General features: G+C 52.1%; 3 protein-coding genes across 5 annotated transcripts; 2 read left to right on the forward strand and 1 right to left on the reverse strand.

The window, feature by feature from the left end:
* The first annotated feature begins 8,934 nt into the window (after window positions 1–8,934).
* Window positions 8,935–23,225, forward strand: CKM (creatine kinase, M-type). Its single transcript, XM_003915707.3, has 8 exons — window positions 8,935–9,085; window positions 12,194–12,404; window positions 13,949–14,103; window positions 16,592–16,724; window positions 18,147–18,318; window positions 21,097–21,220; window positions 21,958–22,147; window positions 22,689–23,225. Exons 2-8 carry the CDS (start codon window positions 12,212–12,214, stop codon window positions 22,865–22,867), a joined length of 1,146 nt encoding a protein of 381 aa, XP_003915756.1. The 5' UTR covers window positions 8,935–9,085; window positions 12,194–12,211; the 3' UTR covers window positions 22,868–23,225.
* Window positions 23,226–25,917: 2,692 nt separating this feature from the next.
* Window positions 25,918–81,357, reverse strand: MARK4 (microtubule affinity regulating kinase 4). Of its 2 annotated transcripts, XM_003915706.3 has the most exons (18): window positions 80,974–81,357; window positions 73,059–73,259; window positions 69,242–69,295; window positions 69,041–69,089; window positions 67,387–67,452; window positions 67,226–67,296; window positions 65,586–65,642; window positions 59,158–59,394; window positions 52,626–52,745; window positions 52,028–52,127; window positions 49,542–49,651; window positions 49,291–49,450; window positions 41,906–42,123; window positions 35,107–35,210; window positions 31,607–31,885; window positions 31,359–31,438; window positions 29,469–29,513; window positions 25,918–27,233 (listed from the first exon to the last, which is right to left on the reverse strand). In XM_003915706.3, exons 1-18 carry the CDS (start codon window positions 81,022–81,024, stop codon window positions 27,169–27,171), a joined length of 2,067 nt encoding a protein of 688 aa, XP_003915755.1. In that variant the 5' UTR covers window positions 81,025–81,357; the 3' UTR covers window positions 25,918–27,168. The 2 variants fall into 2 exon arrangements, with proteins under 2 accessions (XP_003915755.1, XP_003915754.1); XM_003915705.3 differs by lacking the exon at window positions 31,359–31,438.
* A 4,808-nt stretch (window positions 81,358–86,165) lies between these two features.
* Window positions 86,166–119,829, forward strand: EXOC3L2 (exocyst complex component 3 like 2). Of its 2 annotated transcripts, none has more exons than XM_031659155.1 (12): window positions 86,166–86,387; window positions 92,909–93,447; window positions 97,487–98,120; window positions 100,758–100,869; window positions 102,316–102,417; window positions 102,521–102,621; window positions 102,823–102,933; window positions 105,663–105,798; window positions 113,308–113,430; window positions 113,926–114,081; window positions 115,723–115,844; window positions 118,843–119,829. In XM_031659155.1, exons 2-12 carry the CDS (start codon window positions 92,925–92,927, stop codon window positions 119,129–119,131), a joined length of 2,409 nt encoding a protein of 802 aa, XP_031515015.1. In that variant the 5' UTR covers window positions 86,166–86,387; window positions 92,909–92,924; the 3' UTR covers window positions 119,132–119,829. The 2 variants fall into 2 exon arrangements, with proteins under 2 accessions (XP_031515015.1, XP_031515016.1); XM_031659156.1 differs by lacking the exon at window positions 86,166–86,387 and adding an exon at window positions 89,392–90,115.
* Window positions 119,830–140,804: the final 20,975 nt, after the last annotated feature.

Here is a 140,804-nt window from a genome sequence, read left to right on the forward strand (position 1 = left end):
GGGGAGGGGAGGGGGGGGGAGGGGGGGAGGGGAGGGGAGGTGGAAATTTTGCCTCAATAAAAAGAGTAAATTTGGCCAGGCGTGGTAGCTCACGCCTGTAATCCCAACACTTTGGGAGGCTGAGGCGGCCGGATCACGAGGTCAGGAGTTCGAGACCAACCTGGTCAACATGGTGAAACCCTGTCTCTACTAATAATAAAAAAATTAGCCAGGCATGGTGGCGCATGCCTGTAATCCCAGCTACTCAGGAGGCTGAGGCAGGAGAATTGCTTGAACCTGTGAGGTGGAGGTTGCGGTGAGCCGAGATCACCCCATTGCACTCCAGCCTGGGCAACAAGAGTGAAACTCCATCTCAAAAAAAAAAAAAAAGTAAATTTGAGAAAATAAAATATGAATAAGTGTGAAAATCTATACACTCCAAATATAACAGTTCCAATAAAAAGAATACATTTGAAACGATAATAGAACATAAAAACAGGCCAGGTATGGGCCAGGTGCGGTGGCTCATGCCTGTAATCCCAGCACTTTGGGAGGCCGAGGCGGGCGGATCACGAGGTCAGGAGATCGAGACCATCCAGGCTAACACAGTGAAACCCTGTCTACTAAAAACACACAAAACATTTAGCCATGTGTGGTGGCAGGCACCTGTAGTTCCAGCTACTTGGGAGGCTGAGGCAGGAGAATGGCGTGAACCCGGGAGGTGGAGCTTGCAGTGAGCTGAGATCGCGTTATTGCACTCCAGCCTGGGTGACAGAGTGAGACTTCAGCTCAAAAAAAAAACCCCAAAAAAACAAAAAAAAAAAACCCAAAAACCAGGCCAGGTGGTATGGTGGCTCACACCTGCAATCCCTGCACTTTGGGAGGCTGAGGCAGGAGGATTGCTTGAGGTCAGGAGTTCAAGACCAGCCTGGGCAACATAGCAAGACTGTGTCTTTACAAAAGATACAAAAATTAGCCGGGCATGGTGGCACGCATCTGTGGTCCCAGCTACCTAGGAGGCAGAGGTGGGAGGATCACTGAGCTCAGGAGATGGAGGCTGCAATGAGCCAGGATCACACCACTGCATTCCAGCCTGGGAGACAGAGTGAGATCCTGTCTCTAAACAAACAAACAAACAACATAAAGAAAAAAACAAAAATGGTTAAAACAAAACAAAAAACAACCTGGGATAAAGCTAAAGCAGCACCTACAGGGAAATGTATAGCTAATTTGATAAAATTGATTGATCTGGGGCCGGGTGCAGTGGCTCATGCCTGTAATCCCAGCACTTTGGGAGGCCGAGATGGATGGATCACTTGAGGCCAGGAGTTCAAGACTAGCTTGGCCAACATGGTGAAACCCCATCTCTATTAAAAATATGAAAATTGGCCGGGCGCAGTGGCTCACGCCTGTAATCCCAGCACTCTGGGAGGCCGAGATGGGCGGATCACGAGGTCAGGAGATGGAGACCATCCTGGCTAACACGGTGAAACCCCGTCTCTACTAAAAATACAAAAAATTAGCCGGGCATGGTGGCGGGCGCCTGTAGTCCCAGCTACTCGGGCGGCTGAGGCAGGAGAATGGTGTGAACCCGGGAGGCGGAGGTTGCAGTGAGCCGAGATCGCACCACTACACTCCAGCCTGGGTAACAGAGTGTGAGATTCCATCTCAAAAAAAAAAAAAAAAAGTACAAAAATTAGGCCAGGTGCAGTGGCTTCCACCTGTAATCCTAGCACTTTGGGAGGCCGAGGAGGGCAGATCATTTGATGTCAGGAGTTGGAAACCAGCCTGGCCAACATGGTGAAACCCTGTCTCTACTAAAAATACAAAAATTAGCCAAGCCTGGTGGATGGCAGCTGTAATCCCAGCCACTCAGGAGGCTGAGGCAGGAGAATGGCTTGAACCCCAAAAGCAGAGGTTGCTGTGAGCTGAGATTGAATCAGTGCACTCCAGCCTGGGTGACAGAGCGAGACTCCATCTCAAAGGAAAAAAAAAAAAAAAAAGATTGATTGATTGATTTGGAGAGACGGGCAGTACAGGTTGGGAGCCATGAAAGACGTTATCTTATCCACCACCCGTCACCCTATGGACCAGGCTCCAGTCAGCTGATTATGGAGCTGCAGGCCTTGCCTGGCTCTCCGGGAACAGAAAGGAGGAATGGGTAGGGCGTCAACTCCCCGGCCCTGGGGCTGGCCTTGATTTACAACTTATCTTCTATGAATCAAATGGCAGCCGGGCGCGGTGGCTGACGCCTGTAATCCCGGCACTTTGGGAGGCCGAGGCGGGCGGATCACAAGGTCAGGAGATCGAGACCACGGTGAAACCCCATCTCTACTAAAAATACAAAACAAAATTAGCCGGGCGCGGTGGCGGGGCGCCTGTAGTCCCGGCTACTCGGGAGGCTGAGGCAGGAGAATGGCGTGAACCCGGGAGGCAGAGCTTGCAGTGAGCCGAGATGGCGCCACTGCACTCCAGCCTGGGTGACAGAGCGAGACTGCATCTCAAAAAAAAAAAAAAAAAAAATGGCATCGTAAATGGCCCGGTTTGGGAATGGGATTTGAGGAGTGGATGGGGGAGGGCCTTACAGGGTGGTGGGCCATGGGGGTGGAGTGCTGCCCTCCCAGAGTCTCTCCTGGAGGTGGCAGCCTCTTCCTAAGGGTAGGGACAGAGACAGATGAGATGTTTAAGAGTAAGACAGGGTTTGAGGGCAGGGCTGCCTGGGAATGGAGTGAGGAGAGTGTAGACTGTAATTCCAGTGATACTGGCTGTGACCTTGCCGTTTCTCGGCCCCAGCGTTCGTACTCTGTGAAATGGGGCTTCCACATGAAGAAGTAGGGATCAGGAAGAGATTAGGAAGACGAGCTCCAGGACTGACAGCCTAGTCCAATCCGGTTCTGCCACTTCCCTGCTGTGTGACTTTGGATAGGTGTTGCAACCTCTCTGGGCCAGCCTTACTTTCCTGATTTGTAAAAACAGCAGTACCTTCTAGACTCCCAGAAGAAAAGTAAATTTATTTATTTATTTATTTATTTTTTACTTTTTTTTTTTTTTTGAGACGGAGTCTCGCTGTGTCTCCCAGACTGAAGTGCAGTGGCGTGATCTCGGCTCACTGCAAGCTCCACCTCCCAGGTTCACGCCATTCTCCTGCCTCAGCCTCCCGAGTAGCTGTGACTACAGGTGCCCGCCACCACACCCGGCTAATTTTTTGTATTTTTAGTAGAGATGAGGTTTCACTGTGTTAGCCTGGATGGTCTCGATCTCCTGATCTCGTGATCCACCCACCTCCGCCTCCCAAAGTGCTGGGATTACAGGCATGAGCCACCAGGCCCGGCCAGAAAAGTAAATTAAAAAAAAAAAAAAAATGGCAGTACTCACTTCATAGGACTGTTGGAAAATTAAACTAGTGAATACCCATTAAAGTGCTTGGACCCTGAAGTCAGATGGCTGGGGTGATGGGAGATGGGTCGGGGAAGTGGGTACACTAAGCCTGATGACCTAGAAAGAGACCTTGGGCTGACAATACAATACAGTCTAACGTAGCCTGGAGGGCAGTGGCGCCATCTCGGCTCACTGCAAGCTCCGCCTCCCGGGTTCACGCCATTCTCCTGCCTCAGCCTCCTGAGTAGCTGGGACCACAGGCGCCCGCCACCGCGCCCGGCTAATTTTTTGCATTTTTAGTAGAGATAGGGTTTCACCGTGGTCTCGATCTCCTGACCTTGTGATCCGCCCGCCTCGGCCTCCCAAAGTGCTGGGATTACAGGCGTGAGCCACCGCGCCCGGCCCCTGGAAGTTATTTTCACCAAAGCCTGAATCCATTCTTGGCAGCCTTGTACCTATTTGATTCCCCGTTCTGCCCCTTTCCAGCTGTGTGACTCTGGGCAAGTCACTTAACCTCTTTGAGCCTTATTGTTGGGAATGTTAAATAAGTCAACATATGTAAAGCACTTAGCACAGTACTTGACATATAGGTGTATTCAATAAAAGTTAACTATCAGGGCCTGGCATGGCGGGGCGCGCCTGTAGTCCCAGCTACTCGGGAGGCTGAAGCGGGAGGATTGCTTGAGGCTTGGAATTGGAGGTTGCAGTGCACTATGATTGTGCCTGTGAATAGCTACTCTGCTCCAGCCTGAGCAACATAGCAAGACCCCATTAAGAACCCATGTCTAAAAAGCAAACAAAAGCTTGTTTGTGGAATGGCTGTTTAACGTCCATGATAACCTCCTTCTAGCACATTCTCCTGTCAATGAAGAGGCTGAAAAGCTAAAGACTAGATTTTCCAGAGGGAAAGTAGGAAAGTAGTTCTGGGGCCCGAGCAGTGTTTCTTCAGCCCTTCCAACGATTTTGTTAGTGCCTAATTTATGATAACAGAGTCCTAATATATAATAACAGAGTCTCGCTCTGTCGCCCAGGCTGGAGTGCAGTGGCGCGATCTTGGCTCACTGCAAGCTCCGTCTCCCAGGTTCACGCCATTCTCCTGCCTCAGTCAACCCCCGCCCACCCTCCGGGTAGCTGGGACGACAGGCGCCTGCCACCATGGCCGGCTAATTTTTTTTTTTTTTTTTAGTAGAGACAGGGTTTCATCGTGTTAGCCAGGATGGTCTCGATCTCCTGACCTCGTGATCCGCCCGCCTCGGCCTCCCAAAGTGCTGGGATTAGAGGCGTGAGCCACCGCGCCTGGCCGATAGCAGAGTCCTTTCTATTTAAGCTGGGTAGTGGTTACTGTCGCCTACATTTGCCAGATAAGGTTACTATTATTTACTTAGTCAGCAAATACTCATTTACCTTGAGGGCACTGGGGAGCCATGGCAAGTTCTGAGGAGACGAGGTCAGCAGGCAGGGTTTAGGTGGGAGTGGGAAAGACTGGGGCAGGAGTCTAGGGAGGAAGTTGGGGCAGGAGGGACAGTGGAGGGGGTCTTGAGTTAGTGTGGGCAGTGGAGGGGCAGAGGTCGGATGGACAGTCGGGCTCTGGGGGGTGGGATGAAGATAGGTGATGAGGGTTGTAAAGCTCCCCACGGCCAATTGTTTCTTTAAGACTCAAAGCAGAGGGCGCTCACGGCACAAGGTCCTGCTGGAGCGTTGATTGGCTCAGCCCAGGTCACCGGCCTCGACCATTGCTGCAAGGGATTCTGGGAAATTGAGTTTCTGGCATCTTTGGCGTCTCCAAAGGAGGCGGGCTTACAGTGGGGAATCCCCAAACATAGAAAGGGCTTCTGGCACTGTGTGGCTAAAAAGAATGTGAAATGGGCCGGGCAGGGTGCCTCACGCCTGTAATCGCAGTACTTTGAGAGGCCGAGGCGGGTGGATCACCTGAGGTAGGAGTTCGAGACCAGCCTGGCCAACATGGCGAAACCCCTTCTCTACTAAAAATACAAAAATTAGCCGGGCGTGGTGGCGCATGCCTGTAGTCCCAGCTACTCCGGAGGCTGAGGCAGGAGAATTGCTTGAACCCGGGAGGCAGAAGTTGCAGTGAGCCGAGATCGCGCCACTGCACTACAGCCTGGATGACAGAGCAAGACTTCGTCTCAAAATAAATAAATAAATAAATAAATTGGCCGTGCGCGGTGGCTCACGCCTGTAATCGCAGCACTTTGGGAGACTGAGGCAGCTGAATCACGAGGTCAGGAGATCGAGCCCATCCTGGCTAATACGGTGAAACCCCGTCTCTACAAAAAATACAAAAAAAAAAAAAAAAAAATAGCCGGGCGTGGTGGCAGGCACCTGTATTCCCAGCTACTCGGGAGGCTGAGGCAGAAGAATGGCATGAACCCAGGAGGCGGAGCTTGCAGTGAGCCGAGATGGCGCCACTGCCCTCCAGCCTGGGCAACAGAACTAGACTCTGTCTCCAAAAAAAAAAAAAAAAAAAAAAATCAAACCTTCCCACAGGGTGTGGCTGGGCTGTGCCACCCAAAATGTGTGTGGCATGGATCCAGTCTCTTCCCTGCTTATGACCCTCAGTGTCTCCAGTCAATCTCACAGTGGGATGATGATGATGATTTTTTCCATTTAATATTTTAAAAAATTATTCTAAAAATTTTTTTGTGGGTATTTAGTAGGTGTGTATATTTATGGGGTACATGAAGTGTTTTGATCCAGGCATGCACCTTGTAATAATCACATCATGGAGAATGGGGTATCCATCTTCGCAAACATTTGTCCTTTGTATTACAAACAATCCGATTATACTCCTTTGGTTATTTTATTTTAATTAATTAAGTTTTGCGTGCGTGAGACAGGGTCTCACTCTCTTGCCCAGGTTGGAGTGTAGCAGTGGCTCGATCACAGCTCACTGCAGCCTCAACTACCTGGGTTCGAGCAATCCTCCTACCTCAGCCTCCTGAGTAGCTGGGACCACAGGTGCACTCCACTACGCCCAGCTAATTTTTGTAGTTTTTTGTATTTTTTGCAGAGACAGGGTTTAGCTATGTTGCCAAGGCTGGTCTCAAACTCCTAGGCCCAAGGAATCCTTCCTCCTTGGCTTCCCAAAGTGCTGGGATTGCAGGTGTGAACCACCGCACCTGGCCTATTACCCTTCCCAGCTTCTGGTGTCCATCTTTCTGCTCTGTCTCCCTGAGTTCAATTGTTTGAATTTTATTTTATTTATTTTATCTTTTTTTTTGACACAGTCTCACTCTGTCACCAAGGCTGGAGTACAGTGGCACGATCACAGCTCACTGCAGCCTCACTTCCCCAGGCTCAAGTGATCCTCCCATCTCAGCCTCCTGAGTAGCTGCAACTACAGATGTGTACCACCATGTCCAACTAATTTTTATATTTTTAGTAGAGACAGGGTTTCACCATGTTGGCCAGGCTGGTCTTGAACTCCTGAGCTCAAGCAATCCTCCTGCCTCAGCCTCCTTGTTTTGATTTTTAGATCCCACAAATAACATGTGATGTTTGTCTTTTTATGCCAGGTTCATTGAACATTTTCTTTTTCTTTCTTTCTTTCTTTTTTTTTTTTTTAGTGCAATGGCGCCATCTCAGCTCACTGCAACCTCTGCCTCCTAGGTTCAAGCAATTCTTATGCCTCAGCCTCCCAACTAGCTGGGATTACAGGCATGTGCCACCACACCCGGCTAACTTTTGTATTTTTAGTAGAGATGGGGTTTCACCATGTTGGCCAGGCTGGTCTTGAACTCCTGGTTTCAAGTGATCCGCCCTCCTCTGCCTCTGCCTCCCAAAGTACTGGGATTACTAAGGGCCTGAGCCCGGCCCATCTAACATTATCACTGTCAATCACAATGGGATTAAAACTCCTCCCACAGCCCCTAGGGCATGATGGGTCTCCTCCTGGCCCCCCTCCAACCTCATCTTCTTCCTCCCACTCTCTCCTTGGCCCCATCTGCTCCAGCCCCCTGGCCTCCTTCCTGTCTGTCCTCAGATGAGTCCAGCCATTCTCACCTCCTTCAGGTCTCTGCTCAGATGTCACCTTCCCAAAGAGGCCTGCCTCGACCTCCCCTGCTGCTGTGCTGTTCCCTCATCTGTGACCCTCTTGAAATATCACCTCCAGGACGGTAGGGGTTTTGTGTTTTGTTGTAGCCTCAGGAAGTGCCTGATCGATTATTGTTTTGAGACCAGTTCCACTTAGTTTTCTGGGCCTCAGTTTCCATAACCATGAAGGAGACCCTCGCCGATCTGAGCTTGCTGGGAAAGGGCTGGGCCCCGTGTAACATTTCCAAAGCACCCCTCTCCCCTCCTCCCTCAGATCAGGAGTCTGGGGGAGAGGCAGAGAGGCTCCCTTTCTCTAAGCCAGTCCTCACCTGCCTAAGAAGATACAAAGGAGACCCAGGAGACCCTGGGAGAGGGAGGAACCCGGAAGGAAGGGACATTCTTTTCTTCACAATCCTGGGAGCTCCCTGGAGGAGGAGACCCGATCAGCCTGCAATCTTGGCGCGTCCCAGGAGGAGAAAGCGGCTTCCTCTATACTGTACCCGCCTCCATAGAACCTCCTCCTCAGCCCTGGAAGTCCTTGGTCATAGCCGAGGCGCCCAGAGTGCTTGCTATGCCCAGATCTGCGCGAGTCTGGCACTGGCGCTCTGAACCGCATCGCTGCCCAGCCCCCTTCCCCGGGAGGTGGGAGCAGCCACCCAGGGCCCCGTGGCTGCCCTTGTAAGGAGGTGAGGCCCAGGGACACCCGAGACGCCTGGTTATAATTAACCAGGACACGTGGCAAAGCCCCCTCCAACACCTGCCCCTGAACCCCCCCATACCCAGCGCCTCGGGTCTCGGCCTTTGCCGGGAGGAGACAGCAAAGCGCCCTCTAAAAATAACTCCTTTCCTAGCGGCCGAGACCCTCCCTGTCCCCCGCACAGCAGAAATCTCCCAGTGGCACTGAGAGTGCAAGGGTTAAGCGGGGGGAGGGTGACCACCGCCTCCCACCCTTGCCCTGAGTTTGAATCTCTCCAACTCAGCCAGCCTCAGTTTCCCCTCCACTCAGTCCCTAGGAGGAAGGGGCACCCAAGCGCAGGTTTCTGGGGTTAGACTGCCCTCTATTGCAATTAGGCTTGGTCAGACCCTCCCTATAGGTGGTGGCAGCAGGCGGCCACGCAGCCTCTCCCGGCCTCTGCTTCCTCCTGCTCACAGGGTCCTGGGTCCTCCTGGAGCAACAGCATGGCTCCCCGAGGTGCCGCTGGGACTCGGGTAGGGGTGAGGGCCCAGGGGGCACAGGAGGAGCCGAGGGCCACAGGAGGGGCTGGTGGCTGGAGGAGACTCAGGGGCCAGGGGAGGGTGGCTTCTACGTGCTTGGGACGTTCCCAGCCACTGTCCCATGTTCCCGGCGGGGGGCCAGCTGTCCCCACCGCCAGCCCGACTCAGCACTTGGTCAGGGTATCAGCTTGGTGGGGGGGCTTGGGCCCAGCCCCTGGGGCAGCTCAGCCCATACAAGGCCATGGGGCTGGGCGCAAGGCATGCCTGGGTTCAGGGTGGGCATGGTGCCCGAGCAGGGAGGTGAGAGGCTTAGCTGCCCTCCAGAACTCCTCCCTGGGGACAGCCCCTCCCAGCCAATTGCACAGCCTAGGTCCCCCTATATAACCCCACGGCTGCAGGCCCTTCCTTTGGGTCAGTGTCACCTCTAGGATACAGACAGCCCCCTTCAGCCCAGCCCAGCCAGGTACTGCACGGGGTGGGAATCTGGGTGGGAGCCAGAGTAGGGGGTTTCTGTGGGTGCTAGAGGCTGTCTTGGCTTGGGAAAGGGCCTGTGTGTCACCCCTTGCTCCACCAACATCCTCCTATACAAAGGCAGGTCGGTGCGTGGGAAGGTTGACCTTGTGTGTCTGGGAGTCCCCTCCATCTGTGAGGACGCCTGAACCCCGGCTGGGACCTGTGATTTCTGCGGCACAAGTCTTGGGTTATGGGGAGGGATCCCAGAAATGAAAGGGGTCCTGACAGCTGCCAACTGTCACCCCCTGCAAGGGGCTGTTGAGCCAGGCCCGCGTTCATTACGGTTTGTCGCCAACACTGGCGCCACAAGCCGTGGGAGGTGTGTCTGTCGCCTAGCAGAGTCTGCAAGAGCAGGTGTCACGGGCTTCTTTGCGTTTGCTACCGTGTAGGTCTCTGTGACCTTGTACTGACTTGGTAGCGGACACATGAGTGCCTCTATCTTGGGCGTGTCCTTGAGCTTGGAAGTGTGACTGTGTGACTCAGTTTACAGTGTGATCTGGGGAGTCTGTGGTGGTGGGGGTGTGTGGCTCCGGGGCTTTCTGCTTATGTCTCTTGGGGGGGGTCCCCCACCTTGCCTCCGTGCCCTCTCCTGGCATGTCCCTGGCAGGGATTGGGGGGGCATCCTCTGAAGGGAGGGGGTCTGGGCTGCCAGCTCGGGATGTCCTTGAGTCCCGGAGCCGAACCCCGGGGCCTGGACCCGTGTCCTCCCAGCCACCCTGGCCCACCTGTCTTGGGCCTGCTGACTTGGTGCAAGCCGAGCCCCGGAATGTGGGGGTGGGGAGGGGCAGCAGCTGGGGGTGGGGCGGCAGGCAATTGCCAGAGTCTAAAAATAACCACCCTGGACGGCAGCGCCCAAGGTCTTTGGCGGGTCCCTGTTCCTCTTCCCTGGCCTCAGCTCACCATGGTCCCAATTTCCCTCCCACAATCCCACCTGCTTCCTATCCCCCTCTCCCACTGCTATTGGAGGTCCCTTCTCCTTTCTGGGTCCAGTGAATAAAATAATAATAACAATAGGACCTGGCGCAGTGGATCACATGCATAATCCCAGCATTTTGGGAGGTCGATGCTGGAGATCACTTGAGGCCAGGAATCCCAGACCAGCCTGGGCAACATAGTGAGACCTCATCTCTACAAAAAAAAAGTAGTAATAACAATAATAGCAGCCACCAGGGTTTCAGGCTCCAACTCTATGCCAGGGCCTGTGCTCAGCCAACCTCATGGCCAAGCTCAGAGGATCCTGGCAATCCTATGGGGTAGGCTCAGTTCACAGGAGACAAGGTCCAGAGAGGCCTAGTGACTGGCCTGGGGTCATACAGCAGGAAAATGGCATAGGTGGGATTTGAACCTGGCTCTGACGACCCAGAGGCTGAGTTTTTCTTCCCTGCTGAACCTTGTGGGAGAATTGTCAGCAGGCAGAGGTGGGGGCGGCCACCCAGCCCTCCCCCGACCCAGCCCCTTTGTCTTTGGATTGATCATCCAAGAACTGCTCACATACTCACTCCCAGCAACACCCTCACCTCCACCTTCTCACCAGCTCCTCACACGAACGTTTAAAATAACAACAGGCCAGGCGCGGTCTCATGCCTATAATCCCAGCACTTTGGGAGGCAGAGGTGAGCGGATCACTTGAGGTCAGGAGTTCAAGACCAGCCTGGGCAACATGGCAAAACCCCGTCTTTACTAAAAATACCAAAAAAAAAAAATTACCTGGGTGTGGCGCACACCTGTAGTTGCAGCTACTTGGGAGGCTGAAGCAGGATAATTGCTTGAACCTGGGAGGTGGAAGTTGTAGTGAACTGAGATTGCACCACTGCACTCCAGCCTGGGTGACAGAGAGAGACTCCGTCTCAAACATAATAATAATAATAATAATAATAATAATAATAATAATAATAATAATAGCTAAGTGAAATAATGTTTATTGTGAACCAGGCACTCTTCCGAGAGCTATACCTGCATTCACACATTTAATCCTTTCAACACTGCCATGCGGCGGGTGCTGTTAGGATCCTGATTGTCCAGCTGAATAAACTGAGGCACAGAGAGGTTAAGCAACTTGCCCCCGGGCACAGAACAGTCGTAGGTAGCAGAGCTGGGAATCAAACCCTGGGCCGATTCCAGAACCTACGCTCTTACCCACGCATGATATTTTTCCAGCCTCCGCGTGGGGCCTATTTTCCACCTGGGGAAATTGAGTCTCCAAAAAGAATGACTAGTCCAGGCTCACCCAGCTGGGATGTGGCAGAGCCGGGCCCTTGATCTAAGACTCCGGATGCCTCCTGCTGAGACGCAGGGGCTGGGAGAGAGGATTTCGCTTGTTCCAAGTCACACAGCCTGCCTGACCCCAATGCCTCGCTCGCTGGGTTCTCTTGCTGCTGTTTGCAAGATGTGAGGTAGGCGGGGCACAGTGGCTCACGCCTGTAATCCCAGCACTTTGGGAGGCCGAGGTGGGTGAATCACTTGAGGCCAGGAGTTTGAGACCAGCCTGGCCAACCAGTAGAGATGGTGAAACTCCATCTTACTAAAAATACAAAAAAATTAGCCAGGCATGGTGATGTGCGCCTATAATCCCAGCTACTCAGGAGGCTGAAACAGGATAATCGCTTGAACCTGGGAGGTGGAGGTTGCAGTGAGCTGAGATCTCGCCACTGTACTCCAACCTGGGTGACAGAGTGAGACTCCTTCCCAAAAAAAAGAGCTGTGGCTCACGACTGTAATCCCAGCACTTCGGGAGGCGGAGGCAGGCAGATCATGAGGTCAGGAGATTGAGACCATCCTGGCTAACACGGTGAAACCCCGTCTCTACTAAAAATACAAAAAATTAGCCGGGCGTGGTGGTGGGCGCCTGTAGTCCCAGCTACTCGGGAGGCCAAGGCAGGAGAATCACTTGAACCCGGGAGACAGAGGTTGCAATGAGCTGAGATTGCGCCACTGCACTCCAGCCTGGGTGACAGAGGGAGACTTTGTCTCAAAAAAATAAAAATAAATAAAGAAAGAAGAAGAAGAAGAAGAAGAAAACAGATGCGAGCTAATCTTCCCCTCCTGTCCTGCCCATCAGGTCTCCTACACCGCCACCATGCCGTTCGGTAACACCCACAACAAGTTCAAGCTGAATTACAAGCCTGAGGAGGAGTACCCCGACCTCAGCAAACATAACAACCACATGGCCAAGGTACTGACCCTTGATCTCTACAAGAAGCTGAGGGACAAGGAGACCCCATCGGGCTTCACCCTAGACGATGTCATCCAGACAGGAGTGGACAACCCAGGTGAGCCTCCCCGGTAGAGCACTGAAGGGGCTACCTGGGGGCTCCAGAGGCTGCAGGCTACGCCCCATCCCACCTCCCCTGAAGTGGGAGGGGTCTCAGTTTTCTCATCTGTAAACCGGGGCTGTTGTGAGAATCAATGCACTAATATACATAAAGGGCTTGGGACAGTGCAAGGTATGTAGCAAACCATGCAATAAACATGCACGAGAATAATGTGAGATCCCCGAGGAGGTCGGTTCATCTCCCGAACCTCAGTCTCCTCATCTGAAAAATGGGCACCCATGTTGTGAAAACACAGGTCAATGACTGTGCAGTGCTTACAGTGGCGCCTAGCACCAAGTGAGTGCTCAAGCTCTGACGGGAGGCCAGGTGCAGTGGCTCATGCCTGTAATCCCAACATTTGGGGAGGCCCAGGTGGAAGGATCGCTTGAGGCCAGGAGTTTGAGACCAGCCTGGGCAACATAGCAAGACCCTGTCTCGACAAAAAATACAAAAAAATTAGCCAAGTGTGGTAATGAGGGCCTGTGGTCCAAGCTACTCAGGAGGCTGCGGTGGGAGGATAGCTTGAGCCTGGGAGGTGCAGGTTGCAGTAAACCGAGATCACGCCACTGTACTTCAGCCACAGAGTGAGACCCTGTCTCAAAAAAAAGAGAATCAGATAGGGGATGTTATTAATGTTATGGTTGTTTCTCAAAGCCCTTTCGCTCACAAGGCAAAGAGAGCTGGGAGTGGACAGGAGGCTCTAGTGCCCCTCACGTCCAGCTCTCTGTGTGATGCAGTGGAGAGGCCTCTCTCTTCGGGTCCCTGTTTTTCCACTGGGTCTTTCAAGTCTCTGGCCTTCCTGACCCTCTGTGGCAGGTGGTACCCCAAGATCCTAACAACATTTCAGGCTGAGACGTCATGACTTTGGGTGCTAATGTTTCCGAGGTGCTGATGTTTTTAGCACCAGGTACCCTCTGAAGCTCCCCTTTCTCCTTTGACCCCACGCCCCGCATTCTTTCTTCTCTCCTACTTTGACTCCTCCCAGCCACCTTGACCTCTCCCAGTCTTCCCTCCCGGTTCCCACCAGTCCTCAGTCTTATTTCTTTTTTTTTTTTTTTTCCTTTCTTTTTTTTTGAGAAAGAGTTTGTTCTATCACCCAGGCTGGAGTGCAGTGGTGACATCTCGGCTCACTGCAACCTCCACCCCCTTGGTTCAAGCAGTTCTCATGCCTCAGCCTCCCAAGTAGCTGGGATTACAGGCGTGTGCCCCACACCCAGCTAATTTTTGTATTTTTAGTAGAGACAGGGTTCACCCTGTTGGCCAGGCTGGTCTCAAACTCCTGACCTCAAGAGATCCACCCCCCTCGGCCTCCCAAAGTGCTGGGATTGCAGGTATGAGCCACTGCGCCCAACCCTTAGTATTCTCAATTCCCACCCAGAGGTATTGAATGTACCCCCCCCCAACCCTGACACACACATGTCCACACAGTCTCCACTGAGCCCATGAGCCCAGGTCCTGTTTGCTGGGGACTAGCAGCTCTGACCTCACCCCCACCCCTCCAGGTCACCCCTTCATCATGACTGTGGGCTGCGTGGCTGGTGATGAGGAGTCCTATGAAGTTTTCAAGGAACTCTTTGATCCCATCATCTCGGATCGCCACGGGGGCTACAAACCCACCGACAAGCACAAGACTGACCTCAACCATGAGAACCTCAAGGTCAGTGTCTGCACGGAGGGGAGGGCCGAGGGGTGAGGAGGAGAGAGATCACAGGAGAGATGGGGGGAGAGAGAAATACAGAGACATAGAGGTGTGGAGAAGCAGAGAGATGAAAGAGAGAGGGACATTGGGAGGCCGAGGCGAACATATCACTTGAGGTCAGGAGTTTAAGACCAGCCTGGCCGGCCGGGCACAGTGGCTCACGCCTGTAATCCCAGCACTTTGGGAGGCCGAGGCAGGTGCCGATCACGAGGTCAGGAGATCAAGACCATCCCGGCTAACACGCTGAAACCCCGTCTCTACTAAAAATACAAAAAAAAAATTAGCCAGGCATGGTGGTGGGCGCCTGTAGTCCCTGCTACTCGGGAGGCTGAGGCAGGAGAATGGCATGAACCCAGAAGGCAGAGCATGCAGTGAGCGAAGGCCAAGCCACTGCACTCCAGCCTGGGTGACAGAGCGAGACTCCGTCTCAAAAAAAAAAAAAAGAATGGGCCAGCCAGGCACGGTGGCTCACGCCTGTAATCCCAGCACTTTGGGAGGCCAAGGTGGGCAGATCATCTTAGGTTGAGAATTCGAGACCAGCCTGAACAACATGGAGAAATCCTGTCTCTACTAAAAATACAAAATTAGCTGGGTGTGCTGGTGCATGTGGTAGCACATGCCTGTGATCCCAGCTACGCGAGAGACTGAGGCAGAAGAATCGCTTGAACCTGGGAGGCGGAGGTTGCAGTGAGCAGAGATCGTGCCATTGCACTCCAGCCTGGGCAACAAGGGCGAAACTTGGTCTCAAAAAACAAAACAAAAAAACAAAAAAATAAATTAGCTGGGCATGGTGGTGCACGCCTGTAATCCCAGCTACTCAGGAGGTGGAGGCAGGAAAATCTCTTGCACCCAGGAGACGGAGGCTGCAGTGAGCTAAGATCGTGCCACTGCACTCCAGCCTGGGTGACAGAGCAAGATTCTATCTCAGAAAAAAAAAAAAAAAAGGAAAGAGAGAGGGACAGAGAGACACAGAGACAGCCAAGGAGACAGAAAGAGGAGAGGGAGAGGGAGAAGAAAGGCACAAAAGCATGTAGAAAAGGAAGAGGCATAGCTGGGCACAGGGGCTCATACCTGTAATCCCAACACTTTAGAAGGCTGAAGTGGGTAGATCATGAGGTCAGAAGTTTGAGATCAGCCTGACCAACATGGTGAAACCCAGTCTCTACTGAAAATACAAAAATTAGCTGGGCATGGTGGCACACACCTGTAATCCCAGCTACTCAGCCTGGGCAACAGAGCGAGACTGTCTCAAAAAAAAAAAAAAAAAAAGGGAGCGGCAGAGACACAGAGGAAGACAAAAGGGAGCATCAGAGAAGGCAGGAGAGACAGGCAGAGAGAAAGACATGCAGTTGCAGTCAGAGACAGACAGGGAGAGTGGGAGAAAGGGAGACAGGAAGAGAAACAGAAACGGGCAGAAAGGCTGGGTGCAGTGGCTATACCTGTACTCCCAGCACTTAGGGAGGCTGAGGTGGGAGGATCACTTGAGGCCAGGAGAGTTCACAACCAGCTTGGGCAACGTAGCAAGAACCTGTCTCTACCAAAAAAAAAAAAAAAAAAAAAAAAGCCTAAATATTTAGTTAGGCATGGTGGCTCACGCCTGTAATCCCACTGCGTTGGGAGGCTGAGGCAGGAGGACTGCTTGAGCCCAGAAGTTTGAGATCAGCCTGGGCAACATAGTGAGACCCTGTCTCTATTTTTTTTTTTTTGAGACAGAATCTCACTCTATCACCCAGGCTGGAGTGCAGTGGCTGGATCTCAGCTCATGGAAACCCCCGATCCCCAGGTTTAAGTGATTCTTATGTCTCAGCCTGCTGAGTAGCTGGGATTACAGGCACGTGCCACCATGCCCAGCTAAATTTTGTATTTTTAGTAGAGATGGGGTTTCACCATGTTGGCCAGGATGGTCTCGATCTCCTGACCTCAGGTGATTGGCTCACCTCGGCTTCCCAAAGTGTTGGGATTACAGGTGTGAGCCACCGCGCCCAGCCCCTGTCTCTATTTATAAAAAAAAAATTTATTTTAAGTTAGCCAAACATGGTGGCACATACCTGTTAGTCCCAGCTACTTGGGAGGCTGAGGCAGGGGAATTGCTTGAGCCCAGGAGTTTGAGGTTGCAGTAAGCTATGATGGCACCACGGCACTCCAGCCTGGGTGACAGTGAGAGACCCTGTCTCGAAAAAAAAAAAAAAAAAAAGGAAAAGAAATATACAAAGGTGGGGGGAGAGAGGTATAAAGAAAAACAGAGATAGGAGATGAGAGAGAGACAGAGAAGGGAGAGACAGAGCGCAGGTATGGGTGGCGGGGAGAGGCTCTGCACAACCAATCAGTGAGGAAGCAGAGGGCAAAGGAAGCAACAGGGAGACTGAGGGGAGCATCTGGGCGAGACTTGGGCTTGCTGGAGGGGGCGGAAGATCTACCTGGTCCTGATCTCCCACCCGCTCTCCAGGGTGGAGACGACCTGGACCCCCACTATGTGCTCAGCAGCCGTGTCCGCACCGGCCGCAGCATCAAGGGCTACACGCTGCCCCCACACTGCTCCCGTGGTGAGCGCCGGGCGGTGGAGAAGCTCTCCGTGGAAGGTGAGTGCCCCCACCCCGTCCACTGCTGGGGTCACCCAGCCCTGTCTCTGTTCCTCCATGGGCAGGTCCTCGGGTCTCTTTGGGCCCCCGTTTTCCAAAGTAGGGGAAGAGCTTGGTAAATCGTGGGGGCTTGGGGAGTGGTGCTGGCCGTGGGCATTACCTGCTGTGCCGGAGATCCGGGGGTGCTGTCCAGACTCAAGGGCCCCTGAGAAGACCCACACAGACACCCGGCTGCCCCCAGCGTCCTGCCATCCGTTCATCCAGCACACATTTCCAGGGGTTCTTGCCCTGTGTGGGGAGATGGGGGTCCCTCGCTGTTCTCATAGAGTGTTCAGCTGGTGGGGAGATGAGAGGAAATACAGAGATCCACAGATGAACAAGATAATTCAAAAGTGCCATGAAGCCAAGACATGGGTGTGGTGAAGAATGACCGAGGGGAGCTGCCTCAGAAAGGAGGAGTTGAGGCCGGGCACAGTGGCTCACAACAGTAATCACAGCAGTGTGGGAGGCCTAGGAGGGGGGATCGCTTGAGCCTAGGAGTTTAAGACCAGACTGGGCCACATAGCAAGACCGTGTCTCTACAAAAAACACAAAAATGAGCCACGAGTGGTGACACACACCTGTCATCCCAGCTACTCAGGAGACTGAGGTGGGAGGATCGCTTGAGCCCGGAAGGTTGAGGCTGCAGTGAACCGTGACTGTGCCACTGCACTCCAGCCTGGGTGACAGAGTGAGAACCTGCCTCAAAAACAAATGAAAAGAGGCCGGGCACAGTGGCTCACACCTGTAATCCCAGCACCTTGGGAGGCTGAGGCAGGAGACTCGCTTGAACCTGGGAGGCAGAGGTTGCAGTGAGCCGAGATCGCGCCATTGCACTCCAGCCTGGGCAACAAAAGCAAAACTCTATCTCAAAAAAAAAAAAAAAAGATGGGGGGTCTTGCTATGTTACCCAGGCTGACCTCCTGGCTTAAGTGATCCTCCTGCCTCAGCCTCCCCAGTATCTGGGACTACAGGCTCGTGCCAGTGCACCTGGCTACCATTCTGCCTTATAATAATTTTTACTAATGGCCTCTCAAAGTCCTGAGACTTCAGCCATCTGTCTGGCCAGCCATTAGGAGCAGACACCAGCACAATGTGGCCTGCAGGTGGGCTGGATGTGAGGGTCCCTCAGGGGAAGGGGTGGGTCTGTTTTCTAGATTGAGCACATCGTGTGGCCATTCCTGGGGGCCTGGACAGATGGCAGGAACAGATTTTGGGGAACCGTCATAAGTGTGGGTTTAGACACAGGGTTCAGATGCCTTTAGGACATCCAGGGGGCCAAGGCCCAGGCCCATTAGGAGCAGCAGCAGGGGGAACCCTGGGCCTCCACGCCCTGGTTGAAGTGGGACAGGCTAGCGACCACTCCCTCGTGTGTCCCCATAGCTCTTAACAGCCTGACGGGCGAGTTCAAAGGGAAGTACTACCCTCTGAAGAGCATGACGGAGAAGGAACAGCAGCAGCTCATCGATGACCACTTCCTGTTCGACAAGCCCGTGTCCCCACTGCTGCTAGCCTCAGGCATGGCCCGCGACTGGCCCGACGCCCGTGGCATCTGGTGAGGCCCCTCCCCGCCCCCTGGCTTCCTCTTCCCCCAGCCTCCTCCAGTCCCACAATGGCCCTCCTCACTCCTCCACCAAAGCCAAGGCCATATACGTAATTATGATCTTCTACATGCCACGGAAAATGATCTTGCCCTCCGCCCCTGCCTATCCTGTGGTCTGTGTGTCAGATTTTGGGAAATCTGGACCAGAGAAGTGGTAGTTAAAAACAGACTTGGCCGGGCGTGGTGGCTCACACCTGTAATCCCTGCACTTTGGGAAGCCAAGGCGGGCGGATCACTTGAGGTCAGGAGTTTGAGACCAGCCTGGCCAACACGGTGGAACCCCATCTCTACTAAAAAATACAAAAATTTAGCTGGGTGTAGTGGCAGGCGCCTGTAGTCCCAGCTACTTGGGAAGATGATGCAGGAGAATCACTTGAACCCAGGAGGCGGAGGTTGCAGTGAGCCGAGATCGCACCACTGAACTCCAGCCTGGGCGACAGAGCGAGATTCCGTTTCCAAAAAAAAAAGCCGGGTGTGATGGTGTATACCTGTGGTCCCAGCTACTCCAGAGGCTGAGGATCGCTTGGGCCCAGGGGATTAAGGTTACCGTGAATCGTGACCGAAGTACTGCACTCCAGCTACCCTGTCTCAAAAATAAGAACTTAGACTTGAACCACACTCCCTAAGTTCAAATTCCAGCTCTACCATTTACTAGCTTTACTAGCTTTGTGACCTTGGGTAACTTATTTTATTTTTCTCTACCCCAGTTTCCTATCTATAGGATAGGGATCACAGTTATTTGTAGCTTCTGGTGTTCTTGTGAGGATTAAATGAGTTAATTTATGTAAAGTATTAAAAGCAGTGCCTGGGCCAGGCGCGGTGGCTCACGCCTGTAATCCCAGCACTTTGGGAGGCCAAGGCGGGGGGATCTCGAGGTCAGGAGATCCAGACCATCCTGGCTAACATGGTGAAACCCTGTCTCTACTAAAAATACAAAAAATTAGCCGGGTGTGGTGGCAGGCGCCTGTAGTCCCAGCTACTGTGAGGCTGAGGCAGGAGAATGGTGTGAACCCAGGAGGCGGAGCTTGCAGTGAGCCGAGATTGCATCACTGCACTCCAGCCTGGGCAACAGAGTGAGACTCTGTCTTGAAAAAAAAAAAAGCAGTGCCTGGTATACACTAAGTGTCCAGTTCATCTTGGTTATTCATCTTATCTTTATTATAAACTATTATTGCTAGACTTGCTTTGACTCTTTGAATCCCTGATTCAGGTAGTCAAAGATTTAAAAAGATTTAGAGAACCTAGGTTTCAATTGATGAGGGGATCCTGGGTGCTAAGATATACAGATGGGATGATTCTAAGATTTCAAGATTTTAAATATTTTCAGGTTTTAAGATTCCACTCATTTCAAATTCTGTCATTCCATAATTTGAAGCATTTCTGGATTTATTTATTTATTTATTTTGAGATGGACTCTCACTCTGAGGCCCAGGCTGGAGTGCAGTGGGACGATCTTGGCTCACTGAAACCTCCGTCTCCCGGGTTCAAATGATTCTCTCACCCTCTGCCTCCTGAGTAGCTAAGACTACAGGCATGTGCCACTGTGCCCAGCTAGTTTTCGTATTTTTGGTAGAGACAGGGTTCTGCTATGTTGCTCAGGCTGGTCTCAAACTCTTCACCTTAAGTGATCCGCCCACCTCAGCCTCCCAAAGTGCTGGGATTACAGGCGTGAGCCACCATGCCTTCCCTCAGATTTTTTTTTTTTTGAGACAGGGTCTTGCTCTGTTGCCCAGGCTGAAGCGCAGTGGTGGGATCATGGCTTACTGCAGCCTGGACCTTCCAAGGTCAAGCGATCCTCCCGCCTCAGCCTCCCCAGTGGCTTGGACTACAGGCATGTGTCCCACCATGCCTGCTAACTTTTTAAATTTTGTAGATATGTGGGTCTTGCCATGTTGCCCAGGGTGGTCTTGAGCTCCTGGGTTCAAGCAATCCTCGGGCCTCGGCCTCCCAAAGTGCTGGGATTACAGGCGTGAGTCACCACACCTGGCCATTTCCAGATCTTAATATTTTATGGCTTTTTTTTTTTTTTTTTTTGAGACGGAGTCTTGCTCTGTCACCCAGGCTGGAGTGCAATGGCCTGATCTCGACTCACTGCAAGCTCTGCCTCCCAAGTTCACGCCATTCTCCTGCCTCAGCCTCCTGAGTAGCTGGGACCACAGGTGCCCGCCACCATGCCCAGCTAATTTTTTGTGTTTTTTAGTAGAGACGGGGTTTCACCGTGTTAGCCAGGATGGTCTCGATCTCCTGACCTCATGATCCGCCCGCCTTGGCCTCCCAAAGTGCTGGGATTACAGGCGTGAGCCACCGCACCCGACCTTAATATTTTATGTTCTAAGATACTGCTTTTGAGATGCTAGGATTGGGAGCTAACACACTGCCATGGGAAGATTTTCTGGTCCTGAGACCAGATATAAGATTTCCAAGATGTTATCAATTCTGATCCCAAGCTTCTGTTCGTCAAACATCCTGAGATCCCAAGGATCTATAATAATGCTGTTCAAAGACTTAAGTCCCTAAAAGTCCTTGATCCCAGGATTCAAGGTTTTGCAGATCCTGTGACGTTAGAGTCTACAGGTTTAAGCTTCTGCGTTTTGAGAAGGCAGATGCCACCCACCTCCCACCTCTCAGGCTCTCTTCCCCCTGACGGTGGACAGATGTTTGGGGAAGGGCTGGGAATGGGGTTCCCGCGGGGCTGACACCTTGGCCTCTTGCTGTGGCACCTTACCCTAGGCACAATGACAACAAGAGCTTCCTGGTGTGGGTGAACGAGGAGGATCACCTCCGGGTCATCTCCATGGAGAAGGGGGGCAACATGAAGGAGGTTTTCCGCCGCTTCTGCGTGGGGCTGCAGAAGGTGGGTGTCTGCCCTTAGCTGCTGACTTCCGACTCCACCTTGAACGCCCCACCTGCTTTCCGAGGCCCCGCCCCTGCCCCATGCTAAGCCCTGCCCCGCCCATTTTCCAGGGCCCTGCCCCCCGGACCTGGCTCCACCCCATGCCAAACCCCGCCCCTCAAAATCAGCCCCACCCGCTTTTCAGGACCCCGCCCCTGGACCCAGCTCCACCCTACGCCCAACCCCGCCCTGAAGGATCCGCCTTCAGGCTGGGAGCGGTGGCTCATGCCTGTAATCCCAGCACCTTGGGAGGCCGAGGAGGGTCAGGAGTTCAAGACCAGCCTAGCAACATGGTGAAACCCCTGTCTCTATATCAAAAATACAAAAGAAAAAAAAAAAAAATTAGCCAGTCGTGGTGTCACGGGCCTGTAGTCCCAGCGACTCGGAAGGCTAAGTAAGGCAGGAGAATCGCTTGAACCTGGGAGAAAGAGGTTTCAGTGAGATGAGATCACGCCATTGCACTCCAGCCTGGGTGACACAGCGAGACTCTGAAGAAAAAAAAAACCCGCCTTCAAAGCGTTCTTAGTCCCCTCCCCTCAAAATCCTGCCTTGGTCACCATTGTCTAGCCTCAGAATCTCCTACCTCCCGGCTCCCCTCAGAATCCCGCCTCCACCACGTTCCCACGCCCTGTCCATGTTGCGGGTGCATTTGGGGGTGGCTGCCGGCGCTGACCCCTGGTCCTCTCCCCCAACCTCAGATCGAGGAGATCTTTAAGAAAGCGGGCCACCCCTTCATGTGGAACCAGCACCTGGGCTACGTGCTCACCTGCCCATCCAACCTGGGCACTGGGCTGCGTGGAGGCGTGCATGTGAAGCTGGCGCACCTGAGCAAGCACCCCAAGTTCGAGGAGATCCTCACCCGCCTGCGCCTGCAGAAGAGGGGTACAGGTACGGCTCCCACATCCTTTGCACCACGACGGGTGGGGAGGGCCCTTTGCGGGGATGGAAGGAGAGGTGCGACATCCCTGCGAGTTCTGGGGATCCGGCAAGAGCTGACCCTCTGTGAGCTTGCATTTCTTCCTCTGTAAAATGGGTGTCAATACCCCTAAGTCACAGGAGTCAGTGTGGGATTTTCATGATTATATAATATGCATTGCACATGCCTTTGGACCTCCCTCGGGGCCTCAGTTTTCCCATTTATAAAGCGAGGAGTGGTCAGGATTCGACCGCAGGCCGCCTGGCTCCAGAACCCACTCTCTTACCCACTATACTATATTTTCATGTTTGATAATTGAGTGGCGTGGTACCCCATCTAAAGCCAGAGACTCGTGAGTCCATGAATAAACAGGCATTATCTGTGTGCAGGTAACCTGTTACACAGTAGGCACTCACTACATGCCAATGTTGCATTTGGCACGGGGTGGGGGGCACGTCCCAGCCCCTCTGCACCTTTGCTGCCTCTTCACTTCCCTGTGCCTTGCTCCCACAGGTGGCGTGGACACAGCTGCCGTGGGCTCAGTATTTGACGTGTCCAACGCTGATCGCCTGGGCTCGTCCGAAGTAGAACAGGTGCAGCTGGTGGTGGATGGTGTGAAGCTCATGGTGGAGATGGAGAAGAAGCTGGAGAAAGGCCAGTCCATCGACGACATGATCCCCGCACAGAAGTAGGCGCCCTGCCCACCTGCCACCGACTGCTGGAACCCAGCCAATGGGAGGGCCTTGTCCACCAGAGATGCGCCCCCTCACTTCTTGCCCCGCCCCCTGTCCCGGAGTCCCACCCTGTGATGGTTCTGTCTCCTGGGAGCTCTCTCCACCCTTCTCAGAGTTCCAGTTTCAACCAGAGTTCCAACCAATGGGCTCCATCCTCTGGATTCTGGCCAAATGAAATATCTCCCTGGCAGGGTCCTCTTCTTTTCCTAGAGCTCCGCCCCCACCAGGAGCTCTAGTTAATGGAGAGCTCCCAGCACACCCGGATCTTGTGGTTTGTCTCCACGCAAAGCAATAAATAAAAGCAATGGTGGCTTTAGCTTTGTGCGATAGTTATTGAGGGAGGAGGTGCAATTGGCCACTGTCTGGCCTCGGAGTGGTTTGTCCTGTCTCGGCATGTACTAAACATGTCTTATCCCGGGTCTAAAATGAGGCAAAGTTAGGTCACAGAATCTAGTCCAAAAATTAGAAGGTTCTGTGGGGAATCTGAGAGCCGGAGAGACACTGAGCCCAGTGTCACTCACCCAAAGCATGGGCCCTTTCCAACTTTGGCTTTGAATTAGTCATGCTCAGATCTCAAACTGGGGAGGAATGCAGCCAAACGAAATGTCTGAAACTTGAATTTAGCCCAGGGGTCTCCAGTTTGAGGCTTCCCATGCAGCTCATCACATCTACCTCTATTCTGCTTCCCACTGGCTTCCTTCTGTCCCGTCTGACTTCATCCCTCTGTAGCTGCTGCCAGTCCCTTACTTTGCTCAAGAACCTGCCATGGCTCCCCATTTCCCCCAGAAAGCCTTTCTGTTATTTGCAATTCAAGGTCACACTGAAATGCATACCATTTGCTGGAGACTCACCTTTCCAGTTCTTTCCCCATTACTCCTCTGATTCTTTCACACCTTACACCCTCCAATTCCCACCTCAATGTCTTTGACCAAGCTGTTTCCCTCTCCAATCTGGAACTTTGAATCTGAGCATCCCCATGAAGTCTTTAGGGACAGGCATTTTGGAGAACTCAGTCCCAGGAAGGAACAGGAAACAAGCGTGGTAGAGCAATTGGTGCAGGGAGAAGAAGAGTTAATAGGAGTCAAGCAGTATCTGAACAAGCACTGGGTGTTGGACATGTCAATCACCTCCACCCACCCAAGGACACAGTAGGTGGGCCCCAAAAGACAAAGGTTTTAGGGGGAAAAAAAAAGTTAGGCGGGAGTAAATGGAAGACCTGACAGAGCCCTCAGGAACCTAAGGTGCTTTTTCAAACCTGAAGAGTCACAGAGATTAAGGGCCCTTGTAGTTCAATCTGCCCTCTGTTTTACAGAGGGGAAACTGAGGCCTAGGGATGTCCCCAAAAGTTCCCAGGAGATTACTAAAGGTTAGAAGAGATCCCAAACATCAAGGTACACAGAACCTGTGAGATGCTGGGATGTTCTTTACTGTACTGTCCCCAGTTGAAGATCCCAGCTCCACACCCAGAGGCTACACAGACCACACATGCCAGTGGGGACCATCTGAGCCAGCCAAATCCACAGTCCAGACACCTGTCAGTAACCATGTCCCGCCCACTTTGCCTCATAGGACTCTCTTAAATCTATCCGTGCTTTCCCCATCTGTCAGGCCCAGACCTCTTTCCTGCTCTTCTGACCTGTTAACTTCCCTCCCTTCCACCCTGCACATAGCACAAACCCGCCCATCTCTACACTGCCCACAACCTTGCCATGGTTCCCTCAATGCCCTTGGAAGAAAGCCCATCCCCTGTCCATAACCTTCAAAGCCCTACTGACGCCCCTAGCCCCATACCTCACAGCAAATATGCACTTACCAAGTCACATGCCATTTGTTGAAGAATGTGTCCCCTCTCCTGCTCCCTGGCCCTTGTATGTGCCATTCGCTCTGCCTAAAATGCACTCCTATCCATGTCTAGCTGGCTCCTTCTCCTCCAGGAAGCCCTCCCTGGCTGAGGCAGGCATCACCCTCTGGACTCCCCGATACCAGCCCTGCCCAGTCGCTGCCTGAGGACACATCTGCCTCCTCCATTGGAATGTGAGCTCTATGAGGGCAGAGTTGGGGCTGTCTTGATTACCACTGTGTCCCCAGCACAGAGGATGCTCTCAGTAATTGACCAAGCCTCTTCCCTGAAGTTCCCTGAACTTCCATGGCTCCCCAGTGCCATGGGGAGAAAGTCCAGCTTATTCATTTTGGCCCCAAAGGCACTGTGTGAATAAGCTCCGCCCTTCTGTACTGCACAGCCTTCAACCACTATAATCTGTCCAGCTCCCATGCCTTTTCTCCTGCTCGTGACACTTGACCTTCCTTTGAGGAACCCCTACTAACTGCAGCTCTAAGTATGAGTCTGGCCACTCCAGAGTCACAGTGATTGGTTTAAAGAAAATCACATGGCCCATTTGGGCCAATGAGAGTCTGCCCTGGGACTTTTGCTGGGAAACTGACAATGAGGATCTTTCTGCTGCAGAAAGCTGGAGGGATAGAAACTTCTAACTGCTGAAGTCATCTGTGCCATCAGGAAAGGTGCACTTACTTGATACAAACTACTAGAATTCAACTTACACTGAAAAATAGATGCAATGGTCTGATGCCTGGATCAAACCTACCTGAAGTCAGGTGCCCCTGTACTATTGAGTAACCTAAGCCAACAAATACCTTTTTGCTTAAGCAGTATAGATGGATTATTAGTCCTAATACAGCATTTCTCTTGTTAATTCTCCATCCATGCCCAACACAGTAGCCACACTGAAATTACCCAGTTCTCTGAAGATATACCACATACTCCCACTTCTGGGCTTTTGCCCAGGGCAAACTCAATGCCTAGCCAACTCCTACTCATCCTTCAACACTCCACTCAAGCATTAATTCCTCTAGAGCATCTTCCCCAGTGACCCCACCCTGCCAGCTTTCTCTTCTGGACTCCCCTGTCCAGTGTCTGTGTCAGAATCCATGTCTCCCACAGACAGGGCTTTGTGTCTCTGTGTCCAGCACTGGACCTGGCATGGAGTAGGCACGGGTCAATGATTGTTTATTGAATAAATTTACTACTGGAGTAAGAAGTGGCTTAGAGTCCAGTGTAACATGGTGGCTGGGAGTGTGAGTGGATGAATGGGGGGCCCGATGTAGGAACTGGGGCCTCGGGGATGAGGCCGAGTTCCATCCTGCCTTCTTCCACCACCATCCTTACCTTCCCACCCCCACTGCTCCCATTCTGCAGATGAGAAAACCGAGGCTCTGAAAGGAAAAACCACTGCCTGGATTTCCAGGCCTCTTCCTCAACTCATTTGCAGGTGAGGGCAGGGAAGGAAAATTCTAGGGTCAGCACTGGGGTGCGGGGGGGGGACTCTCCTAAATTTATTGGGCAACAGGCTGCAGGTGAGGGGGCTGACAGGAGGAGGGTCGGGGTGTAATAACTTAAAAACCGTAGGTGACAGCGGCAGCTCCTCAAGAGACCTTTGCAGAGGGGAGGGTGTGGGGTATTTACAAGGATTTGTACAAAGTGCCCCGCGCCAGCCTGGGGCAGGAAGTGGGGGTTTGAGCGGGAGGGGAGGGGAGGGGAAGGAATCTGCCTCTCTGACCCCCACTCCCAGTCCCCCAGATTCTCCAGTCTTTAGGCTCAGCAGCTCTCCCTGCCCTTGCCCAAGGCCTAATTTTGAGCTGTTGGGAGGAATGGAAGATTTCCTCAGTTTCCCTCCCTGCCCCTGCCCTGTCCCCAAAGTCTCCTCAGGTGCCCTCTTGGTAGGACGAGGAAGGACAGGAATGGCTGGAGGCTCCAGGAAGGTGCCAGCTCCCCCCGCTGAGCCCCCTCATCCTTCTTCTGTGCTGAGCGGCCCCAGAGAACAGCAGAGGGGACAATCTTTGCCCCCAAATCTAATTCAGGGAAACTGAGGTGATGATAAAGGGAGAATTCCCCTCCCTGGCCCCTTCCCCTCCTTTAGAAGTGAAGGGGACAAGGGAGAGGAAGAGGAAGGGCCCTGGGGCCGTGGTGGCTCAGAGCTCGAGGTCGTTGGAGATGCGGGTGACGAGGGTGCGGAAGGCCAGGGCGGTGCCCGCCACACGGCGGAAGAGAACTCCCCGCAAGCCTGGCCGGGGCAGCTGGCAGACCTCCACTTCGAAGTGGGACAGGGGCTCGGGCCCGCCCGCACCCCCGTGCAGGCAGGCCAGCAGGAACGGCTGTGGCTGGCGGCAGCGGCAGCGGGCGGCTGCTGTGGCCTGGCGCAGAGCTGCCATCAGGGCCTCGGGAGGGCGCGAGCTGGTCAGCTTCACACTCCAGGGGAATCGGAGCAGCCGGGGGGCGGTTTCCGTTTGATCCCAAGGTAGATGGCAACTGAGGCGAGAAGATATCAGGGGTCAGAGATGGGAGTGAAGAGGAATGTGGTGGAGGGCTGAAGGGATACCTCTTCCCAATTTGGGACAGATTCCTAGCCATCCCCTCAAAAAACTTCTTCCCCTGCTATGCCAGTGACAGTTTCAACTGGAACAGAGCTGCCCCCCAGCTAGAGACCACACTTTCCAGCCTCCCTTGCAGCCAGGTGTGACCCTGTCTCTAAATTCTGGGACATAAGCAGAAGTGGTGTGTGCCATCCACATCAGTTCCTTCAGAGAACCTGCATGCTCCAGGCTCTCCTGTCCCGCATCTCCCAGGAGCTGGACTTAGCAGTGGCATAGGCCAGCCTCGACTGTGAAGTTGACATGAGGGCTCCAGGGAATGGGGATGGAAAAACCTGGGGACGTGAATGATTGCACAGATCAGGGTGGCCCTACCAGCCTGGCTTGGCCACATGGTTTGAACAAGAAATTTCTGTATTTTTGTTTTTGTTTTTTTTTTTTGAGAGGGAGTTTTGCTCTTGTTACCCAGACTGGAGTGCAATGGCATGATCTCGGCTCACCACAACCTCTGCCTCCTGGGTTCAAGCGATTCTCCTGCCTCAGCCTCCCCAGTAGTTGGGATTACAGGCATGTGCCACCACGCCTGGCCCTGGCTAATTTTTGTATTTTTAGTAGAGATGCGGTTTCTCCATGTTGGTCAGGCTGGTCTCGAACTCTCGACCTCAGGTGATCCACCAGTCTTGGCCTCCCAAAGTGCTGGGATTACAGGCGTGAGCCACCGTGCCCGAGCCACAGTGCCCAGCCACTTTTTAGGTTTTTTTTTGAGACAGGGTCTTGCAGTGCAGTGGTGCAATCACAGCTCACTGCAGCCTTGACCTCCTCGGCTCAAGTGATCCTGCTGCCTTGGCCTCCTGAGTTGTTGGAATTACAGGCATGAGCCACTTGTGTTCGGCCTCTGGGGGCTTTTTGTCACATGTCTTAGGATGGGAGCACTGTTGGCATTGACTAGGTTGGGGATGGGTTAAGTCAGGGATGATAAACATTCTCCAACGTGCAAAAGGGCCCTGCACAACAAAGAAATGTCCCGCCTGAAGTACAAGAGTGCTGCACTGGATGAGCAGCCCAGGGCTAGCCCCCCTTGTTTCCATGTGGCCACCCCTCAGCTTGGGTGAGCACGAGCCTCAGCTCTGCCAATGAGAGCATTCTACTTCCGACCTCTGTGCTTGGATCTAGGGTGACCGCATGACCACGTCTGACCAACCAGAGTACTTCTCCTCTCTGGCTGCAGACATTGGCTTAGGAATGAGCATGTGACCTAGTCCCAGCCAGTAAGAGTCAGACCTAGCAGTTTGTTGCAGCTGCTGGCAAGGCTCGGGTTTCCACCTGGGTCTCTAAACCGGGAACTCAGACTAAACCAGGGCTTGGCAATCTTCGGTGCTGTCTGCTTTTGTAAATCAAGTTTCATTGGAACACAGCCATATCCATTTGTTTTGTGTTGAATATGACTGCTTTTGCACTACAGTGGCACAACTGAACAGGCGTGACAGGGGGTGCCTGGCCCTCAAAGCCTAAAATCTTCATGATCTGGGTCTGTACAGATAATGTTTGCCTCCTGCTGGCCCTGAGGTGCCGGCAAACATTGTGCCATGACTGGATGAGAAGCAAAAGGAGGTGGGGGCATTTACCAGAAGTTGAGTTGTAGATGGGATCAGGCTTTTTTTTTTTTTCTCTTTTTTTAGACGGAGTTTTGCTCTTGCTGCCCAGGCTGAAGCGTGATGGCACGATCCCGGCTCACCGCAACCTCTGCCTCCCGGGTTCAAGTGATTCTCCTACCTCAGCCTCCCGAGTAGTTGGGATTACAGGCATGGGCCACCACGCCCGGTTAATTTTTATACTTTTAGTAAAGACGGGGTTTTTCCATGTTAGGTTGGTCTTGAACTCCCGACCTCAGGTGATCTGCCTGCCTCGGCCTCCCAAAGTGCTGGGATTACAGCCGTGAGCCACGGCGCCCGGTCGGAGGCTGAAGTTTAAGATGGTCAAGAGAAGGTGCTTGTGATGGGGTGGGAATGAGAGGAGCTGGCAGAGAAGGCGGGGACCATAGGGCATTTCAGGAAGTTGGCCTTGCAGGATGAGACTGGGGCCCCATCTAATTCCCTGGGGTAAGTGTCAGGAGGTGGGAGGCAGGAGAGGGGAAGGGCTGGTGTGGCAGTCGGGGGTAGGCCTAAGCACTCACCTTGTGACCTCAGGTCCCCCGATTCTCTCAGGTTCGTCTGCGACCCTAGGGGAGGGGAGGGGGACAGAGTGTCTAATCTGGACATAGGGAACCCACCTCCCCCAACCCACTGCCTCTGGGATTCTGAGCAGCCCCTGCCTCAACCCCAGTCCCTCCAGGCTGGCTGGCGAGGGCCCGGAGTCAGGATTTGATCTCCCTGTCCATCCCCATAATGGGGCTCATTCTGAAATGGGTTAGTGCAGGTCACAGGAAAGATACTGAAGAATGTGGAAGATGAAAGGGAGGGGAGTGGGCAGAGACACACCCTTATATAGAAAAGTGGCCAGAAAGAGACGCGCACACACACACTCACATATACAATCATGCTTTGCTCAAACAACACCTTTGTGAGACCTGCCCTTTTTTCTTTTTTTGAGACAGAGTCTTACTCTGACATGCAGGAGTGGCGTGATCTCGGCTGGCTGCAGCCTCAATCTCCCGGGTTCAAGCAATCTTCCTGCCTTGGCCCCTGAAGTAGCTGGGACTATAGGTGCGTGCCACAAATTTTTTTTTTTTTTTTTTTGGTAGAGATGGGGCTTTGCCACATTGCCCAGGCTGGTCTCAAACTCCTGGACTCAAGCGATCCGTCCAAAGTGCTGGGATTACTGGCCTGAGCCACCTCATCCAAAGGCCTGCCCATTTAATGCTGCACCCCTCCCTTCCCCACACCTCTCATTCTCCTAACTGTTCTATTTTTTTTTTTTTTTTTCCAGAGACAGGGTCTTCCTCTGTTGCCAAGACTGATGATCATAGCTCACAGTAGCCTCGACCTCCTGGGTTCAAGTGATCCTCCTGCCTCCCAAGTCCATGGGACTACAGATGTAGTCGCCATGCCCGGCCAATTATTTATTTTTTGTAGAGATAGGACCTTGCTATGTTGTCCAGGCTGGTCTTGAACTCCTGGGCTCAAGTGATCCACTCGCCTCAGCCTCCCAAAGTGCTGTGATTCCAGGCATGAGCCACCAAATGTGGCTTCTATTCTATTTTTCTTCTTCGTTACTTCACACTACCTAGATGTCTATATAATAAGTATATTTTACTGATTTCTTTTTTTGTCTAGATCCCTTGATAGAATGTTGGCTCTGCCAGGGCAGAAGTTTTATACCTTTTGCTCACCCTCTACTACAGGGCCTAGGACAGTGCCAGGCACACAGTAGGGACTCAATGAATAATAGCAATTAATAACTAATACACATGTAAAGCACTTTCCAAGGCAAGGTTCTAAGCTCAGTCCATATATCACTTCATTTAGTTCTTTTTTTTTTTTTTTTTTTTTTTTCTTTTTTTTTTTTTTTGAGGCCGGTCTGGCTCTGTGTGGGCTGCAGTGCGGTGGCAGATCTCAGCTCACTGCAAGCTCCGCCTCCGGGTTTATGCCATTCTCACCTCCAGCCTCGGTAGCTGGGACTACAGGCACCCGCCACCTGCCTGGCCCTGGTTTTTGTATTTTTTAGTAGAGACAGGGTTTCACCGTGTTAGCCAGGATGGTCTCGATCTCCTGACCTCGTGATCCGCCCGTCTCGGCCTCCCAAAGTGCTGGGATTACAGGCTTGAGCCACCGCGCCCGGCCCATTTAGTTCTTACAATAACCCTAGGAGACAGGTACTGTTATTACTATACCCATTTTACAGAAGAGGAAAGTGAGGCCCAGAGACCTTGACTAACTGCCATTTGAACCCCCGAGTCTAGCTCCAGAGGCTATGCTTCTGTGAGTAAATGAACAACCAGACCCCACGTACTGACCCTGTACTCCACTCACATCCACAGAGCCCCCTCCCCAATGCCCACACACACAGGTGAGACATGCAGACAGGGAGGCAGGGCCAGCGAGAACAGGGCATGGACGGGACTTACTGATCTTGGATCCCTGGGGCAGAGAGGCGCCCGAAACACAGCGGTTAGAGTTCTGCCGTTTAGAGGGATCGAGGGTAACCCTGCAGTGTGAGGAGGGCGGTGAGGGACGACAGGGGAGGAGGAAAGGAGGAGGAGGAGGAGGAGGAAATGTTCGGGTACAGGAGACAGAGCAGAGTAGAAGACAGGTTAGGTCCCACCAGCCCCCCCACCCTGCTCCACCCCGCTTCTGCCATCCCTGCGGAGCTCACCTTCGGGTCAGTTTGGAGGTCAGCTTGGTGAAGAGGTTGGTGGTGGGGCGGGGCCGCCCGGCGGGCAGGGGTGCAGCCTCATGGGCCAGCGTGGGAGAGGCAGGGGGCCCATTCTGCACACCCCCACCACCCCCACCCCCTGCCCGCCGGTCCCGGACCTGGCCACCGTGGAAGGTGCTGCGGATGGTGGAGCCGCGTGCCAGGCGGCTCCGCTCCCCTGATGGGGGTGCCAGGCTGTGACTGGAGGGGGAGGCAGGGGGCACCCGTGGGGTGCCTGAGCTGTGGGCAGAGAGAGACAAGTCAGGGTCGGGGACTGAGGCAAGCCAGGACCCCAGTCCCTCTGATTCTTCATAATCCTGTCCTGAGACCAGGGACTGCAACCAGCCTGGAACTCAGAGACAGGGCTGCAATGTACAGTTGTGCAGGCTGTGTACTATACAATCCTAGCATTATTTTACTAACTCTCCTCTCCTATTACCCCTCCTTCAAACTGTCCCTTCTTCAAACTCTACCCACTCCAAACCATCTCCTATCACAACTCTCCTCTCTCCAAACGCAGCAACTGAATAGATGCACAGAAATTTTTGGGTGACTTCCTTGCTATTTGCCGAAACCTCAGGAACCAAATCAACTTGGCAAACACTTTGCTATCTGAACTCCCATCATCTAAAATCAGGAAAGGGAAAGATGTAAAGGTCAAGGATACCTGTATTCACTATGATAATTTGAGCAGTGGGGGTCCCACTGTCCCAGGACCCTCCTCCAGCCCCTTGGACCCTCCTAGTCGACAACAGGGGCCAGACCTCCATCTTCTGAGTTCAATTCTCCTGCCTCACCCTCCCGAGTAGCTGGGATTACAAGTGTGTGCCACCATGCCTGGCTAATTTTTTTTTTTTTTTTTTTTTTTTTTTTTGAGACAGAGTCTTAACTCTGTCACCTAGGCTGAAGGGCCATTGGGCGATCTTGGCTACTGCAACCTCCGCCTCCAGGGTTCAAATGATTGTCCTGCCTCAGCCTCCTGAGTAGCTGGGACTATAGACATGCAGCACCACACCTGGGTAATTTTTGTATTTTCAGTATAGATGGGGTTTCACCATGTTAGCCAGGCTGGTCTCAAACTCCTGACCTCAGGTGATCCACCTGCCTTGGCCTCCCAAAGTGTTGGGATTCTAGGCGTGAGCCACTACGCCCAGCCCAGACCTCCAATTTCTATCCTCCCAGGGACTTCAGGCCCAGCCTGGATCTCAGAGAAGAATCCTGATTGTGGCAGAGGCTGTTACTTCTCCCTTAGAATCCATCCTCCCTGTTTTGCTCTTGGTAACCAAACCCCTAAGAGTATGAGCACTGCACACGGCCACCCAGCCAGAGTCTACATTTCCCAGACTCCCTTGCAGTTAGGGATGGTCATGTGACCATGCTCCAGCCAATGGGATATAAGCAGAAGTGCTCTGTGCGATCTCCGGGTCACGCCTTTAAAGAGAGTTGCTGTTTGTCCCCTACTCTTTCCCCACTTCTTGCTGATTAGGAAATGATGGCAGCTGGTGCAGCGGCCTCAGACCCAGAGCTGGAAACTCATGTTGGGGCTGGAAGAACTTACCTGGGTCCTTGGAAGACCCTCTGGACTAAACCTCCTTTTTATTTAAATTACTCTACCCTGGTTTCTCTTTGTTTTTGTTACAGCAGCTGAGTCTATAATTTTTATTTTTTGTTTTTAAATTTTAAATTTTTAATTTTTTTTTGTCTGAGTCTGTAATTTAACTGTTCTACTATCTCTTGAGCAGAACTGGAAGGCCATATATTATGGTGATTACAAATAGATTCTGGAGTCAGTCTGGAATCTGCTTCTTGACTTACCAGCTGTGTGGCCTTTGACAAGTTACTTAACCTCCCTATGCCTTATGTCCTCAGCTGTAAAATGGAGATATTAGGATCTACCTCACAGAGTTGTTAGGGGCATTGAGCCAGGCGATAGACATGGCATGTGGCTGCTGCTTCAGAATGTTCACTACTATTATTTTTATTTGATAACCACCAAGAAAAAGCACTCTCAGTCACTGAATGAAGGCCTCCTAAGCATCAGACCCAGTGCCAGGTACAGGACACACCTGATCTCTACTGGATCTCTATAATGGGGCCTGGAAGTAGACAGCATCAGCCCGTTTTTTTTTTTTTTTTTTTTTTTTTTTGAGATGGAGTCTTGCTCTGTCACCCAGATTGGAGTGCAGTGGACTAGGCTCACTGCAAGCTCCACTTCCCGGGTTCATGCCATTCTCCTGCCTCAGCCTCCTGAGTAGCTGGGACTACAGGCACCCACCACCACGTCTGGCTAATTTTTTGTATTTTTAGTAGAGACGGGGTTTCACCATGTTAGCCAGGATGGTCTCGATCTCCTGACCTCGTGATCTGCCTATCTCGGCCTCCCAAAGTGTTGGGATTACAGGCGTAAAAAGACCATACCTGGCCTTTTTTTCTTTTTTGAGACAGAGTCTCGCTGTGTGGCCCAGGCTGGAGTGCAGTGGCATAATCCCAGCTCACTGCAACCTCTGCCTCCTGGGTTCAAGCGATTCTCCTGCCTTACTCAGCCTTCTGAGTAGCTGGGATTACATGCGCATGATACCATTCCTGGCTAATTTTTGTATTTTTAGTAGAGACAGGGTTTCACCATGTTGGCCAGGTTGGTCTCGAACTCCTGACTTCAGGTGATCTGCCCACCTCGGCCTCCCAAAGTGCTGGGATTACAGGCGTAAGCCACCGTGCCCAGACAGCATCAAGCCCATTTTATGGAGGAGGAAACAGAGGCTCAGAGATTTACCCAGTCATTCAGCTAGCAGTGCGAGCACAGAGGTAAGATTTGAACTCAGAACTGAGTATTCACAGAATCGTGACTGTTAACTACCTCATTCCCCTGCCCACACCCAATGGGAAGATCTGCATCCACTAATCAGGTGCATCCCAGAGTGTGCCCTGGTGTTGGCCATCAACCTGCCCTACTGTCCCGGTGGGTGGCAGTGTCCTCGTTGTGAAGCCGGCCCCACTCTCACTGGCCTTGACCTGTGATGTGAACCAATCCCTTCCCTCTCTCTGCTCCAGCCAGTCTGAACTGGTTTCTCTCCCTTGCCAGCTGGAAGAGACCTCACAGACTCAGGCCAACAAGCTGGAAAACCAGCCAACCAGATGATGCTGAAGCTGTGACATTCTGGGGCTTCTCTCGCCTTCTAAAAATGGATCATTCAAAAAATCAATTCAGGTTCCCAAGGCTTGTAGGCGGAGAACAGGGCCAACTGCTTTCCTGGTGCTGAAGACTAATTAATTAAGTGGGGAGGATTTTCAGGGGGGTACATGGCAAGGGCACATGGCCAAGGGCAGGGCAGATACACTCCCTCTCTGGGCCCCGGTCCCCATGGCACCAGCCTCCAACGCCTACCATCTCAGATCAAGGGAGGTCCTATTCACCTACCCCCTACTTCCCACCCCTCATCCTGTTGCTGCCCCCTCCGTACCTGTTTTCTTTCCCATTTGGCAACAGTGACGGGCGCTCAGCCCCTGGGCGTTCTGTGCAAACGTAGGTGTTTCTGCGGGTCATCATGCTGGGAGGGAGGTTGTTCTGCAGGAGACACAGCCAGGAAGGGAGTGAGGGGGTGAAGACATGCCCCTGAGCTCCACCCTCTTCCCTTCTCTGCCCTCCCCATCGACGAATGAGTCAGGGGCTCGTGTGGGAAGCCAGGGTGAGTAGGAGATGGTCAAAGGTCTCAAAGACGTGAAAGGCTCATGAGAATCCCAACCACGTAGGCTGAGTCAAGGGAAACCCCTGGAGCCCGGAGAAGAGGGCGACACTGAGGGAAAACGAGGCAGGGAAGGTTTCCAGGGGGCATCCTTGTCCATCACTCTTCTCCCAGCAATACCCACCTTCTCAAGGTCCGGCCCAGCCACACCAAACGTTTGCTAACGTACTTATTCATGCCACATTCTGTCACTCTGCCTAGCCTTTGCACTGGCTGTCTCACCTGTTAGAACATTCCTCCTACCTTTTCCCCTGACTCACTCCTACATATCTTTCAGGTGTCAGTTCATAATCTACCACCACCCCCGGCCCCAGGCTGAGTCACGTGCCTCCTTTGGGTTCCCACAGGTCCCTGGGCTCCCCACTGCAGCTTCAATCACTGTGCTATCAATGTCTGTTCTCATATATGTCCCCATCCCATACTGGGCTGTGAGCTCTGGGAACATAGGGAATATCAGGATTATGCTGCCTCATAAACATGTTGGGCAGAGAGCTCTCTTTTTCTATTCTCTGGAAGTTTGTGTAAGGTTAGTGTTATTTCTTCTTTAAGTGTTTGGAAGAATTCTACTGGTGGGAGTCATCAGAGCTGGAAATTTTCTTTATGGGGAAGGTTTTCAGTTACGAATTCAATTTCTTTAACAAGAATATAAGACTGTTCAGGTTTTCTATTTCTTCTTGTGTCAGTTTTGATATAGTGTGTTTTTAAAGTAATGTGTCCATTTCATCTAAGCTGTTACATTTTTTGGCATAAAGTAGTTCCTAGTATCATCTTACTATCTGTCAATGTTAGAACAAAGTTCCCCTTTTCATTTTGGATACTGGTAATTCATGTTTGCTGTCTTTTTTCCTTAATTGATTTTTACCAGGGATCCATTGGATTTTATTTATTTATTTATTTAGGACAGAGTTTCACTCTTTTTGCCCAGGCTGGAGTGCAATGGCATGATCTCGGCTCACTGCAACATCCACCTCCCAGGTTCAAGTGATTCTCCTGCCTTAGCCTCCCAAGTAGCTGGGATTACAGGCGTGCACCACCACGACCAGCTAATTTTTTGTATTTTTGGAAGACACAGGGTTTCACCATGCTGGCCAGGCTGGTCTCAAACTCCTGACCTCAAGTAATCCACCCGCCTCAGCCTCTCAAAGTGCTGGGATTACAGGTATGAGCCACTGTGCCCAGACTGATTTTATTAATCTTTTCAAAAAACCAACTTTAGGTTTTGTTGCTTTATTGTACCTCTTCCTTCTCCTTCACTGATTTATTCTCTTTAATGCCTCCTCCCTTCTTTTTTTGAGATGGGGTCTTGTTCTGATGCCTAGGCTGGAGTGCAGTGGTGTGATCATGGCTCACTGCAGCCTCCCAAGTAGCTAGAACCTCAGGCATGTGTCTCAACACTTAGCTAATTTTTATTTTTGGCAGAGACAGGGTCTGTGTTGCCCAGGCTGGTCTTCAACTCCTGGGTTCAAGCAATCCTCCTGCCTCAGCCTCCCGAAGTGCTGGGATTATAGGCGTGAGCCACCACTTCTGGTCCCTTCTACTTTCTTTGAGGTTTATTTGTTTTTCTTTTTTTTTTTTTTACCTTCTTAAGGTGTGGTTTTCATTTAGCAATAACAATAGCTCTCATTCACTGAGTGCTTACTGTGCCAGTATGTGAAGTACCTTACGTTTGAGATCTTACAAGATCCTCACAATGACCCAGGTTCTCTAATGAGCCCATTTCACAGAGTGAGATACTAAAGCTCAGAGAGATGAAGTTACTTGCCAAAGGTCACACGGCTCATTAATGTAATTCAAACTCTACGTGGCTTCAGAATCTTGGCCACTTTCTCAAACTGCCTCCACACTTTTTCTCTTTTTTAAGAGATAGGATCTCACCATGTTGCCCAGGCTGGTCTCAAATTCCTGGCCTCAAGCAATCCTCCCACTTCAGCCTCCCAATAGCTGGGACTACATGTGTGTGCCACCATGTCCAGCTGCCTCCACTCTCCTGTTCCTATATTGAGGATATTTTCATACTATGCTGTTCTTGGGAACTCAGATGCAGGAAAGCCAAGTACTACATTTCCCAGAGTCCTTTGCAGCTCAGGTTCTGCATACAAGTTGGGTTCTGCCAATCTTTGCATTCATGAAGATTTGGAAGGTGTAAATGGGGCAGCAGCTGCTGTCCTGCCTACTTTGACTTCAGCTCACACAGGCAAGGCTATGAGATGAAGGTCTTTGCTTCAGCAGGGCCCCATTGCCCATTGTCCAGCCCTCTGGGCATCAATAAGCTCTTTTGACTGATGGAGGATGAGGTTTTTGAGTCTTGGGTTACATGTCAATGTGCTTTTTTTTTTTTTTTGAGACGGAGTCTCACTCTGTCCCCCGGCTGCAGTGCAGTGGCACGATCTCAGCTCACTGCAAGCTCGGCCTCCTGGGATCACGCCATTCTCCTGCCTCAGCCTCCTGAGTAGCTGGGACTACAGGCGCCCGCCACTGTGCCAGGCTAATTTTTTGTATTTTTAGTAGAGACGGGGTTTCACTGTGGTCTTGATTGATCTCCTGACCTTGTGATCTGCCTGCCTCGGCCTCCCAAAGTGCTGGGATTACAGGCTTGAGCCACCGCGCCCGGCCTTTTTTTTTTTTTTTTTTTAAGACGGAGTCTCGCCCTATCACCCAGGTTGAAGTGTAGTGGCGCAATCTCAGCTCACTGTAACCTCCGCCTCCTAGGTTCAGGCAATTCTCCTGCCTCAGCCTCCCAAGTAGCTGAGATTACAGGTGTGCACCACGCCAGGCTAATTTTTGTATTTTTAGTACAGACGGGATTTTGCCACGTTGGCCAGGCTGGTCTTGAACTCCTGACCTCAAGTGATCCACTGCCTCGGCCCCTCAAAGTGTTGGGCTTACAGGCATAAGCCACCGTGCCCGGCCTAACAGTGCACTCTTGAATTTACCAGTGCTGGGGCAGCCTCAGAAGCAGCAGCTTCCTTGGTGGGTCAGTTCTGCGGTGTGGTTGGGACTGTTGTTCCTGCAAATCCCGCCCACTGTCCGCCCCGCCCACTGTCCGCTCCTCCAGTCCTTCCTACAATTTTTTCTTTTTTCTTTAACCACACTCCCATCTCATCCTCTCCTTCTCTGGCCCTGCGGCTCCCACCCATTCTCTGGGCTGTGGATCACTCTCTGACACATGGGCCTCAGAGGCTGCCATGTGGAGCTCCAGGTCTCGGGGCTGGGGAGGAGCCAAGGGGCGTGAATTTGTACTGATCTGGAATACTCAGGACACACAGGCATCCCCGCCTCCCTCCTGTACCACCTGCCTGAAGTTGAGTTGATGCCCTCAAGATCTGTTTCCCTAAGGCCCTTCTGGTATAAGGTGGCCAGTGAGCTGTCCTCAGGGGCACCCTCTCCTGCCCCATCCCCACAGGGTCCCCTCACAACATTCCACTCCCCTCCCTGTACTGACCCCGGGCTCTGCACAGCCCTGGAGTTCAGGGCCCTCAACACGGACTAGCAGTCCTCACAGGTGGCGGCAGGGTCACAGCTGGTCAAACCAAACACAGCCGGTCACTGCCAGTCGCTGCTGGCTACCACTGGTCATGGCCCGACACTGCTGGTCAAAGCCTGTCACAGCAAGTTAAGGCTGGTCATGGTCAGACACCAACAGTCAGGGACAGTTAAAGCTGGTCATGAGTGTTAATGGCCAGACACCACTGGTCACAGCCAGATACCATTGGCCAAGGGTGGTCACGGCCAGTCAAGGCTGGTCAAAGCCGGTCACAGCCAGTTCCTGCTGGTTAATATTGGTCATGGCTGGCCACTGCCAGTAAAGGCTGGTTAAAGCTGGCCACAGCTGGCTGCCACTGGTAACAGGCGGACACTTGCAGTAAAAGCTTCAGTAGGGCCCTGGCAGGCATTGCCAGTGAAGGCCAGTCACAATCGGTCAAAGCCAGTCAAGGCTGGTAAACGCTGGTAACAGCCAGACACCACCAGCCACCACGGCTGGGTTCCTCCTGATGGTCGGGACCTCCGCAGAAACGCCCCTACCCTGCAAACAGCCGTGCAGTGAGACCTTGGTTTGCCTTGGGTGTTTAGAACCAAAATAAAATGGAAGTACCCAGGGGCACCAAGAGCACTAAGAAGAAATTTAAAAGATGAATGTTCTCAAGTATGTACAAGAAAAATTAGTATTTAAAAACTTATTTTTTTGTTTGTTTGTTTGAGACAAGGTCTCCTCTGTCGCCCAGGCTGGAGTGCAGTGACGCGATTTTGGCTCACTGCAACCTTCGCCTCCTGGACACAAGTGATCCTCCTGCCTCAGCCTCCCAAGTAGCTGGGACTACCGGCACGTGCCACCACCACACCGGACTAATTTTTGTATTTTTTGTAGAGAAGAAGTGTCACCATTTTGCACAGGTTGGTCTCGAACTCCTGAGCTCAAGCAATCCACCCACCTCAGCCTCTCAAAGTGCTGGGATTACAGGCATGAGCCACCACACCCGGTCAACTTATTTGTTAAAGAGCAAAATCTTACGGTAAAAATAAGATAACTATAAGTATTTTGTGTCTGTGTGGGTGGTAACCCATGCTTTTTTTTTTTTTTTTGAAAGAGTCTCACTCTGTCGCCAGGCTGGAGTATAATGGCATGATCTCGGCTCACTGTAAGCTCTGCCTCTGGGTTCATACCATTCTCCTGCCTCAGCCTCCCAAGTAGCTGGGACTACAGGCGCCCGACACCACGCCCGGCTAATTTTTTTTGTATTTTTAGTAGAGACGGGGTTTCACCGTGTTAACCAGGATGGTCTCGATCTCCTGACCTCGTGATCTGCCCACCTTGGCCTCCCAAAGTGCTGGGATTACAGGTGTAAGCCACCACGCTCAGCCAACCATGCCTTTTTTCTTTTTTTTTTTTTTTTGAGACGGAGTCTCGCTCTGTCGCCCAGGCTGGAGTGCATGCAGTAGCCGGATCTCAGCTCACTGCAAGCTCCGCCTCCCAGGTGCACACCATTCTCCTGCCTCAGCCTCCCGAGTAGCTGGGACTACAGGCGCCCGCCACCTCGCCCGACCATGATTTTAAAAGTTTAGGCCCACAACTGGCTCAGACTCATACCTGTGTGCACCCTGGTCAAGGCTGGGACTTGGCTGGTAGTAACCTGCCATGACCAGCCTCGAAATGCCAAGGGCACAGCCACGTGGGGCGGCTCCTGAACATGTGCAGAGCAGAGGAGCAGGGAGTGGGACAGAATGTAATGTAGATGCCGGAAGAGCTGAGGAGCTGGGGAAGCTGCTGCTGCTTCCTACGACATTTTTTTTTTTCTTGAGACAGAGTCTCACTCTGTCACCCAGACTGGAGTGCAGTGGTGTGATCTTGGCTCACTGCAACTTCCGCCTCTCGGGTTCAAGTGATTCTCCTGCCTCAACCTCCAGAGTAGCTGAGACTATAGGTGGATGCACCACATCCAGCTAATTTTCTGTATTTTTAGTAGTGATGGGGTTTCACTGTGTTAGCCAGGACGGTCTCGATCTCCTGACCTCATGATCCGCCCGCCTTGGCCTTCCAAAGTGCTGCGAGTACAGGCGTGAGCCACTGCATCCAGCCTTTTTTTTTTTTTTTTTAATGGAGTCTCACCTGTCACCCATTCTGGAGTGCAGTAGTACAGTCTTGGCTCACTGTAGCCTCCGCCCCCTGGGTTCAAGCGATTCTCCTGCCTCAGCCTCCCGAGTAGTTGCGATTACAGGTGCCCGCCACCACGCCCGGCTAATTTTCATATTTTTAGTAGAGACAGGGTTTCGCCATATTGGCCAAGTGGATCTCAAATTCCTGACCTCAAGTGATCCGCCCACCTCTGCCTCCCAAAGTGCTGGTATTATAGGCGTGAGCCACTGCGCCTGGCCTGATTTTTTAAATTACTATTAATATTTTATTTATTGATTCATTAAGACAGGGTTTTGCTCTGTCACCCAGGATGGAGTGCAGTGGCAGGATCACAGCTCCCTGTAGCCTCAACCTCCCTGTAGCCTCAACCTCCCGGGCTCAAGTGATTCTCCCACCCCGGTCTTTCGAGTAGCTGGGACCACAGGCACATAACACAATGCCTGGCTAATTTTTTTGATTTTTAGTAGAGATGGAGTGTTGCTATGTTTCTTAAACTCCTGGCCTCAAGTGATCCTCCTGCCTCGGCTTCCCAAAATGCCAGGATTACAAGCATGAGCCACCATGCCTGGCCCTTCCTACATTTTAAAAAGCACTTAATTTCCTGTATTAAATCCTTTCTGCCAAGAGTATGTTCTTCGCTTCTTTGACACAGAACGTTATACACGAACATCAAGTGTTTGTGTATAAATTGAGCTCAGGCAAACAGAGGCGCTCGATAAATGTTTGTTGAATGAATGAATGGGTATAAGAAGGAATTGGTAAGAAGGAGTTCCGCCTGGGGAATGAGATGAAGGCAGGGCCTGAGGAATGTGGCTTGGGTGGTGTCCGCAGGCTGGCCACAGGTGGCGGCGCACCCAGCCCTGCCCCCCAGCCCTGGTCACTCACGGGGGTGCTCGTGCTGTCCTTCCGCCGCTCTGGGATCTCTGCCTTGTTGGGGTTGTGGGCGCTGCTGACCATGGGGCTGGAGGGGGGCAGCCCTCGACTCCCGCTCCCCGCGGCACTGCAGCTCGCCTTCCGGCCTGGCAGCCGCTCCTCCTTCAGCTCTGCTTCCCCCGTGCTCGTCGGGCTGCGTTTGGGGTGCAGGGGTGCAGGGGATGGGCCACCTGGGGGAGGGGGCACCGTTTAGAGCTGGCATCACCACGGAAACCCAGAACTGACTCTGGGGGATCGTTGGAACCTGAGAATTCCTCACGTGGGCTGCAATCTCTGTGTGGGCCATTCTGACAGTATCTGTCAAAATTACCTCAAGATTACCAACGCACATATACTGACCTAGAAACTCCAAATCAATGACATCATGCACATACAGGCCATTCATTGCACCTTCTCTTTTTTTCTTTTTTGAGACAAAGTCCAGCTCTGTCGCCTAGGCTGGAGTGCAGTGGCGCAACGTCTGCTCATCGCAACCTCCACCTCCCAGGCTCAAGCGATTCTCCTGCCTCAGTCTCCCAAGTAGCTGGAATCACAGGTGTGTGCCACCCCACCCGGCCTGCCATTAGACCCTTAGTAGGGGAATCACTACGTAAGTCAAGGTATTTCCACAGTGGAAAATTATGCAGCTATAAAAAAGAATAAGGAAGCATTTTATGCACCAATACAGAATGACCTTCATGATAGACTGGAAAGTAGAAAAGGCAAGACAAGAGATGGGTCAACAATGTGTTATCATTTGTCTACAAAAGCAAAAAAGTGTGTATCTATAATCTCTATCTACTTGCTTATATATGAATATCTCCAAAGGACTATAACTTGTTTCAAAAGGGGAGAATTTCCTTATTGTTTTTATATATCTTCAGTTTCCTTCTTTCTTTCTTTTTCTTTTTTTGAGACAGGATCTCGTTCTGTTGCCCAAGTTGAAGTACAGTGGCGTGACCTCAGCTTGCTGCAACCTCGGCCTCCTAGGCTCAAGCCATCCTCCCACTTCAGCCTCCCAAGTAGCTGGGACTATAGGCACACACTACCATGCCCAACTACTTTTTGTACTTTCTTTGTAGAGACAGGATTTCGCCATGTTGTCCAGGCTGGTCTTGAACTCCTGGACTCCAGTGATCCTCCCAACTTGGCCTCCCAAAGTACTGGGATTATAGGTGTGAGCCACCACGCCAGGCCTCATATCTATCTCTTTACATGTTTGTTTATGAATAAAATCTCTCCAAAAGAATTCATATAAAACCCATAACAGGGCCAGGCACAGTGGCTCATACCTGTAATCCCAGCACTTTGGGAGGCCGAGGCGGGCAGATCACGAGGTCAGGAGATTGACCATCCTGGCCAACATGGTGAAACCCCGTCTCTACTAAAAACACAAAAATTGGCCGGGCGCGGTGGCTCACACCTGTAATCCCAGCACTTTGAGAGGCTGAGACGGGCAGATCACGAGGTCAGGAGATTGAGACCATCCTGGCCAACACCGTAAAACCCTGTCTCTACTAAAAATACAAAAAAAAATTAGCCGGGCGTGGTGGCGGGCACCTGAGCAAGATTCTGTCTCAAAAAAACCCCCAAAAATTAGCTGAGTGTGGTGGCACGCGCCTGTAATCCCAGCTACTCGGGAGGCTGAGGTTGCAGTGAGCTGAGATCACACCACTGCACTCCAGCCTGGGTGACAGAGCGAGACCCTGTCAAAAAACAAAACAAAAACAAAAACAACAACAAAAAAACCCTAACAGTCGCTGTATTTGAGAAACTGGGAGCCGGGGATATGTGCTGGATGAAGACTTTTTCACTGTCTATCCTTTCCAAACTAACACATTTTCAAGGATGTGATTGTATGTACAATTTCTTTTTTTTGAGGCCGGGTCTCGGCTATCACCAAGCTGGAGTGCAGTGCTTGCTGGATCTCGGCTCACTGCAACTCCGCCTCCCAGGTTCAGGCCATTCTCCTGCCTCAGCCTCCGGTAGCTAGGACTTCTGGGCCGCCACCCGCCCGGCTAGTTTTTTGTATTTTTAGTAGAGGCAGGGGTTTCACCATGTTAGCCAGGATGGTCTCGATCCTCTGACCTAAGTGATCCATCGCCCTCGGCCTCCCAAAGTGCTGGGATTACAGGCTTGAGCCACCGCGCCCGGCCTGTATGTACAATTTCAAAAGCAACACAAAATAATTCTGGTCCCTTGAAACATCTTAGGAATCTACTGTTTTAGAACCCAAGGGTGCAAAGTGATCTCAAACTTGAGAGAGTCAGAACATCTGCATGTTAGATCCTCAGGAGCGATACATGCTCAAAAATCCCAGAGCCACAAGCTGAGAGCTCTACAATGACAATGACAGATACCTGGCAGCTGCCAGCAATCCCTCTCCTGAGAATCCCTAGAACTCAGGTCTCAGTGTGGGGAGTTCTGAAGGTTACCATGTTCTAACCATATGATACCGAACTCACAAGCTCCTTAGGAACTTTCTGGGCACACCCTGTCATTTCACCGGTGGGGAAGACAAGACACAGGGGCAGGGAATGGTTTGACCATCCAGCAGTGGTGGAGGTAGGGCAGAAGCACCACTTCCCGTGTGGGGCTCATGCTGGGTCTCAGCTGACACCTCTCTCCTCCCTTACTTCAGTGTGGAGGGGAGGCCAGAGCACAGGCTCTCAGCAGCCACTTTGTGCCATGTGTCTTCCTGTGCCCCTGTTACAGTGGATTAATCCCAACTGGACTCAGTATCAGAGCTCCATCCTGATCCTGATGAGTGGACCAAGGAGATTCTAGCTAACACTTGGGGTAGATTCTTTTTTTTTTTTTTTTTCCTGAGATACAGTCTAGCTCTATCACCCAGGCTGGAGTGCAGCGGCATGATCTGGACTCACTGCAACCTCAGTCTCCCAGGCTCAAACCATCCTTCCACCTCAGCCTCTCAAGTAGCTGGGATTACAGGTGCAGACCACCATGCCCAGCTAATTGTTTTGCTTTGTTTTTGAGATGGAGTCTCGCTGTTGTCGCCTGGGCTGAAGTGCAATGGCACGATCTCGGCTCACTGCAACCTCCACCTCCCAGGTTCTAGCAATTCTCCTGCCTCAGCCTCCCAAGTAGCTGAGATTATAGGCACCCACCACCACGCCTGGCTAATTTTGATACTTTTAGAAGAGACAGGGTTTCACCATGTTGGCCAGGCTGGTCTCAAACTGCTGACCTCAGGTGATCCACCCAGGTCAGCCTCCCAAAGTGCTGGGATTACAGGCATGAGCCACTACGCCCGGCCTAATTTTTTTTTTTTTTTTGAGGCGGAGTCTCGCTCTGTCACCCAGGCTAGAGTGCAGTGGCCAGATCTCGGCTCACTGCAAGCTCCGCCTCCCGGGTTCACGCCATTCTCCTGCCTCAGCCTCCCGAGTAGCTGGGACTACAGGCACCCGCCACCTCACCCGGCTAGTTTTTTGTAATTTTTAGTAGAGACGGGGTTTCACCGTGTTAGCCAGGATGGTCTCGATCTCCTGACCTCGTGATCCGCCCGTCTCGGCCTCCCAAAGTGCTGGGATTACAGGCTTGAGCCACCGCGCCCGGCCCGGCCTAATTTTTGTATTTTTTTGTAGAGATGAGGTTTCGTCATGTTGCCCATGCTGGTCTCGAACTTGTGAGCTCAAGTGATCCACCAACTTCAGCCTCCCAAAGTGCTGGGATTACAGGTGTGAGCCACTGCACTCAGCCCTGGGCTGGATTCTAAAACTGAGATGTAAGAAATCTAGGAGCAGCCGGGCACAGTGGCTCATGCCTGTATTCCCAGCACTTTGGGAAGCTGAGGCGGGCAGACCACCTCAGGTCAGGAGTTCAAGACCAGCCAGGCCAACATGGTGACACCCCGTCTCTACTAAAAATACAAAATTAGCTGGGCGAGGTGGCCTGCGCTTGTAATCCCAGCTACTCGGGAGCCTGAAGCAGGAGAATCGTTTGAACCTGGGAGACTGAAGTTTCAGTGAGCCAACATTGTGCCACTGCACTCCAGCCTGGGCAACAGAGCGAGACTCTGTCTCAAAAAAACAAACAAACAAAAGAAATCTAGGAGCTGAGAGATCTAGAAAAAGATAAGGTGAAATATGTAAGAGACAGAAAAAAAAGATCAGACAAGCAGACACCCCAGTGCCTGACCCAGAGTAAAAACTTCACCCCTGCAGACAAGCAGGGCTGTAAAAAGAACAGAGAGTTGGAAAACACTCTGGAAGTTCCTCAAACTATTAAACACAGGATTACCAGATGACTCAGCAATTCCGCTCTCAGATATGTACCCAAGAGAAATGACGGCAAAACACAGCCACATGAAAACACGACACAAATGTTCACAGCGCGTCATTCACAACAGCCAAAAAGTGGAGGCAATCCACATGCTCATGAATGAATAAACAAAATGTGGTCTATCTATGCAATGGAATATTACTTGGCAATGAAAAGGAATGAAGTGCTGATACCCATATCATGGATAAACCTTGAAAAATTTCTGCTAAATGAAAGAAGCCAGTTACTGAAGGCCACACATCGTATAATTCCATTTACCTGAAACATCTAGAATAGCCAGATTCATAGACACAGAAAGTAGATTAGTAGCTGAGGGTGGAAGGGGGATTGGAAGTTGATTTTTTTTTTTTTTTTGAGAAGAAGTCTCACTCTTATCGCCCAGGCTAGAGTGTAGTGGCAGGATCTCAGCTCACTGTAACCACTGCCTCCCGCATTCAAGCAATTCTCCTGCCTCAGCCTCCTGAGTAGCTGGGATTACAGGTGCCTGCCACTATGCCTGGTTAATTTTTGTATTTCATTGTGGAGACAGGGTTTCGCCATGTTGCCCAGTGGTCTCGAACTCCTGCGCTCAGGTGATCTGACTGCCTCAGCCTCCCAAAGTGCTAGGATTACAGGCATGAGCCACCGTGCCCAGCCTGAAAGGTGATTGCTAAAGGTTGTGAATTTTCTTTTTTGGGGTAATGAAAATGTTCTGAAATCACTCATCATGATAGATGTACAATTCTGTAAATATATTAAAGCCATTGAATTGTGCACTTTTTAATTTACTTTTTGAGGTGAGGTCTCACTCTGTCACCCAGGTTGGAGTGCAGTGGCGCGATCACGGCTCACCATGACCTCGATCTCCTAGGTTCAAGTGGTCTTCCTACCTCAGCCTTCCAAGTAGCTGGGACCACAGGTGTGCACTACCACACCTAATTTTTAATTTCTCGGGGGGCAGGGGGACAGAGTCTCGCTTTGTGGCCCAGGCTGGAGTGCAGTGGCATGATCTTGGCTCACTGCAACCTCCACCTGCCAGGTTCAAGCAATTCTCTGCCTCAGTCTCCCAACTAGCTGGGACTACAGGTGCCCGCCACCATACCTGGCTTTTTTTGTATTTTTAGTAGAGATGGGGTTTCACCATCTTGGCCAGGCTGGTCTTGAACTCCTGACCTCGTGATCCGCCCACCTTGGCCTCCTAAAGTGCTGGGATTACAGGCATGAGCCACCACGTCTGGCCAATGTTTAATTTTTTGTAGAGACAGGGTCTTGCTTTGTTGCCTAGGCTGGTCTAGAACTCCTGGGCTCAAGCAATCCTCCTGCCTCAGCCTCCCAAAGTGCTGGGATTACAGGTGTGAGCCACTGTGCCCAGCCTGAATTGCGCACTTTAAATGGGTATGTTGTTTGGGATATGAATTTTAACCTTAATAAAGCCATTAAAAAAAATAGCAGAGAGGGTTAAAATTTGAGGAGTGTGTGGGTTAAAGGACCTCTTGGAAGTTTCTATGCATAATGGGTGCTGATGGTGGGTGTATCCATTTTTTTTTCTTTTTTTAATTTTTTTGAGACGAGGTCTCTCTGTTGCTCAGGCTGGAGTGCGGTGGTGTGATCTCGGCTCACTGCAACCTTGGCCTCCCAGTTTCAAGCAATTCTCCCGCTTCAGCCTCCCGCGTAGCTGGGATTATAGGCACGCACCAACACGCCCAGCTAATTTTGTATTTTTAGTAGAGACAGGGTTTCACCATGTTGGCCAGGCCATTCTCAAACTCCCAACCTCAGGTGATCCGCCCACCTTGGCCTCCCCAAGGAATTACAGACGTGAGCCACCGTGCCCGGCCCAGATTTAAACTCAGACTCTCTCTTAATTTTCTGCAGCAGATGAAATGTCTGTCAGCTGCAGAATGTGGGGTATAATCAGCTGTCTACCCAGCCCTCTTCCACTAGGAAGAGCCTCCTTCACTTCAGTGTGGAGGCAAAGCCAGAGGGCAGGCTCTCAGCAGCCACTTTGTACAATGTGTCCTCCTGTGCCCCAGTTACAGTGGATTAATTCAAACTGGACTCTGATATCAGAGCTTCATCCTGGACCAAAGAGATTCCAGCTGCCATTTGGTCTGGTCTCTAAGGCAAGACATTGGGGGCAAGGTGCAGTGGCTCACGCCTATAATCCCAGCACTTTGGGAGGCTGAGGTGGGCAGATCATGAGGTCAGGAGTACAAGAGCAGCCTGGCCAATGTGGTGAAACCCTTCTCTACTAAAAATACAAAAATTAGCCAGGTGTGGTGGCAGGTGCCTGTAATCCCGTCTACTCACGAGCCTGAGGCACAAGAATCGCTTGAACCCGGGAGGCAGAGGTTGCAGTGAGCCAAGATCACGACACTGCACTCCAGCCTGGGATACAGAGTGAGACTCTGTCTCAAAAAAAAAAAAAAAAGAAAAGAAAAGAAAAAAAAAAGGCTGGGCATGGTGACTCACACCTGTAATCCCAGCACTTTGGGAGGCTGAGGGGGCATCATGAAGTCAGGAGTTCAAGATCAGCCTGGCCAACATGGTGAAACCCCGTCTCTATACTGAAAACACAAAAATTGGCTGGGTACTATGGCAGGCACCTGTAATCCCAGCTACTCCAAGAGGCTGAGGCAGGAGAATCGCTGGAACCCGGGCAGCAAAGGTTGCAGTGAGCCGAGATCACACCACTGCACTCCAGCCTGGGCGACAGAGTGAGACTCCATCTCAAAAAAAAAAAAAAAAATCGGGGAGCTAGGAGATCAGGAAAAAAGCTAGGATGAGATAAGTAAGAGACAAAGGAAAAACCACACAAGCAGAGAGGAAGCAGGACAGAGAGTGTCTGCTCTGGGTCTGGCTGCTTTTCCGGTTTTAATCCCTTCCTGAGCCTGGCTGTGCACTCCTGCCTCCAAGTTCCGTGCAATGCCCTGTGTCTTTATAAGACATTCTTCCCTCTCTGCAGTTAGCTCCAGTGGGCTTCTGTGGCTTGCCAATCAGAGAACCCTGATATAACTGTAAGTCTGGGCCTTGGGGAGGAGGAGGAGGGCGCGTGAGGGCGTGGGGTTGATACTCACAGAAATCGCTATGCCTGCGCTGACGGTGGTAGGTGGAAGAGGAACTCCGTTGCCCTTTGCTGTGGCTGGTGCCTTTGCTGGAACTTGTTCCATTGGTGGTGTCGCTGGGCGCCCGCACCCGTGCCAGGGCCAGCCCTGGGGCGCCCCGGTCCCCACCCTCCTGTGAGAGGATGACAGATGAGGCTCTTCTGCACCCCAAGTCCCTCCACCCAGGCATCATGCATTCCCAAGGGCCCCTGGCGCCCTCTGACCTCAGTCTTCCTGCCCAGCAGGAGGTAGGTGGCGGTCACTTCGTTGTACTTCTGGCTGGTCAAGGCCTCTTTGATTTCTTCCCGTGTGTAGCCCATACCCACCATCACCTCTGGGAAGCGGGGATGGAGAGAAGGTTCAGACTTCCGGAAACTTTAACTTCTACTCATTTCTTTTTTTTTTTTTTTGAGACGGGGTGTCACTCTGTCACCCAGGCTGGAGTGCAGTGGCACAATCACAGCTCACTGCAGCCTCGGCCTCCCCAGGCTCAGCTGATCCTCCCACCTCGGTTTTTGTATTTTTAGTAGAGACAGGGTTTTGCTATGTTATCCAGGGTGGTCTGAAATTCCCGGGCGCAAGCAATCCACCCACCTGGACCTCCCAAAGTGCTGGGATTACAGGCATAAGCCACTGCACCTGACCCACTTCCACCCATTTCCGTATCATTCAGCGGTGTCTGCTCTTTGACCTGTCCAGTATCCATCCTCAAGGCCTTCCCAACAGCACGCTGATTTCCTCTGAAAGAACATTCTTGGCCGGGCGCGGTGGCTCACGCCTGTAATCCCAGCACTTTGGGAGGCCGAGGCAGGCAGATCACGAGGTCAGGGGATCTGGACCATCCTGGCTAACACAGTGAAACCCCATCGGCCGGGCGCGGTGGCTCAAGCCTGTAATCCCAGCACTTTGGGAGGCGAGGCGGATCATGAGGTCCAGGAGGTCGAGACCATCCTGGTTAATCTTGGTGAAACCCGTCTCTACTAAAAAATACAAAAAAAATTAGCGGTGGCCCGAGGCCTGTAGTCCCAGCTACCGGGAGGAAGGGCAGGAGTGTAGCCAGGAGGCCCGAGGAGCTTGCAGTGAGCTGAGATCCGGTCACTGCACTCCAGTCCTGAAGCGACAAGCGAGACTCCCGTCTCAAAACCCATCTCTACTAAAAATATGAAAAAATTAGCCAGGTGTGGTGGTGGGCGCCTGTAGTCCCGGCTACTCGGGAGGCTGAGGCAGGAGAATGGGGTGAAACCAGGAGGCAGAGCTTGCAGTGAGCCAAGATCCCGCCACTGCACTGTAGCCTGGGCGACAAAGTGAGACTCCGTCTCAAAAAAAAAAAGAAAGAAAGAAAGAAAGAAAGAACATTCTTTCCGCTCAGATGATGTGGATGGCCCCCCTGCTCCAACCCTAAGGCGGGCAGATAACCCAGGTCTGGCTAATTAGTGTGTTCTACACCCAAAGCCACACTGACTGGTTCATTGCAGGCATGTGACCCAGATCTGCTTGCCTCCTGGGGTGACAGCAGCCTGGGGAAAAGCTACCATAGAAAACATTCCCCAAAACTGTCTCTGAGCACCTGGATTCAACTGTGCCTGAAGGCTGCATACTCTATTCATTTTAGTTATGTGACAGAATAAATTATCACTATTAGGTTAAACCATACAAAATTGGTGGTACTGACAACTTTAAACCAATAAAATGGCAATTTCAAATGGTTCAACTTTTTGTTGTGTTCAACCTATTAATATAATTAGGTTGATGCAAAAGTAATTCTGGATTTTGCCATTTAATGGTAAATAGCGTAATTATTATTATTATTACTTTAGATGGAATTTTGCTCGTTGCCCAGGGTGGAGTGCAGCAGCGTGATCTCAGCTCACTGCAACCTCTGCCTCCCGGATTCAAGCAATTCTCATGCCTCAGCCTCCAGAGGAGCTGGGATTATGGGTGCCCGCTACCACACTCATCTAATTTTTGTATTCTTAGTAGAGACGAGGTTTCATCATGTTGGCCAGGCCAGTCTCGAACTCCTGACCTCAGGTGATCTGGCAACCTCAGCCTTCCAAAGTGCTGAGATTATAGGCGTGAGTCACTGCGCCTGGCCCTTTTTCCTTTTTTTGAGACAGGGTCTCACCCTGTCGCCTGGAGTACAGTGGCATGATCATAGCTCACTACAGCCTCAAATTGTTGGGCTCAAGGGATCCTCCTACCTCAGCTTCCTGAGTAGCTGAGACTACAAGTGCACACCACCACAACTGGCTTTTTATTTTTATTTTTTTGTACAGACAGGGTCTCCCTGTGTTGGACAGGCTGGTCTCCAACTCCTGAGCTCAAGTGATTCTCCTACCTCGACCTCCCAAAGAGCTGGGATTACAGGCATAAGCCACCTCGCCTGGTCTCTTTTTATGTCTTAATATCAAAGTGAACATGGGCCAGGTGCAGTGGCTCACACCTGTGATCCCGGCAATTTGGGAGGCTGAGGTAGGCCGATCACCTGAGGTCAGGAGTTAGAGACTAGCATGGCCAACATGGCAAAACCCTGTCTCTACTAAAAATAACAAAAATTAGCTGGGCATGGTGGCAGGTGCCTGTGGACACAGCTACTTGGGAGGCTGAGGAACAAGAATCTCCTGATTCTGGGAGGTGGAGGTTGCAGTGAGCTGAGATTGAGCCACTGCACTCCATCCTGGGTGACAGGACGGCTCTCCCTGACCCTCACCGATTCTCTTGGTGTCCCCGAAGTCCTCCTCGGGCTCTGTGTATGGCTTCAATTCCTCACCCTCATAGCCGATGTTGATCCATTTGTCTTTCATGATTTGCTGCAGGCATCAGGAGCAGGGAAGGCGGAAGACAGGTGTCAGAAGGAATCATACAGCTTCCCACCTCCCAGAGGCCCCCAGGTGGGGCTACCTGCCCTGCCCCAAACCTCCAAGGCCTAACACCCAGTATTGTGGGCTTCCTAAGAGATAGCGCCTCCTGGGCCTCCCTCTCCCCCGCGTCCCCTGCCGGAGCCTCCTGATGCCACCCTCCCTCCTCCGCATCATCTGGGTCCCTGGCACCCTGTAATCATCCTAGGAGCTCATTAGCTAATTACTGGCAAGGCGGGGAGTGGGTGAGCCTGTCGGGGGGGTGGCGTCAGGACAGGCCCGGGAGCTTTTCCCTGGACGGCCTGTCTACCCCCACTCACCAGCGGCAGATCTTAGGTGGGCATGGGAGAGGAAAAGTGTGTCAAGAAGGCTTTTGTGGGTGGGGGCAGGCAGAGTTTAGGGGAGTCAGGAGACAAGAAGGGCCCCTGCTGGCTGTGAGGCTGGGCTCACCTCGAGAGTACAGCGTTTAGCTGGGTTCAGCACCAAAAATCTCCGCAGGATGCTCTCACAGTCTGTTGACATGTAGAAAGGGACCCGGTACTTCCCTCTGAGGACTCGCTCCCGCAGCTCCTGCAGGGAGGGGGTTACTGGAGGAGGGGGGTCTGCCTCGCCCCCCACCTATTACACACACACACGCGTGCGCATGCACACACATACACGCACTGTGACACACATACACATACACACACACATACACACACACACTACACACGCACACACACATACACGTGTGCACACGTACATACACGGCACATACGCACGCGCACACACATACACACATATACACACACTCACACATACACTCACACACACACACACAGACACACACACACATGCGTATGCGCGCGCACACACACACCTTTGTCCCAGCCCCTTTGATAGAAGTGACAGAAGCTCTGAGTCCCAGCTCTTGACAAGGCAGGCAAAACCCCATTCCTCTCTCCTGACCTCAGTTCCCTATCCATAAAATGGGAACATCATACGGACCCTGCAATTAAAAAAAAAAAAATTCTTGGCCAAGCGTGGAGGCCAAGACGGGAGGATCGCTTGAGCCCAGGAGTTCAAGAACAGCCTGGGCAACACAGGGAGACCTCATCTCTACAAAAAATAAAAAATGATCTGAGCATGGTGGTGCACACCTGTAATCCAAACATTTTGGGAGGCCGAGGGAGGGGGATCACTTGAACCCAGGAGTTCAAGACCAGCCTGAACAACCAGTCTGTCTCTACAAGAAAACAAAAAACAAACAAACAAACAAAAAACTTAAGCTACATAACTTTTCATTCAGAGGAAAACTTGCAGAGAAAGTTTATTCTCTGGCCAGGCACGGTGGCTCACACCTGTAATCCCAGCACTTTGGGAGGCAGAGATGGGTAGATCGCCTGAGGTCAGGAGTTTGAGACCAGCCTGGCTAACATGGTGAAACCCTAGCTCCACTAAAAATACAAAAATTAGCTGGGTGTGGTGGTGGCTGCCTGTAGTCCCAGCTAGTTGGGAGGCTGAGGCACGAGAATCGCTTAAACTCTCAGGAGGTGGAGGTTGCAGTGAGTTGAGATCACGCTACTGCACTCCAGCCTGGGTGACAGGGCAAGATTCCGTCTCAAAAAAAAAAAAAAAGTTTATTCTCTAAGTTAGGTAAGAGGGAGGTAGGTAAGTGAGTCAGCCACTGGGGCCTCAGTCTCCTTATCTGTGAAAGGGATTACAGGACCCACTTCACATGCTTGCTGCCAGGGTACAAGTGAGTTAATATCTGTAAAAATGTGGCCAGGTGCCGTGGCTCACGCCTGTAATTCCAACACTTTGGGAGGCTAAGGCAGGTGGATCACCTGAGGTCAGGAGATTGAGACCAGCCTGGCCAACATGGCGAAACCCCATCTCTACTTAAAAAAAAAAAAAAAAATGAGCCAGGTGTGGTAGCGGAAGCCTGTAATCCCAGCTACGTGGGAGGCTGAGGCAGGAGAATCACTTGAACCCAGGAGGCGGAGGTTGCAGTGAGCCGAGATCGCGCCACTGCACTCCAGCCTGGGAGACAGAGCAAGACTCCGTCTCAAAAAAAAAAAAAAAAAAAATCTGTAAAATGCTTACCACATGCCTGTCCCAGAGCCAGCGGTATGTAAATACGAGATTCACTCAAGGGCAAGGAGAAGACCCTACTGCCCCTCCTGCCTTCCCATCTCTCCCCTCCCCAAGCCATGCCTGTTGTCCAAAGACATACTCCTCAAGGCCATTCATGGATTTATCTGATGGCTTTCTCTTTAAGGGCCATTTATGAGAGGCCCTACCAAAGCTGTGAAAAATCAGATAAATCCATGGCTTGGCAGACCAGAGGGAGCTCTTTCCATCTGAATAAAAAACGGCAACAGCCAGGCGTGGTGGCTCAGCCTATAATCCCAGCACTTTGGGAGGCCGAGGGGGGAAGATCGCTTGAGCCCGCAAGTTCGAGACCAGCCTGGGCAACACAGTGAGACTCCGTCTCTACAAAGATTACAAAAATTAGCCAGGTGTGGTGGTATATGCCTGTGGTCCTAGCTACTCGGGAAGCTGAAGCAGGAGGATTGCTTGAGCCTGGGAGGTTGAGGTTGCACCGAGCAGTGACTGCACCACTGCACTCCAGCCTGGGTGACTGAGACCTTGTCTCAAAAAACAAAAACAAACAAAAAAACGGAGGGAGGCAGAAAACCGGTAGGAATGAAGTGAGCGTGGGGGGTGAACAGGACTCCTTTGGGACAGGGTCTCTGCTGGGGCATTCTCCTAAAATGGCTGAAAGATGCCCATGCCTGGGGAGCCTCTGCAGATCATAAAGGGCTATTAATATTTAATGTGAATCACTTTCAGGACACTTACCCCTTAGCAGGCAGTGTTCTAAGTGCTTTATGCATATTACATCAATTTTCACAACACCGCGAAGCCCAGTTATAATGCCCACTTTCCAGACGAGGAGGTTGAGGCCCGGAGGGGTTTGGTCACTTGTCCCAGAATTGCACAGCCAGAAAGTGGCAGGGCCTTGGCTCTGGAGCCTGTGCTGTGTGACCACCATGCCACACTGCCTGTCATGTGATGGGGAGCAGCAGCCATCAGGCCACCACTGCCACCTCCAGCGCAGCTCCCAAGCATGATGCTGTGGCCATATGCCAAGCTCCAGCGAAGGGCTTAACATATGCAGACGGGCTGTAAGCAGATGCTTTTTTTTTTTTTTTTTTTTAAAAAGAGACAGGCTCTTGCTCTGTCACCCAAGCTGGATGCAGTGGTGTGATCATAGTTTGCTGTAGCCTGGAACTCCTGGGCTCAAGCAATTCTCCCACCTCAGCATCCCAAGTAGCTGGGACTGCAGGCATGCACCACAATGCCCGGCTAATTAAAAAAAATTTTTTCTTTTTGTAGAGATGGGGTCTTGAAATGTTGCCCAGGCTGGTGTCAAACTCTTTTTATTTTTTTGAGATGGAGTCTTGCTCTGTCGTCCAGGCTGGAGTGCAGAGGTGCAATCTCGGCTCACTGGAGCCTCTGTCTCCTAGATTCAAGTGATTCTCCTGCCTCAGTCTCCCGAGTAGCTGGGACTACAGGCGTGCACCACCACACCTGGCTACTTTTTGTATTTTTAGTACAGACGGGGTTTCACCACGTTGGCCAGGCTGGTCTCGAACTATTGACCTCCAGTGATCTGCCCGCCTCGGCCACCCAAGGTGCTGGGATTATAGGCGTGAGCCACCACACCTGTCCCGAATACTCTTAATGTCTTCATCTTACAGGTGGGGAAATTGAGGTTCAGAAAAGGACATGTCCAAGGTCACTCAGAAAGGAAATGACAGAGCTAGAACCTGCCTCTTCTCAGCTGTGTGCCTCCTTTGCCCAGCAAGGCCAGGAGTGCCTGGTGGGAACACCAGGAAGGCAGAAAGTGACAAGGGCCTGGGGCAGGTGAGACACTGGCCTGGCCCTTCAAAAAGGTCTCTTAGCTTCATGCTTGAGGCTCAGAAAAATTATTCTGTGACAGCCCCTCCCTACCCCAGGCTTCAGCTATGGCCGGAGTGTCAGAGGCTTTTTTGTTTGTTTGTTTTGTTTTTTTGTGACAGAGTCTTGCTCTGTCGTCCAGGCTGGAGTGCAGTGGTGTGATCTCAGCTCACTACAACCTCTGCCTCCCTGGTTCAAGTGATTCTCCTGCCTCAGCCTCCCGAGTAGCTAGGATTACAGGTGTGCGCCACCACGCACGGCTAATTTTTGTGTTTTTAGTAGAGACGGGATTTTACCACGTTGGCCAGGCTGGTCTTGAACTCCTGACCTCAGGTGATCCGCCCGCCCCAGCCTCTCAAAGTGCTGAGATTATAGGCGTGAGCCACTGCGCCCGGCCAGGAGGCTGTCTTGAATGAGCACTTTGCATCCCAGATCTCAGCCAGTCCTTAAAAATCACTGCCACAAGGTTGGTATCATCTTTTTTTTTTTTTTGAGACAGAGTCTCACTCTGTCGCCTAGGCTGGAGTGCGGTGGCACCATCTCGGCTCACTGCAAGCTCCGCCTCCTGGGTTCACGCCATTCTCCGGCCTCAGCCTCCTGAGTAGCTGGGACTACAGGTGCCCGCCACCATGCCCAGCTTATTTTTTGTATTTTTAGTAGAGACGGGGTTTCACCGTGTTAGCCAGGATGGTCTCGATCTCCTGACCTCATGATCTGCCCGCCTTGGCCTCCCAACGTGCTGGGATTACAGGCGTGAGCCACCGCGCCCAGCCTACAGGGTTGGTATCTTTATGATCCTCACTGAACAGCAGGTGAGACTGAGGCTTAGAGGGGTTGGCTACTTGGCCAAGGCCACTGTGAAGAAGGGACTCCCTCCTCTTCATCACTGAGGGCTCTGCTTTGGTGGTCTGTCCCCTGCAAGTATTTCCCTGACTTTCCAATTTCAGATCACAGTACGTGCTCCTCATGGACCACGCAGAGCAGGGCAGAGCGTCCCAGCTGCAGAATTCCTGCCCCAATGCACCCCGGATTCCAATCGAGAGGAAACACCAGGCAACCCAAATTGAGGGACGTTCTGCAAAATTAACTGGCCTGAACTAATCGATAATGTCAATGTCACGAAAGACAAAAGAGAGGCTGAGAACTGTTCCGGATGAAAGGAGACACAAGAGATGGCGCAGCTAAATGCAACTCGGGGACCCGAGTGGATCCCTGACTGGGAAAAAAAAAAAGTAGCTGCCAAAGATATTCGTGGGATGGTGGATGAAATCTGAGTACGGGCCATGGGGTAGAGGCCAGGATTATACCACTGTTGTATTTCCTGTATGTCACCATCAACAGGAAAACGCCCCTGGTCTCAGGAGATAACCCGCTGTCGCCTTTAGGGATAAAAGGACACAGTGTCTGCAACTGTCAAATGTCTCATCAATACCAATGACAGCAGCAAAGATCATGTGCAAATACAGACAGATACAGCAAATGTGGACACAGGCCAACGATTGTGAAGCTCCTGAAACATACCATGTGTTATTCGCTCTATTGTTGCAACTTTTCCATAGATTGGCAATGGTTCAAAACAAAAAGTTCAAAGGAAAAAAAAAAAAATAAAGCAAGCAACAACTCAGCCCACACCTCCCACTCCCTTACAATATTCCCCCCACCCCGCATAGCACTGGCCAGCATCTGATATCGTATCTAGTTCGCGTATTTGTTTTGTTAGCTGCCTGGCTCCAGTAGGAATGTTAGTCTGAGAAGACAGGAATTGTTTTGTTTGAAGTGAAGTGCACAATTCGATGGTTTTTAGTATACGCACAGAGTTGTACAATCATTACTACATTCGATTTTATTTATTTATTTTTTTGAGACAGAGTGTCGCTCTGTCACCCAGGCTGGAGTGCAATGGCACGATCTCGACTCACTGCAACCTCCGCCTCCCGGGTTCAAGCAATTCTCCTGCCTCAGCCTCCCGAGTAGCTGGGATTACAGGCCCCCGCCACCATACCCAGTTAATTTTTGTATTTTTAGAAGAGATGGGGTTTCACCATGTTGGCCAGGCTGGTCTCGAACTCCTGACCTCAAGTGATCCACCCGCCTCAGCCTCCCAAAGTGCTGGGACTACAAGTGTGAGCCACCAGGCTGGCCGCTACATTCAATTTTAGAACATTTTTCATTCCCTCAAAAGAAACCCTGTACCCTTTAGCAATCAGCCTCCAACTCGCTTCTCCCCGCCAGCCTCAGGCAACCAGTAATCCCCTTTCTGTCTCTATGGATTTGCCTATTGTGGACATTTCACATTAATGGAATCATACACTCTGTGACCTTACGTGACTGGCTTCTGTTACTTAGCACAATGTTTTCAAGGTTCACCCACAGCATAGCATATACGAGGGCAGGGTTTTTTCGTTTGTTTTTAAATTTCTTTTTGGAGACAGGGTCTCCCTGTGTCACCCAGGTTGGAGGGCAGTGGCACGATCTCAACTCACTGCAGTCTTGATCTCCCAGGCTCAAGTGATCCTCCCACGTCAGCCTCCCAAGTAGCTGGGACTACAGGCGTGCGCCATTATGCCTGGTTAATTTTTGTATTTTTTGTAGAGACAGCATCTCCCTATGTTGCCCAGGCTGGTCTCGAACTCCCAGGCTCAAGCGATCCTCCTGCCTCTGCCTCCCAAAGTGCTGGGATTACAGGCATGAGCCACCGCACCCAGCCAAGCGGGAGTTTTTGTTCTCGCCTTACATGCAAAGCCCAAGACAGAGCCTGACACAGAGAAGTGGGCCATAAATATTAGCTCAGTGAACGGATGAGTCAGGATTTGAACTCAAGCCTGCTGGCTGCAAAGATCATGCCCTTAACCCCAGCATGGCACAGTCCATCCAGCCGGCCTCACTGCAGAGGGGACTTGAATCCTGCCTGTCCCGTCTTCCCATGGGAACTCAGGCCAGTCCCACCACTGAGGCCCTCTGCAGGGGAGGTGTGTAGGGGATGGGGGCCTGACTGTTGGGAGGGGCTGACACCGCCACACCCAGCCCTGCCTGGTACCTTGAGGTTGTGCCCGTCGAAGGGCAGGGAGCCGCTGACGAGGGTGTACAGGATGACTCCCAGGCTCCAGATGTCCACCTCCGGCCCGTCGTACTTCTTGCCCTGAAACAGCTCCGGGGCAGCGTATGGGGGGCTCCCACAGAACGTGTCCAGCTTTGAGCCCAGCGTGAACTCGTTGCTGAAGCCAAAGTCAGCGATCTTGATGTTGGCCTCGGCATCCAGCAAGAGGTTCTCAGCCTGCGGGGAGAGGAGGAGAGGGACTCGAGGCCAAAGCCCTTCGTGGACGTGGGAGGCGGATAGGAGCACAGGCTCTAGGGTTGGCCCACAGGGATCAATTCTTGGGCCTGTCCCTTACTCTCTGCCTGACCTTAGGTAGTGACTTTACCTCACTGAGCCTCAGTTTCCTCATCCATAGAATGGGGATAATCTTAGTCCCTACTTCATAGAGGAGTTTGAGAATTATGAGTTAATCCGCATAGAAAACCTAGCACGGGGCCGGGCGCGGTGGCTCAAGCCTGTAATCCCAGCACTTTGGGAGGCCGAGGCGGGTGGATCACAAGGTCAGGAGGAGATGAGACATCTGGCTAGCATGGTGACGTCTCTACTAAAAATGTCTAAAAAGCAGCGAGGTAGCGTGGCGCCTGATCCCAGCTACTTGGGGAGGCTGGTGAGGGAGGGGAATAAAGCGTGAACCCGAGGCGGGCTTGCAGTGAGCCGAGGTCAGCGCCCTGCAATCCCAGCCTGGGAGACACAGTGAGACTCCGTCTCAAAAAAAAGCGGCCGGGTGGCTCAAACCTGTAATCCCAGCACTTTGGGAGGCGAGGCAGGCGGATCACGAGGTCAGAATGGAGACCATCCTGGCTAACCCGAAACCCGATCTCTACTAAAAACACAAACTAGCGAGTGAGTGTGAGCCTGTAGTCCCAGCTGCTCGGGAGGCTGAAGCAGGAGATAGGGCGGGAACCGGGCCCGGAGGAGCTTGCAGTATGTGAGCGAGATCCCGGCGCCACCGCCTCCAACCTAGGCGACAGAGGGGAACCCGGGGAGGCGGAGCTTGCAGTGAGCGAGATCGGCGCCACGCCTCCCAGCCTGGGGCGTGACAGAGCGAACTCCGCCTCAAACACCCTAGCACGGGCTGGGCATGGTGGCTCACCCCTGTAATCCCAGCACTTTGGGAAGCTGAGGTGGGTGGATCACCTGAGGTCGGGAGTTCAAGACCAGCCTGACCAACATGGAGAAATCTCGTCTCTACTAAAAATACAAAATTAGCTGGGCATGGTGGCGCATGCCTGTAATCCCAACTACTCAGGAGGCTGAGGCAGGAGGGTGCTTGAGCCGAGGCCCGGAGGGTTAGCGGTGAGCCCGAGATCACGCCATTGCACTCCAGCCTGGGCAGCAGGCAATCTGTCTCAAAAACATAAAAATAAAAATGAGCTGCCACGGTGGTATGTGCCGGTAGTCCCAGGTACTCAGGAGGCTGAGGCACAAAAATTGCTTGAACCTGGGAGGCAGAGGTTGCATTGAGCTAAGACTATGCCACTGCACTCCAGCCTGGGCAACAGAGGAGCTTGTCTCAAAAAAAAGAAAGCAGGCCAGTGATGAGGCTCCAAGCCTGTAATCCCAGCACTTTGGGAGGCGAGACATGTGTGGTGGATCCTGGGAATCAGGAGATGAGACCATCCTGGCAGCTAACTTTCTGGTGAAACCCGTCTCTACTAAAAATACAAAAAAGACTAGCCGAGGCAGTGGTGAGCGCCTGTAATCCAGCTACTCGGAGGCTGAGGCAGGAGAATGGTGTAAACCAGGGTGAACTTGCAGTGAGCTGAGATCCCAGCCACTGCACTCCAGCCTGGGTGACAGAGTGGGGCGCTCCGTCTCAAAAAAAGAAAGCAGCTGGAGTGCTGATTGGCTCCACCTAATCCCAGCACTTTGGGAGCGGATAGGCGGATCCGCGAGGTCAGAGATCAAGACCATTCTGGTGCTTACAGTGAAACCCCGTCTCTACTAAAAAATACAAAAAAAGATTAGCCGGGCATGGTGGCAGGCGCCTGTAATCCCAGCTACTTGGGAGGCTGAGGCAGGAGAATGGCGTGAACCCGGGAGGCAGAGCTTGCAGTAAGCCAAGATTGCGCCACTGCACTCCAGCCTGGGCGACAAGAGCTCCATCTCAGGGAAAAAAAAAAAAAAAAAAAGAAAAGCTAAAACAGTATTTCATACCCAGTGAACACTAGGGAATATCACTATTACCCCGTGTGGTCTGCAGAGCTGGGGGTCTTCAGGTAATCTCCTGCCCCTCTTGGAGCCTCAGGTTACCCAGCAGAAACAAAATAAGGCCTGATTGCTCAAGACCCAGGAAAATGAAAGCAATAATTTAATCCTGGTTGCATACCTATCATGCACTGGGCTCTGTTGACTATCAATTATAACGGTGTCCGTCTGCATAATGTGAAGGTGAAACAACAGACTCTTGAAGAATTCCCGCTGCAAATCCCAGCTCCACCACTTACTCGCTGTGGGACTTTTGGTAGGTTACCAAACCTCTCTGTGCCTCAGTTTCCTTGTATGTAAACCAAGGGTGATCCCAACACCTGCCTCAAGCACTGTTGTGGGTTTAAGTGTAAAGTGCTCACAGCAGCCCCTAGAACGCAGTCAGTGATCAGTAAACATTTCCTGGCCAGACACTGTGGCTCATGCCTGTAATCTCAGCACTTTGGGAGGCCAAGGCAGGCGGATCTCCTGAGGTCAGGAGTTCGAGACTAGCTTGAGTAACATGGTGAAACCCCCTCTCTACTAAAAATACAAAAATTAGCCAGGTGTAGTGGCGGGTGCCTGTAATCCCAGCAACTCGTGAGGCTGAGGCAGGAGAATCGTGTGAGCTGAGACTACATCACTGTACTCCAGCCTGGGCAACACAGCGAGACTCCATCTCAAAAATAAATAAATAAATAAACGTTCTGTATTGTTATAAAGTTTTGTCTATTTTTTTGTGGCATGCAGTCTTACAATTGCCATTTCACAGGGGAGGAAACAGAGGCTCAGGGAGGCCACACCTCATGCCCACTGCAAGAAAGCAGCAGAACTAGAATCTAAACAAGGCCACCCATTTCCACAGTGCGTGGAGGAAGAAGCCTCGAGCCTTCTGACTACAAACAGACGCACAGTTCCACCTTTCAAAATGTTACCCGCGTCTGGTCCATCCCAACTGCAGTCCTTCCCTCGCCCAGGTCACCAGCATCCCTGGCTTCCTCCCAGGTCTCCCTATGTCTCCTGGTTTATTTCTGGACCACACTTCCCCAGCTCCTGCCCCAGTAAAGGCCCAAACCCTACAAAGACACACCAGAGAGCTCCTCCCCAAACCTGAATCTAATAGCATCTGCCTTGCTCAGGGCATATATATATATATATATATATATACTCTTTTTTTTCTTTTTGAGATGGAGTCTCATTCTGTCACCCAGGCTGGAGTGCAGTGGCACAATCTCGGCTCACTGTAACCTCTGCCTCCTGGGTTCACGTGATTCTCCTGCCTCAGCCTCCCAAGTAGCTGGGACTACAGGTGCATACCACCACCCCCGGCTATTTTTTTTCATTTTGCCTGAGGTGAGGTGATCCGCCCTCATTTCTTTTCCTGCCATTTGAGGCTCCACAATCCAGCCCAAGGTCACATTTGGGTTGGTCCCCTTGGTTGGTACCCCTGGTGTACTAATAGGACCCCAAACTTCGCGTTAGCTGCTTTGGGGACCCTCCACCAGGGGGCGTATGACCTCCAGGTTAATCATGGAAGCCTCTAAGGTGCTGCCTCCAGGGCTGTGTGGAGGGACACCCTGGCCCAGCGGAAGGAAGTCAAGAGAGGGTTAGCACTTCAACCTCTACAGCAATTTGTTTTTTGTTTACATTTTTTATTATTTTTCTTTTTTTCAGATGCGCTTTCTGCTTTTGAATTTTTTGTTGTTTTTAGAGACAGGGTTTTGCTCTGTCACCCAGGTTGGAGTGCAGTGGTGCAATCATGGCTCCCTGCAGCCTCAACCTCCTGGGCTCCAGGGATCCTTCTGCCTTAGCCTCCTGAGTAGTTGAGACTACAGGCATACGACCTAATTTTTTTGTTTTTTTTTTTTGAGATGGAGTCTTGCTCTGTCGTCCAGGCTGGAGTACACTGGCATGATCTCAGCTCACTGCAACCTCTACCTCCCAGGTTCAAGCAATTCTCATGCCTCAGCCTCTCAAGCAGCTGGAATTACAGGCAGACGCCACGACGCCCAGCTAATTTTTGTATTTTTAGTAGAGATGGAGTTTCACCATGTTGCCCAGGTTGGTCTTGCACTCCTGGCCTCAAGTGATCTACCTGCCTAGGCCTCCCAAAGTGCTGAGACAGGTGTGAGCCACTGCGCCCAGCCAAGCTAATTTTTTTTTTTTTTTTTTTTTTTTTTTTTTTTTGAGGCCAGTCTCGCTCTGTCGCCAGGCAGGAGTGCAGTGGCGGATCTCAGCACAGCTCCGCCTCCGGGTTCCATGGCTACTCCTGCCTCAAGCCTCCCGGTAGCTGGGACTACAGGCATCCGCCACCTCGCCAGCTAATTTTTTTTATTTTTAGTAGAGGCAGCGGGGTTTCACCGTGTTAGCCAGGATGGTCTCGATCTCTCCTGACACCGTGATCCGCCCGTCTCGGCCTCCCAAAGTGCTGGGATTACAGGCTTGAGCCACCGCGCCCGGCCCAAGCTAATTTTTTACAATTATTTTTTGTAAAGATGGGGTTTTGCTGTGTTGCCCAGGCTGTTCTCGAACTTCTGGGCTCAAGCAATCTTCCCACTTCAGCCTCCCAAAGTGTTGGGATTACAGGTATGAGACTGCACCTGGTCCTGCCTAGGAATTCAACTGTGGAATTTTACATCTTTAGAATCTGATAATAGCTTTTAAAATGGGGTTTGTGGCTGGGCGCAGTGGCTCACGCCTGTAATCCCAGCACTCTGGGAGGCCAAGGCGGGCGGATCACCTGAGGTCAGCAGTTCAAGACCAGCCTGGCCAACATGGTGAAATCCTGTCTTCACTAAAAATACAAAAATTAGCTGGGCATGGTGGTGCCCATCTGTAGTCCCAGTAACTCAGAAGGCTGAGGCAGGAGGATCACTTGAGCCCAGGAGTTCAAGACCAGCCTAGGCAATGGAGTGAGACCCCTATCTCTACAAAAAAATTAAAAATTAGCCAGGATTGGTGGCTCACACCTGTGGTCCCAGCTATTCAGGAGGCTGAGATAGGAGGACTGCTTGAGCCCAAGAGGTCGAGGCTACAGTGAACTGTGATGGAACTATCACACGTCAGCATGGGCAAGAAAAAACATAACAAAACAGCAAAAGCAACCCAGTCCTTCCTCACAAATAGTTCCAGAAGCACTTCCTTAAAGCACTTAGGATGCCGTCTAGCACACAGGCGCTCACAAAACCACAGTCAAGACAATGGGATTTGAGCCAACCAAACGTTCAGCCACCTGGTCTTGGAGCGGGAGGCCAGAGACATGCAGTGGAAGGTATGGAATGGGGACCCTGGGGCCACAGGTACTCAAGGAGGCTGCCCGGCTCAGCTCCTACAGGCAGCTGGGCTGGAGCCCCGCTGAGTCCCTTCTGGCCTGGTACTGGCCAAAGTGGCTTTTCTCTCAAAGTCCCTTCTGGGACTGGGCGCGGTGGCTCACATCTGTAATTCCAGCACTTTGGGAGGCTGAGGCAGATGGATCACGAGGTCAGGAGTTCAAGACCAGCCTGGCCAACAAGGTGAAACCCTGTCTCTACTAAAAATATGAAAATTAGCCGGGTGAGGTGACAGGCACCTGTGATCCCAGCTACTCGGGAGGCTGAGGCAGGAGAATCGCCTGAACCCGGGAGGCAGAGGTTGCAGCCAGCTGAGATGGGGCCACTACACTCCAACCTAGGCAACAGTGTGAGACTCTGTGTCAAAACTAAAAACAAAGCCCCTTCTCAAGTTCAAAGAAACAAAGCCCCTTCTCAAGTTCTCAGACACCCTGCGGGCAGAGTGACTCTGGGGCTCTGCAACCTAAATCCTCCAGGAGTCCTGAACGTCCTAAGGTCGGAGAATGCCAAGGTCCCAAAGGCTCTGAGAGTGACAAACCCCTTATCACGTCACAGCATCCTTATCCAACAGCCCTGTAGCATCCAGGGCCGTTCTGGGACACTTTGTTTCTCCCCGCTTTGTTCACTCCTCCTGTCCCCTCCTCCCCATCCGCTCCCCCATCTGCTGGCCTTGTTTCTGCCACAAAAGCTTGGGAAAGGGTCAAGGGGGTGCTGGGTGCGGAGGGAGGAGCAGGAGGAGAAAAGGGCTGGGGGAATTCGCTGGAGACCATGGGAGCCATGGTGGGGTGGGGGCAGGGAGAAGTCTGAAGGCTGAGCTGGGGTCCCCGAGGTCACAGCAGGGCGGGGGCTTACCTTCAGGTCCCTGTGTACAATGTTTTTCTGGTGACAATAGTGCACAGCCGAAACGATCTGGGAGGGAGGGGGAAGGTTGGTTATTTGTGGCTCCCGAAACCCTCAGCCTCCCTCAGTGGACTGTGAAACCACTCACAACCGAGCCCCAGGCCTCCCCAAGGCACAGCCTGAGACCTGAGGCCTCACACCCCGATTCAGTCCCAGCAAGAGGTGCCCGTGGAATCTGGGCAGACACACGCCTCCCACAGGACACCCCCATGCCCAGGGATGTCAGAACCAAGGCATGGGGACCAGCCTCTCTTGACCTTCACATCTGGAAGTTCCCATGAGGATATCCCGTACCTGTAGATAGACACGCTACCCCAACTCACCAGGGCCTACGCCCTTGAGTTCAGGACAGCTGCGTCAAGGCAGCTAGACAGTCCCGAAGAGACACCCTCACACCGGCACATCTGCTTACCCCTCACGCCCCGGCACCCCACACCTGCATCTCCTCTTACCCCACACACCTGCACCCCACACCCAGCACATCTGCTTATCCCTCATGCCTGGACACCCTCACACGCGCATCTCCTCTTACCCCACACCTGGGTGCCTTCATACCTGCACATCCTCTTACCCCACATACCTAAGCACCCCTCACCTGCATCGCCCCATCTTGCACCTGCACCCTACACCTGTGACCTCCTTCTAATCTCTTGGCCACCACACCTGCTAAGCAACCCTAACCCATCTCCCCACTCTGCCACCCAGCACCCTCTACCCACATCTCCTCTACTCCCACACCTGCACCCTAACCCATCTCCTCTTCTACTCCCATTACTAATTCCAAGCACCTCACACCTATCTCCCTTCATCCACACCAAAACCCCCATCTCCTGTCTCAAAATTCCCTCACACCTGTATCTCCTTCTTACTCCCACCACCTTGCACCCCACACCCAGATTCTCCTTCTACTCCCACACACCTGCACCCTCACACCTGTGATCTCCTTTAATTCTACCACACCTGGGCACCCTCTAACCCACATCTCCTCTTACCCCCACACCTGGCCCCCTCCCACACTCTTATACACCTGGGTGTCTTCACTACCACACACCTGGAAACCCATACATCTGGGCACTCACACACCCGGGCACCCACATACCGGCATGCCCTAGTACCTACAAACTTACACAACCACCCCTCGGCCCTTTCTTGCCCATCTACCTGGGGTGCCCTACACCCTCTTCCCCACACACCTACATACCTGGACACCCACATACCTACTGCCCACACATCTTCTGAATCACACTCTGGCACACTCACACCTGGCACCCTGGCACCTTTGTGCCCCCTCACCCACACACCTACGCACTGGGCACACCCACATGCCCCACACAAGAAACACCTGCCCACCGGGGCGCCTTCATGCCCAAACATCCTCTCACCCACCCAAAGGGGCACCTGCAAACCTACATCCGGATGCCCTCACATCTGGACGACTGCATGCCCAGCACACCCAGCTCTGCACCTTCACCCCTGCCCAGACTTAAGCCCCACCCCCAGGCCGCTGGACAGCCTAGACCATGCCCAGCTCTCGGACACCCTTCCCAGGGACCCAGGCACCCCGTCAGCCCCACCCTCAGCCCTGCCCCAACCTGTCGGAACTTGGCTCGAGCTTCCTTCTCCTTCATGCGGCCATGCGACACGAGGTAGTCAAACACTTCTCCTGCAGGGCAGAGGCCGAGCGGGGTCAGGATCAGGTGCAGGGGCAGGGGGAGGCAGCACAGGGGCAGGGTGGAGAGGGTGGGCAGCTCACCGGCACTTGCATACTCCATCACCAGGTACAGCGTCTTCTCAGTCTCAATCACCTCGAAGAGCTTCACTACAATGGTTGGGAACAGTGTAGGGGGTTAGGCAGAAAGAGCCCCTCCTAACCCGTACTTGGTAACTATGCAAAAGGCCAACCATAATACCCACCCACCCCCAACTCAACAACACTCAATGGCTCCCTACTGACAGCAAGATCTTCTAAACCCCTCACCCACCTCTACCACCCTTTTTGTTTTGTTTTGTTTTGTTTTTTGTAGACGGAGTTTTGCTCTTGTTGCCCAGGCTGGAGTGCAATGGTGCATCTCTGCTCACTACAACCTCTGCCTCCCGAGTAGCTGGGATTACAGGCATGCACCACCATGCCCGGCTAATTTTGTATTTTTAGTAGAGACGGGGTTTCTCCATGTTGGTCAGGCGGGTCTCAAACTCCCGACCTCAAGTGATCTGCCCACCTCGGCTTCCCAAAGTGCTGGGATTACAGACGTAAGCCACCGCGCCCCGCCACCCTTTCCACTTTCTCTCTCACAAGAATGTCGGCTCCATGAGGCCAGAGATTTGTCTTGTTTTCTTCCCTGCTGTGTCCCCAGGGTCCGGCACATAGCAGCCACTCAATCGACAGTTACTGAGTAAATGAATGAATGCTGCAGCCACATCCACGCAGAGCTCAACTCCGCTTCTCTCACTAAAGACTCCTCTCTCCGGCCGGGCGCGGTGGCTCACGCCTGTAATCCCAGCACTTTGGGAGGCCGAGACGGGCGGATCACGAGGTCAGGAGATCGAGACCATCCTGGCTAACACGGTGAAACCCCGTCTCTACTAAAAATACAAAAAACTAGCCGGGCGAGGTGGCGGGCGCCTGTAGTCCCAGCTACTCGGAAGGCTAAGGCTGGAGAATGGCGTGAACCCGGGAGGCGGAGCTTGCAGTGAGCTGAGATCCGGCCACTGCACTCCAGCCTGGGCGACAGAGCGAGACTCCGTCTCAAAAAAAAAAAAAAAAAAAAAAAAGACTCCTCTCTCCCCGCTCTGCCCAGTGATAATGACAGTGAGGATGCTGATGCTGGTGGAAATAATCGGACCAAGTCCCATAGCTCAGCCCAAACTAAGCATTTTGGACGCATGATCTTTGTCAATCCTCACAATGACCTGGTAATAGGCCCTCTTATCATCCCTACTCCAGAAAAGAAAATAGCTCAAGGAGGTTAAGTGACTTGCCCAAGGTCACACAGCAGTGATGCAACTATGAGAAACCAGGTCTCTAACTCTTTTTTTTGAGACAAAGTCTCGCTTTATTGCCCAGGCGGGGGTGCAGTGGTGTGATCTTGGCTCACTGCAACCTCTGCCTCCTGGGCTCAAGCAATTCTGCCTCGGTCTCCCAAGTAGCTGAGATTACAGGCACCCACCACCACACCCTGCTCGTTTTTGTATTTTTAGTAGAGAGAGGGTTTCACCATGTTGGCCAGACTGGTGTCGAACTCCTGACCTCAAGTGATCCACCAGCCTTGGCCTCCCAAAGTGCTGGGATTCCAGGAGCGAGCCACTGCGCCTGGTGGGTCTCCAACTATTCTAACCACTGCCACCACCCCCAACTCCTTTGCAAGTGTCCGGCTGGTGGCCTGCCCCTGCGCCCGTTCCCTCCTCACCGATGTTGGGGTGGTTTAGGCCCTTCATGATGCGGACTTCTCGGAACAGCTGGGTGTGGCCAGAAAGGAAGACAGAGGAGAGTGAGGGTGGGTGGCTTGGGGGATCCTTTCCCCAGCCGGGCCCCCGCAGGAGGGGTCAGGTGGGTCACCCGGCTGTCCCGGAAGCCTGGCTCCTGCTCTCCCCCATCTTCCCAGCCTCACCTTCTGCAGGCTGCTGGGATTCAGCTGGGTTTTGTCGATGATCTTGATGGCAACCTAGAGAGGGAGGAAAGGAGGAGGGAAGGTCAAGGTACCACAGGCCCCACTGGGCGTGGTGGCTCAGGCCTGTAATCCTAGCATTTTTGGGAGGACCAAGGTGGGAGTATCACTTGAGGCCAGGAGTTCGAGACCAGTCTGGTCAACGTGATGAAACCCTGTCTCTCCTAAAAATACAAAAATTAGTCGGGTGTGGTAGCGGACGCCTGTAATCCCAGCTACTCGGGAGGCTGTGGTGGGAGAATCGCTTGAGCCTGGGAGGTGGAGGTTGCAGTGAGGCAAGATGGCGCCACTGCACTCCAGCCTGGCCCAGCTCAGACCACCCTAGGATATCCTTCCCTTGCCCCCTCTCCCGGAAGAGCCCTCACTCTGGGCCATACCCAGTGGATGGGGAACTTGGGGACTCAGGGCCTTTGCACAAGCTGTCCTCACTGTCTCCACTGCCACCCTCACTTCTGCAGAGAAATATCTTTATTCCACAACAGGGCCTGGCTGACGCTGCTCCAGAGCTGCCTGAGGGGATGTGGGCATGGCCAAGACCTTGAGGGGATCCCTCTTGTAAGGGCACCGCAGATCACTCGCCCATCACATCTTTGTTTTGAACAAAAGGACAGTAGAATAAATAACAACTGGCTAACATGTACTAAGTCCTCACTCTACCAGGCCTATGTGCTTTACTAATGAGAACTCTTAATCCTCACAACAACCTGTGAGGTAAGTGCTAGGATTATCCCTCCCATTCTCCACACCCACCCCCTCTTTTGTTTTTTCGGAGGCAGAGTCTCGCTCCGTCGCCCAGGCTAGAGTACAGTGGTGTTACAGTGGTGTCATCATAGCTCACTGCAACCTTGATCTCCTGGGCTCAAGCGATCCTCCCACCTCAGCCTCCCAAGTAGCTGGGACCACAGGCACATGCCACCAACACTTGACTAACAGGATTATCCTCATTTTACCAACAGAGAAACTGAGGCACAGAGCTGTTGAGTCACTTGGCCAAAGTTACATGGCTACTAAACTGTAGTAAGTTGTGGGCCAGATTTGAATTTACGCAGCACGATGGAATCTACCTTTTAAACACAACTTTTAAAACAGCTTTGAGATACATCATGGGAAGGAAATCAGAATGTCACTGAACTCTCCTTATACTTCTTTTGCAGTGAAACTTTTTTTTTTTTTTTGAGATAGAGTTTCCCTCTTGTTGCTCAGGCTGGAGTACAATGGTGCCATCTTGGCTCACAGCAACCTCCACCTCCCGGGCTCAAGGGATTTTCCTGCCTCAGCCTCCCGAGTAGCTGGGATTCCAGGCATGCGTCACCACACACAGCTAATTTTGTATTTTTAGTACAGACAGGGTTTCTCCATGTTGGCCAAGCTGGTCTTGAACTCCCGACCTCAGGTGATCCGCCCACCTCAGCCTCCGAAAGTGCTGGGAATACAGGCGTGAACCACCGCACCCGGTCTGCAGTGAAACTTTCATTTTATTTTTAAAACAGAGATGGGGCCAGGTCCCTCTCAGAAACCCCTGGAACCAGATCCACATAAAGGGAACCATGTGTTCTTCATGGAAGGGGGGGCCCCTTAGCTTTCCTCATATTCTCACGAATGGGTTTTTAAAAATTTTATCAAACACTTTTTATGCCAGTATTGAGACGATCATATGGTTTCTCTCCTTTAATCTGAGAATGTGGTGAAGTACATGAATAAATTGTCAAAGGGAAAAGAACTTTGCATTCCTAAGATAAAGCCAGCTTCATCATCACACAGTTTTCTTTAATTGATTTGCCAGGTTCTGTTTGTTAATATTTTGTATAAGATTTTTGTACCTATGTTCACCAGACTGGCCAGTAATTTTGTTTCTTGTCTGGTTTTGCTCTTAAGGACAAACTGGCACCTAAAAACCTATCAGGCAGTGAAGTTCTTTCTTTAGTCTCTGGAAGAACTGGCATAAAATGTGAACATCCGGTAGAATTTGCCCGTAAGACCATCGGGGCTTGGTGTCTTTTGCGTGTATGGTGTAGACAGTGTGAGGGAAGGAGAGAGTCCATCCAAGGCAGGATAATTCATTCCAATCATTTCTCTAAAACTGAAGGAGGGGTGGGGAAATCATGAAATCATCCACCATTCTTTTTCCTCTAAGTGAGTTAGAGACCTCGTATCTAGGCTGCAAAGCCTGTGTGGGCCCTTTTCGCAATGATGTCGCCATACTCAGCACAGATGCCTGCTCTGAAAGAGCAGGTGGGGAGAGTGAGGCTGTGTGTAACTGAGAATACAACATAAATAAACCTGCTGTGTTCTCCAGATCACAGGAAGATTTCAAGGAACCAAAGTTTACCCTTAAAACAGACAGGCAGCTCAGGTTTATTTAACTTTACTTTTCATTTTTAATTTATTTACTATTTATTTTTGAGATGGAATCTTGCTCTGTCACTCAGGCTGGAGTGCAGAGGCACAATCTCAGCTCACTGCGGCCTCCGCCTCCTGGGTTCCAGTGATTCTCCTGCCTCGGCCTCCCAGGTAGTTGGGATTACAGGCACGCACCACCGCGCCTGGCTGATTTTTGTTTTGTTTTTTTTTTTTTTTTTTTTTTTTTTAGTAAAGATGGGGTTTTGCCATGTTGGCCAGGCTGGTCTTGAACTCCTGACCTCAGGTGATCCACCTGCCTCAGCCTCCCAAAGTGCTGGGTTTATAGGCATGAGCCACTGCACCTGGCCAATTTTTTTTTTTTTTTTTTTTTGAGACAGAGTCTCACTCTTGTTGCCCAGGCTGGAATACAGTGGCGCGATCTTGGCTCATTGAAACTTCTGCCTCTGCCTCCTGGGCTCAAGCAATTCTCCTGCCTCAGTCTCCCAAGTAGCTGAGATTAGAGGGGCCTGCCATCACGCCCAGCTAATCTTTATATTTTTAGTAGAGACAGGGTTTTACCATGTTAGCCAGGCTGGTCTTGAACTCCTGATCTCAGGTGATCCACCCATCTCGGTCTCCCAAAGTGCTGGGATTATAGGCATGCGCCACCACGCCCAGCTAATTTTTGTATTTTTAGTAGAGACAGGGTTTCACCATGTTGGTCAGGCTGGTCTTAAACTCCTGATCTCAAGCAATCCACCTGCCTCAGCTTCCCAAAGTACTGGGATTACAGGCGTGAGCCACCGTGCCCAGCCCTCTTTTATTTTTATTTTTTGAGGTAAGGTCTCACTCTGTTACCCAGGCTGGAGTGCAGTGGTGAGGTCACACCTCACCACAGCTTCAAACTCCTGAGCTCAAGTGATCCTCCGACCTCAGCCTCCCAAGTAGCTGGGACCACAGGCACGCATCACTGCACCCAGCTAATTTTTTAAAAATTTTATTTATTTTTCAGTAGAGACAAAGTCTTGCTATGTTTCCCAGTCTGGTCTCAAACTCCTGAGCTCAAGCAATCCTCCTACCTTGGTCTCTCAAAGTGCTGGGATTACAGGTGTGAGCCAACGCATCCAGCCATAGCTCAGGTTTATCTACAAAAGCCGCATGCATCCTTAGCAATGCACACATTGGACTGCCTGTGATCTGAGATCCCCCGGCAATTTCAGGGATACCTGAAATGGGTTCTCTTTTCCCACGGGGGTGGTTCTGGGAACATCGGGGATATTGTGACCTGTCCCATAGAGAGTCGGGAACTTACCTGAGGCCGTAAAGCAAACCCAGGGCCGATCCCGACCTCTATCAACGTACCCCGAAGACCTGGTCCCACAGGAAACTGCCCCGAGCCCCACCCTGTGCCCATACTCACCTCCCGACCAGTGAGGATGTGCCGAGCCAGCTTGACTTTGGCAAAGTTGCCCTTCCCGATGGTCCTCAGCAGGCGGTAGTTGCCCACGTGGGGCTGCTCCTCGGGACAGGAGGCGATGGAGTTCCGGCAACGGGCACCCAGTGAGCGGCTGGACCAGGACGGGCCTTTGTCCGAGGAGCGGCCACTGCCCAAGGTGCCATGCTGGGCGGGGGAGACGCAGCATGAGCTATCCAATCCCACCTTCCGTGGCACCCGTAGGCTGGTGCAGTTAACTTGAGGTCTGGCTACTGACCCCTTTGTGGCCCTTTTCAACCTCAGGTCACAGAGAGCCAAGCATCCTTCATCTTTCTCTACAAAAAGATGCCTCCAGGAACAAAAGCTCCCGTGTCCCCCAAATCTGCAACATCCAGGACCCCAGGCATCAGACCCCTTCTTCAACCCTCACTGCAGTCTGACTACTACCAACTTCATCTTTTTTTTTTTTTCTTGGGATGGAGTCTTGCTCTGTCACCCAGGCTGGAGTGCAGTGGCACAATCTCAGCTCACTGCAACCTCCGCCTCCGGGTTCAAGCCATTCTCCTGCCTCAGCCTCCCGAGTAGCTGGGATTACAGGCGTGCACTATCATGCCTGGCTAATTTCTGTATTTTTAGTAGAGACGAGGTTTCACCATGTTGACTAGGCTGGTCTCAAACTCCTGACTTAGGTGATCCACCTGCCTCAGCCGTACAGATTACAGATGTGAGCCACCGCATCCAGCCCCAACCTCCTTTTCTAATTACACATATACCTCACAGATATTGCAAGTTTGGTTCCAGACCACCATAATAAAGCATATATTGCAAAAAAGCAATGCACATAAATCTTTTGGATCCCCAGTGCATATAAAAATTATGGGCCAGACAGCCTGGAGCAGTGGCTCATGCCTGTAATCCCAGCACTTTGGGAGGCCGAGGTGGGTGGATCACGAGGTCAGGAGTTTGAGACCAACTTGGCCAATATGGTGAAACCCCATCTCTACTAAAAAAAATACAAAAATTAGCCAGGCATGGTGGCAGACACCTGTAATCCCAGCTACTCAGGAGGCTGAGGCAGGAGAATTGCTTGAACCTAGGAGGTGGAGGTTGTAGTGAGCCAAGATCTCTCTACTGCGCTCCAGTCTGGGTGACAGACTGAGACTTGGTCTAAAAAAAAAAAAAAAAGGTCCAGGCACGGTGGCTCACGCCTGTAACCCTAGCAGTTTGAGCGGCCGAGGCAGACAGATCATGAGGTCAGGAGATTGAGACCATCCTGGCTAACACGGTGAAACCCCGTCTCTACTAAAAATACAAAAAACTAGCCAGGCGTGGCAGCTTGCACCTGTAGTCCCAGCTACTCAGGAGGCTGAGGCAGGAGAATGGCGTGAACCCGGGAGGCGGAGCTTGCAGTGAGCCGAGATGGCACCACTGCACTCCAGCCTGGGCAACAGAGCGAGACTCTGTCTCAAAAAAAAAAAAAAAAAAAAAAATTATGGGCCAGGAGGGGTGGCTCACGTCTGTAATCCCAGCACTTTGGGAGGCCAAGGCAGGTGGATCACCTGAGGTCAGGAGTTTGAGACTAGCCTGGCCAACATGCGGAAACCCCGTCTCTACTAAAAACACAAAACTTAGCCGGATGTGGTGATGCACACCTGGAATCCCAGCTACTCAGGAGGCTGAGGCAGGAGAATCACTTGAACCAGGGAGGTGGAGGTTGCAGTGAGCTGAGATCGTGCCACTGCACTCGTCTGGGCGACAGAGTGGGACTCCATCTCAAAAAAAAAAAAGAAAGAAAGAAAGAAAAAATGTGTTTACACCATACTGTAGTCTACTGAGTGTGCAATAATAGCATTACAGCTATAAAAACAATGTACATACTTTAATTTTATAATACCTTATTGTTAAAAGATGCTAACAATCATCTGAACCTTCAGTGAATCACAATAAAAAAAATCATTGACGAGGTGGGAGGATTGCTTGAAGCCAGGGAGTTTGAGACCAGCCTCAGCAATGAAGTGATATGTCCATCTCTAGAAAAACTAAAAAAAAAAGAAAACTAGCTAGACATGGTGGCATGTGCCTATAGTCCTGGCTACTCAGGGGGCTGAGATGGGAAGATCGCTAGAGCCCCAGGAGGTCGAGGCTGCAGTGAGCTATGACTACGGCACTGCACTCCAGCCTGGGCAACACAGCAAGACCCTGTCTCTTTAAAAAAAAAAAAAAAAAAAAGGCCGGGCACGGTGGCTCAAGCCTGTAATCCCAGCACTTTGGGAGGTCAAGACGGGCGGATCAGGTGGTCAGGAGATCAAGACCATCCTGGCTAACACGGTGAAACCCCGTCTCTACTAAAAAAATACAAAAAACTAGCCGGGTGAGGTGGTGGGTGCCTGTAGTCCCAGCTACTCAGGAGGCTGAGGCAGGAGAATGGCGTGAACCCGGGAGGCGGAGCTTGCAGTGAGCTGAGATCTGGCCACTGCACTCCAGCCTGGGCGACACAGCAAGACTCCGTCTCAAAAAAAAAAAAAAAGAAAAAAGAAAAAACATCGCTGATCACAGATCACCATAACAGCTATTATAATAATAATGAAAAAGTTTGAAATATTGTGTGAATTATCAAAATGTGACGGAGACATGAATGGTGCACAGGCTATTGGAAAAACGGAGGCTACAGGCTTGCTCAACACAGGGTAGTCAGAAACCTTCAATTCGTAGAAAACACAGTATCTGTGAAGTTTGATAAGGCAGTGTGAAAAAGCAGGATATGCCTGTCCTGGAGCCTGGATCACCTCTACGATATTTTGCTCTAAATGAGACTGCCCTCAACCCCAATCAACACTGACCTCAATCTGGACTCGAGGCTCCTCCTCCACCACCACTGGTTCTGACATGCTATTTGACCCATCGACCGTCCCCTCTCCAGCCACCAAATTCTACTTCAAACCCAAATGGCAACATTTGATTCCCAGTGGAATGCCCCTAACATTTTATCCCAATCACTGTTGCCCCAGATTGGACTCCAAACATTGTAACCAAGTCTTTTTGTTTGTTTGGTTTTTTTGGACGGAGTTTCGGAGTTTCGCTCTTGTTGCCCAGGCTGGAGTGCAGTGGCGGGATTTGGCTCACTGCAACCTCCACCTCCTGGGTTCAAGCGATTCTCCTGCCTCAGCCTTCCCGAGTAGCTGGGATTACAGGCATGTGCCACCATGCCTGGCTAAGTTTGTATTTTTAGTAGGAACAGAGTTTCATCATGTTGGCCGGGTTGGTCTCGAACTCCTGACCTCAGGTGATCCACCCACCTCGGTCTCCCAAAGTGCTAGGATTACAGGCGTGAGACAACACCCCCCCGCGGTGTAACCAAGTCTTTCACTGGCCCTGAGACCTGGCTGAATCCCTGTTATCCTCCTTCCATGGGAAACATTGTTGCTTCTGCCACCCCCTGAAACACCCAGGTTCTGAGCAGCCCCTGACTTGCTGTCTCCCACACCATGGCTTCTCTCCTCCCGCTGTTCTGTTCCTACTGTCCTGCCCCTCCCCGCCTCTCTCCCCCACAGGTCACCTGCCGGCTCCAAGCTGCCCTGGCCTGATTGGAAGCCCCAGGGACTGTGTCTCCCTTTCAGGGCTGGGACTCAGGGTGCCTGAGGCCCCCTGCCAAGGCAGTTCTGCCTGTGCCCTTCTAGCTGGGAGTGGGAAGCAGGAGAACAACAGGAGGGGAGGAAGAAAGTCCAGGAGGCTGATGGGCTGGTGTCCCAAGTCTCTGAGAAAGGCACTGCTGGGCCACTTGATAGCAACAACTAACATTTAATTAATGCTGGTCATTGATGCAATATGAGGCCAGTACCACACTATCATCTCCACTTCACAGGTGGGGAAACTGAGGCCCGGACCCAAGATCTGAACCCAAACAGTTTCCGCTAGTCTTTTTTTTTTTTTTTTTTTTGATGGGGCTTCACTCTTGTTGCCCAGGCTGGAATGCAGTGGCATGATCTCAACTCACTGCAACCTCCACCTCCCAGGTTCAAGCAATTCTCCTGCCTCAGCCTCCCGAGTAGCTGGGATTACAGGTGCCCGCCACCACGCCCGGCTAATTTTTGTATTTTTAGTAAAGACGGGGTTTCACCATGTTGGCCAGGCTGGTCTTGAACTCCTGACCTCAAGTGATCCGTCTGCCTCAGCCTCCCAAAGTGCTGGGATTACAGGGGTGAGCCACCATGCCCAGTAGTTTCCAGTAGTCTTGATGCTCTTCTCTGTTACAACACCACACTGCCTCTCACACCTGAACCTTTTTTTTTTTTTTTTTTTGAGACAGGGTCTTGCTCTGTTGCCCAGGCTGAAGTGCAGCGGTGCAATCAAGGCTCAATGCAGCCTCAACTGCCTGGGTTCAAGCAGATCCTCCCACCTCAGGCTCCCAAGTAACTGAGACCACAGGAGTGCCCCACGACACACAGCCAATTTTCAAATTTTTTTGTAGAGATGGAGTCTTGCTATGTTGCCCGGGCTGGTCTTCAGCTCCCAGGCTCAAGCCATCCTCCCGCCTGCGTCTCCCAAAGTGCTGGGATTATAGGTGTGAGCTACCACGCTGGGTCATGAACCATTTCGACAAAGCAGCTCACGCTATGGACCAAGTCCTGTGTAAACAGGCAACTCGCCTACACTTGATTCCTGCAGTAGCCCAGTGAGCGACTCCACGTTCCAGCAGAGAAACTGAGCTTTGGAGAGGGAAGATGCTATGTGAAGGTCACACAGTCCATTCACAGGGGCAGAAGGACAATCTCCCCACGGCTGGGCAGTTCCAACCACCATGGCCGGGGCTCTAACCATGCGTCTGCCACTGCCTGCCGTGCCCTCACCCTGGCCTCCAATGTGGGTCTAATTATGATCTGCAGTCTCCAGATGGGGACCCCCAGGCTCAGGCAGGGGGAGTCCCTCCCCCAAGGTCACAGGGCAGATGGAGCAGAGTGCTGGGATGCGAACCCCAGCCTGCTGATTCCTCCTGAGTGCTAAGCCAGGCTTCCCCACTGCCCCAGGCTTCCTCCCAGCAGAGACCAGGGAGGCAGGTAGAGATCCTGGAGATAAGGCCTCCGATCCCCACCGAGAGAAGGACCTGGAGAAGAACCCCCGTCAGGTGGCACCACGGCAGCCAGCTGGAGGTGGGATGTCACCACGCTGAAGGCAGCATGGCTGAGGGACCCCTGCGAGGGGCAGCTGGGGCAGTGGGTGACAAAGCCCCTGGGGGCCGGGGGTGGGAGCTAAAATTGGCCTGCACCACCAGCTGGCCTGGCTCCCTCTCGCCCGGCTGGCGCCCCAACACCCGGGCCTGTTGCTAGGGAACCTGGGGAGGCTGGCCCCCTGGTGGGGGGCCCTGAAACTTGGGGTGGGGGTAGCATGACCCTATGTGGCTGTAGCCATGGTAACCAGGTAACAGGAGAGGGGGCTGCAACCTCCTATTCCAGAGGCAGGCAGGTGACTCCCCATCAGGACTGACAGGCAGGTCTTAGTGACAAGAGTTGGAGGAGAGAAAAGGGGATTAGCCATCCTCAAATCCGCACCATGCACGCATCTTAACAACCCAGGGAACAGCAAGTCGTCATCAGGCGTTCCACTTAAGAGACAAGGAAACCAAGGCTCAGAGAGGTGAGGTTACTTGCCCGAGGTCACACAGCTAGGGAGGGACAGAAACAGGATATGAACCCAAGTTTATCTGAACAATTAAACTAGTACTAATAACCACGACAGCCACGACACATGCCAGGCCCTGTGCACCTTAGTCACATCACGTCATTGGCTCCTGCAAACATCCCTAACAGCGGAGGGCCATCAGCAACCCGATTTAGAGATAAGGAAACTGAGGCTGCAAGCTGGGAGTGAATCTGCAGCCTTACTCAACAACTAATAACAGCCCTGAGCTGAGAATCCACGGGCCGTCTGACTCATACCCACAGCCACAATAGCAGCTGGCATTTGTGGAGTGCTTCCTAGGTGCCAGGCTTTGCCTGAATCGAGTAAGCCAAGGAGGCACTCAAGCGGTCACCCCTATTTTCCAGGGCAGGAAACTGAGGCTCAGAAAGGGAGAACTGGTTTTCTGAGGACACAAGGCAAACCAGCTGGCCATGCCAGCATTGGAACCCAGGACTGTGGAGCCCCTGGCACCTCACTGTAGATTGCAGTGACCAAGGAACAGAGGTGGTAGGCATTTCATTAGACTCCAAATTGGAGTTCTGGCCCGTAGTGATGATGGGGGTGGTCTCTGTGAGGGAGGGATCTGCAAGATGCGGAAGGGACAGATACAAATCTCTGATGGTGTGTGTGCGTGGGGGGGCGGTCTGTCAGAGGTGAGGGAAACAGGGGGAAGGGGAACAGGGACCTGGCAGAAAGATTTGGAGAAAGACACAAAGATCCCAGCTGGGGAGACGTCTAGGATTGGGTGGTGGGCAGGTCTTTGGAAGTGATCAGAGTGATCAGAGACACAGGAGATGGGGAGGGGCCTCCCTGGGACTCTCTGGGAAACAGTGTAGAGGCAGGGGGCGCCTGGGAATGGTGGAAAGTGACAAAGCCATTGGGGCAGTGGAAGTCAGAGGCCAGGAATCCCTGGATCTTGGGAAGCTCCTAGGAATCAGAGAAGGGGGTTTCTAGGAGCAGTCCTTGAAACTAGAGAAGGGTCTGGGGGACCTGGAAGTATGGGGTAGGGGTTTCTTGGGCAAGGAGCAGCACAGACGAATAAAGGCTGAGCCCTGGGGGAGGTCAAAGGGTCTAGAAATTTGGGGAGAAGGCTTCCAACAGATTGACCCCAAGGGAAAAGGGCTTGAAGCCAGGGCAAGATGAGGGGCTTGAAGCCAGGGCAAGATGAGGGGCTTCAGGTCCAGGAGTTTTCTGGAAGAAGGATCTGGGGCCAGGCCCTGTAGCTGAGGAAGGCCTCTGAAGCTGAGGAGGGGGCTTCCTTGGGAGGCCAGACCCCCAGCAAGGAAGGGGGAGGCCCTGGGGCAGGAGAAAGGACGGTGGTTTGTGGGGAAGGGGCCTAAGTTTGGCCTAGCATGGGTGGAGAGGTTGGGGGTTGGGGAAGGGGCTTGCCTGAAGCTGAGAAGTTGATAGAGGGCGGATGAGGCCTGGAGTCAGACTGGTCCAGGGCCTAGAAATACGAGCCTGGGTGAGGTGGGGGCCTGGAAGTTGGAGGCCAAGGCTTCCTGGGAGAGGAAGAGACCAGAAAGGGTCCAGGTGGCTTCTGGGGGCCCCGGAGTGCTGGGATCTAGGGACAGGGCTGCTTGGAAGATGGGGACCAGGCCTGGGACAGGAGAGACCTTGAAGGCGGCAGAAAAGGGCCGGGGCCCAGGAGAGGTGGAAACCAGCTTCCTGCCAGGGGCTGCCCACAGGCGCCCCGGGTGCGTCCTGGAGGGGCAGAGGACTGGGAATGAGAGGAGAGGGGCTCCTGGAGAGCCGGCACCAAGCCCCAGATAGGGAAGGCCGGAGCCAGAGGCAGGACTGGGCCAGGCCCTGCTGGGAGAGCCAGGGCCGGGCCTTGGGGGGTCAGGGGCCCTGCAAATCCGGGAGGGGGCGAGGTGTCGGACGCGGACAGCCTGGAGGGGAAAGGGCTTAGCACGCGCGAGGGAAGGGAGGGGCTCCTGGAAGCAGGGGAGGGGGCTTCCTGGAGGGAACAGACCCGAGCGGAAGCGGTCTGCACGGGGACAAGAGAGGGGTCCCGAGAGAGGGGCGCCCCCAGGGGTCGGGCTGGGCTGGAAAAGGTGGGGAGGGCCGAGAGGCCTGGAAGTCCGGGAGGGGTCGAGAGGTGACGAGCTGGGTCGAGCCCAGGAAACGAGGGTAGGGGCTCGCGCGGCGAGGGGCACAGCGGGACGAAGGGTTTGGCGGCTGGACCCAGCCAGGGCTCCCCAAGGGGCCGGGCCCCACTCACCGTGTCCGAGTTCCGATCGTTGCCCGGGGCCAGCACCGTCCGCGAAGACATCTTCTCCGGGTCCCGGGGGGCAGGGGCGGCCGGGTGGGGGGGGGGGGGGGGCCCAGGGTCCCCTCTCTTCCCCCCCCCCCCCCGCCGGCCTGGGGACGCGAGCTCAAAAGCTGGGCGCCGAGAACGCCCGGGTCCGCGCCGCGGGAGAGAGGACAGGGCGGGGGAGGGGAAGGGACCCCGAGGGTCCTAGTGGCCCCGTGCAGCGGGGACCCCGGGCGCCATGGGGGCGGCGGGCAGGCGGGCGGGCGGGGGCCGCGGAGGGGGCGCGGAGCCGGCCCAGGCGGCGGCGGAGGGAGGCGGTGGAGGGGCTAGGGAGGGAGGAAGGGACGTCAGGGGGAGGGGCGGGCAGGGCGGGGCACCGGGACCCCGCCCCCCGCCGCCGGCCCTTAAAGGCGCAGGCCCGGGCTGGTCCGGGGCGCCGGGGGCGGAGGCGGGTCTGGGCGCGCCGGCGGGGAGCGTGTTCTCGCCCCGAAGAAGAGGCGCACTGGAGAGGAGAGAAGGGGAGAGAGAGACCGGGGCAGAGCGCCAGAGACGCAGAGAGAGAGATCGAGAGGCGTAGAGATAAAGAGACACAAAGAGAGAGAGACGAGTTACAAAAGGGTGGAGAGAGAGGCGCAAGGAGATGAACGGAGAGCCACAGGACAGAGAGGGAGAGACACAGGGACACGGAGACAGAAAGACCCAGAGACGCAGAGGGACAAAGACTAAGAGAGACCCCCCCACACACGCACAGGGAGAGACAAAGAGATACAAAGACGCAGAGATCTGTGAAGAGATGGAGATAAAGGGACTGAGCCAGAGAAGCCCCCAGAGGCGCTGCCCACATTGTCCCTCCCCCCGGTCCATTCTCTCCCCAGTTGGCGGGGGTCAGGGGAAGCTCTTCCCTCGGAGGCCTAAGGGTGGGGTGGGTCAAGGGGATGGTGTGCAGGGCTTGGCAAATGCTGAGGGCTCAGCGACCTCCCTAGTCAGGCCGCCTCCACCAACCCACAAAGCTCCAGACCCCCAGGTTGGGGCTGCAGTATCCTCTCCTCTGCACCCCAGCTGGGGACCATCTCTGTCCACCTGTATGACCCAGGGCAAGTACTTGCCCTTTCTGGGCTTCACTTTCCCAGTTTGTAAAGTGAGAGGAAGAATCCGTGTGTTGCTCACTGGCAGGTGCGAAGGAACCCTGTGCAGGTATTCGCCTGCAGGGCACGGCCACTCCCCATGCGGGCAGACTGAGACCAGAGAGGACAAAGGCCTCTCGGAGGCCACACAGCGCTGTGGGGACCATCCACAAGAAAAACGGGCATTACATAGTCTTGGCCTGGGAGTCACACGGTTTTGGAAAGGGGTCTGTGCCCTGCCTTCGTCTATCTGAGGGCCACTTTCCTGACCCTCAGTTTCCCCTTCTAAAACAGCAGTGTGCTGGATCTGGCTGGAGCAAGCTGATTGTTATGTCTCAGGAATTTTGGAACTGGTGGTTAAACACAGCCATTATTAAAAATTAAATTATGCAAACATACAATTAAATTATATTAAAAGTCCAGGTAATACATACTCATCACGTCCTAATTATCTTACTACATTTGCCATTATCTGTGATCTTGAGGTTACTTACGTCTATTGTAGCTGCACAGTAAAAGTACTATATAATGGGGGGCAAAAATGCCTTGTGACTTCACCTTGGTAGCTTGAAATTAGCCATGGTGGGAGTATTTACACCACGGAAATTGGCAAATGCTACAAATTAAGGCTCCCCACCCCCACCTGCAGAGAGCTGGGGGTGTTTTGTTCTGCTTTGCTATGTTTTGTTTTTGAGACAGGGTCTCACTGCATCACCCAGGCTAGAGTGCAGAGGTGCGATTATGGCTCACTGCAGCCTGGACCTCCCGGGCTCAAGCAATCCTCCCAGTTCAGCCCCACCGAGTCGCTGGGACTACAAGTGTGCATCATCATCACGCCCAGCTAATTTTTTGTAGCCGTATTGCCCAGGCTGATCCCCAACTCTCAGGCTCAAGCAATCCTCCCGCTTCGGTCTGAGTGCTGGGATTACCCTGCACTCAGCCAAAAGCTGGTTGTGAAACAGTCAGCAGCACAGCACTGCTTCATACAATGAACAACACAGACTCATGGCAGCTGCACTTGTGCCAGGCTCTGAGCACTTTCTCCTTTCTGCCACCCCAGGAGATAGGGAGCATCTTTATCCATCCCATTTACAGATGAGGAAGCAGAGACCCAAGGAAGGGAGAAATGTCGCATGTTGAAGGTCACACAGCAAATTAGTGGCGGGGCTACGATTTGAATTCAAGTGCTCCCAAGTTCCCAAACTTGGACCCTCTCTCAACCACTGTGGTTTCCTGTCTCCAAATAATAATAGCAGCAACCTCAGGCTTCTACTATTTTTATTTGTCAATTTGTTTATATTTATTTGTTATTTTAATTTGTTACTACTAACAAATCAATGAGAATCTGTGAGTAAAGTGCTTCACAGGGGACCAGATTCAAAATTCGTATGTGGGAACATTATTATTACTATTTGACAAATATGGCCCGAGGAGTCTCAGGGACAGTGGCAGAGAGGGAGGAGTTCCAGGGTAGTGTTCTAGAAGTATTGTGATCCCAGGGACGCTGCAGGGTGAAAGTGGAGGTCTTGGGGGTGGGCTAGAGGGGCTGAGCGCCGCCAACCCCTTCCCTGCATTGGCGCTGAGAGCTGCAGTTCTACCATGCACCACACGAGGGCAGCCGATCACCTCCCTACACGCGCCCCACACACACCAGGGTCCACCCCTGCCCTCCCTTTCCCAACAGCGTCCCCACCCGATTTCCCAGATGCTCAGGGACTGAGGCTTACTGAGAGGGAGGCTGCAAAGTGGATGAACCTTGAAAACAGCATGTTTAGCAAAAGAAGTCAGACGCAAAAGATCACTTATTGTATGCTTCCATTCATATGAAATATTCAGAGTTGGCAAATCCATAGACAGAAAGTAGATTAATGGTTGCCAGGGGTTGCCAGAGGGGGAATGAGAAGTGACTGCTGATGGCTACCAGGTTTCTTTTTGGGGTGATGAGAATGTTCTGGAATTAGATAGTGGTGACGCTTGCTGCAGCCTTGTGAATATACTAAAACCTACCGGACTCTGTTTGAAAAGGGCGAATCTTAGGTATGTGAATTGTATTTCAATAAAATAAAAATGGCCGGGCGCGGTGGCTCAAGCCTGTAATCCCAGCACTTTGGGAGGCCGAGGCGGGTGGATCACGAGGTCAGGAGATCGAGACTATCCTGGCTAACATGGTGAAACCCCGTCTCTACTAAAAAAAATACAAAAAACTAGCCGGGCGTGGTGGCGGGCGCCTGTAGTCTCAGCTACTTGGGAGGCTGAGGCGGGAGAATGGCGTGAACCCGGGAGGCGGAGCTTGCAGTGAGCCGAGATCACGCCACTGCACTCCAGCCTGGGAGACACAGCGAGACTCCGTCTCTAAATAAATAAAATAAAATAAAAATTTTTTTTTGAGACGGAGTCTCGTTCAGTTGCCCAGGCTGGAGTGCAGTGGTGCGTGTTAGCCAGGATGGTCTCGATCTCCTGACCTCGTGATCCGCCTGCCTCGGCCTCCCAAAGTGCCGGGATTTTTAGTAGAGGTGAGGTTTCATCAGGTTGACCAGGCTGGTCTCAAACTTCTGACCTCAAGTGATCCAGCCGCCTTAGCCTCCCAAAGTGCTGGGATTACAGGCATGAGCCACTGCAACCAGCCTAGTTTTATTTATTGAAAAAAAAAAAAAGGTTTTTTTTTTTAATTTTTGAGACAGTCTCTCTCTGTCACCCAGGCTAGAGCACAGTGGTGAGATCATGGCTCACTGCAGCCTCCACCTCCCGGGATCAAATGATCCTCCCACTTCAGCTCCCTTAGTAGCTAGGACTACAGCGTGCCACCACGCCTGGCTAATTAAAAAAAAAATTTTTTTTTGTAGAGATGGGATCTTGCTATGTTACCAGGCTGGTCTTGATCTCCTGGGCTCAAGCAATCCCCCTGCCTTGGCCTCCCAAAGTGCTGGGATTACAGGCATGACCCACGACACATGGCCCTAGTCTTTTAAAGTAACCCTGACACTCATACCCAGCTCCACCCAGCACCAGCTCCAGCCCCAGCCCTCACTTCACTTGGCATCTCCAACTCTAGCCGGAAGTCCATCTCCAAACCCACCTCCAACCCTCAGCTTCAGTCTGTCCCCACCGATGCATTCATTTAAATTTCATTTAAATCTTGACTGCTGAGGGCCAGGCACGCAGCTAGGCTTATAAAGATGAACAGGATCAACAAAGTGAGCTTTGCTGAGTTTATCTGCAAGGAATCCAGCTGCATCTGATAATTTCAGATTGTAGAAGGTGCAATAAAGAAATCGACAGACTGGGCACGGTGGCTCACGCCTCTAATCCCAGCACTTTGGGAAGCCGAGGCAGGAAGATGGCTTGAGGCCAGGAGTTTGAGACCAGCCTGGAGAACCTAGTGAGATCCCTGTCTCTACAAAAAATACAAAAATTAGCTGGGCGTGGTGGCGCATGTCTGTAGTCCCAGGTACTCAGGAGGCTGAGGTGGGAGGATTGTCTGAGTCTGAGAGATCCAGGCTGCAGTAAGCCATCATTACGCCACTGCACTCTAGCCTGGGCAACAGAGCGAGACTCTGTCTCAGGAAAAAAAAAAAAAAAAAGCAAAATAAATTGACAAAGCAGAGTGACGCCTCTGTGAGATGGGACCGTGGAGAACAGAGGAAGAGACCATGGGGCTGGAACTGGGATGATGCAAAGGAGGGCCCCATGCACAGACCTGGGTGCAGGAGCTTCTAGACAAAGAGAACCACAGTTCCAAAGCCATGCCCAGTGCCCTCCTCCATAGGTCCCCCTCCCCAGCCCCTAGGCCCAGCAAAACTTCCCTCCTGGTCTTCAGCCCGTGGCAGGGAACTGTGGAGAGATGCTTGCCTGCCCCCAAGTTCTCATTCCAAGTCCTCGGGGCTTGCCCATGCTGGAGAGCAGCTCTGGGCTGGCGTCCAGCTTGGGGTGTCTCCCTGGGGCGCCCAGGATGGTGTTGTCACCTCGGGAGGCGTGAAGAGCATGCAGGCGTGGGCGGATTCCGGCCTGGAGCGGGGGTGAGGGTGGGGGCCCGGCTGTGGGCCTCGGCCTTCCCAGCCCAACCGCAGCCTGGCCTAAAAGGGCAGACAGATAATGAGTCCTTCCCGCCCCTGGCCCAGAGAGGGAGGGGTTTCCTGACAGGAAATTGTCCTCCTCCGAGCACCCCCCCAACTCAGATCCAAGCTCTCAGCAGTCCTGGCTGAAGTAGCCTGGGGACAGGACAGCAGCGGGAACAGAAGGACGGGCAGGAGGACAGAGGTGAGTGTGCTGGGGACAGGGGGAAGGGGTCCCACCTCCCACTGGGAGCCCTTCTGGGAAAAGAGTTGCCCTGAGTTGCACTGGACCAGAGCTGATGAGAACCTGTGCCTTGAACCCAGCAGGGGCCGGGGGGCAAGAGAGAATCTGGGGCCTGACCCCAGCGGGGTGCCGGCGAGAAGGCAGAAAGGAGATGAGAACAAGAGGAGGGTACAGGGGAGAATTTGAGGACTCGAAGGGTCCAGAGAGGGTGCAAGGGAGCACTGGAAACCTTGGCCACCAAGGGAGAAGAGAGATGAGACGACATTGGGTCGAACGTCCTGCGAGTCTGGGTGGGAAGACTGAGGCCAGGACGGATCGAGTGTTTGTTCTGTCCCAAGAGATGGGGTCTCGGAGATGGGAGACAGGGACCAGGTGGGGATTGACATCAAGCAGGAGAGACCGAGATCAGGTTGGGATTGGAGATGCGGATGAGTTTGCAGTGGGCTGGGCTGATGACAGGATTGTGTTTGGGGTCAAGGACTGGTTTGGGGTTGCACTGGTTGGGTTTGGGCTTGGGGACAGGCCATGCAGAAAGACTGTTCTCTAATGTAGACGCTGAGCGTTAGAGGTGATGGATTCTGCAAACCGAGGTCAGGGCCACTGCAGAAGGTTAGAAACTCCAGGGAAAAGGCTGGCAGTGAGGAAGAGGAGGAGGGGCTCAAAGAGGGAAGCTCTGGTGGCCAAGACATCCTGCGGGCCTGAGAGGCTGGGGGCTTGAGGGATGCCTCGGAAGTGAGTCAGGGGCTGGGCACTGGGAGGCAGACAGAGGGTTGGAGGGGGCAGGATGTCAGCACCAGTTTGCAGAGGCGGGTGTTGGAGCCAGGAAGGGGAAAGACGTCGGAGCCAGTTTTGGGAAAATGTTGCAGCCAGGTTTGGGGATGCTAGATCCAGATTGGGGGCGATATTGAAGCCAGGTGGGGGAAAGTCAGACGTCGTCTGGGCAAGGTTGACTTCAACTGGAGGGAAATTCAAGCCTGAAATTTTGAGAGGAAGATGGAGACAGCTATGGGGTGGAGGGGGGATGATGGAGCCATTTTGGGATGAGGCATGTGGATGCCAGTTCGGAGGATGAAAGAGAAATCAAGGATGGCTGTGGTGGCTCACGACTGTAATCCCAGCACTTTGGGAGGCTGAGGCAGGTGGATCGCTTGAGCTCAGGAGTTGGAGACCGGCCTAGGCAACAGGACGAAACCTCATCTCTACTAAAAATACAAAAATTAGCCAGGTGTGGTGACTCGCACTTGTAGTCCCAGCTACTCGGGACATTGAGGTGGGAGGATTGCTTGAGCCTGGGAAGCAGAGGTTGCAGTGAGCCGAGACCATGCCACTGCGCTCCAACCTGGGCGACAGAGTGAGACTGTCTAAAATATAAAAGAGAAGGTCAGAGTGCAGTGGCTCACGCCTGTAATCCCAGCACTTCGGGAGGCTGAAGTGGGTGGATCACAAGGTCAGGAGTTTGAGACCAGCCTGGCCAATATGGTGAAACCTTGTCTCTACTAAAAATACAAAAATTAGCCAGGAGTGGTGGTGGGCACCTGTAATCCCAGCTACTTGGGAGCCTGAGGCAGGAGAAATCGCTTGAACCCAAGAGGTGGAGGTTGCAGTGAGCTGAAATCGTGCCATTGCACTCTAGCCTGGGTGACAGAGTGAGACTCCATCTCAAAAAAATAAAATAAAATAAAAGAGAAATGAGCGTGCAAATAATGTGTGTGCATGGGGGGTATCTATTGCACATCCCTGGGGGCTCCAGGCAAGGGGTTGTCATGGTGACTGCCTCCTGGAGGGTGGGGGCCCATGGAGACTGGAAGGAGGTCCGAGAGCATGTCTAGGAACCGGAGGGTTGAGAAGCAGCAGCTCAGGGGTTGAAATGGGGGAGGAAAGAAGGGGCCTCTCCATCATGGAAAGGGGTGCTCTTACCCACAGCCTAGGCAACCCAGGCCTTTTGCACACCACCCTCTTTCCAGGCCTCCTGTCCACCCCCACACGTCTGCATAATCCTGACTGTGTCCCGACCTGCTCAGAACCCTGTCCTGGTGACAAACAAACTACAGGTCCAGCAATAGGAGAACGAGTGAACATCTGACCCTTTATGCAATTTATACAGTGGAATATTACATAGCACTTAAATGAACTGGAGCTGTATAGCTAGACATGGATAAATCTCACAAGTTCATAATGTGGGCAAAAAAATAAATTTTAAAGCAAGTTGCAAGATACAAATAGTATGATACCATTTATAGAGAGTCTGAAACCGTGTAAAACAGTATATTATTTCTGGATACAAGTCTATGGAGCATGGGATAAAAATCTACTTGGATGAATAGACAGTACGTTCATTCTGGATGCTGGGTTCCTTAAGAGAAGACTAGAGCAAGTGGGACCAGGAGAGGTGGCGGGAGGAGGCTGCACGCATTTGTAATTCATTCTTTTTTTTTTTTTTTCTTGAGATGGAGTTTTGCTCTGTTGCCCAGGCTGGAGTGCAGTGGCACAGTCTGGGCTCATTGCAGCCTCTGCCTCCCAGGTTCAAGCAATTCTGCCTCAGCCTCCCAAGTAACTGGGACTACAGGCACCTGCCACCACACCCAGCTAATTTTTATGTTTTTAGTAGAGACAGGGTTTCACCATGTTGACCAGACTTGCCTTGAACTCCTGACCTCAGGTGATCCACCCGCCTCGGCCTCCCAAAGTACTGGGATTACAGGCGTGAGCCACCGCACCTGGCTTATTCTTTAAAACAAAAATCAGGCCAGTTTGCAGTGGCTCACACCTATAGTTCCAGCACTTTGGGAGGCGAAGGAGGGAGGATTGTTTGAGACCAGGAGCAGGAGTTCCAGACCAGCATGCACAATATAGCAAGACCTCATCTATAACAAAAAATTAAAAAATAAAATTAGCAGGGTGTCCCCGTTGCTTGGGAGGCTGAGGTGGGAGGATCGCTTGAGCCCAGGAGTTCGAGGCTGCAGTGAGCCATGATCACGCCACGGCACTCCAGCCTGGGCAACAGAGTGAGACCCTGTCTCTAAAGACAAAAGCAACAACAAAAACCTGAACCAAGAGAACAAATGATCGTGTGAGCTGTGGCTAGGATGGTAGGCCCAGAGGTGTTTATTAAGCTTGTCTTCTGTACTCTTCTGAATGTTTCAACTATTTCATCGTTTTAAAAAGCACCCATCTGTGGCTCTGCAGGGCTCTTGGAAGAAAGTCTGTCCCTTATCAAGGAATTTAAAGCCTTGTATGGCCTGCTCCCTAGTGACCTCTTCCAGCTTGACTCACCCTCCTCCTCTCCACCCAAGGAATGAACTGTCTTGCCTCTTTCCTTCCTTCATTTCCTGTTTAGCACCCATTCCCTGAGTGTCTGCCCTGTGCTGGGAGCTGGGGACACAGTGGTGACTGAGACAGCCCCAGCCCTGTCCTCCTGGGGTTTGCAGTCCAGTGAGGGATACAGATCTGTCCCCAGACAGGGACGACCCAGAGCAGGCAGGGGTGAGGTGTGGGAACCCAGGGGCTGTGGGAGCCTGAGGGTCAGGGAGGGCTTCCTGGAGGAGGGGGCATGGGGCTGAGTCCTGAAGTGTGAGTCCTGAAGTCCTGACTGGAGCATGGAGAAGAGGTGTCTACGTAGAAGCACCAGCAGATGCTGAAACCTGGAGGGTCCCGGGGTAAAGAGGAGGCTACGGGACAGCGCTAGTGAGGTATGCAGCTGCCAGAGCATGAAGACTGTGGTGACAGGCCTCAGCTTTGTCCCGAAGTCACTAGGGAGCCATGGAAGGCTTAAGAGATGGAGAAGAGCAGGTCTGTGCTTTTTCAAGGTCCTGAAAGGTGCACTGGAGGTGCTAAGACTAGAGGCTGGGGACCAGGGAGGAGGCCAGGGCAGGGAAGTGGGTAAGGGTTCTGCTTGGGGTAGGGGCTATGGGAAGGGAGTGAAAGGAGGGAGCGCAGACTGAAGAGAGGCTTAGGAGATGGAATGGGCAGGACTCAGGAAGCTGTGAAGGCAGGGACTGGGGCTGCCCTGGCCACCGCTGTGTCCCTAACACCTGCACAGGGCTGGACCCATGGCAAATACCTAGTAAATTTTTTTGTTTTGTTGTTTTGTTTTTTGAGACTGAGTTTTGCTCTATCTCCCAGGCTGGAATGCTGTGGCACGATCTCAGCTCACCGCAACCTCCACCTCCTGGGTTCAAGCAATTCTCCTGCCTCAGCCTCCTGAGTAGCTGGGATTCCAGGCGCCTGCCACCACGTCTGGCTTTTTTTTTTTTTTTTTTTTTGAGACGGAGTCTTGCTCTATTGCCCAGGCTGGAGTGCAGTGGCAATCTCGGCTCACTGCAGCTCCGTCCCCGGGTTCACGCCATTCTCCTGCCTCAGCCTCGAGTAGCTGGGACTACAGGCGCCCGCCACCTCGCCTGGCTAATTTTTCTTGTATTTTTAGTAGAGACGGGGTTTCACCGTGTTAGCCAGGATAGGATGGTCTCGATCTCCTGGCCTCATGATCCGCCCGCCTCGGCCTCCCAAAGTGCTGGGATTACAGGCACGGGAGCCACCACACCTGCCCTCAAGCCATTTAAAAGCACACAATTAAGTGGCATTTAATGCATTCACAATGTTGTGCAACCATCCCCTTTATCTAGTTCCAGAGTGTCTTCCTTTCCCCAAAAGGAAACCCTGCATCCATTAGCAGTCACTTCCCATTCCCCGATTCTCTCCAGTCCTATAGGTAATTGTCAGTCTCCTTTCTGTCTCCAAGGATTTGCCTAGAGACCTGCGAGGTGACTCACACCTGTAATCCCAGCACTTTGGGAGGCAGAGGCGGGCAGATCCCTTGAGGCCAGGAGTTTGAGACCAGCCTGGGCAACATAGCAAGACCCTGTCTCAATAAATAAATAAATAAATAAAGTTGGGCATGGTGGTGCACACCTGTAGTCCCAGCTGCTGAGGAGGCTGAGGTAATAGGATCGTTTGAGCCCAGGAGTTTCAGACTGCAGTGAGCTATGATGGGGCCATTGCACTCCAGCCCTGGGTGACAGGGTGAGACCCAGTCTCAAAAAAAAAAAAAAAAAAATTTAGGCTTTGCCTATTCTAGACATTTCCCAATAAGTTTTTGCCGAAGACATGAATGAGGGAGAGATGACAAGGGTACTAATCAAATGGGAGAGATGAAGGGGATGAGGGGGTGTAGGCAGGTGCTCAGGAGTCTGTCCTGGATGTCTGGATGGATGGTGGGGCCTGGGTCCCCATACCATCTCTGTCCTTGGCTGACTGTGTCATCTTGGGAGGGAGCCTTCCCCTCTCTGAGCCTGTTTCTCCACGGAGTAGGAGGATCAAGAGGATCAACTTAAGACAGAGAATATTCCAGGCCAGGAGCGGTGGCTCACGCTTGTAATCCCTGCACTTTGGGAGGCTGAAGTAGGTGGATCACCTGATGTCAGGAGTTCAAGACCAGTCTGGTCAACATGGTGAAACCACATATCTACTAAAAATATAAAACTTAGCTTAGTGTGGTGGCACGCGCCTATAGTCCCAGCTACTCAGGCTGAGGCAGGAGAATTGTTTGAACCTGGGAGGCAGAGGTTGCAGTGAGCCGAGATTGTGCCACTGCACTCCAGCCTGGGTGACAAAGTGAGTGAGTGAGACTCCATCTCAAAAAAAAGGGAGAATATTCCAGACATGAACATTGCTCTTAGTGACAGGGCAGGAGTAGGGTGAGGAAAGGTTCTAATGTGGATATGCAGGGAGAGCACCCAGGCACTGGAATCAGACGGTCTGAGTGCAAATCCTGACTTTGTTCTTGAATCATCGTGGGACCTTAGGCAGGTGCCTTTGCCCTTCTGAGCCTCCATTTCCTCATCAAAATGAAGATAATGAAAATCCCCACCATGGCCAGGCATGGTGGCTCATGTCTGTAATCCCAGGACTTTGGGAGGCTGAGGCAGGCGGATCACCTGAGTCCAGGAGTTTGAGTCCAGCCTAGGCAACATGGCAAGATCTCCATCTCTACTAAAAATATGAAAAATTAGCCAGACGTACTGTCATGCGCCTGTAATCCCAGCTCCTCAGGAGGCTGAGGTGGGAGGATTACTTAAGCCCAGGAAGTGGAGGCTGCAGTGAGCTGCACTCCAGCCTGGGCGACAGAGTAAGACTCTGTCTCAAGAAATAAAAACAACCAAAAAAGTCCCCACCTTGGGCTCCTGTAATCCCAGCTACTTGGGAGGCTGAGGCAGGAGAATGGCGTGAACCTGGGAGGCGGAGCTTTCAGTGAGCCGAGATTGCGCCACTGCACTCCAGCCTGGGCGATAGAGTGAGACTCCATCTCAAAAAAAAAAAAAAAAAAAAAAAGTCCCCACCTTATAGGCTCGTGCAGATCCAGGGGTTATTAAGTGCTCAGGCAAGTGTCTGGTACACTCACCCCAAAGTGCTCGGTACACAGAGGCACTGTCATCCACACCACCATTGTCATCAGCATCATCCATGGTCATTATTTTTTTCCCCAGGTCCTCACCTGTCAAAATGCCTATCCTGAAGAACCTGGGAGTGTCAGACCCTAAGGTGCCCCGGGCGGGGACCCTGCCCCTGAGGTCCTCTCGGAACCCCTTTGAAGAAGTTTCAGGGCTGGAGGAAGAAGAGGCCGGGGAGCTGGCGTCCCTCCCCAATGGAACATCTTGTCGCCGCCGCGCCACCCTGGAGAAGCTTGCAGGCCTGGCTCCCTTCCGTCTGGGCTGGGCCCCGGGCCGGCGGGCAGGCAGCCCCGGGGATGGGCAGTCCCGCTCTTTCCTGGGCCGTGTGCTGGTACCAGGGATACGCAGGAGCTCAGCAGATTTTGGCCTCCTGGCCCGGCTGCATGGGACCCGAGCCCATGGCGATGAGGAGGCAGCAGGGGAGGCTGCCCGGAGACTGGCCTTCCTGAGACTCGGGCGTGGATCCAAGCCCCAGCGTGCGTCCCTGGCTGAGAGAGTGGTGCCTGCAGGCGAGGCAGCTCCAGAGCCCCCACCCAAGGTCCCAGAGCCCCCAAAGATGAAGGAGCCATTGTCAGGTGAGTCCAGAGCCCTGACCCAGTCCTGGGAGAATTCCAGTGCCCATGTCCATCCCCAGCCCTGGTGGTCCCAGGCTTCATACTTAAGCCCATCCCAGCTGCCACCTGTGACCCCGACCTGCAATTCACATGTCTGACTCACATCTCCTGCCTCCATGTCAGCTCCAGCCCGTTACTACTGCCGTCCTCACTCCTGTCATCAACCTTCTTCTTCAGAGCCACCTGTTAATATACGCCCACCCTCAATCTTTGCCTCCTCCACCTGCCATCTTTAGCCCTACTCCCACATCTAAAGCCACGTGAATACCTGATTTTGGTCCCATCTCTCCCCCTTCCCTTTCTATCCCCAATTTCTTCAATTTCTTTATTTTATTTTATTTATTATTATTATTTTTTGAGATGGAGTCTCACTGTGCCGCCCAGGCTGGAGTGCAGTGGTGCAACCTCGGCTCACGGCAATCTCTGCCTCCTGGGTTCAAACGATTCTCCTGCCTCAGCCTCCCAAGTAGCTGATATTACAGGCATGTGCCACCACGACCAGCTAATTTTTGTATTTTACTAGAGATGAGGTTTCACCATGTTGGCCAGGCTGGTCTCAAACTCCTGACCTCAAGTGATCTGCCTGCCTCATCCTCCCAAAATGTTGGGATTACAGGTGTGAGCCACGGCACCTGGCCAATTTCTCCTTTTTATGAGGACACCACTCATATGGGATTTGGGTCTGCGCTATGATCTCACTTTAATTTGATTGCCTCTGTAAAGACCCTATTTCCAAATCAGGTGACATTCTGATGTACTGGGGTGAAGACTTCACATATCCTTTTTTTTCTGGGGGGACATAATTCAATCCCTAACACCACCCCATCTTCATCCTCAGTCCCCATTCCTACTCCAAGCCCCAGTGTCTTCCTCAATGCCTTTTCTGTTCTCACCCCACACTTATTCCAAGCCCACCATCAGTCTCTATCTGAGACACATCCATATGCTTCTCGTATAGCTCATCCTTTCCTCCAGATGCCATCTCCTTTTGGAGACAGGGTCTCACTCTAACACCCAGACTGGAGGCTAGAGTGCAGTAGTGCAATCATGGCTCTCTGCAGCCCTGACCTCCTGGGCTCAAGCAATCCTCCCACCTTAGCAGCCTGAGTAGCTAGGACTACAGGCACACGCGATCACACCTGGCTAATTTTTACATTTTTTGTAGAGATGGGGGTCTCACTATGTTGGTCAAGTTGGTCTTGAATTCCTGGCCTCAAGTGATCCTCCTACCTCAGCTTCCCAAAGTGCTGGAATGACAGGTGTGAGCCACCACGCCTAGCCCAAACACCATCTTTTTTTTTTTTTTTTTTTTTTTTAAGACAGAGTCTCACTCTGTTGCCCAGGCTGGAGTGCAGTGGCATGATCTCGGATCACTGCAAGCTCCGCCTCCCGGATTCACACCATTCTCCTGCCTCAGCCTCCCAAGTAGCTGGGACTACAGGCGCCTGCCACCATGCCTGGCTAATTTTTTATATTTTTAGTAAAAATGGGGTTTCACCAGGTTAGCCAGGATGGTCTGGATCTCCTGACCTCGTGATCCACCTGCCTTGGCCTCCCAAAGTGCTGGAATTACAGGCATGAGCCACCACGCCTGGCCCCAAACACCATCTTTAATATCAATGTCTATGTCCAACACCATGGCAACCCCCAGCTGGTCCAGTCCCATTTCATATCCCATTCTTCCCCATGTTCACCTCCAACCCTTTTACACTCTTTTGGTCTCACTCTTAACCCCCAGCCCCAGGCCCCTCTCAGCACCCACCTTCCACCCATTTCCCTCCGGCAACCTCCTTTTTTTTTTTTTTCCTTTGAGATGGGGTCTCACTCTGTTGCCCAGCTGGAGTGCAATGGTATAATCTCGGCTCACTGCAACCTCCACTTCCCCGGTTCAAGCAATTCTGTCTCAACCTCCCGAGTAGCTGGGATTACAGGCATGCATCACCATCCATGCCTGGCTAAAATTTTTTTCTGTATTTTTAGTAGAGATGGGGTTTTGCCATGTTAGCCAGACTAGTCTCGAACTCCTCATCGCAGGTGATCCACCTGCCTCAGCCTCCCAAAGTGCTGGGATTACAGGCATGAGCCACCACCCCTGACCAGCAACCTCCTTATTCAGTCCTACTTGATATCCTAGTCCTTCCTCAGCCCCCAGTTTCAACTCCAACTCCAAACTCAACCTCCTCTTCATCCCTAATCTATCTTCACCCCTATCCTGAGTCCCAATCCTAAACCCTCATCCCCAACCCCTCCATCTTCAATTCCATCCATGTTCCTATTCCCAAGCCCAACTCACTTCCAGAATTCATCTTCAAACTCACATCAATTTTTTTTTTTCTTTTTTGCGACGGAGTCTAGCTCTGTCATCCAGGCTGGAGTGCAATGGCGAGATCTCAGCTCACTGCAACCTTCGCCGCCCCGGTTCAAGCAATTCTCCTGTCTCAGTCTCCTGAGTAGCTGGGACTACAGGCACACACCACCATGCCCGGCTAATTTTTGTATTTTTAGTAGAGATGACGTTTCACCATATTGCTCAGGCTGGTCTCGAACTCCTGACCTCAGGTGATCTGCCCAACTCCCAAAGTGCTAGGATTACAGGCGTGAGCCACCGTGCCCGGCCTTCACATCAATCTTTACGTCCTTTCTATCCTCAGCTTTCACTTACACTCCCCTCCCCCACCTTTCCAACCTCATCCCTACCCAGATCCCAATGTCATTCTTCCCTCCTTTCCCATTTCTGTCCAGACTCCCACCCGACTTAATCCTAACCCTAAACTCCCTCATCCCCACCCCCACCTTCCCTCCATCCTCACCTCCAGCCCCATCCCCATCCTTGTCCCAATCCCCATCTTAATTCACTGCCATCCCCAACCCTGCCTCTATCTCTGCTCCTGTGCCTGAGCTCTGCTTTTAGCCCTGAGGCCTGAGCTGCTCCAGGGCTGGGGACTCAGGAGAGCCTTTTCTGTCCTCTGATGCCCTCCGCGTTCTGGCCAGAGGCTATTTCAGCCCCAGCTCCCTGGGGACTGGGAGGGCACTGGAGGGAGGTGAGGAGGGGGTGACTAGAGCCCCGCCTTCTGGAAACGGATGGGCAGAAATAGCGCTGGCCAGGAAATAGTTTCTCTGCCAGGGAGGAAGTGGAGGGGGGTGGAGGTGTCGAGGGTAACCCTGGGCTGCCAGGACCCTCCTTCAGCCTCAGAGGCCTTCCAGCCCCATGACTCCCCTTTCTTGAGGCAGTCTGAACTCATCAGAGGGCCAGATCACCCCACAGCCATCCCCACCCCAAAAAGACCCCATCAGTGGTCCCATATCCTCTCCTCATCTCCAAGCCCCCACCCTGCCCCTCCTGCTCCCACCGCTGCCTCCATCCCTCTCCCCCTTACCTGGCTCCTCTCTCAACCCTCTCGCCTCCTCCGACCCCTCCTCCATTTCTCCATCCCGCAACCTCCCGAGATCCCTTCCTCAGTCACAGGCATTTTTCTTTTCTCTCTCTCTCTTTTTTAAGTTTTTATTTATTTATTTTTGAGATGGAGTCTCACTCAACATGTTGCCCAGGCTGGAGTGCAGTGGCGCAATCTCGGCGCCCTGCAACATCCGCCTTCCGGGTTCAAGCGATTCTCCTGCCGCGCCCTCCCGAGTAGCTGATATTATAGGGGTATGCCACTACGCCCTACTAATTTTTGTATTTTTAGTAGAGACGAGGTTTCGCCGTGTTGGCCAGTCTGGTCTTGAACTCCTGACCTCAAGTGATCCGCCAGCCTCGGCCTCCCAAAGTGCTGGGATTACAAGCATGAGCCCCTCACCCTGTCCCCTCCCCTACATCCTTTACCCAACACCCTTCTTTCTTGCTCTTCTCCGGGCTCTTCTCTGCCCCCAACACCTTCCCGCCTCCTGTAACCCTCTTCCCGTCATCTCCCTTCCCTTCCTAAGCACCCACCCTACCCCTGCGTCCGGCATTGCCCCCATCCCCCCGCGCACTGCTGACCTCCCGCCTTCCCCCCTGCAGTGCTGGAGATCCTGAGCCTGATCCAGCAGCGCGAACTAGCGCGCGCGGACGAGCACATCCTGGAGCTGGAGGCCGAGGAGCTGGCGCCGTCGGGGGGCGGCGCACCAGGGCCTCCCAAGGCCGAGGGCGCTGGCGGGGGCCGCCGGGCGCGGGACGTGGCGCTGCTGTACGAGGCCCTGCAGCGTGAGCTGTGGGCGCTGGTGCGCGAGACGCTGGCGGGCCCCGGGCCGGGCGCGTGCGCCGGGGCAGGCGCTGTGGCGCAGCTGGGCCAGGTGCTGGTGCAGGAGGAGGCGGCGGATGGGCGTCGGGGGCCAGGGGCGGCCCGCAAGCTGCGCGCCCGCTGGGCCGAAGCTGTGGCGCGCGCGGCCCGGGAGCGCCTAGAGGCGGCGGCTCCCGGGGCGCCCGGAGGTCTGGCCGGGCAGCTGGAGGCGCTGCGGGCGCGGTTACTGGAGGATATGGCCGTTGTGCGGGGCCGCCTGGCCCCCGCCTACCCCGCCGGCCTGGGCGCCTTCGGCGTCTACCTGCGCGGCTACCACGGGGCCCTGGCCGAGTGGCTGGGGGCCTCTGCCCGTCGCAGGCTGCCGCTGGCCGACCGCTACGCGCTGCTGCACTGGCACAATCAGGTCTACCCCAGGTGAGCTGGGCTCGGTTGCCCAAGGTCGGGTGAAACCCCCAGCCCCAACCCCCCAGCATTGGCCTCTTCAGACATTAAGGACCTTGGGACAGCTGACCTTACAGTCCTAGCACTTAACACCATTGACCCATCCAGTCGTCAGCACCGCTGACAGTTATAATCCTAGAATCGAATTGCTACCCAGGCTTCCGGTTCCAGCACCTTACTGCCACCAACCCTTGCAGTCCTAGAAGAGCTCCGGCACCACTGTTGTCCAAGAACCTCAGCGCTCTGTCAACACTTACACTCTAGATCGCCTCACTGTCCACCCTTCCAGTCCCCGAATCTTAGCACCGTTGATTCCTCCAGTCCTAGAACCTTCGCGTGTCTACGTTTCCGTTCCTAAAATCTCAACACCATTCATTCTTCTAGACCTACATACAACCTTAGCATCATCGGACAGTTACACTCCTAGCACCTAAGTAACACCGATGCTTCCAGTCTTAGAATCCTAGCATTCCCACCCTTTCAGACCTAGAACCTATTGGCACCATTGAGTCTTCAAGTTCTACAATTGTAGCACTATCAACAGTTTCAATCCTAGTAGCTCAGCACCGTGGGCTCACCAGTCCAAGAACCTGGGCTTCATGACACTTACGCTATTGGAATCTTAGCTGTTCACACTTTGAGTCCTAGAGTTTTAGCACTGTTGACCATTCCTTCCTAGAACCATAGCCCCACTGACCCTTAACCTTAATACAATGACACTTAGAATTCTAGAATCCTGCACTGCTCTCTCTTTAGAGCCTAGGTCAGTAGTAGTGTTGACATTTCCAGTCTTAGAACTTAGAATTGATGACTCAACCATAGAAACTTAGTACCAATGAACCTTTGAATCGTAAACCTTAGCCTCATTCCCTCTTTCGGTCTTAGAACCTCAACACTGTTGATCCTTCTAGTTTTAGGACTTTATTTATTTATTTATTTATTTATTTTATTTTATTTTATTTTATTTATTTATTTTTTTTTTTGAGACGGAGTCTTGCTCTGTCGCCCGGGCTGGAGTGCAGTGGCGCGATCTCGGCTCACTGCAAGCTCCGCCTCCCGGGTTCCCGCCATTCTCCTGCCTCAGCCTCCCGAGTAGCTGGGACTACAGGCGCCCGCCACCTCACCCGGCTAGTTTTTTCGTATTTTTTTAGTAGAGACGGGGTTTCACCGTGTTAGCCAGGATGGTCTCGATCTCCTGACCTCGTGATCCGCCCGTCTCGGCCTCCCAAAGTGCTGGGATTACAGGCTTGAGCCACCGCGCCCGGCCTATTTATTTATTTGTGAGACGGAGTCTTGCTCTGTTGCCGAAGCTGGAGTGCAGTGCTATCATCTCCGCCCACCGCAACCTCCGCCTTCCGGATTCAAGCAATTCTCCTGCCTCAGCCTCCCAAGTAGCTGGGATTTATATAGGCACCCACCACCATGCACAGCTAATTTCTGTATTTTTAGTAGAGATGGGGTTTCACCATGTTGGCCAGGCTGGTCTTGAACTCCTAACCTCAGGTGATCCACTTGACTCGAACTCCCAAAGTGTTGGGATTACATGCCAACCGTGGGATTACGAGCCACCATGCCCAGCCTAATTTTTTTGTATTTTTAGTAGAGGCAGGCTTTTACCATTTGGCCAGGCTGGTCTCGAACTCCTGACCTCAAGTGATCCATCCACCTTGGCCTCCCAAAATGCTTCGATTACAGGTGTGAGCCACCACACCTGGCCCAGTTTTAGGACTTGAGTGCTGTTCACCCCTTGAATTCTATACGGGTAGCCCCCAGAACCTCAGTACCATGGTCCCTCCCAGTCCTAGAATCTTAATACTCTTGAGACTTTGTGTCCTAAAACATACCCATTCTTGTGGCCGGGGGATGGAATATGGTGATTAGCTACCTCCAGGTCACCTGTCTACCCCAGAGAAAAGGGAGTTAGCCACATCCAAGCCACACCTTGGGCAGTGAAGGGGGTGGGTGTTTCTTCCAACAAAATCAGGGTGCTGTCACCAGAAGACTGGGAAGATCTCATTTGGGAATGTATGTTGATAATGCTCTCATGTTATCTATAAGGGATGGAGGCAGGATAGGGAGTCCAGAAAGCTTCCTAAAGTGCTGGGAACTGGGTTTGGTCCAATTTGTAGGGAGATGGTGTTTATAATTGAGAGGATGCCGTGAGCCCAAGTCTGGGGTATATGGGGGTGGATATTGATGATATCACATAGCTCCAGGCATGTAAGCAAGTAGAAGGTGGGGAGCAAGGGCTGGACTGGGGAAGCCTGCAAGGCCAGGTAAGGGAGCAGGGCTTCAGAGCATAGGCGCAAAGGGAACTTCTGTCTGGTGAAACGGAGCATGGGCGAAGCCTTGCGTGTCAGATCTTCAAGCCTGGACTTGACCCTTAAATATCATGCCCGGACACCATCCATCAGGGAGCTGACTCAGAGAGCTGGAGCCGGGGAAGCAACAATTCCAAAGACTTCCTCTGAGGGATGAGCAGAGCTGACTTAGAGAGAGGAAGGGAGTGGCCTAGGGTCACAGAAACAGTGGGTAGGAGGGTGTAGGGAAGGGTCCAACTGCCCAGCCCCACTTTTCACAGACCTCCTTTTCTCTCACCCCCACCCCCAGAGAGGTCTTAGGGTTGGTGGACATGGCTGCCCTGGAGAATGGGGAGCTGGGGCCCCTTTTGTCCCCTGGCACCCTGCGGGGTTTGGAGGATGAATGCGTCACAGATGTTAAGGTACCTGGGACTTTGCATTTTGGAAGTGGGAGGTGCTGTGGAGGGAGGGAGGGGGTCACAGTGTGCTTGGGAGGCCTGTCCCCTCCCCCTTTCACTCTTTCCAGCTCCCTTTCCCCTTTATGAATTTCTGAGTTCTGTCCATACGCCATAGACACAAAGGCCGCCTGTACAGACACTTAGTAAAGGTTCAGTATATCTGGACACTTCAAACCTTAGAGTACAAGAAAATCACAGAACTGGGCCGGGCGCGGTGGCTCACGCCTATAATCCCAGCACTTTGGGAGGCCGAGGTGGGTGGATGACGAGGTCAGGAGATCAAGACCATCATGGCTAACATGGTGAAACCCCGTCTCTACCCAAAAAATACAAAAAATTAGCCAGGCGTGGTGGCGGGCGCCTGTAGTCCCAGCTACTCGGGAGGCTGAGGCAGGAGAGTGGCGTGAACCCGGGAGGTGGAGGTTGCAGTGAGCCAAGATGGCGCCACTGCACTCCAGCCTGGGTGACAATGTGAGACACCGTCTCAACAACAACAACAACAAAAATTGTTTTGTGAAACATTTAAAAAGTTAGCTGGGTGTGGTGGCATGTGCCTGTAGCCTCAGCTACTCAGGAATCTGTGGCAGGAGGATTGAGTCCAGGAGTGTGAGGCTGCAGTGAGCCATGATGGTGCCACTGCACGCCAGCCTGGGGGACAGAGCAAGACGCGGCCTCTAAAGAAAAACAATATTTAATATAAATAATACTTAATACATATTATGTAATAGTAGGATTTATATTAAATATATTTAATTTAATGTATATTGGATATAAATATTAAATATACATCATTTATGTATACGTATTAACATAAATATATATACACATTGTAAATAATATACACGTGTACATTAATGTACGTATATGTAGATTAATGTACATGTGTCTTTTTTTTTTTTTGAGATGGAGTTTCGCTCTTGTTGCCTAGGCTGGAGTGCAGTGGCACGAACTCGGCTCACTGCAACCTCCTCCTCCTGGGTTCAAGTGATTCTCTTGCATCAGCCTCCCGAGTAGCTGGGATTATAGGCATGCACCACCACGCCCGGCTAATTTTGTATTTTTAGTAGAGACGGGACTTCTGCATGTTGGCCAGTCTGGTCTCGAACTGTTGACCTTAGGTGATCTGCCCACCTAGGCCTCCCAAAGTACTGGGATTACGCGCATGAGCCACTGCGCTCAGCCAAACCACAGACTTTTGATATAAAGTTCCAAACCACAGAGTTAGGAGTGGGAAGGGCTGTGGAAGTTTTCTGGCTCAGCCTCCCTCCCCAGCATCACCTTGACAAGCTCACAGCTAGAAACCAGAACTGTTTGGGGCTAAGGGCTAGGGGATTGTGGTGGGACAAAGAGATAGAAAAAGACCCCCAGGCAGCCCCCAAGTCCTGCCTGTCTCCCATCTCCCCACTGTAGGCTCAGACCAGGGCCGCCCTTCTCCGAGTGCTGCAGGAGGACGAGGAGCACTGGGGGAGCCTGGAGGACCAGCACAGCAGCCTGGCCCAGGATGTGTGTGAGGTAGGAGGTGGAGGGAGGCTTGGGGATGGACTGGACGGCGCAGGCGTGGGAAAGTGAGACCTTGCCCCCTCCTCACCTCTTCTCGTCGCCCTGGACCTCGCAGCTGCTGGAAGAGCACACAGAGCGAGCGCCCCGCATCAGCCAGGAGTTTGGGGAGCGGATGGCCCACTGCTGCTTGGGGGGGCTGGCAGAGTTCCTGCAGAGGTAGGGGGACCTGGGAGCACGGGTTACCTCTGCTGGGGTTGGGCATCGGGGCCTGGGATCCTACAGAGAGAGGAGAGATGAGAGGGAGTCACCTGAGGACAGGTAGAGTGCAAACGCAGGGGTGGTGGCTTTGGCAGCCTGGGTGCCCAGCCAGGAACCCTGACCCAGCAGCACCCCATCTGTCCCCTTTCCTCCCACCAGCTTCCAGCAGCGCGTGGAGCGATTCCATGAGAACCCAGGAGTCCGGGAGATGCTACCTGACACCTATATCAGCAAGACCATCGCCCTGGTCAACTGCGGCCCCCCGCTGAGGTGAGGGCATCCCCGGTGTGATGGAGGGAGGACCAATCCAAGGTGGAAGCTGACCTGGGATGCCCGGATCCTGGGTGGGGATTGAAGAACTGATTCAGGGAAGCCTGAGCATGGCACCTTAGAAGCATAAAATCTGAGAGTCCTTGAAACAGCCATAGGACCACAGAGCATCTGAATATTGGAATGTTCGAATTATAGAAACCTAGACCCCAGACTCAAGACTCTTAAGAATGACAATTTTTTTGTTTGTTTTTTTGCCTTTTTATCCTTTTTGATTAGTTTAATTAAAAAAAAAAAGATGGAGGGTGAGTGTGGGGGCTCACGCCTGTAATCCCAGCACTTTGGGAGGCCGAGGCAGGTGGATCATGAGGTAAGGAGAGCGAGACCATCCTGGCTAACACGGTGAAACCCTATCTCTACTAAAAATATGAAAAAATGGCTGGGCGCGGTGGCTCAAGCCTGTAATCCCAGCACTTTGGGAGGCCAAGGCGGGCGGATCACAAGGTCAGGAGATCGAGACCATCCTGGCTAACACCGTGAAACCCCGTCTCTACTAAAAAAATACAAAAAACTAGCCAGGCGTGGTGGCGGGCGCCTGTAGTCGCAGCTACTCAGGAGGCTGAGGCAGGAGAATGGCATGAACCCGGGGGGCGATCGTGCCACTGCACTCCAGCCTGGGGCACAGAGCAAGACTCCGTCTCAAAAAACAAACAAACAAAAAATACGAAAAAATTAGCCAGCCGTGGTGGCGGGTGCCTGTAGTCCCAGCTACTCAGGAGGCTGAGGCAGGAGAATGGCATGAACCCAGGAGGCAGAGCTTGCAGTGAGCCGAGATCGCACCACTGCACTCCAGCTTGGGCAACAGAGTGAGACTCCGTCTCAAAAAAAAAGAGAGAGAGAGATGAGGGTCAGCTGGGTACGGTGGCTCACACCTCTAATCCCAGCACTTTGGGAGGCTGAGGTGGGCAGTTCATCTGAGGTCAGGAGTTCAAGACCAGCCTGATCAACACGGTGAAACCCTATCTCTAAAAAAAATAGAAAAATTAGCCAGGCATGATGACAGGTGCTTGTAATCCCAGCTACTCAGGAGGCTGAGGCGGGAGAATTGCTTGAATCCGGGAGGCGGAGGTTGCAGTGAGCCAAGATCCCGTCACTGCACTGCAACCTGGGCAACAGAGCAAGACTCTGTCTCAAAAAAAAAAAAGAAAAGAGATGAGGGTCTCTCTATGTTACCCAGGCTGGGCTTGAACTCCCAGGCTCAAGTGATGCTCCTGCCTCAGCCTCCCAAAATGCTGGCATTACAAGTGTGAGCCACCGCACCTGGCCATTCCCATTTCCTATCATTGTGGCAGTCTGTGTTCTTCCATTGCTGAATGGAGAATAGTCCAGACCGAGCACTTTCTGCCCAAATCACAAACACTGGGACCTTGACCCAGCAGATCCTCTAGGAATCCACCCTTTAGAGGCCAAAAGCTCATGGGAGATGACATGTGTGCGGGGTTCCTCCCTGGAAAAAATGGAACCAACTGTCCATCTGTCGGGGGCCAATTAAATAAATGATGGGACAGCTAAGCAGTGGAATCCAGTTCAGATATTAAAAAGGAGCATGAGAACTCTTCATGCCCTAACGGAAAAGTCTCCAAACTGTTGAAGGAAAGAGCAGAAGTGGGTATACCATTCTACCATTTGTATTACAAAAAATAATAACAATGGCCGGTGCGGTGGCTCACACCTGTAATCCCAGCACTTTGGGAGGCCAAGGCGGGCAGATCACGAGGTCAGGAGATCGAGACCATCCTGGCTAACACGGTGAAACCCCGTCTCCACTAAAAATACAAAAAATTAGCTGGGCGTGGTGGCGGGTGCCTGTGGTCCCAGCTACTTGGGAGGCTGAGGCAGGAGAATGGCGTGAACCCGGGAGGCGGAGTTTGCAGTGAGCCGAGATTGCACCACTGCACTCCAGCCAGGCAACAAAGCGACACTTTGTCTCAGAATAAATAAATAAATAAATAATAAATGGCTGGGGCAGGATGCAGTGGCTCACACCTATAATTCCACACTTTGGGAGGCCAAGGTGGGCAGATCTCTTGAGGCCAGGGTTTCAAGACCAGCCTGACCAACATGGTGAAAGCCCGTCTTTACTAAAAATAACAAAAATTAGCCGGGTGTGGTGGTGGGCACCTGTATTCCCAGCTACTTGGAAAGCTGAGGCAGGAGAATCACTTGAACCTGGGAGGCGGAGGCTGCAGTGAGCCGAGATCGTGCCACTGCACTCCAGCCTGGACAACAAGAGCAAAAGTCTGTCTCAAAAAAAAAAAAAAAAAAAAAAAAAAAAAAAAGAGTAAGGGTAGAGTTTCAGAGTTGTAGACTATCAGAACCACAGACTTTTAGAATGGAGGCCTCCCCACTCTCACCCAGAAAGCACCAAGAGAAACTGAGACCCGAAGACCCAGCAAGACCTCCCCCAGTATACCCTAGACCTCCTAGCCATCCATCCCTCAGCCTCCCAATATCCATGAGTCCCCTGACATCCCCAGACATCCCCAATCCCCAGACACCCCCAACCTGTCAAGTATCCCCTGTCCCCTCTCCAGAGTCCCTGACCTTCCCCAGCCTCCCATCTGACCTGTCACCCCTGTGGCCCTCTGCTCTACCTAAGGGGAGACTGGTCTAGGCAGTTGGGCTGAGATGTTGGGGTCCCTCACTTTTGCCTCTGTTGATCCCTACAGAGCTCTGGCCGAGCGCCTGGCCCGGGTGGGGCCCCCAGAAAGCGAGCCGGCCCGGGAAGCATCTGCTAGTGCTCTGGACCATGTGACCCGGCTCTGCCACCGTGTGGTGGCCGACCTGCTGTTCCAGGAGCTGCAGGTGAGTGAGATGGGAGGCCAGGGTTGGGGCCCTTGCTAGGACAGGGAAGTGCTCCCCACCTCCAACCACCATCCTCCAGTTCCCTTCAGCCCATAGCTCAGTGTTTGGGAAGCACACAGGGGTGGGTGGCGGGGGCGGTTAGGGCCATGCCTGGCCTGTTGGTGGGGTGGAGAGGGTGCAGGAAGGAAGACGTGAGGATGTGACGAGGGGGAGAACAGAGGGCCATCAGCAGGAGTGGGCTTGAGGTTTGGGTGGAGCCCCTCTCCACTGAGGTCCCCCAAATCCCTGCTTAGGCTCTGCTAGACACCAGAGCCCCCTACGCCCATCTCTAGGCCCTCGTGCCCGCCCTATAAGGGTTTGGTGCAAAGGTGGGTTGGTGAATGTGGTGGGGGGTCGGTGGGAGCACTGAGGAGAGAGACTGCAGGCGGAGTGTGTTCCTGGCCATAACACAAGCTCAACCCATGTTATACAGTGAACCACTCCCCTTTGCTCAGAATCCTCCCACAACTCCCAGCTCATGCAGAGCAAATGCCAAAATCCCGCCGTGGCCCCCACAGCCCTGCACAATCAGCCCCTTCCCTCTCCCCTCTCTCTCTCTCAGACCTCATCTCCTCCCTCTGCCCGCTCCCCGACTCTCCCGCTAACCCCCATGCCAGCCACACTAGCCCCCTTGCTGTCTCTTAACCCAGTAGGCACATTCCTGCCTCAGGGCCTTTGCACTTGTCCTTCCCTCTGCCTGGAACGCTCTCCCTCTCACAGCCACATAGCTCCTTCTCATGCCTCTTTCAAGTCTTGTTTTGTTTTGCTTTGTTTTGTTTTGTTTTGAGACAGAGTCTCCCTGTGTCGCCCAGGCTGGAGTGGAGTGGCACAATCTCAGCTCACTGCAACCTCTGCCTCCCAGGTTCAAGCAATTTTCCTGCCTCAGCCTCCCTAGTAGCTGGAACTACAGGCATGCACCACCACGCCGAGCTAATTTTTGTGTAGTTTTAGTAGAGACGGGGTTTCACCATGTTGGCCAGGCTGGTCTCGAACTCCTGGCCTCATGTGATCTGCCCAGCTCGGCCTCCCAAAGTGCTGGGATTACAGGTATGAGCCACCACGCCCTGCCTCAAGTCTTGACTCAAATGTCACCTCAGTGTGACCTTCTCTGATTGCCCCATTTAAAACAGAAGCCCAGGCCAGGTGCGGTGGCTCATGCCTGTAATCCCAGCACTTTGGGAGGCAAAGGTGGACGGATCACTTGAGGTCAGGAATTTGAGACCAGCCTGGCCAACATGGCAAAACCCCGTCTCTACTAAAATTACACAAATTAGCCAGGCATGGCGGCACACGCCTGTAATCCCAGCTACTCTGGAGGTTGAGGCAAGAGAATTGCCTGAACCCAGGGGGCGGAGGTTGCAGTGAGCCGAGATCATGCCATTGCACTCCAACCTGGGTGACAGAGCGAGACTCCCTCTCAAAAAACAAAAAAACAGAAGCCCCTAGACGAAACCCTCCTCCCAACTTCCTGCTGTTTTTCTCCAAAGCACTTACTGCCACCTGCCATGCTATAGTGTTTGCCACCACGCCCAGCTAATTTTTGTATTTTTAGTAGAGACGGGGTTTCACCATGTCGGCCAGGATGGCCTCATGATCTGCCCACCTTGGCCTCCCAAAGTGCTGGGATTATAGGCATGAACCACCATGCCCTCCCTATTTATTTGTATTTCTGGTAGAGACAGTGTCTCACTATGTTGCCCAGGCTGGTCTTGAACTCCTGGGCTCAAGCAATCCTCCTGACTTGGCCTCCCAAAGTGTTGGGATTACAGGCGCCCACCACCACGCCCGGCTAGTTTTTTTGTATTTTTAGTAGAGACGGGGTTTCACCATGTTAGCCAGGATGGTCTCGATCTCCTGACCTCGTGATCCACCCGCCTCGGCCTCCCAAAGTGCTGGGATTACAGGCTTGAGCCACCGCGCCCGGCCCCAGCTTGCTATCTTAAATGTACAGACTTCGTAGCAACAGCAAACACATTCTCAGGACTCACTGTGCCAGGTGCTTGAGAGTATCGGCTCGTTTAATTCTCACCGCAATCCTACGAGATGGGCTGTAGGTTCATTTTACAGGTGAGGAAGATGAGACCAGCAAGTGGCAGAGCCCATTGCGAATCTACAGTCTTAATCTATAAACCACTGTGTGGCCGGGTATGGTGACTCACGCCTGTAATCCCAGCACTTTGGGAGGCCGAGACTGGCGGATCACGAGGTCAGGAGATGGAGACCATCCTGGCTAACACGGTGAAACTCCGTCTCTACTAAAAATACAAAAAATTAGCTGGGCGTGGTGGCAGGTGCCTATAGTCCCAGCTACTAGGGAGGCTGAGGCAGGAGAATGGCATGAACCCGGGAGGTGGACGTTGCAGTGAGCCAAGATTGTGCCACTGCACTCCAGCCTGGGTGACAGAGCGAGACTCCGTCTCAAAAAAAAAACAAAAAACAAACAAAAAACACTACGTATGTTTGCTTTTTTGTTTTTGTTTTTGAGACAGAGTCTCGCTCTGTCACCCAAGCTGGGATTACAGGTATGAGCCACTGTCTCTGGCTTTATAAACCACTATGTATGTTTTGAGAGAGAGAGAGACAGACAGAGACAGAGAGAGCAGAAGCAAAAGAAACAGGGAAAGACTGAGAAAACAAGATAGGTGAGGGAGGAAGGAAAGGAGAGAGACTGGGACAGAAGGACAAAGGGAGAGACATCAGAACCAGCTAGAGATAGACCGCTCATGGTGGCTCACGCCTGTAATCTTAGCACTTTGGGAAGCCAAGGCGGGCAGATCACTTGAGGTCAGGAGTTTGAGACCAGCCTGGCCAACATGGTGAAACCGCATCTCTACTAAAAATACAAAAAATTAACCGGGCATGGTGGCAGGTGCCTGTAATCCCAGCTACTCGGGAAGCTGAGGCAGGATAATCGCTTGAACCTGGGAGGCAGAGGTTGCGGTGAGATGAGATCATGCCACTGTACTTCAGCCTGGGCAACAGAGGGAGACTCTGTCTCAAAAAAAAAAAAAAAAAAGAAAAAAAAGAACCAGCTAGAGACATGAAGAGATAGGACACAGTGCTGTGCTTGCATGCCTGTGTGAGTGTATGAATGGCTGTAGGCTTTTGAGGGAGAGTGTGTGTGTGTGTGTGTGCTGTGTGCATGAGTATGCATGTGTATGTGAGCATCAGCCAGGGTGTGGACCCTGGGAGAATCACCAGGGCCCAGGCATTATGTGGGTTCCCTCATGCCTTGCTCCATTTTTGGAGGTTCAGTAAACAGAGCTGGCCAGGCACGGTGGCTCACACCTGTAATCCCAGCACTTTGGGAGCTGAGGCGGGAGGATCGCTTAAGCCCAGGAGTTGGAGACCAACCTGGGCAACATAGTAAGACGTTATCTCTACAAAAAATAAAAAACAATAAGCTGGGTGTAGTGGTGCATGCCTGTGGTTGCAGGTACTTGGGAGGCTGAAGTGGGAAGATTGCTTGAGCCCAGGAAGTCAAGGATGCAGTGAGCCGTGTTCGCACCATTGCACTCCAGCCTGGGAGACAGTGCAAGACTCTGTCTCAAAAAAGAAAAAAACAAACACCCTGCCGGGCGCAGTGGCTCACACGTGTAATCCCAGCACTTTGGGAGGCCAAGGCAGGCAGATCACAAAGTCAAGAGATCGAGACCATCCTGGCCAACACGGTGAAACCCCTTCTCTACTAAAAATACAAAAACTAGCTGGGCATGGTGGCAGGTGCCTGTAATCCCAGCTACTCAGGAGGCTGAGGCAGGAGAATTGCTTGAACTGAGAGGCGGAGCTTGCCATGGGCCGAGATGGCGCCACTGCATCCCAGCCTGGTGACAGAGTGAGACTCTATCTCAAAAGAAACAAACAAACAAAAAACCCCCAGCAACACGCTAGACATGGTGGGTCACACCTGTTGTAATCCCAGCACTTTGGGAGGCTGAGGTGGGAGGATCGCTTGAGCTCAGCAGTTCGAGACTAGCCTGGGCAATACAGTGAGACCCTACCTTAAAAACAAAAACAAAAACAAACAATAAAAGAAAACTGGGCTGCTGTCAGGGTGAGAGAACAGGAGGGGGTGCTGAGGCTGAGCTGAAGAGGGAATTAGACCCCCCCCCGTGGATACCATCCTGGGCATGTCTCCGAACCTCACATGCCCTGTGTCCACCCAGACTGCAGCCTCTCCCCCAACCCTCCCCTTGCCCCTGTATCAGGGAGAGACCCACAACCTGCCCATCTCCAGGGTCTCTGGTCTCCTCCAGATACCTCCTTTCCCTCCGTCACTCACTTCATCCTATGAATTCTACCACTTGGATTCTCCTCTTCCCCCTCCTCACTCTTTCATTCCCTCCCTATCTCCGCTTTCCCCTTTGTTCCAGCCTCCTCCCATTTTGGTAAAGCACAAATCTGACCCTCTCCCTCCCCAGCACAAAACTGGCCATGACTCCCTACTGCCCTCAGGAGAAAGCTGGGGCTTCTCCCCCAGCCCAGGAGGCCCTGTGCACCCCAGGCCTGCCCCAGCCTCACCTCTCCCCTCCCTGTCTTATACCTGGAATAAGCCTCAAAACCGGCTTCAGGGTCGCACAGCTCCCCTCACCCTCAAAACACACACTTCGAAAGGCCCAAGCTTGGTTTAATGCTCTCCGTCACTGTCTTAAAGTTATTATTATTTTTTGTTCTGGATGGGGAAAAAGAGTTTTGTTTTTGTTTTTGTTTTTAGAGATAGAATCTTGTCCTGTCGCCCAGGCTGGAGTGCAATTGCATGATCATAGCTCACTGCAGCCTCAACCTCCTGGGCTTACGCGATCCTCTCATGTCAGTCTCCTAAGCAGCTAGGACCACAGTGTGGGCCACCATGCCCAGCTAATTTAAAAAAAAAAATTACAGAGAGGGAGTCTCACTATGCTGCCCTGGGCTCAAGCAATTCTCGAGCCTCAGCCTCCCAAAGGGCTGGGATTACAGGCATGAGCCACCGTACCCAGCCCTTAACATTTTTTTTTTTTTTTTTTTGAGATGGAGTTTTTCTCTTGTTGCTGAGGCTGGAGTGCAGTGGCTCAATCTCAGCTCACTGCAACCTCCACCTCCCAGGTTCAAGAGATTCTCCTGCCTCAGCCTCCCGAGTAGCTGGGATTAGAGGCGCCCGCCATCACACTCAGCTAAGTTTTTGTATTTTTAGTAGAGATAAGGGTTTCACCTTGTTGGCCAGGCTGGTCTTGAACTCCTGACCTCATGATCCACCTACCTCAGCCTTCCAAAGTGCTGGAATTACAGGCATGAGCCATCATGCCTGGCCCCTTAATAATTTTTCAATAAGTCTGCCTGGTCAAAAGACAGTTTTTAAAATGATGAACTCAATTCATTTGGTGCATTTGCAAGGTGCAATGCTTTCCTTCATTAACCAGTGAAAGAAGTTAGAAATTAACTTCCCCCAGAATCAGCAAATGGCAAACACATTTCCTTGAAAGTCACAGTTGCATATATATACAGTGCATTCTAGAAAAGAGGGGGCAAGACAGGTTCCACCCACTTTCACAAGTTTCATCAAATACCGGATCTACTCAAGGGTGGAGAGAAAAGGCAACTTTCAAAAAGGAGGATGTTATTAACTGAGGCATTTACTATATTCCTTCCTAAGTGCCCCAGATGGGGAACCTGTTTTCTCAACCAGATCTAGGAAGTGGAATGTGGAAGCAATTCGTCCTCCTCCCCTTAAGGGCTGTGCATAGTTAATGAATTTTAAAAATATGTCTTAAAGTTCTTTTTTTTTTTTTTTTTTTTTTTTTTTTTTGAGATGGAGTCTCGCTCTGTCGCCCAGGCTGGAGTGCTGTGGCCGGGTCTCAGCTCACTGCAAGCTCCGCCTTCCGGGTTCCCGCCATTCTCCTGCCTCAGCCTCCCGAGTAGCTGGGACTACAGGCGCCCGCCACCTCGCCCGGCTAGTTTTTTGTATTTTTTTAGTAGAGACGGGGTTTCACCGTGTTAGCCAGGATGGTCTCGATCTCCTGACCTCGTGATCCGCCCGTCTCGGCCTCCCAAAGTGCTGGGATTACAGGCTTGAGCCACCGCGCCCGGCCAAAGTTCTTACTTTTTCTTTTTTTTTTTTTTGAGACAGGGCCTCCCTCTGTTACCCAGGCTGGAGTGCAGTATCATGATCATATTTTACCACAGCCTTGAACTCCTGGGCTCAAGCGATCCTCCCACCTCAGCCTCCTGAGTAGCTGGGACTACAGGCACATGACACCATACCTAGCTAATTTTTATTATTTTTATTTGTTTACTTATTTTTGAGACGGACTCTTACTCTGTCACCCAGGCTGGAGTGCAGTGGTGCGATCTCGGCTCACTGCAGCCTCCACCTCCCAGGTTCAAGCAATTCTGCTGTCTCAGCATCCAGAGTAGCTGGAACTACAGTTGCACGCCACCACACCCGGCTAATTTTTGTATTTTAGTAGAGACAGGGTTGAACTCCTGACTTCAGGTGATCTACCCGCTGCAGCCTCCCAAAGTGCTAGGATTACAAGCGCGAGCCACCACGCCCAGTCCCAGCTAACTTTTAAATGTTTTGTATAGAAGGGGTCTCGCAATGTCAGGCTGGTCTCAAACTCCTGGGCTCAAGCTACCCTCCTGCCTCGGCCTCCCAAAGTGCTGGGATTACAGGTGTGAACCACTGTGCCCAGCCCTTAATTTTTTTTCTTTTTTTTGAGATTGAGTCTTACTCTGTCACCCAGGCTGGAGTGCAGTGGCGCCATCTTGGCTCACTGCAAGCTCTGCCTCCCGTATTCACGCCATTCTCCTGCCTCAGGCTCCCGGGTAGCTGGGACTACAGGCGCCCACCACCACGCCTGGCTAATTTTTTTGTATTTTTAGTAGAGATGGGGTTTCACCATGTTAGCCAGGATGGTCTGGATCTCCTGACCTTGTGATCCGCCCGCCTCGGCCTCCCAGAGTGCGGGGACTACAGGCGTGAGCCACCGCGCCCGGCCCCTTAATAATTTTTAAATGAAGTCCCCTGTTTTCATCAGCCACTCTGACGTTTTTGCTGGTCCTCTCCCTGGCATGCCCATCTGAAATCTGAACTGTCTTAATACTCACGATTTTCTCCCATTGAGCCACTCCCTCCCCCATCCCTCCCTTGGCTAAGGAAGGTCATCACCAGGGCATCAGTTCTGGTGTCCCTTCCTCCATGAAGCCCTCCTAGGCTCTATGCTGAGTCAGGCATCCCCTCTGGGCTTCCTAAACCCCTGGGCTCCCGGGTCCCAGCCTTGCCAGCTTTTGGTCATCACTACCTGGGGACCAGTCTGTCTCCCCTTCTGGACTGTGAGTCCCAGGATGCCAGGGCTGGGGCCATCTGTTCCCCATGTGTTCAGAGCACCACACAGCCTTGGTTCAACACGGAGCAGGGTTCCAGGAACAAATTCCTAAGTGAAGAAGGAGGGTGGGAGGGAGGAGAGCCATTACCCCCTACTCTGTCCCTGCCAGCCACACTTCAACAAGCTGATGCGCCGGAAGTGGCTGAGCAGCCCGGAGGCCCTGGATGGCATCGTGGGCACGCTGGGTGCCCAGGCCCTGGCCCTGCGCAGAATGCAGGATGAGCCTTACCAGGTGCGCCTGCCTGAGGGGAGGGGAGGTGAGGGTGGAGGAGAAGAGGGGAGGAGGAAAGGGGAAAGGGGCGGGAAGAGGGGAGGTTGGGAGAGCAAGAACACTCCTGCTGGAGGAAAGCCCTCTAAGGTGGGGAGCGGCTCCCTATGGATGGAAGAGGTGGCCCCTGCCCAGGGTCTGCGGGGAGGCGTGTGCGTGGAACTGGGGTGTAAGGCGGGGTGCAGACTGAGTCAGGGCCCCTGAGAGTGGAGCTTGGGGAATAGGGAGGCTGGGATGGAGCACCCTTTGGGGGCCGGCAGGGGCTGTCTGCGGGCTTATTAGGGGGCCAGGGAAGACATCCTAGGATGGGGCTGGGGGCTGGGGCGTGGGCACGGGAAGGGTGCCCATGGGTGCCTGAGTGGATATGGGCGAGTGGGGTGGGGCTGGCCTTCAGACTGGCGGGATGGGAGTCAGTGGGGCATGGCTCACACCCCTCGGGCTTCCCTCCTCCGCTTCCAGGCGCTGGTGGCCGAGCTGCACCGGCGGGCGCTGGTCGAGTACGTGCGGCCCCTGCTCCGTGGGCGCCTGCGCTGCAGCTCGGCGCGGACCCGCACCCGCGTGGCTGGGAGGCTCCGGGAGGACGCTGCGCAACTGCAGAGGCTGTTCCGGCGGCTGGTCAGTGTCGGGACGCGGTTGGGGGGCTTTCAGAAACCAGGACAAGGCTTGGCTTCCGAGAATCTCAGGTCTCAAAAGCCAAGGGGAGAGGGGCAGGGCTCAGGACAGAAACTCTCAGCCAACTTCTGGTCAATAGCAACCAGTAACTTTGATCCACACCCTTTGCACTTAAAACCTGGCTTTCTTGCTCTGAGAACTCGCCTCTGGGCACTTTCCTTGGCTGTTAAGGCGAATAATGGTCCCTATCCATTGTTTTGAGGATCAGATTGGTTAATTCCTGTTAAGTACTTAGGACGGTGCCTGCCTCAGAGTTAAAACTCCTTGCATTACCAAAATTACCCGGGTGTGGTGGCTCATGCCTGTAGTCCCAGCTACTTGGGAGGTTGAGGCAGGAGAATCCCTTGAACTAAGAGGGGGAGGTTGCGGTGAGCCGAAATCCTGCCACTGCATTCCAACCTGGAGACTCAGTCTCAAAAACAAAAAAAAAAAAAAAAAAAAGACTCCATGAACCTACAGAGAAGATACATGCAAGAGAAATGCAGAAATCCTAACATTTCTAAACCCTGGAATTAAAAACCGCCAGATCTTATTTGTACCCAGTTGTATTCAGCTGGGCTGGAAGGGCCTCATTCAGTCGCTCTTCCCGGAGTCTCAAGCCCGGAGTCCTTGGAATGTTTTCTTTGGAAAATTTTTGAGATAATTGTAGATTCACATGCAGATGTAAGAAAGAATGCAGGAAGCTTCCTTGTACACTTTATCCAGTCTCCACTCCCCCAAAGGCAAGATTTTGCAAACTTGGAAGAGGTTTGGAGAAGTCCCAGAGTTCCAAATTATCTGCAAAACTGGGAGGAGATTATATTATGGATTTTTCTCAAATGTGACCACAGTATGTCTTCTGCTACATTTTATTTTTTATTTTTATTATTTTATTTATTTTATTTATTTATTTTTGAGACAGAGTCTCGCTGTATCGCCAGGCTGGAGTGCAGTGGTGCAATCTCGGCTCACTGCAAGCTCTGCCTCCCGGGTTCACACCATTCTCCTGCCTCAGCCTCCCGAATAGCTGGGACTACAGGCGCCCGCCACCACGCTCAGCTAATTTTTTGTATTTTTTGTAGAGATGGGGTTTCACCATGTTAGCCAGGATGGTCTCGATCTCCTGACCTCGTGATCCACCCACCTCGGCCTCCCAAAGTGCTGGGATTACAGGTGTGAGCCACTGCACCCAGCCTATTTTGATTTTTATTCTTTATTTTTGAAACAGAGTCTTGCTCCATCGCCCAGGCTGGAGTGCAGTCGTGCAGTGTCCACTCACCGTAACCTCTGCCTCTCGATTTCAAGTGATTCTCCTGCCTCAGTCTCCTGAGTAGCTGGGATTACAGGTGTGCACCACCACGCCTGGCTAATTTTTGTATTTTTAGTAGAGATGGGGTTTCACCATGTTGGCCAGGTTGGTCTTGAACTCCTGACCTCTAGTGATCTGCCCACCTCAGCCTCCTCCCAAAGTGCTGGGATTACGAGCTTGAGCCACCACGCCTGGTTTCTGCTACATTTTAGAGATGGGATAACAGGCCGTGGGGGCAGGAATTGGCAGGGTCAATCTTGGGAGGGTGTGAGCCCTGCGTCCTCCCTCCCCTGCAGGAGTCCCAGGCCTTGTGGCTGGACGCCGTGGTGCCCCATTTGGCTGAAGTCCTGCAGCTGGAAGACACGCCCAGCATCCAGGTGGAGGTGGGAGTGCTGGTGCGCGACTACCCAGACATCAGGTGAGACACCCCGCCTGGGCCGGGGCTTTGCAGTGCCTGGCCGAGGTCTCCTGGCGGCCTTGGCATCCGTCCCCATGTTTCCTGCCTCCTGGGCGAGGGAGGGAGCTGGCGAGCGTGTCTGACGGCCGTTTCCTGTTGGAACCAGGGCATTATTAATACGATTTCCCTCCTTCTCCTGCCGCTGCTGCTGCCTCCGCCGCCACCGCCACCAGGGCTCACAAACAAACAGGCGGTCACAGGAAGCCCAGGGCAGGGGGGGCGCAGGGCTGCCCGGAGGCAGGAAGGGCCGGCCCGCAGGGGAGCCGCGGGGGACTCAGGGACACGCAGGGCACACGGGCGCACACGCACTGGGACAGCGGCAGGCGCAGGCGGCATTCAACGCCTGCTAGGTCACTTCCTTTCTATGTGACCTTCTCAGAGCCTCAGTTTCCTCATCCGTTCCATGGGGATAATAGTATTCTCGTCATAGGGTTATTAGGGAAATTTATCATCATCAACATCATCATCATCATCATCCATGACTATAGTAACAATTGCAGTTCTCATTCAATGAGTTCTTATTTCAGACCTAAATAAGCATCTTACATGCCAACCTTTTTTTTTTTTTTTTTTTTGAGACAGGGTCTTACTCTGTTTCCCTGGCTGGAGTGCAGTGGCACAATCATGGTTCACTGCAGCGTTGACCTCCTGGGCTCGAGCAGTCCTCCCACCTCAGCCTCCTGAGTAGCTGGGACCACAGGCATGCACCACAATGCCCAGCTAATTTTTTGTATTTTTTTGTAGAGATGGGTTTCACCATGTTGCCCAGGCTGGTCTTGAACTTCTGGGCTCAAGTGATCTGCCTGCCTCAGCTTCCTACAAACAGGGAAGCATGAGCCACCGTTGCCCAGCCCATGCCAACTTTATAAGGGGTATTTTGTTGTTGTTGTTTTGCTTTGTTTTTTGAGACAGAATCTCACTTTGTCGCCCAGGATGAAGTGATCTCAGCTCACTGCAACCTCTGTCTCCCGGGTTCAAGCGATTCTTCTGCCTCAGCCTCCCAAGTATAGGCATGTGCCACCACACCCAGCTAATTTTTGTATCTTTAGTAGAGAGCGGGTTTCACCAAGTTGGCCATGCTGGTCTTGAACTCCTGAGCTCAGGTGATCCACCTGCCTCTGCCTCCCAAAGTGCTGAGATTGCAGGTGTGAGCCACTGCACTTGGCCTGTAAGGGGTATAATTAAAGCTATTGAAATACCACGCCTAGCAAGTGGCAAAGGTGGAACTTGAACCCAGGCAGTAGACTGGCTCTAAAACTAGTGCACCAGATTGGCTGGGCACGGTGGCTCATGCCTGTAATCTCAGCACTTTGGGAGGCTGAGGCAGGCGGATTACCTGAGGTCAGGAGTTCGAGGCCAGCCTGGCCAACATGGTGAAACCCCATCTCTACTAAAAATACAAAAATTAGCCAGGTGTGATGGCACACGCCTGTAATCCCAGTTACTCGGAAGGCTGAGGCAGGAGAATTGCTTAAGCCCGGGAGGCAGGGGTTGCAGTGAGCCAAGATTGTGCCACTGCACTCCAGCCTGGCCAACAGAGCTAGACTCTGTCTCAAAAAAAAAAACAACAAAAAAAAACTAGTGCACCAGATCAACACACTACACAACCACGTGACAGTGCTGGATGGTGGTGGCAGTGGTGGTGGCTGCTGGAGCACTGCCAGTCCCTGCAGTGCTATTCAGGCAGACAGACATTCTATACTCAGAAACAGAACCCCAGAAAAACAAGGAGTGAGGCATGAGTGGGTTTCAGTTTCAGCACTGAGGGTGGGGGTCCTGGAACTGATTCAGGGTGGTCAGTTCTGGTTCTGGGGGATAGGGTCATGTCCTTGGGAAGGCGCAGATTCCTGGAGTCCCATGGGGTCCCAAGAAGTCCCAGTATTCTTGCTGATAATGGAGTTTCTGAACTTGAATATTGGATCATGAGTCAGAACTTAAATCTGTAGCTAAGTTTGAGAGTTTGCTAGCTGGGTTGGGTTTAGGGGGTTGAGCTTGAGGAGATTAGGAGGTGCCTAGGGCTGAGGATTTAGGGGGAGTGGGGTACAAGGTTTCTTTCTTTTTTTTTTTCTTGAGACGGAGTCCTGCTTGTTGCCCAGGCCTGAGTGCAGTGGTGCGATCTCGGCTCACTGCAAGCCCCACCTCCCGTGTTCATGCCCTTCTCCTGCCACAGCCTCCTGAGTAGCTGGGACTACAGGCGCCCGCCACCACGCCCGGCTAATTTTAGTACTTTTAGTAGAGACGGGGTTTCACCGTGTTGGCCAGGATGGTCTCAATCTCCTGACCTCGTGATCCGCCCGCCTCGGCCTCCCAAAGTGCTGGGATTGCAGGCGTGAGCCACCGCGCCCAGCCTCTGTTTTTTTTTACTTTTGAAACGGAGTCTCACTCTATCACCTGGGCTGGACTGCAGTGGCACGATCTCAGCTCACTGCAACCTTTGCCTCCCAAGTTCAAGCGATTCCCTTGCCTCAGACTCCCGAGTAGCTAGGATTATAAGCGCCTGCCACCACACCCAGCTATTTATTAATTATTATTATTATTATTTATTTTTAGTACAGATAGGGTTTCGCCACGTTGGCCAGGCTGGTCTCGAACTCCTGACCTAAGGTTATCCACCCGCCTTGGCCTCCCAAAGTGCTGGGATTACAGGCGTGAGCCACTGCACCCAGCAGAGAAGGTGAACTTTAATCACGAGCTGAGGCTTGGGGTGAAAAGGAGAATTGCAGGGCTGGTTCTGGAGTTGGTTGTAAGGGGGATTTGGAGATGGTTGGAAGTGAAGTTCTGGAGGGACCTGGTATGAGGTGAGGGCCTGGGCGAGGGAGCTGATTGGATGGAAGGCTCTGGAGGGGGCACAGAGGCAGGTTCTGGGACAGGTGAGGGGGTCAGGTGGGGTCTGGGGGTGGGCTGGGTGTGTGTCTAGAGCTGGGGAGCTGCACACACCTGTCTGTTCCTCTCCCCACAGGAGGAAGCACGTGGCAGCCCTCCTCGACATCCGTGGCCTGCGCAACACAGCCGCCCGCCAGGAGATCCTGGCTGTGGCCCGGGACCTGGAACTCTCTGAGGAGGGAGCCCTGTCGCCCCCTCGGGACCGTGCCTTCTTTGCAGACATCCCCGTGCCCCGCCCATCTTTCTGTCTCAGCTTCCCTCTCTTCCTGGGCCGCCTCCCCCTCTCCCGGCTGGCCAGGCCCAGTTTGGCCTGTCTGCCCCGGCCCCGGCCTCCGTCTCTAGTGCGGCCTCGGGCCCGGCGCTGAGGGTCATCCAGCCGCCTGCCTTAGTGACCCCATCTATGCTGCTGACAAGCCAACCTCCCGTACGGCGCCTCTCCTGACTCCCTGCCTGGGATCACACACCCCTGGGATAGAAAGACCCTTAGATGTCTTCTCACTCAACCCCAAACTCCCTGTACAGAAGGGAAATGAAGGCCAGGCACGGTGGCTCATGCCTGTAATCTCAACACTTTAGGAGGCTGAGGCCGGAGGATTGCTTGAGTCCAGGAGTTCAAGACCAGCCTGGGCAACATAGTGAGACCTGCCCCCTATCTCTACAAAAAATAAAAAATTAGCTGGGCATGGTGGTGTGTGCCTATAGTCCCAGCTATTGGGGAGGCTGAGGTTGGAGGATCGCTGGAGTTTGAGGCTGCAGTGAGCTATGATTGTGCCACTGCACTCCAGCCTGGGCAACAAAGCAAGACCCTTTCTCAAAAAAAAAAAAAAAAAAAAAAGGTGGGGGAAACAGAGGCCAAAGAGACAAAGGACTTTCCCAAGGCCGTGAAGCCTGTTCCCAGCACCTCCCCTCCTGCCATAGCCCAGAGTGGTGAGTGGCGTTCTGGAAGTCTCTACAGAAATATCCCAGCTCCCCCGCCCCTTTCCCCCACCTCAAGGTCTGGCCCCAATCCAATGTATTAAGGAACGTTCGATACTTAGAATAAAGAGGTTTCTATTTAACACAAGGAAGGGCTGAGTCCTGAGTGTGTTGAGGGGAGGAAGGACTGGGGGAGCAGGGCCCCGGGCCAGTGGCTTCTCACACGCCCAAGGCCGGGCTGGGCTCCAGCTCCTGGGCAGGGCAGTGGAGGCAGAGGGAGGCTGCGTGTGCCGGGAGCGACGCCAACCCATGTACACCTCCCGGCTGTGTGGCTCTGAGGCCAGGCCTTGGCCACTCTGAGCCAGGGTCCCTCATCTGGTCAGTCTCAAAGTGCCTGTCCATTCCTGGTCCTGGTGGCTCCATCTTGGCGCGCCCTCCCCATCCATCCTTAGCCGGGAAGCTGCCCCGTCAGGAGAGGAAGGAGGTTGGGGGCAGGGCTGGCGGCATCCAGGGCGCCCTCCTGGGTTGACGCAGGAAAGTCTCAGGGTGGGAAAATTTCCAGCCTCTCACCCCCAGCCCCGCCGGATCCTGGTCCCCACGGAGACCTTGAGGTCACCTCCCTGTTGACCCCTGCCCCTCCGGCCTGGGCTGGACAGCCCGTGATGGATGTTTCCTGACTTGCGGGATTTTTGTGTGTATGTGGTGGTGGTTGTTTTTTTTCCCTGAGAAGTCAGAAAGAGGAGGCAGCCAGGGGTTAGCGTTGGGGCTGGGTTTGAAACCTCACGCATGCACATTTGAACTTGGGGAGGTAGAGACGAGGGACTCTTGGAGCCTAAGGCTGTGCTACCCGAGGCAGGAAGCTGCCCCTCTCTGGGCTGAGGTTCCTGTGCCTTTCTGGGGAATTGCTTAAACTCTCTTTCCCCAGGCTGAGGCAAGAATGTCCTGAGGGTGCACCCTCCTCACTTTGCCCTCTGAAAATGACATTTTATTTTATTTTATTTCTTTTTTTTTTTTTTCAGTCAGAGTCTTGCTCTGTCGCCCAGGCTAGAGTGCAATGGCGCGATCTCAGCTCACTACAACCTCCGCCTCCCAGGTTCAAGCAATTTATTCTCCTGCCTCAGGCTCCTGAGTAGCTGGGATTACAGGTGCCCTCCCCCTCCAACCACCACCATACCCAGCTAATTTTTGTATTTTTAGTAGAGACAGGGTTTCACCATGTTGGCCAGGCTGGTCTCCAACTCCTGACCTCAAGTGATCCACCTGCCTCAGCCTCCGAAAGGGTTGGGATTACAGGCATGAGCCACCGTGCCCAGCCCGAAAATGACACTTTTTCTGTTGCCAATATGCAAAAGAGCAAGAGAGGAATTGAGGAATCAACAGTATTGTGCAGTCCATAGGCATTTATTGTTTATTTTTTAGAGACAGGGTCTTACTCTGTCGCCCAGGCTGGAGTGCAGTGGCACGATCATAGCTCACCGCAGCCTCTACTTCCTAGCCCAAGTGATCCTCCTGCCTCAGCCTTCTGAGCAGCTGGGACTACAGGCTCACGCCACCACACCCAGCTAATATTTTAATTTTATTTGTTTAGTAAAGACAGAGTCTCACTATGTTGACCAGGTTGGCCTCAAGCCATCCTCCTGCCCCATCCTCCCAAAGTGCTGGGATTACAGGCGTGAGCCACTGCCACTGCCCTGTAGGCATTTAATTAAACATATAAGAGCCTCAGTTTGTCAGTGTCCTTTTCAGATGTTAGTCCCCCATTTAAAAACAGCTTTTGGCTGGGTACAGTGGCTCACACAGCAGTCTAGGACACAGAGGTGGGAGGATCGCCTGAAGCCAGGTGTTCAAGGTTGCAGCTGGCTATGATTGTACCTCTGCATTGTAGCCTAGATGACAGGTGAGACCTTGTCTCATTAAAAAAAAAAAAAAGGCTGGGCACAGTGGCTCAAGCCTGTAATCCCAGCACTTTGGGAGGCCAAGACGGGTGGATCACAAGGTCAGGAGATCAAGACCATCCTGGCTAACACGGTGAAACCCCATCTCTACTAAAAAATACAAAAAGCTAGCCGGGCGAGGTGGCGGGCGCCTGTAGTCCCAGCTACTCAGGAGGCTGAGGCAGAAGAATGGCGTGAACCCGGGAGGCGGAGCTTGCAGTGAGCTGAGATCCGGCCACTGCACTCCAGCCTGGGTGACAGAGGGAGACTCCGTCTCAAAAAAAAAAAAAAAAAAAAAAAAAAAGTGGCCGGGTGAGGTGGCTCACACCTGTAATCCCAGTGCTTTGGGAGGCCGAAGTGGGCGGATCATGTGAGGTCAGGAGTTCGAGACCAGCCCGGCCAACATGGAGAAACCCCATCTCTACTAAAAGTACAAAACTTAACTGGGTGTGGTGGCGCACCTATAATCCCAGCTACTTGGGAGGCTCAGGCAAGAGAATCACTTGAGCCCAAGAGGCAGAGGTTGAAGTGTGCCGAGATCATCCCCCTGCACTCCAGCCAAAGAGACAGAGCAAGACTGCATGTCAAAAAAAAAAAAAAAAAAAGTTAAAACAGTAGTAAATTTTATGTGTATTTCAGCACAATAAAGAAATTTTGGCCGGGCGCGGTGGCTCAAGCCTGTAATCCCAGCACTTTGGGAGGCCGAGACGGGCGGATCACCAGGTCAGGAGATCGAGACCATCCTGGCGAACCCGGTGAAACCCCGTCTCTACTAAAAAAATACAAAAAACTAGCCGGGCGAGGTGGCGGGCGCCTGTAGTCCCAGCTACTCGGGAGGCTGAGGCAGGAGAATGGCGTGAACCCGGGAGGCGGAGCTTGCAGTGAGCTGAGATCCGGCCACTGCACTCCAGCCTGGGTGACAGAGCGAGACCCCGTCTCAAAAAAAAAAAAAAAAAAAAAAAAAAGAAATTTTATATAAAGAAACCTCATACTCATTTGTAGTTAATATCCAACCTCCTTAGTCACTTTCTAGCCCTAAGCAGACACTAATCTGTCTGTCTCTATTAATCTACCTATTTTGTACTTTTCACGTTTGGAAATACACAATGTAGTCTTTTGTGACTGTTGTTTTTCATGTGCATAATTTTTTTTTTTTTTTAGACGGAGTTTGGCTCTTGTTACCCAGGCTGGAGTGCAATGGCGCGATCTTGGCTCACCACAACCTCTGCCTCCTGGGTTCAAGAAATTCTCCTGCCTCAGCCTCCTGAGAAGTTGGGATGACAGGCATGCACCACCATGCCCAGCTAATTTTGTATTTTTAGTGGAGACAAAGTTTCTCCATGTTGGTCAGGCTGGTCTCAAACTCCTGACCTCAGGTGATCCACCCACCTCGGCCTCCCAAAGTGCTGGGATTATAGGCATGAGCCACCGTGCCCAGCCTTTTTTCTATTTTTTTAAGGTAGAAGCTTAGATGATTTTAAATCCTCCTCCCTCTCTTCCTTCCTTTCCTTCTTTCCTTTTTTCTTTCTTTCCATCCCTCCCTCCTTTCCCTCCCTTCCTTGACAAATAAAATTATATCTATTTGTGTCATACAACATGATGTTTTGGGGCCAAGCTCAGTGGTTCACACCTGTAATCTCAACACTTTGGGAGGCCAAGGTGGGAGGATCGCTTGAGCCCAGGAGTTCAAGACCAGCCTGAGCAACATAGGGAGACCCTGTCTCTATAAAAAATTTTAAAAATTAGCCAGGTGTGGTGGGGCATACCTATGGTCCCAGCTAATTGGGAGGCTGAGGTGGGAGGATGGCTTGAACCCGGGAGGTGGAGGTTGCAGTGAGCCGAGATGGTGCCACTGCACTCCAGCCTGGGTGACACAGAGAAACTACATCTCAAACAAACAACAACAACAACAAAAAAAAACCGTAGTCACCATATTGTGCAATAGATCTCCTGAACTTATTCCTCCCGCCTAACTGAAATTTGTATCCTTTGACTACCGTCTCCCCAATCTTCCTTTTCCTCTTTTCTAATTAAGCATTTAAAAATCTATCAATGTCTTTCTAAGCATTACTTTATCTCATGTCATGTACTTTGATATGTTAATTTTTTTCATTGAGTTTTACGTAGTTTATACTTTCTCTTTTGATTTCTTCTTCGACTTCTGGGTTATTTACTTTCCAAATACTTGTGGGTTTCTTTTTTTTTTTTTTTTTTTCTGAGCCAGAGTTTTGCTCTTTTTGCCCAGGCTGGAGTGCAATGGCACAGCCTCAGCTCACTGCAACCTCTGCCTCCTGGATTCAAGTGATTCTCCTGCCTCAGCCTCCCTAGTAGCTGGGATTACAGGCACCCGCCACCACGCCCAGCTAATATTTGTATTTTTAGTAGAGATGGGGTGTTACCCTGTTGGTCAGGCTGGTCTCGAACTCCTGACCTCATCAGGTGATCCACCCACCTTGGCCTCAAAGTGCTGGGATTACAGGCATGAGGCACCGCACCCAGCCAAGGGTTTTTGTTTTTTTGGAGTTATCTTTGTATTACTGATTTCCGTTATGGTCACAAAACATATTTCATAATATTTTAACCTTCTAGATAGATCTTGCCTTTTATTTATTTATTTATTTATTTATTTTATTTATGTTTTGAGACAGTCTCTTCTGTGGCCCAGGCTGGAGTGCAGTGGTATGATCTCAGCTCACTGTAACCTCTGTCTCCTGGGTTCAAGCATTTCTCATGCCTCAGCCTCCTGAGTAGCTGGGATTACAGACGCCCGACACCACATCCGGCTGATTTTTGTATTTTTAGCAGAGACCGGGTTTTGCCATGTTGGCCAGGCTGGTCTCAAAGTCCTGACTTCAAATGATCCACCCGCCTCGGCCTCCCAAAGTGCCTGGATTACAGGCATGGTCCACAGCACCCAACTGATTATTTTTATTTCTAAGAGACTATAGATTCATAAGAAGTTACAAAAAGAGTACATGGTGCTGGGCGTGGTGGCTCACACCTGTAATCCCAGCACTTTGGGAGGCCAAGGTGGGTGGATCACCCAAGGCCAGGAGTTCAAGAGCAGCTTGGCCAACATGGCAAAACCTGTCTCTACTAAAAATACAAAAATTAGCTGGGCATGGTGGCGGGCACCTGTAATCGCAGCTACTCAGGAGGCTGAGGCAGGAGAATCACTTGAACCCAGGAGGCGGAGGTTGCGATAAGCCGAGATCTCGCCACTGCACTCCAGCCTGGGCGACCCAGCGAGATTCCATCTCAAGAAAAAAAAAAAAAAAAGAGTCCAAAGTGGTCTTGTTTGCCCTTCGCCCACTTACCTCTGATGCTAACATTTTTTTTTTTTTTTTTAAATCCTCAGCCTCCAGAGGATGCTAACATCTTATATAACTATAATACAACATCAAAACAGGACATTGACATTAGTTCAATTCTAAGACCTTATTCTTCCGATTTCACTGGTTTTACTCACTCACATATGTACCTGAGCACATGTGTGTGCATGCAGGCGTATGCGTGTGCACCTGCACATTCCTATGTGTAGCACTAGGAAAATTTTTTTTTTTTAATTATTTGAGATGGAGTCTCGCTCTGTCTCCCAGGCTGGGGCACAGTGGTGCGATCTCAGCTCTCCACAACCTCTCCACCTCCTGGGTTCAAGCAATTCTTGTGACTCAGCCTCCCGAGTAGCTGAGACTATAGGTGTGCACTACCACGGCCAGCTAGTTTTGTTTTTTTTTGAGACAGAGTCTTGCTCTCTCACCCACACTGGAGTGTGGAGTGCAGTAGCACTTGAATGTAGTCTGCAAGAAGTTAAAGATGTGGACTATAAACTCTACAGTGGCCATTAAAAAAACAAAGCAGGCCAGGCATGGTGGCTCACGCCTGTAATCCCAGCACTTTGGGAGGCCAAGACAGGTGGATCACCTTAGGTCAGGAGTTCGAGACCAGCCTGGCCAACATGGAGAAACCCCATCTCTACTAAAAATACAAAAATTAGTCGGGCGTGGTGGCAGGCGCCTGTAGTCCCAGCTACTCAGGAGGCTGAGGCAGGAAAATCGCTTGAACCTGGGAGGCAGAGGTTGCAGTGAGCCAATATGGTGCCACTGCTCTCCAGCCGAGGCGACAGAGTGAGACTCTGTCTCAAAAAATAAAATAGCTGGGTGCGGTGGCCTACACCTGTCATCCCAGCACTTTGGGAGGTTGAGGCGGGTGGATCATCTGAGATCAGGAGTTCAAGGCCAGCCTGGCCAACATGGTGAAACCCCATCTCTACTAAAAATACAAAAAATTAGCTGGGCATGGTGACGGGCACCTATAATTCCAGCTACTCTGGAGGCTGAGTGAGGCAGGGGAATCCCTTGAACCCAGGAGGCAGAGGTTGTAGTGAGCCTAGGTCGTGCCACTGCACTCCAGCCTGGGCAACAAGAGCGAAACTCTCAAATAAAATAACAAAACAAAGAGCTATAGCTAATAAACCTACAAAAGAGATAAAATAGAATCATAAAAAAAATTACCTGATTAATTCAGCCAGGCATAGTGGCTCATGCGTGTAATCCGAGCCCTTTGGGAGGCCAAGGCGGGAGAAATCACTTGAGCCCACGAGTTCGAGTCCAACCTGGGCAGCACATGAGACACCATCTCTATTAAAAAAAAAAAATTAACTAGATGTGGTGGCACATGCCTATAGTCTCAGCTACTGGAGAGACTGAGGTAGGAGGATCACTTTTGTCCAGGAGTTTGAGACAGAAGTGAGCCATGATCACACCACTGCACTCCAGCTTGGGCAAAAGAGTGAGATCCTGGCTCAAAAAAAAAAAAAAAAAAAAAAAAAACTTGATTAATCCAAAAGACTGTGGAAAAAGAGAACAATGACCAAATGAATCAGGAAAAAGCATGAAAATTATATATATATATATAGAGAGAGAGAGAGACGGAGTTTCGTTCGTTGCCCTGGCTGGAGTGCAATGGTGCGATCTCGGCTCACCACAACCTCTGCCTCCTGGGTTCAAGTGATTCTCCTGCCTCAGCCTCCTGTGTAGCTGGGATTATAGGCATGCACCACCACGCCCGGCTAATTTTGTATTTTTAGTAGAGACGGGGTATCTCCATGTTGGTCAGGCTGGTTGTGAACTCCTAGCCTCAGCTGATCTGCCCTCCTTGGCCTCCCAGAGTGCTGGGACTACAGGCGTGAGCCACTGTGCCCAGCCAATAGATTTTTTTATTTTTTATTTATTTTTTGAGACATAATTTCACTCTTGTAGCCCAAGCTGGAGTGCAATGACGAGATTTTGACTCACTGCAACCTCCACCTCCCAGGTTCAAGTGATTCTCCTGCCTCAGCCTCCAGAAGAGCTGGAATTACAGGCGTGTGCCACCATGCCCGGCTATTTTATTTTATTTGTATTTTATTTTATTTATTTTTTTTTTTTACTAGATACGGGGTTTAACCCTATTGGTGAAGCTGGTCTTGAACTCCTGACTTCAGGTGATCCGCCTGCCTCAGCCTCCCAAAGTGCTGGAATTACAGGCGTGAGTCATTGCGCCTGGCCCCTAATTTTTATGTTTGTAGAGACGGTGTCTCGGTATGTTGTCCAAGCTGGTCTCAAACTCCTGGCCTCAAGTGATTACCCTGCCTCTTTTCTCCATGGTAACCACTCTAATAGGTGGAGAATGACCTTGTGGTTTTCATTTGCATTTCTCTAAGGACTAATGATGTTGAGCAGCTTTTTATGTACTTGTTTTCATCTGCATATCTTCGTTAGTGAAGTGTTTATTCAAATCATTTGCCCTTTTTAAATAATTGGGTTGTTTGTTTTCTAGCTATTGACTTTTAAGAGTTCTTAAAATATTTGGATACTAGTTGTTTATCAAGTATGCAATTTGCAAATATTTTTCTCCCACTGTTTGGCTTATCTTTTCATGCTCTTATTAATGTTTGTTGAAGAGTAGAAGTTTTTAATTTTGATGGAGTCTAATTTATCAAGGTTTTCTCTTATGATCATGCTTGTACATAATGAACTTTTGTATATAATGAACTTTTGCATCATCTAGGGTCACAAAGATTTTCTCCTATGTTTCTTCTAGAAACGTTATAGTTTTAAGTTTTGCATTTAGTGATGTGGTCCATTTTGAGTTAACTTTTGTACAGAACATCTTTCTATTTAAAGTGCATTTCGGCCGGGTGCGGTGGCTCACGCCTGTAATCCCTGCACTTTGGGAGGCCGAGGTGGGTGGATCACGAGGTCAGGCGCCTGTTCAAGACCGGCTTGGCCAACATAGTGAAACCTCATCTCTACTAAAAATACAAAAAATTATCTGGGTGTGGTGGTGGGCGCCTGTAATCCCAGCTACTTGGAAGGCTAAGGCAGGAGAATCGCTTGAACCCAGGAAGTGGAGGTTGCAGTGAGCCGAGATCACGCCACTGCACTCCAGCCTGGGTAACAGTGAGAGACTCCGTCTCACAAAAAAAAAAAAAAAAAAAAAATTATTGTGGGCAGCATAGAGTGGGGTCATGCTTTTTCATTCAGTCTGAAATCTCTGTCTTATAATTGGGTGTTTATATAATTTAGAGTCAATGCAGTTATTAGTATGGTTAGATATAAATCTATTGTTTTCGGCCAGGCATGGCAGCTCACACCTGTAATCCTAGCACTTTGGGAGGCCAAGGCGGGTGGATTACGTGAGGTCAGGAGTTCAAGACCAGCCTAGCAAACATGGAGAAACTCTGTCTCTACTAAAAATACAAAAATTTCACCGGGCGTGGTGATGCATGCCTGTAATCCCAACTACTCAGGAGGCTGAGGCACGAGAATCGCTTGAACCCAGGAGGCAGAGGTTGCAGTGAACCGAAATCGCACCATTGCACTCCAGCCTGGACAACAAGAGCAAAACTCCAAAAAAAAAAAAAAAGCAAAACAAAAATCAGCTGGGTGTGGTGGCGGGCGCCTGTAATCCCAGCTACTTGGGAGGCTGAGGCAGGAGAATTGCTTGAACCAGGGAGGCAGAGATTGCAATGAGCCAAGATCCCGCTACTGCACTCCAGCCTGGGCGACACAGTGAGACTCCACCTCAAAAAAAAAAAAAAGAATCAGCTGATTCAGCTGGTTAAACTCTCTTAACCCATTGAACCCATGAGAGGTAATATTAGACTGCTATTTTAAGCCAATGAGCTTTTGGGGTGGTTTGAGCTCTTGGGATGGGACTGCTATTTTAAGCCAATGGGCTTTTGGGGTGAGGTGCCATCCCTCCCACATCTCCTGGCAGCAGTCAGATGGCAAGGAGAGAGAATCTGTGCATTTGGGGTAGGGAGAGCTCAGTGATTGACTGGAGCTTTGCACTGGATCTCAATGCTGTTCTATTACAGTGGAAAGCAACAGGGGGCAAAAATCAGACACCACCCACAGAGGGAGCATTTAAATAAGCATTAGACAGAGGAAAATCCATTCTAGCGGTGGGAACCTGAGTTCCGGCGTGCCTAGCCACTGTGGGCCAAAGTGCTCTGGGACCCTAAACAAACTTGAGGCCAGGTGTGGTGGCTCATGCCTGTAATCTCAGCACTTTGGGAGACTGAGGTGGGTGGATCACAAGGTCAGAAGTTCGAGACCAGCCTGACCAACATGGTGAAACCCCGTCTCTACTAAAAATACAAAAATTAGCCGGGTGTGGTGGTGCACGCCTGTAATCCCAGCTACTCAGGGGGCTGAGGCAAGAGAATCACTTGAACCCAGGAGGCAGAGGTTGCAGTGAGCCGAGAGCATGCCACTGCACTCCGGCCTGGGCAACAGCAAAACTCCATAAATAAATAAATAAATAAATAAATAAATAAATAAGAAAGGCAATCAGGTCCCAAAAACTGCAATTCCTGGGCAAGTCCTGGTGCCTTGCTGGGCTCAGAACAAGTGGACCTGGAGGACATGAGGTCCAGTGAGACATTGGCTCAGGAGCCAAGGGAGTGCTTGAGCCCCCAAGCCCCAAACCCCAGGCAGTAAAGCTTACAGTTCCAGGAGAGACTCCTTCCTTCCGCTTGAGGCAAGGAGAGGGAAAAGTCAAGAGGTCTTTTGTTTTGCAACTTGGATACCAGCTCAGCCACAGGACGACATGGCATCAGGCAGAGTCCTGAGGCCCCCATTCCAGGCCCTAAATCTTGGATGACATTTCTAGACACACCCTGGGCCAGAAGGGAAGCCACTGTCTTGAAAGGAAGGACCCAGTCCTGGCAGGATTCATTGCTTGCTGACTAAAGATCTCTTGGACCTTGAATAAACATCAGTGGTTTGCCAGACAGTACTCGCTTCAGGCCTTGGGTTAGACGCAGGGCCGTGCTGATTTCAGGTGTGACCAGTGCATTCCCAGCTGCGGTGGCCCTGGGGAAAGACTCCTGCTTCAGGAAAGGAGAGGAAAGAGTAAAGGAGACTTTGTCTTGCATCTTGGGCACCAGCTTGGCCAGTGGGGTAGAGCACCAAGTGGCTGCTGGCATCCCCAGTCGAGATCTTGGCTCTTGGACAGCATTCCTGGATCTGCCCTGGGCCAGAGGGAATCCCTCTTCCCTGAAGAAAAAGACCCAGGCCTGGCAGCATTCACCACAAGCTGACTGAGGAGGGCTTGGGCCTTGAGTGAACATCAGCAGTAGCCAGGCAGTACCCGCCATGGGCCTGGAGCAGTGGTGGCCACAGAGAGAGACTCCTGTGTGAGGAAAGCTGAGGGAAGAATAGTGTATTAGTCCGTTTTCATGCTGCTGATAAAGACATACCTGAGACTGGGTAATTTATAAAGAAAAAGAGGCTCAATAAACTCCCAGTTCCACGTGGCTGGGGAGGCCTCACAATCATGGCAGAAGTTGAAAGGCATGTCTTACACAGTGGCAGGCAAGACAGAAATGAGAACCAAGTCAAAGGGGTTTTCCCTTATAAAGCCATCAGATCTCATGAGGCTTATTCACTACCACAAAAACAGTATGGGGGAAATTGCCCCCATGATTCAGGTATCTCCCACCGGGTCCCTCCCATAACATGGGGGAATTATGGGAGCTACAGTGCAAGATGAGATTTGGGTGGGGACACAGCCAAGCCATATCGAGTGGGAAAGACACTTTTTCTCGTAGCTTGGGTGCCAGCTCAGCCACAAAATAGAGCACCAGGTAGATTCCTAAGGCTTCTGTCTCCGTGCCCTGGTTCCCATATGGCATTTCTGGACATGCCCTGGGCCAAGAGGGAACTCACTACCCTGAAGGGAAGGACACAAGCCTGGCTGGCTTCACCACCTGCTGGCCGAAGATTCCTTGGGCCTTGTATGAATATTGGCGGAAGCCAGGTAGTGGTTGCCACGGGCCCTGGGTGAGACCCAGTGGTGTGTTGGCTTTGGGTCTGACCCAGTGCAGTCCCAGTGGCGGTGGCCACAAGGGTACTTGTGTCTCCCCTCCAGCAGCTCCAGGCAGCTCCGTACAGAGAGAGAGACTGCGTTTGTTTGGAGAAAGTAAGGGAAGAGAAGAGTTTCTGCCTGGTAATTTAGGGAATTCTCCTGCATTTCACCCAAGACCACCGAGGCAGTACCTCTAAGATTCCTTTTTTTTTTTTTTTTTTTTTTTTTTTTGTGAGACAGGGTCTTACTCTGTCACCGAGGCTGGAATGCAGTGCTGCAGTCTCCACTCACTGCAACCTCCACCTCCCATGCACAAGTGATTCTCCCAACTCAGCCTCCCAAATAGCTGGGACTACGGGTGCCCGCTCCTACGTCTGGTGAATTTTTGTATTTTTTGGTAGAGATGGGGTTTCACCATGTTGGCCAGGCTGGTCTCAAACTCCCGACCTCAGATAATCCGCCTGCCTCGGCTGCCCAAAGTGCTGGGATTACAGGCGTGAGCCACTGCGCCTGGCCAGTACCTCTTAAGATTCTGCAAGAATCACAGCGTTACTGAGCCTGGGGTGCCCCCTAATGCAGACACAGCTGCAATGACCAAAAGTTTAGATCACAACACTCTATTTCCTTTAAATACCTGGAAAGCCTTCTCAAGAAGGATGGGTTCAAATGAGCCCAGACTACAAAGACTACAATAAACAGTGAACTCGTCAATGCCCAGCCATTGACGAACATCCACAAGCATTGACACCATGCAGGAAAACATGACCTCACCAAGTGAGCTAAACAAGCCTCCAGTGACCAACCCCACTGTGACAGAGCTATGTGACCTTTCAGACAGAGAATTCAAAACAGCTGTTTTGAGGAAGCTCAATGAAATTCAAGATAGCACAGAGAAGGGATTCAGAATCCTATCTGATAAATTAACCAAAGAGATTGAAATAATTTTTAAAAATTAAGCAGAAAGGGGCCAGGCGCGGTGGCTCACGCCTGTAATCCCAGCACTTTGGGAGGCTGAGGCGGGCAGATCACGAGGTCAGCAGATTCAGACCATCCCGGTTAACACAGTGAAACCTCGTCTCTACTAAAAATACAAAAAAAATTAGCTGGGCATGGTGGCGGGCGCCTGTAGTCCCAGCTACTTAGGAGGCTGAGGCAGGAGAATGGCGTGAACCCAGGAGGCGGAGCTTGCAGTGAGCTGAGATTGTGTCACTGCACTCCAGCCTGGGCCATGGAGCAAGACTCCATCTCAAAAAAAAAAAAAAAAAAATTAAGCAGAAAAAATTCAACTGACACACTGAAGAATGCATCAGTCTCTGAACAGTAGAATTGATCAACCTGAAGAATTGGTGAGGTCAAAGACAGACTATTTGAAAATACGCAGTCAGGCTGGGCACAGTGGCTCATACCTGTAATCCCAGCACTTTGGAAGGCTGAGGTGGTAGGATCACCTGAGGTCAGGAGTTTGAGACCAGCTTGGCCAACATAGTGAAATCCTGTCTCTACTAAAAATACAAAAATTAGCCGGGTGTGGTGGTGCATGCCTGTAATCCCAGCTACTCAGGAGGCTGAGGCACTAGAATGGCTTGAAACTGGGAGGTGGAGGTTGCAGTGAGCCAAGATTGCACCACTGCACTCCAGCCTGGTCGACAGAGTGAGACTCTGTCTCAAAAAGAGGAGAGGAGGAGAGGAGGAGAGGAGAGGAGAGCAAGACACAGTCAGAGGAGACAAAAGAAAAAATGAAGAATAAGGGCCAGGTGCAGTGGCTCACGCCTGTAATCCCAGCACTTTGGGAGGCCGAGGTGGGCAGATCACGAGGTCAGGAGTTTGAGAACATCCTGGCCAACATGGTGAAACCCCATCTCTACTAAAATACAAAAAATTAGCTAGGCATGGTGGCAGGCGCCTATAATCCCAGCTACTTGGGAGGCTGAGGCAGGGGAATTGCTTGAACCTGGAATGCAGAGGTTGCGGTGAGCCAAGATTGTGCCACTGTAGTCTGGCAACAGAGCAAGACTCTATCTCAAAAAAAAAAAAAAAAAAAGAAAAGAAAAGAATAAGGCACACCTACAAGATCTGGAAAATGGCCACAAAAGGTAAAAATCTAAGAGTTTTATTGGCCCTAAAGTAGAGAGATTGGAACAGAAAGTTTATTAAGTGGGATAATAACAGAGAACTTTCCAAACCTAGAAAAAGATATCAATATTCAAATACAAAAAGGTTATAGAACACTAAGCAAATTTAACCCAAAGACTACCTTCAAGGCATTTAATAATCAAACTCCCAAAGATCAGGGATAAAGAAAAGGTCCTAAAAGCAGCAAGAGAAAAGCAACTAATAACATACAATGGAGGCCATGTGCAGTGGCTCACGTCTGTAATCCCCAGCATTTAGGGAGGCTGAGGTGGGTGAATCACTTGAGGCCAGGAGTTAGAGACCAGTCTGGGCAACATGGTGAAATCCTGTCTCTACCAAAAATACAAAAAAATTAGCCAGGCATGAGGCCAGGTGCAGTGGCTCACGCCTGTAATCCCAGCTACTCAGGAGGCTGAGGCACAAGAATCGCTTGAACCTGGGAGGTGGAGGTTGCAGTGAGCTGAGATTTCATCACTGCGCTTCAGCCTGGGTGACTGAGTGAGACTCTGTCTCAAAAACAAAAAACAAACCTACAATGGAGCTCCAATACGTCTGGCAGCAGACTCTTCAGTGGAAACCTCACAGGCTAGGATAGAGTGGCATGACATATTGAAAGTGATGAAGGTGGCCAGGGGCGGTGGTTCACGCCTGTAATCCCAGCACTTTGGGAGCCCAAGGCGGGTGGATCACGAGGTCAGGAGATCGAGACCATTCCCATCCTAGCTAACACGGTGAAACCCTGTCTCTACTAAAAATACAAAAAATTCGCCAGGCGTGGCCGGGCGCGGTGGCTCACGCCTGTAATCCCTGCACTTTGGGAGGCCGAGGCAGGCGGATCACGAGGTCAGGAGATCGAGACCATCCTGGCTAACACGGTGAAACCCCGTCTCTACTAAAATACAAAAATTAGCCGGGCGCAGTGGCGGGCTTCTGTAGTCCCAGCTACTCGGGAGGCTGAGGCAGGAGAATTGCTTTAACCCGGGAGGCAGAGCTTGCAGTGAGCCGAGATGGTGCCACTGCACTCCCAGCCTTGGGCTGCATAGGAGTGAAGACTCAAAAAAAAAAAAAAAAAAAATTCGCCAGGCGTGATGGCGGATGCCTGTAGTCCCAGCTACTCGGGAGGCTGAGGCAGCAGAATAGTGTGAACTCGGGAGGCGGAGCTTGCAGTGAGCCGAGATCACACCACTGCACTCCAGCCCAGCTTACAGGAGTGAGATTCTGTCTCAAAAAAAAAAAAAAAAGAAAAAAGAAAGTGATGAAGGTGGCCGGGTGCGGTGGCTCACATTTGCAATCCCAGAACTTTGGGAGGCTGAGACAGCTGGATCACCTGAGGTCACAAGTTCAAGACCAACCTGGTCAACACGGTGAAACCCTGTCTCTACCAAAAATACAAAAAAGTTAGCCAAGCGTGGTGGTGAGCACCTGTAATCCCAGCTACTTGGGAGGCTGAGGCAGGAGAATCGCTTGAACCTGGGAGGCAGAGGTTGCAGTGAGCTGAGCTTTCACCATTGTACTCCAGAGCCTGGGCAACAGAGCAAGACTCTAGAAAAAAACAAAAAACAAAATAAAACAAAACAAAACCCTTCCCCATATGGTTCTGAGTTAGAGTTGGCCAAAAGAGAAAATTGCGTGAAAACTGGAAGAAAGAAGTTGAGCATGGTATTTTTCTTGGACAGTTGCTCTATTTAGATGTGGCAAGAGACAGATGTAGATGTGTTAGGGGGTTCCCATGTGCTCTCGCTCTGCCCTGAAGGGTGAGACAGATGCAAATGTTCAGGACCTTGTTTCCCCCACACTCCTGTTTATCTCTTCTCAATTTTCCGCCCTGCTAACCACCAGGGACCTCGGGCTCAACACCAGATGCAGAGGCAACAACCTTCCATGACTCTGATAGTTGGATATGCCTGACTTCCCAGATTTTCCTGCAAAGTCTGACTTGTTCCCCTGTCTAGTGCTTCAGGAGGGCTGGCCAGAGATTTTTCATGGACTCCCTACCTCTCCTTTCTAGATCTTTTTTTTTTTTCTTGAGACGGAGTCTCGCTCAGCCATCCAGGCTGGAGTGCAGTGGTACAATCTCGGGTCACCGCAACCGCCGTCTCCCAGGTTCAAGCAATTCTCCTGTTTCAGCCTCCCGAGTAGCTGGGATTACAGGTACCCACCATCATGCCTACCTAATTTTTGTATTTTAGTAGAGACGGGGTTTCACCATGTTGGCCAGGCTGGTCTTGAACCCCGGACTTCAGGTGATCCGCCCACCTCGGCCTCCCAAAGCACTAGGATTACAGGGGTGAGCCACCACACCTGGCCTCTAAATCTTCTTCTTTTTTTTTTTTTTTGGTGGTGGTTGTTGAGACAGAGTCTCACTCCATCGCCCAGGCTAGAGTGCAGTGGCACAATCTCAGCTCACTGCAACCTCCACCTCCCAGGTTCAGGTGATTCTTATGCCTCAGCCTCTCGAGCAGCTGGAATTACAGGCACCTGCCACCACACCCAGCTAATTTTTGTATACTTTGTAGAGACAGGGTTTCGCCACGTTGCCCAGGTTGGTCTTGAACTCCTGAGCTCTAGCAATCTTCCCACCTTGGTCTCCCAAAGTGCTGGGATTACAGGTGTGAACCACCACACCTGGCCTTCTTTTTCTTTTATTGAGACAAGGTCTCACTCTGTCACCCAGGCTGGAGTGCAGTGGTGCGATCATAGCTCACTGCAGCCACAAGGGGGTAAAGGAAAGAACGCCCCTCAGCCCCCTCCACTCCCAGCATCTGGCCCACCTGCTGAGGTCCCACTCGGGTCCCTGTGCCTGGGAGACCCCGTGGGCCCCTGTGGGACCATGCCCCCAGAAAGAAGCCATGGTTTCTGAGCACTTCCCCACTCAAACTCTGAGTCACTGATCTCTCTCAGACACCTTCATAAAATTGATTTTTTCTTTTTCTTTTTCTTTTTTTGAGACAGAGTCTCGCTCTGTTGCCCAGGCTGGAGTGCAGTGGCACAAACTCGGCTCACTGCAAGCTCCGCCTCCCGGGTTCACGCCATTCTCCTACCTCAGCCTCCTGAACAGCTGGGACTACAGGCGCCCGCCACCATGCCTGCCTAATTTTTTTTTTTTTTTGTATTTTTAGTAGAGACGGGGTTTCACCACGCTAGCCAGGATGGTCTCAATCTCCTGACCTCGTGATCTGCCTGCCTTGGCCTCCCAAAGTGCTGGGATTACAGGCGTGAGCCACCATGCCCGGCCATAAAATTGATTTTTTTTTTTTTTTTTTTTGAGACGGAGTCTCGCTGTGCTCCCAGGCTGGAGTGCAGTGGCGTGATCTCGGCTCACTGCAAGCTCCGCCTCCCGGGTTCACGCCATTCTCCCACCTCAGCCTCCCAAGTAGCTAAGACTACAGGCGCCCGCCACCACGCCCGGCTAGTTTTTTGTATTTTTAGTAGAGACGGGGTTTCACCATGTTAGCCAGGATAGTCTTGATCTCCTGACCTCGTGATCCACCCGCCTCGGCCTCCCAAAGTGCTGGGATTACAGGCTTGAGCCACCGCGCCCGGCCCATAAAATTGATTTTTAAACATTCTTTTTTAGAGATGGGGTCTCACTATGTTGCCCAGGCTCATCTCAAACTCCAGGGCTCAAGCGATCCTCCCTCCTTGGCCTCCCAAAGCACTGGGAACCACTGCTCTTGACCTCTAATGAGCCTCCACTATCTCTAAGTGCCTATGCTCGCCTTTTCTGAGCTACCACTCTTGTCACATCCCTTACAACCCCCCCCAGAGTCTGGCACCTGCATGGTGATACCCTCAGGAAGTACCCTGCACCCACTGCCGAGGAGAAGCTTCACACAAAGGCCTGTGGAGGAAGGGGAAGGAGGATCCCAGGACAGAGGGCCTTCCCTCTGGGGCAGGAATCTCCCTCTATCCAGCCTGCTGTTCCTCCAGCCCTGTCTGTTTCTAAAACACTCCATGGCTCTAGAGGGCCCCAGCCTCACCTCAACCCCTGCACGTCTCCATGATCTAAGCCTCCCTCTATTACCACACATCCATTCTCTACTCCAGCCGGGCCAGTATCTTAATTGCCTGACCTCCTTCACACCGCCAGGTCTTTTCTTGACTCTCAGCCTCCATTTTTCTTTTAAAAAAAAAAAAAAAAAAAAAAGAAAAAGAAAAGAAAAGTACAGTGCTGGACGCTGTGGCTCACGCCTTGTAATCCCAGCACTTTTGGGAGACCGAGGCAGGTGGACACCATGAGGTCAGGAGGAGACCATCCTGGCTAACACGGTGAACCCCGCCTCTACTAAAATACAAAACTTAGCCAGGCATGGTGGGCCTGTAGTCCCAGTTACTCGGGAGGCTGAGGCAGAGAATGGCGTGGAACCCGGGAGGCAGAGGTTGCAGTGAGTCAAGATTGTGCCACTGCACTCCTCGCCTGTGACAGAGCATTCCCTGGTTCCCAAAAACAAAAAATTTTTTCCTTTCACTCCTCTCTACCTGCCCAGCACCCCTGCCCCCTGCTCATCACCACCTCAGCTCCCTGAATTCCCTCGGAATATTCCCTCAGCACCTCCTCCTCGCGGGTAGGCTCAGCGCCGGGACACTGAGGGACCACCCAGAGGGGTCAGACCCACCCTGACCTCGACTCCTAGCCCAGCCTCACCTGGGACCATGGACATCACGCTGTATCATATTTGAGACACAGTCTGTGCCTGTCACCCAGGCCAGAGTGCACTGGTGCGATCTCAGCTCATTGCAACCTCCCGCCTCCTGGGCTCAAGCACTCCCTCAAGCTTCAGCCATCCAAGTAGCTGGGATCATGTATGCAGCCACTATGCCTGGCTAATTTTGTAATTTCTTTTAGTAGAGACAGGTTTTCACCATGCTGGCTGCTGTGGCTGGTCCTCCCAAACTCCTGGCCTCAAGGGGACCTGGGCCTGCCTCAGCTCCTCCCAAAGTGCTGGGATTATAGGTGGGCCACCATGCCCAGCTAGGGGACATTTTTGGGGGTGGAGGCATGGTGCTCGCCTGGGCCAGAGTGCAATGGTGCGATCTCAGCTCACTGCAACCTCTGCCTCCCAGGTTCAAGCACTCTCCTGCCTCAGCCTCCCAAGTAGATGGGATTACAGGTGGCCACCCACCCCCACCCCGCCACTTTATCTTCAGTAGTGACGGAGTTTCACCATGTTGGCCAGACTGGTCTCAACTCCTCCCAACCCCTCAGACCTGTCCTCGCCTCCCAAAGTGCCGGGATTACAGGTGTGAGGCACCGCGCCCTGCTCTGACAGGCAGGCAGGCTACTTTTCTAAAGTAGCACCTAAGGCTGGGCGTAAGGCTCACACCTGTAATCTCAGCATTTTGGGAGGCTGAGGTGGGAGGATCACTCAAGCCCAGAGTTTGAGGCCAGCTGAGCAACATAGAGACCCCATGTCTAAAAAAATAACTACAATTAAAAAAGAATCATGGAGCTGTGGTGCACCCACTATAGTCCCAGCTACTCAGGAGACTGAGGTGGGAGGATCACTTGAGCCCAGGAGGTCAGCGCTGCAAGGCATGACTGCACCACTGCACTCCAGCCTGGGCAACAGAATGATCCTGTCTCAAAAATAATAATAATAATAATAAATTAATAATTAATAAAAATAAAAAAAATAAAGTAGCACCTAACAGAATTCTGTGTACTCACTCTTTTGACCCATCAACTCCACATCCGAAATGTGTTTCTTTCCAAGATACTCATACATGGGAAAAAACGAGTATGTTCAAAGATAATCTTGCAACACCGTATGTAGTCACAACAATAGGAACACCCTGAATGATCATCAATAGGGAATGATCAGCAGATGGCTGGGTCACTGCATGAGTAAACAGGAATGGCTCAGCTATTTTTCATTCTGATTAGAATACTTCCAAGACATACTTAATTACTTGAAAGTGCAGGCTGGGCTACAGTGGCTCACGCCTGTAATCCCAGCACTTTGGGAAGCCAAAAAGGGTGGATCACCTGAGGTTGGGGAGTTTGAGACCAGCCTGGCCTACATGAAACCCCGGCTCCTCTAATACTAAAAAAAAACACAAAAATTAGCTGCTGGTGGTACATGCCTGCAACCCAGCTACTCGGGAAGCTGAGGCAGGAGAATCTCTTGAAGCCAGGAGGTGGAGGTTGCAGTAAGTCGAGATCAGGCCATTGCACTCCAGCCTGCATTAGAAGATGAAACCTTATCCCAAAATGAATGAATGATCTGATGGGAATGAATGATGGAATGATGGAATGGGAATGGGGAGGAAGGATGGAATGGAAGGGAATGGAGGAATGGAGGAAGGGAAGGAGGGAGGAAGGATGGAATGGAGGGAATGGAGGGAAGGAGGAATGGAGGGAAGGAATGGAAGGAGGGAAGGGAGGAAGGTGGAATGGAAGGGAAGGCGGAGGGAGGAGGGAGGGAAGGGCGGAGGGAGGGAGGGAAGGCGGAGGAGTGGGAGGGAAGGAAGGAAAGAAGGGGGAGGAGAAGGTGCAGAACAGGCTTCCCATGTAAATTAAATATAAGATCTGTGGCTGGCCCGTGGTTATGTTTTATAATCCCAGCACTTTGGGAGGCCGAGAAGCACTACTGAGCCCAGGAGTTCAAGACCAGCCTGGGCAACATGCCAAAACCCCATCTCTACTAAAAATACAAAAAGTAGCTGGACATATTGATGTGAACCTGTAGTCCCATATATTCGGGTGGCTGAGGTGGGAGAACTGCCTTCACCCAGCAGGTTGAGGCTACAGTTAGCCATGACTGTACCACTGTACTGCAGCCTGAGTGGCAGAGTGAGACTCTGCCTCAAAAAGAATTAAAAACTGGCCGGGCGCGGTGGCTCACGCCTGTAATCCCAGCACTTTGGGAGGCCAAGGTGGGCAGCTCACCTGAGGTCGGGAGTTCGAGACCAGTCTGACCAACATGGAGAAACCCCATCTCTACTAAAAATACAAAAATTAGCCGGGAATGGTGGTGCATGCCTGTAATCCCAGCCACTTGGGAGGCTGGGGCAGGAGAATCACTTGAACCCGGGAGGCGGAGGTTGTGGTGAGCTGAGATCATGCCATTGTACTCTAGCCTGGGCAACAAGAGCAAAACTCCATCTCAAAAAAAAAAAAAAAAAAAAGTATAAGACACACACCACCACACAGAGTACACAAATCTTTAGTGTGAACACAAATCTTTAATTTCCTCCCATATGAAGAAATACAATATTGACAGTGGCTCAGATGCAACCCCTCATGCAGTTATCACCCCTTGCCTCCTCCCCGTTAACTACTGTCCTGACCTTCAACACCCCTTAGCATGGTTTTGTCTGGTTCTAACTGGAGATAAGTGGAATCATACAGTATGGGCTATGGCTTTGTTGGCAGAACATTATGCTTGTGAGATACATTCATGTTGTGTGCAGAAGGTCATTTGTGTTCATTGTTATAATGTCTGTTGTATGAATGTAGCATGCTTTACTTATCTAGTCACCAATGGATTGACATTTAGATTGTGTCTAGTTTGAAAGTACAATTTATCTAGGAATACTGTCTTTTGGAACACATATGCACTCATAATAAACCAGAGGGAAATAAAAGGAAGGATTGCAGGTGTATTAGCCTGTTTTTACACTGCTATAAAGAAATACCTGAGAAATTGGCTGGGTGTGGTGGCTCAAGCCTGTAATCCCCGCACTTTGGGAGGCTGAG

This window comes from Papio anubis, chromosome 20 (genome assembly GCF_008728515.1).
Source record: "Papio anubis isolate 15944 chromosome 20, Panubis1.0, whole genome shotgun sequence".
NCBI classification, from domain to species: domain Eukaryota; kingdom Metazoa; phylum Chordata; class Mammalia; order Primates; family Cercopithecidae; genus Papio; species Papio anubis.

Coding starts and splice junctions, on each gene's coding strand:
- MARK4 (XM_003915705.3), bottom strand. CDS start 81,024: ATGTCTTCGCGGACGGTGCTGGCCCCGGGCAACGATCGGAACTCGGAC. Junction 67,297..67,386: donor GATGGAGTATGCAAGTGCCG/GTGAGCTGCCCA, acceptor TCTGCCCTGCAG/GAGAAGTGTTTGACTACCTC. Junction 59,395..65,585: donor TTGTACACAGGGACCTGAAG/GTAAGCCCCCGC, acceptor CTCTCCCCGCAG/GCTGAGAACCTCTTGCTGGA.
- CKM (XM_003915707.3), top strand. CDS start 12,212: ATGCCGTTCGGTAACACCCACAACAAGTTCAAGCTGAATTACAAGCCT. Junction 14,104..16,591: donor TCAACCATGAGAACCTCAAG/GTCAGTGTCTGC, acceptor CCCGCTCTCCAG/GGTGGAGACGACCTGGACCC. Junction 18,319..21,096: donor CCCGACGCCCGTGGCATCTG/GTGAGGCCCCTC, acceptor ACCTTACCCTAG/GCACAATGACAACAAGAGCT.
- EXOC3L2 (XM_031659155.1), top strand. CDS start 92,925: ATGCCTATCCTGAAGAACCTGGGAGTGTCAGACCCTAAGGTGCCCCGG. Junction 100,870..102,315: donor AATGCGTCACAGATGTTAAG/GTACCTGGGACT, acceptor TCCCCACTGTAG/GCTCAGACCAGGGCCGCCCT. Junction 102,934..105,662: donor AACTGCGGCCCCCCGCTGAG/GTGAGGGCATCC, acceptor TGATCCCTACAG/AGCTCTGGCCGAGCGCCTGG.